The 144179-nt window shown below is 36.8% G+C and overlaps 1 protein-coding gene and 1 long non-coding RNA gene across 2 annotated transcripts; one reads left to right on the top strand and one right to left on the bottom strand.

The window, feature by feature from the left end:
• The first annotated feature begins 26877 nt into the window (after positions 1-26877).
• LOC124405649 lies at positions 26878-30631 on the top strand. The gene is made up of 3 exons (XR_006929130.1): positions 26878-26889; positions 28657-28659; positions 30565-30631. It is a non-coding gene; the product is annotated as an uncharacterized LOC124405649 (long non-coding RNA).
• A 21478-nt stretch (positions 30632-52109) lies between these two features.
• On the bottom strand, positions 52110-143923 carry LOC124405666. Its single transcript, XM_046880756.1, has 8 exons — positions 143397-143923; positions 97938-98013; positions 87322-87448; positions 72915-73050; positions 72113-72246; positions 57976-58088; positions 57543-57616; positions 52110-52550 (listed from the first exon to the last, which is right to left on the bottom strand). The coding sequence occupies exons 1-8, from the start codon at positions 143440-143442 to the stop codon at positions 52465-52467; spliced, it is 792 nt and encodes a 263-aa protein (XP_046736712.1). The 5' UTR covers positions 143443-143923; the 3' UTR covers positions 52110-52464.
• Positions 143924-144179: the final 256 nt, after the last annotated feature.

The following is a 144179-nucleotide window of genomic DNA, read 5'->3' as shown; positions in this document are numbered from 1 at the left end:
GTTTTCGTTACTTTTAAGCGACATTCTGAAAATAAGGAGTGTATGTGTATATTTTTTATATTCGCATTCGTTATAAAATAAGATTTCATTTTGTCTCGAACGCCGATTTTTTTTAATTTTACAACGATTCAAAAAAAAAAATCAGAGGTAAACATAGCCTAGAAATTAGTAAATAAAAATATTTAAGGAAGACTAGGATAAAAATTAAATGAATCAAAATAGTAACAAAAAATAAAACGAATGAAAGAAAAATAAAAATTATTTTAAAAATCTGCCAGCACCCTTTAATAGTGAGATATAGAGCATTGAAACTTTCAGGATCTTCTTTTTCACAGTGAACTCAAGATTCTTTAAGTTGGAGCATGAACTTTTTTTTTAACGGTCACCCTAATGTATATGCTACATCAAATAAGTATTTACAATATGCACAAATTTGAATTGCTAGCAATATTGAACGACCAAGAATCAAATGATACGATGTTTCATAAATGTGCAATTTGTCACACGCACTCACACGTAAAATAGTCTTAATGCACAGTTTTTCTTCAGAGAGAATCAATTAGACAATTTCTTCGTTTAAAAGCACTACACATGTCATTAAAAAATAATGATTAATTGCAGGCTTATCCAATATGAAGAATTTTTTTCACCTGAGACTCAGGGACTTGAGTATTCGTAAAAAAAATAGATTTTCAACGGTTTCATGAATTACACGCATTCGTCTAAGCATGTATTCTTGTCTACGGTTGAAGCAGCGTTTAAGACGTCTATAGGCGGTTCCCATGGTTCCAAATGAACGTAAGGAACTTTGTATAACCAAATACAATTAACGTGTTCCTGTTTAAGCTCGTACTCATTACCGTCGCCTATGTGATTACCTCGTGAATATGAAATCATATTTTTAGTAGGTTTAAAAATAGACTACAAGATAAGAGGTCGGAACGTCACGATTAAGCTTTTGCCTGAGAAAGACGAATTTTTGAAATTACGTGGAAAAAATTGAACTGGTGATATTATAATCACGAACGTTTTGTTGTCCACTTAGGTTGGTCACGAATAACCGGACTAGCCACACGCACTTTGAATCATTATCAGTTTCCGACAGCTTAGAAATTCGAATCATTCATTCTCCGAACACAACCAGAACATTTCAACACACTGTACTTATTAACATTTATTGAACTTGAAGATTGGAATTTATGGAACTTATGAAACGAACTGTATCTTCAACCCTTAAAATTCGATCTTACTAACGAATACAATCTATATATGTACCTTTAAAATTTGAAGGTTCAAGTTCAAAAGCCTCAGCGTCCATGAACCTTATATGCTCATACGCCTTACTAAACAAACTGCATTTAATAATCAGCGAATAATAATTTAGCCACACGATACTAATAATCGAGAAAAGTTATTCGTTTACACAGTCTTGACATGGGAATAACGTAGGCATGATCGAGCATGAATGGCTGGTATTTGGGAAATTGCGAGAGCGCGTGCTCAACTCGTGCATAAACATTTAAGTTAACACCAATTCAAAAGCCACCCGCGTACATGAGACACTGGGCCACACTTAGCTTTGGGTAAACATAAGCGTACGTGATGGGGCGCAGAGTTGGGTGGATACGGGTGTTTTCGTTGATACTTATCTCCCGCCGACCCTTGCCGTTTCCTTGATCTTACAAGTGCAGCGTTCGTTCAGGGGCGTGTCGATTGCCCTATTAACACCCAGAGAAAACCCACAGCATAGTCTTCTTTTTTTCTCGCCAAAAGCGTCAAGGATTAAGAAAAGAAAATGAATTTATGGGATTTCGATGAGTGATATATGGTTCAGGTTGACTAAAAGGTGAAGTTGAATCTTCATGTTCTTTAAAATTTGCTACTGAAATTATTACAATTTCGATAGACGCTCTGGTGAACGAAAAAATATAATTTCCGGCAAAAACTTCCTACCGTTTTTACAACAGCTATGCAATTCATGCTATTGGATTTTTTTATTACGACATTAAGACTTCTTCTTTACCATTTTTAGGAGTAATAAAGTTATATTAATGAGTTTATAAATCAACGTGACGATAATAAAATAGTTATTATCAATTTTTGTTCCGACAGAAATTAGTCCACTCACGTTTTCTTGTACTAAATTTTGTCTTCATGCGCTGTCATGAATGAATTTTCATGCTATTCTGTTACAGGATCAATGTGAGACTATTCTGTTGAAAAATATTACCTTACACAGCCGAAAAATATTTTCGTACTTTTATGGTAGTATGTGCTTTAAAAAAAAGACACCAAATTGTTTCGGAATATCTACATTTCTAGACCGTGTGTTTTTTTATTTTTTTATTTTTTAGAATTAGATGTCAATTAATTTCGAAATTTTACAAACAGTATTATAATTAGAATCTTATTTTTGTCAAGTTTATCTGCAAAAGTATACTAAATAGTAATTTATGACAAAATTCATGTTCTAGAATTGGTTTTAATTATTATTTCAGTTTCATCAAGTCTCTTACCCTTTGACCGTGAACCAACTGAAATAATTTAAACAATATAAAAATCAGGACGGTTGTCTTATCGCGTGACTTTGGTTTATTCATTATCGAAAACATGATCCCTAACTATGATCTTTTCTTTTCATGATACGAAAAATTGACTATCCGTTTCTTCCACTATTACCATCCAACTACCCCCCGATATAGGTACGATACTGACGTGTGCCTTGGTATTGGGTGATTTTAATATTTGAGAATACTTCCTAAGCGACAAGTCGCACGTAGGTAGATATGTAGATATGTACACGGTACGCATGCATACATTTTTCACTCTCCATACTCACTTTCCTGCAGGCATATATACATGTCTCTGTGTATAATGTATGATTGTACGAGTGCGAGTAAAAGGGGTGGAGAAAAAGAGGAGAAAAAGTGGGACGTACTTGAGCCGTGCGTTTCTTTAAAAATAAGAATAAAAAAAATAAAAAATAAAATAAGGATGAGAAAAGGCAGTGGATGAAAAAAAAAAAAAAAAGAAAAACTAAACCTTAAGCCCCGAAACCCTGCCAAGTCCGCATTACAATTTTAAAAGATAGACTGATTGTTTTGGGTGCGTGAGGTTACTCAGGAAACATCCAACGCACCCCTAAGGGGTTGGTTAACGCCCGCTTCCTCTCCCGAGCCACAAACTCCTCAAATATTTATCCACATTCATGAAGATTCTACCAAGACGACAGTTTATAGTTCGGCTCGGGTAAATGGCCTCAATTTCTCAACCACCGCGTGTCACCCATTTCCACATTGGGCTGTAACAACATGCACGCGCACACGCTGACACTTTTTATATCAATTATGTTCGCTTCATTGCTTACCCATAATTATAATAAGATTTTCTGATTTCGGGACAACAACAACAACAACAACAACAACAACAACAACAACAACAACAACAACAACAACAACAACAACAACAACAACAACAACAACAACAACAACAACAACAACAACAACAACAACAACAACAACAACAACGACGACGACGACGACGACGACGACGACGACGACGACGACGACGACGACGACGACGACGACGACGACGACGACGACGACGACGACGACGACGACGACGACGACGACGACGACGACGACGACGACGACGACGACGACGACGACGACGACGACGACGACGACGACGATGACAGCAACAACAACGACGACAGCAACGACATGTCTTTGTTTCGATTTTCCTGTGCACCTTCGGACAATTGGTCGATTGGTAACAATGAATGAGTTATACCTTTGTACTATGAATTAATATCCTGTGTACCGAAGTAAGCATATGATACCACGGATATACATGGTTTGACAAATTTTCTTGCAGCACCTACCGTATGTTTTTGAAATTGATGAAAAATTTGTCTCGTGGCCACTCGACACAACCTGCAGAATCGAGTATTACCTGTATTACCATCATTGCAAGGACTTCCATATTCAGTTTTCGGACGAACATCGGCTAGTCTCGACTTCAAGATAAACCCCTTCTGGATTATTCTCTTGTGGCCTTCTGTAGTCTAATTCTTTTCTGCACTACGCGCTTACTATTATTTAATGACGAGTGTGTGGGACAAATGCAAAGATCATTCGAAAAATCGTAACCAGGCGTACAATGTCTACAATCCGAACCTCGAATTGGTTTCATTGTCCTCCATTTGTAAAATAGCATTTATTAGATTAAGACGTTGAGCAGATTTCGTGGAGGACACTGCGTAGCAGACTTTACCATTCATCATAGTGAAGGCCATATTGTAAACAATTCCAATGTCCTTCCTATCCAATATAAATTCGAAAGGAACAAGTCACTTTATCTGTTGCTCGATATGATGCACTTCGTTCACTGTCGACTTACTGCCTTTGTGCAGAAAATGTAGTCTCAGTAGTCTGCAGCATCGAAAGACGAGGACCTTGAATTCTTTCAGCCCATAATTTGCTATGAACTCCTGCTCATGTTCACTTTGTCCAGAACTTCTATTGCAGACCGACTTGCAAATGAAGCTCATATCACTACCATTTTCTTGAGTCTAGCTTCCAATCACGTCATGTTGAAGGAGTAAACTGCACTCAAATATATAGTCCAATGAAGTTTGTAACTTCTGCCCACTTCCTTACTCACTGATACCAGTCTTTGGTATTGACTCTTCGAGAGTTTATACTCGATGGAAACGGAAAGCACAGCCTCTTCAAATAAAGTGCATTAGATTGTTGATTCGAAAGATTTTCAGCACTCAAAAGCTCTTCATGGACTCGTCAATGTTGCCACCATCACAACTATGGAAGCATCTAATTACCCTGCAGAGCGAAGGCTCATTTCAGTAGCGTACGTCAAGTTGTTCGGGGTGAACTTTCCACGAACTTCGTCGGTCTTCCTTGATTTTGGCATTTCACTGAAAGACGCAAATTCCACTGAAGGGCGACTAGCTACGCGTTTGTTGGTAGGTATACGATATTTTGAGATCTAAGCCATTCCTCGTATTTCCGAAAAAAGAACTCCGCTGATCTACTGACTATTTGCCACTTAGTTCTCGTTGCATGAAATGATTTTGAAAGGAATGTTTTAAAACATTACTGATAAATTGAAAACAATGTAATCAAACATCGGTGTTCTTTTTTTTATATATGTATTTTCATTCAGTTGAAAATAGGAGTCCAAAAATTATATAATCTTTTCCAAAAGGGCATAAAATTACGCCATTGCCTCATCGTTGTCAAAATGAAGTATCTTTTATTCTTCTTTAACCATTATCTATCTCAATTATCATCACGTTTTCTCACTACAGTCATTTATCACTAATTGACGGATCCTACGTCAATGATCCAGCATCTTTCGTTATCTCTCTAAACAATCTTTCACAATTAAAATCAAACACTTTACTTTCAAGTTACCGAATCTATAATTTGCTCGATTTATTCACTGGCCGTGTGTCCTCAGAATGAAGGCCAACTTTGAACTGAAATATTGACTCAAGTATAAGAGGTAACCTTTTCTCCTTTTGAAATTTTTTACATTTGAGGTATTTGAGATAATCTAAACGAGATGTCTCACGATTAAAAATAATAGATGTTTATTATACTGCAGTAGTAACCAAATTATATATAATACATAGCTCAAGTCTCGAACCACTCAAATCGTCTAACTTACATTTAAATTTTTAAGATTTTGACGTGTTACTCAGGATTTTCCTCCACTGTGCACGTGACGTGACAAAGCAGCACGTGCAGGACTCGGCCGCAGTTCCTAAAGAATGAACATGTCCTTACAGCTTACAGTGATCCTTTCAACGTACGGATATGGAACCCTGCACAAGGATCCCCAGCCTCTTTTCGCCCATTCTTCATCACTGTGTGTCAGTTTACGCACGAAAACGATTATATCTTGACTCGAGGAATGTCGATCGTACTGCGAAACACAATCGCGAGAAGAAAATGCGGTCAGGAGTCTGTGCGGATACAATGAAGGACCGAAGCTCGATCCCTTTTCCCTCTCTTCTCCTCACTTTCCCGGTGTCTCGATTTTCCCCCACTTTTCCCGCCAATCTCTGTCTCCTCCGGTAATATTATAGCGATCCGACATAAGCCGGGATCAAAATCTCAAGCTGCGGGTGTTCATTCCCTGGGTTCCCTCAAAGAGTTACACGCCGCTTGTCGTTTCTTCTGATTTTCTCTTTCATCCGGTTTGTTTGTTTCTTGTTGCTATTTTATTTCCCCTTGTATTCGTTTTCCCCATGCTCTTTATCGCCTCCTTGTTTTCTTCTTTCTCTCCTCCTTTTTTTCTTCATATTAACCTGAATTCGCGCCCGTTTCGTGGCCGATGGGATATCGCAGCCCGAGGTCCTGCCACGACCCCGGGAGGGCGCCTATACTCTTGCCCAACAAAAGACTACATTTCTCCCGAACCTTTGGTAATTTTCAAAAGAATAATCATAGAGGGATCCCTGAGGAAAGTGGGGTTGTAGGTATAGGTGTACCTTCCTACACGACGTGGAAGAGAACGGGATATGGAGGCAGTCCTGTTGCCCGGAGCGATTTGGTCGGCTGTGATCCCTTTTTTACCTTTTATTTTATTTCACTTTCTTTATTCCTTTCTTTATTCCTCTGTTCTTTTTTTTTTTTTTTTTTTTAACTCTCTTCCGGGTTCTTCGATGCTTTATTCAGAGACCTGTACCTACAGAATTGCCGGCAGCTCTTACGTCTTACCTACCTTGTACTTTCCAGGAGAAGGACAGAAGGAAACCGCGAATGGACAAAGTTCATCGAAGAGTTACCTAGGCACCTTCATAGTTATCACCGTAATTGTTACGCCAAGAGTTGCGCGAACTATCTACTGGAAAAATTATTTTTTATTCTTCTTTAAAAATAATTTATTATAATCTTTCCTCTCACTTTGGATAATTATCATAATTGAGACCAAATCTCACCTTAATTTGCGGTAATTCATTGGAAAAAAGGTTTAAAATCAATGTTTCATTCTGTATAAAAAAATTCTATTGATTTTATTCAGTGCCGTGGATTACAATCGCAGGTTTAATGTTTCAGTAATCGAGCTATAAATTTGAAAGCTCTTACATTTCTTGAAAAAATAGAGGTCGTGGTGACAGAAATGATGAATAAGCGATGGTCATAAAAACTAGCGACTGATACTCGATCTGCATGAAATATTTTTGCCGTTTAATCATCACCGTTCGATTCGCGACACCCGTAGAGCGGTACGATATCGATTCGGTTGACATTCATTGCGCGACGGTTGATCCCGATTAGACACGGTCTGGCCAACAAAAAAATTGTGAGACCCTTATTATACACAATCACCCTGACGCGAAGTATCGAAAAAATAGAAAAATGGCGATTCGTATCGGTTTCACTTCCAACCGAATTTCTGTCTGGAAACCTGGAACCTTTTTTCAGGTATTTAAACTCAGACACAGCATAGTTTCGGCACGATTCTTCGCAACGATGAAATGTTGATTCGTACTTCGATGAAAGGGAAAAAAATCGATAATCTAGGACGATTTGAAGGTTTCAGCAGAAGATTTTGTTCAAGTGTGGCAAAATAATACCTACCTATAGTAAATTGAGTCGATTCGGAAACAAACATCTCTTAAGTTGGCACTATCTACTTGGATTTCCTACTTATTTCTAATAACAATAATAATAATAATAAAAGCAAGATACCCAAAAGCCTAGTCTTAAAAATTATCTATCCTTTTTTCTAACGTTCAGACACGCTATAAATTTCGAAAAGAGTACAATGAATAACAAAGTGTTCGATGAAGTAAAAAATGCTGACCTCGATCGATGCTCATCAGAGTTAAAATGTATAATTAGATGCTAAAACTCTCAGTATTTTGATTAGGGTGATCCTTATTAAGGGTCCTGATTAATTCCCCCCCCCCCCAAATCAGCTTCAAATAATTCGAAAACAATTTCATAATTTTTTCACATTTTTACTTCAACTCTAAGATAGTTCGCTTTGTGGTCGAAGTTTCTTATGGAAATAACACGGGAAAAACTTTTTGCCTCAATATGTATTTTATTGTAAGAGTAATAATTTTCCGAAAAATATGTAACTGCGAGGTTTTAGTGAACGTTAGTGCTACTATCTATAAAAAAATTCACATCATCATACCAGATAATCTAAACGAATTGAACTTCTTCCAAACAAAAAAAAAAAATCAGATTTTGAGGGTGTGCAATTCGTCTAGAGTGCCTGATATGATGATGTTTTTTTTTTATTTCAGATATTAGCACTACGTCCACTAAAACCTCGCAGTTACAGATTTTTTTGAATATTATTACTCTTACAATAAAATAAATACTAAGGAAATAAGTTTTTCTTGTGTTATTTGTATAAGAAGCTTCGATGGCAAAACTATTTTAGAATTGAGGCAAAAATCTAAAAAAATTATGCACTTGTTTTTTAATTATTTAAAATTGATTTGGGGAATAGGGCGAAGAAAATTCGTCAACTATTTAAATAAGGACCACCCCAGTGTTGATAATAATATATCAATAAGAATTACAACCGTAACCATAAAATTATTTTACATTCATGAGGACATAAATTTTCATCAAATTTCATACGCTACCTATAATCGTAAATCTACATTTCCCTCAATTATTTTCAAATTCTTAAGTTGTAGTACAAAAAATGATGAAATGCAGTTTTAATTCATTATTGAATTAATTATAATAAGCGTTATAATAATTATGATCAGCCTTCCAGTGAGGATCAACATCGATGAACTTTTGTAACTCACTGTCAAACATGATCGATACAAATCATACGATCCTGGATCTGAAGTGATTGTTCCATCGCAGTCGAAGCTTCGGGTTCAGCTTGTAAATAAATCAGCAACGTCACGGTGAATCAGCTCGACAGCTGTGCGCTCATTCAGGTCCGGCGGCTTCGTGGCTTCCCGTAGGAATGTGGGTACCACGGGAATTGGAGGAGGTTCGCGTAGGGTTTTCGAGGCAAAGGGCCCACAGTTATGCTAATGTTACGTCAAGGCGATATCCGCACTCGGCATACCTCCATCAATCAAGAGCTCGAGGCCTCTCCACAGCATTCTGGGATGTTGGCCAGCAAACGACACCTCGGCTAGAGGCAGGAACTTCCGGCAAGATTTTCGGCTTACCGAATTACCGACAATCGACTCGGCGAAAAGGTGAACCGGAAGTTTCTGGAAAGGGTGGCTGGGGGATGACGAGTCGAGGACCTTCGAGTCGCGAGCTGCTCTGCAAACTATTTTAGAATCTTCAAACGCCCAGCCTTTACGCCCGGATGGCGGCGAGAACTGTCGAGCAGCTCGGTGTATCCGATTTTCTCCGCGATCAAACGACCCTCGATATATTCAACGTATATTCTATGTTATGACAAATTGATTGCATGTGGCTCCGAGGCACTCTTTGTGTTCAAGGAAAAAGATTCTCAGACGCGAGTTTTAAACTACATACCTACATATGGAAAACAGATCGAGGCTTTGTCGTATCATCGACGTCGAAGAAAATTTTTATGTATCGAAAGATGTTGTACTTTTCGAGAATTAGTTTACCATGATATTGCCTTTGTATGAAGTAATTATTATTAAAAGATACGAAGATGAATCTGCATATCGTGCTCGCAATTTTTTTACTTTTTTATAATTTATTATTTTTCGATTACTCGTTACTTTCATTTCACAGAACTCTTTGTCATTCTATTATTAATTTTTTTTCTTCCAGTCGAATATAAAAACGGTTTTCGAGTTATCTAGTATATTTTTGGAGTAATTTTTTGGCCCACGTTCGGGGTAGTTCTTGTTTCTCATAGATGAATAATTTAGGATTTGTTACTGTTACATTGTTTTTCACAAATAAGTATCTTTTCGCTTTTCGTTCTCACTTAAAATACTATAAAATTCGGAATATAAACTTGTATATTTGAATAATCAAAGTAACACGATTGAAGTGGGAATGTTAGGTTTGAATGCTACGGAATCTCGTCAAGTACGTACATTTAAACCTCATAGGGTATATTTTTTCTAGCATATATGTTATATCCATATTGGAGTGTTTCAAATAAATCGACTATTTTTTTTCAAAGAGCATTGAAAAATCGTCAGAGTATCCCTAAACAAAGGCCCTGTTCAAATGTCAGCCCTTGATAACATTATTCAAAGGTAGCGATTCTCAACTTTCTATTTCCATTTAAATAACATGAAAAAAATCTTTTCTGAACTTTAGAATTTTACTAATCGTAAATGAATCACTGTACAATAATCAGCAGGGTAAATTTTTGCAGGAAATTGAACGCTCCATAAAAAAAAGATTAGAACGAAAGGTGAACCGTTTCGAAGTTGTCAAGCCTCAACCATTGAACTGTTCAAAATATCTACATGTAGAGTGAGAAGGACCCCAGTAAATATGAAATTAACAGCTGAGGTAAGCGGTTATCGCCCGAAGTGAAGGGTGCTTACCAAATGCGCAAGGATTCCCTCCTGCAGCTGGATCCAGACGGAGGACCTTGTTTCCCGTTCACCAATCCGCGGGCAGCGAAATATTATACCTCACAGAGCGCATGGCGTGACCATAGGTACTTCATCTCCGGCGTTATATTTTTTATGTTTCTCGAATCATATTTTCTCAGGTCAGAAAAGCTCTGTCCCTCCCTAATTCTTTCAGCGTTAAGGATCAAGGAATCCACCTCACAATTTCGTGCGTAATAACAGGTCAACGTATTTTTTTTCTATGGGATCGGAGGAGTTCTGGGGAAAATCTATCGAGACAACTGCGTGTAGCATATTATAAAGAGAGTTTATGATTAATCGCTACCATATGTTGAGTTGCCTACCACTCAGGAGAATAAATATCGGTAAAAGTTATCGGTCGGTAACACGTTTGAAGTCCTGGTGAGTGAGCTGGAATTGTGCGTGTTACCGAGTTGTGTGAATTTGGCAAAACGGTTGTTTCGTTGTTTATAACTCATGCTAAAGCGTTCAGCGATCGCGTTTCAGAGTCACGTTAAAGTGATCATATGACTTGACTAGGCTGAACTAATTGTGAGTCGGTAACTCTGTTTTACCGATATTTATTCACCTTAGTGGTAGGCAACCCAAGATACTGCGGCGGTTACTCGGAGACACCCTATATAGGAGCGGATCTAGTGCATCGGGGTCGAAATGTCTCAAGGGAGCCTGAATTCTGGGTCATTTTACGCTGTTTCACCTGACGGGTGATTCCGCAATGCCGGTGAAATAATTTATCAGTTTACCGGGCAGCCGTATTGCTCCTTAACTCTTTCCGCCTTGAGGAGTGAGGAAATCTACTTTGCGATTTCGGGCGTAATTACAGGTCACCTTGTTTTCCCGCGGGATCGGAGTTGTGAGGGAAATCTACCGGCCAAAATGCACCGATAGAAGCATATGTGGGAACGGAGTTTAACCAGTGCAGCGTGATCGAAGTGTCCCGAGGGATCTTGAATTCTGGGTCATTTTATGCTGTTTCCCTTGACGGGCGAGCGCGCAATGCAGGTGAAATAATTTATCAGTTTATCCAGCATGACTGCATCGACAGCATTCGTGTCAGCACTATTCAACGGGATAAGGTCCAGCCAAGATCTGATTCTCACATCACGATGCGAATTCAATCTCTCGCCATCTTTTTCTGCCGGTCGTCTCCATACTGCGTCGTTAAGAAAAAAAAAATCTTTACGGTACATCGCAGTATACAAGTATAAATCACTTCTCAAGCACCGTTACGGAATTTAAAAAAAAAACATATTGTCTTCCTTAATTATATTTAATAACGTCTGATTATAGTCCGTATTCTATGCAATTGGATGCAATATTTTTTAATTGATAGCAGATCTGACGTTACATCGGATTAAAACGAATTACTAATGGCAAAATCTGATCAGCTAATATAATATCAGACGTAATTGGATATATAATTATACAGAGCTGAATTTAGGATAAAATACAAATACGTCTCAACAAATTTACTCCGGTATAATCTCAAATCTAACTATAAAAAATTTGAGCCCACACAAAGAAGGTATACTTGTGACGAAAATGCCAAATCTGTCGTCTTATCAGCCAATTTATTCGCGATTGCATTGAATAAAGTTTAATTTATCTATGCCCGAATATCATACGAAATTAGACGCTGTTATAAAAATAATTGGAGCGTATAAGAACTGACTAATTCAAATTGGTAAAAGAAAAATAATTTTTGGATTCTATTATGTTTCTGATTCTATATTTTTTTCATGATACTCGTACTTTTTCGTCATAATGCTGATTTCAAGACATTTGCTGAGTAATCGGTAAAGATCGACTGAACAATGTGGATAACGCGAACGATAGAAAGATGATTTTTGTGGTATTTTGTTGAATCCCTTTCATTTCTGCGAGCAAACGTTTTTTCTCACTGGAATATCTCCGCCCCGAGGTGGAGACTTGAGCAGGAGATATCATTCAGCCAATTTTCCCAAATTTTACGACAGATAATAACGACGGGATGTCCTTTTTCTTCGACCTTTTATCTCGAATCAGCAAGGCATTGGATAGTTGCCCAAAGCGAAAATTCATTCCTGCAATACCACCGGAATGCGAATGGCTATGACTTCCTGTCAAACGTTTGGGCTGATTTATACGCGAAATAAAACCGCGTAAGTGCCCAAACTATATAATAGAGCAGGTACTAAATCGGTTAGCATCGCAGCCGATATCGAGGACTTCTTTTCTACTTGAAACGGTATTTTTTCACCGAAAATTTCGTCTACAGAGAACGAACTTTGTGATTACGGTTCAATTTTGACGCTGATAAGGCGGTTATTGTTTAATGTTTGTACTTGGTTTTCTGTTCCAATTGGTATCGATCTAAAAACAAACTTTGTTCTACAAATTGCTCTTTCTGTACTTTGATTTATCGTGGGTATCCTGACTACACTTGAAAATATTTTCAATTAAGTAACGTACGATTGTATTAAAAAAATGATTATAAATATTTTTCATCGACGTACGATAATGGGAAAAAACTTCAAGCTGAATGAAAATAAACGACATTTTAATACACATTGAAACATTCAAGACACATTCAAAATACTTACGATTTTATTTGATCTTGAAGAAACTACCGGAGTTTTATTTCCGCGCAAGATATCGAATGGCGTGCTGCTGTAACTATTGACGCACCGAATTCGGATAAGCCTGAAGTCTGACATTGAAGTATGAAATTATTTCGTCATAATATAATGCGATGAGTCGTCATAATTCAAAACTAGCTGTCGTTTCATTATTATCTCGAATGACGAAAAAATTAAGGTTTTCCATGCCGCAATCGGCAAAGTTCTAATTAATTTGACAACACTTGTTACACAACTCGAGTGTTATTTTAAACAACTCGAAATGCGTAGTCGAACCGATTAACCTACAATTTACCATCAAACAGTAGGAAGAGAGGAGCCAATTACCTATCTGTAATTTATTGTTGCAAATACTGTAATCTGTCTAATATGTGGATTGAATTTTGAAATAAAATATCTTCAATAGATGAAATAAAATTTCAAGATGTAAAAAGTCGAAACGTAGAAAGTTGAAAGTGTAGAAAAGCAGAGTATACGAGAATTCTAAGAATGCAATATGGAAAAATACTGAATACCAAATGCAATATTTTCGAAAATATTATCTCTCATAAAAGACTCCTGCAGGATGCATGCAGCTTATATAGTATATATATGAGTTTCAGCCTACATCGAGTCTCCAGCGAATAGATCAACATATATTTGAACCCCATGAAAACGACGCAGTAAACTTGTAAAGGACGTTATGTTCCCTTACCCAGGGTCTTCTAACTTTGAAATCTTAAAGGATCTGGAGCCTCTGACCGTCCATCGGGCTTATAGCTCAAGGGAATGCGCGTGTCTACGTAGAGCTGGCCGTATACACATAACATCGCCTTAAAAGCATCGATAATCTATCTACGCTAGTCGGCTATCTTCACATCGGCAATAATGATCCAATTGCTTTGTTCGCAATTCAGTAAATTTCTGAACCCCATAGCTCAGTGCCATAACTATGAAAGAGAGATGCATAGAATCCCACGCAAGAGAAAGATTGAATCGGTTATTCAGGGCTATGATTACCTACTAATGCATATTCGATTAACGGGTGCCTTCAGAAATAGCGTGTCCATAAGAGTACATCATTGAATATTACATTCGCCCATCGCATATCCAGTTCTATGATAAAAATAAAAGAACTTGCTTGGCTCGTTATTCTAAATTGCGCATGCGCCAAAAAAGCCCATGAGTAAAAAATTAAGCATTTTAATTGTGCGCCTGTGCCAAAAATATAAAAAAGTTAGTTCACTCGCACAAAAAATAGATTGTCTCGACTCGTGAGTCGACATATCTGACTCCCAGTGTAATTAGTCAGTAATATGACAAAAAAAAAAAAAAAAAAATTAGAAGAAGTAAATTGCAGACTAGAAATTTAATAAATTTATTAAATAAGCAAAATACACTTTGTTCCCAGTCTGAGTGATGAAAGAAAAAATATTTAAACCAAGTAAAAGACATTCTCTGTCGAAGAACAGGTTTGAAATATTTGTTGTTTTCAAGCTCGTGACTAAACTTGTATATATTTGTTTCGTTGATATAGGAAATTCATGATTATTCGTCCATTTTAGAATCCCAAATTAAATAAAAGACATCTGTTCTTGCTCCCAGCTACCGATGATCCACCCACTGGTCGTCCATATACTTAGTTAACATTACGAGCAAACGTATAAATAAATTTAAATAATTGTGTTTCCATGAAGTGTTCGGTCTCTGCAACTCACCAATCCAATCTCCTTTATTCCTGAGACGCTTTTTGATAAGTGTTGGTATCGCGTTCACACACCGGTTATTGCGACTACCTCTGACTGGTTGTGAGAGGAGCCTTTCCTCTTTGCTTCCTGCGCATTCGCGGACCACTTAGTTTCATCTGGAAGTAAGGAAAATTCGCGTGGGAAATCCGTCGTGCAATCGATTAACGGCGCACGTAAACAGCTCTCTAAATTCATCCATCCATCTGAAGTTTCCTTGGTTTGGAAAGCTTCCCGACCAATTTCTTAAATCACGAAACTGCACTGCTCGACGATCCAGGATCACCATAAATCTTCAGATTGTGTACCTTCTTTCCTATCATCGAACGACCCCTCGAGGCTTCGGACGTGACGTGTTATAGTCGGTGCCCCACTAGCATAATCTTGACCAATGTGAAGAGAATTCACCCAATACAAAAAGTGTTTTTCATTTAGAAGTCTCACAGCATTGATCTGATAAATGATGAGTCAACAATATTACATCTAATTTATGGTTTTTACAAGTTTTCATAGCGTGACATATATATAGTGAGTGACGTTTATACTAAATAATATCATGTGTCACCCGGTTAGCTTCCCATAAGGGCTTCGATCTGACTTGTAAATATTTTCCCGAAAATTGACCATTTTCTTGACAACTTTTTTATGAGGGTAGGTGCTGGAAAATTAGTTTGTGGACCAATAACTCGGGATTGGTGCAACTGATTTATTACATGCTGTGTATATCCAGACTAAAACATCTTCAATTTTGTTTTCTTTTTAGGGTTTTGTTGATCCTTACGTTATGTGAGAGTACATTTCATGATTTCTTTCAAAATTCTTCGGGTATTCGTTCATATGTGTAAAAATATGTAGTGATTAATGATTAATTGACCAAATTTTGTTATTCTCCTTGAAATTAATTTTTGGTAACCAAAACGTGGTGAAAGAATTTCAAACTATCTGTTTTAAAGGAGTTGAATTCGATTTAAATCCATTAAATATTTTCTTCTCGTTGATACAGCATTCCAATTTCGGGATAACATTTACCGAAAATTTTCGATCTCGTGAAACGTCAAATTTTGCCTCTTGAGAATTCCGAAATGGAAGCCCGAAAGATACTCACTTAGTGTGGTAAAACCCTAAAAAGGAAATGGAATCGAAGGTTTCGAGGTCTAGGTAACTTACATTCAATGACAAAGTCCGTAAAATCGAGTCATTCGAAACTGAGGATGGGCGAAAGAAGGCCTTCGTGTGAAAAGTCGAGTATTTCAGTAGAGCGCATGCGTTAATCCCGTTTTACCGCACTGTTCGGAAATGAAGAACTTTACGCACACTCCACAGGTTTCTAAAATTAAATTCATTCCAAGCAATCAGTGTTGCACGAAACTTTGATTCCTATTTCATCCGCCATTGTTATAACAGTCAAGAATCAATACGCAATTATGTTTGAATATTGATTTCGAATGTTCAGTAATTATGTAATAATTGTAATGAGAAATAATGTTAAAAAATCAAGATAAGGGCGTATAAAAAGTTACGAAGCCAGTCTTAATTGTCTCGTTAACGTAGGAGCTTAATGGGGATCGATAAGAAATTTCCTTTAACGCCCGTTGCCCGGCAATCATACCGTCGTAATTCCTTTATTATTTCCTTAAACTTTAGCCTCGTTACTTCGTTAACTCGAGACGCGTATTCTCCCCCCTCTGCCCCTTTTTTTCTTGACATTATTTCTTGTTTCTTTCTCTTTTTTCTCACCCCACAGCCGTCGATGAAGCTCGGTCTCTGCAGAGCAACTTTTTTCACGCGGAAGTGTTGCCTGGACTCTGACTCCAGGGCGTGACTCAAGCGAATGCAAATTGCTAAGACTTTCGTTACCCAACTTTCAACCGCCGCCTCGTTGCTTAATATCTTCGTTTTCCATGCCCGTCTTCACCACCGCTGAATATTACTGTCTGCTTAATAATCAACGCCCAGTGTTATTTAACGACGAAGATAAATACACCAAAATGTTTATCATTCCCGAATCAACCCGTGCTTTACTAAATTGTACAATATTCATTAAAATTGTTATTTTCACATGCGGTGGTACACCTTCCAAACTAGATTCCGACCGATTTAAGGACACGGGTGACCTTGAATCGGTTTTCATCCACCTTGGAAGGTATCCCTACGGATCTGTTTTAGAAGCTTAAAATTGAACCTCAGCAGCCTCATGCATCGCATTCCAGTGGCTTACCAGACACTCTGTCATGCCGGTCATTGAATAAATTTCAATACCTGGATCCAGGTTTCCACCATATGGTGTGAGCAGTCGGAATGCTGGCTGGTTTCGAACCCCGGACGCGCTTCTAATGGGGAGCTAATTGCTAAAATGTAAATAAATATCCCCCGACCAGCCGTACCCATGTATCCTGCATCCACGGGGACCAAACTCAGTACGAGAATACATACAACCAGTAGACGCTACCGCTGTATCTCATCCCTGCAAGTTTTCTCTGTATTGTGATCTGTTGCATGCGTGTGTTGACCTTAGCGGATAGTCCTGCTTTTCCCATGCAAAATAAGGATTAAGAGTTCACCACTGACACATCGATGTCATTTCTCAATTCATGGCCTGATGTGGAAGAAAAATTATTTTCTATTATCAATAGGTTGCAGCAGATTATCTGGAGATTGGACCATTAATGCAGCCTATGGTTAAGACGTACCAGCTTTAATGTGACTGCCAAATATCGGAGGATTGGTTATCGTTAATAGTTTGCACATGGGCCATTAGTGTGCTGGATGTACCGTAACAGACACGATTATTGATTCGAATAATGAGTGATTTCCCCGGGGTACCCAGAATGTGCAGTGAGAATACTACTTCCGCAAATGTATAAATACCATCTGATGGTTGAAGACGTTTGACGACCACGAATCCACCTCCTGAAGAAAACATGTGTTAATTATATAAATGTGAGAGCAAACTAGACGTCTATTCACTTGAGGCAATTTGGAAAGTGAAATGAAACTTCGTAATTTGGCATCTTAGTTAATAATTGGTCACGATTAATTATTGATTACTTCACATAAGCACCAGTAACCTCATCATCTACGGAGCCGTCGAGTCACAACCTTTTCCTGGAAGATCCGAGCCAAGTTACAAACGTAGATGAATCGTTGGTGCTTATGCCACATTCATTCATTTATCGTTAAAATATATCGACGTTATTGTTGTTTATTTTGTGAAATTGTTTGAATGTATCAATTTTGAGCTTCGCTGTAACTTAGAGTCATTAGCCAAATATGCAGAGTCATTTAATAACTTAGAAGCATTGAATCAGCAAGCTTGCGTCGATCAATGGGTACATAATTATTAGAACTAGGCGTATTTTAATGAGAGAACGGGTATGGATGAATGATATTTTTCCGTATTTTTATGCATTGTGAAAGCCGCTTTACACGATATTTCTTGTTTGCCTTTTCTGTTTGTTTTTTTTTTTTTTTTTTTTTTATAAACGTCTTTACTTAGATTTGAATATTGAATCGTAAATTTCGTGTTCATCATTTATTTAATATTTTGATGCCTCTGTGTATATGTAATTTGTGTGAATTAGATTCAAGATTTGTGGCGTGAAAGGCGAAAGCCAGAAAATAACGTCACAGCAGTGGTGGATTCCCCAGAGTAAATGTCGTACGATCCGTCGATGACTCAGTTACAACTATTTGACGTTTCATAGTTTATGAAAATAAACTCGTATGCTAACTCAGGTAACACCCGGTCCATTCATATTTGGATTATCCTCGCTAGAAAATAAAGTCAACTAATCAGAGATTGATGAAAAGGGTGTATTTAAAGCCAATAGTTAACTACATGTCATCTATACATTGACGAATGTTGCCACTAGGTTGTCAGTTTACAGTCAATAGTGAACCTGCGAGTCAACTGTAGATTGACTTGTCATCATCCAAAAATAGTCAAGTGAAACTTTGAAATTTTGAGAATTACCATTTTTTCTTTCTAATTCCATTCACCATGGCGAATTATGATCGGGTAACGATGAGTTTCGACTTTTTACTCATTAACACACATTACCACATCTCAGGTGAATAGTTACCGTCTTATCAACTTTTTTTCCAACTCTAGATCAGATTTTGCATCTGTTTAAATGCAAAAATGCTACTTGGAAGCATTCGAATATTGTGACATGTCGTTTTACTCAATTAGTATGACCCTTTGGAATACTGTAGCTACTAATTCAACGACTCTGCAACATCGACTAACGTTTTGTTCAAAACTACATGTGTCTAATGACCGTCACTCGAATACCCAATCTTATTGACCTCTTTCCTGCTCTGAGAAAAGTCACGGAATAAATGGGGGGCAGGGGGTATAAAATACGGAGTAAATTTTCTTTTTGTAAGGATCAAGTCTAGCACTGCGTGGTGGCCATATCGAGAATGGGATCCCTGCAGAGTTCAGCCAAAAGCTGCAGCTGCTTTGCTCGACAATCCTTAAGACAACGGTAGCTATCTGCCCCTTTCCATGCCCCCCGTTCTCTCACTTCCATTTGGATTCTCTTCGGGTTCGCTTTCTCGACAAGAAGAAGCTGCTTACTTTAGCCATCCACAAGCCCCGCCACGCCTTTGCACTGCACGGTGAATTCACCAGTTAACTCACTTCCATTCGGTACGCTGCACTAACACAGTTGTATCCAGAGAGCAGCATGAAATCTTACTTCAGACCTCTATGTCCTTGGAACGAAAACAAATCCCAGCTTCAGATTAATAAATGCGACATTAAATGGGCGGGCAGGAATTTGTTGAACCAAAAACTGATGGTATTACGAATGCTTTGCAATTGTGAGTAGATATTTTTACTCTCAAAAATAATTGATCTGTCCTAATAGCAGTCATGGGGTCAGTTTTGAAAAGCGTTCGAAATGATTTTGGCAAACTGGAACAAAGCTTTCTAAAGCGTGCATCTTGCGGAGGTGGGGGGGTGGTAAGTCTCCCAGTTCATAATGGCGTTGCAATATCACAAGGAAAGCCAGGGTACGAAGCCCCACGTGGAAGTCGGGGTTTGAGATGAGGATAGTGTGACTCCAGAGGCGAGGAGTGCGGCTTCGGCACCGCAAGTATCACAACAGCAAGGAACAAGGAGAGCGAAAGAGCGAAGAGCGAACAACGTAATACCGCCAGTAACGTGGTCATACATTTTACACCCCCTTATATCAAGCTTATCACACCGTACTTCGATTAGGTAACAAATCTTCCCTCCTTTACCACTTCCCCGTTTCCCTTTTGCCTCAGTTCCGCAGCTTGTAGGCTACGGCTGCACAATTACCCCCTTGTTGCCAAAATTATTACCGAATCCGATAAATTCACCGAACCTCTACTGGTCGACGATTTTTTTACACATTTTCGTACCTTTTTTTTACAAGGAATGGAAATGTGGTTCAAAAATTGGCAGAAATGACACCAAAATTTAATTGTAATTTCGAAAGTAAAAAGTAAAGTCTTTTATGAATAGAATTATTTTGTTCTTTCATTCGCGAACATCAGTAAAGCCTCTAACGATGATATATGGTGAAATCATTCACTAGAATCACCCCTTTTGTGAAAAGTATGACATGATTCATCACACAACTTCAACTACACGGAGTCTGTACCTCATGTGCGAAACAATGAAAAAGGGAGCAAAAAAATGATAAGATTTGTCACACATTACTTTCGCTTATCACACATGCGCAAGACATTTTTTACACGGTGAAAAATAGTGTTTTTCACATACCTACACGTTGTACCTCGTCTCTTTGTATTCGTATGTGACAGAAAATATCGAGGCAATTCGCAAAAACTTTTTCTGAATCCTATTTATTCTCCTACTTACAAATCGTCTGAAAATAAAATATGATCGTAGCTCAAACAGTGTTTTTTTGTGGCACCATATTTATTGTTGGCAACAAGAGGTGTCGCGTCCTTGCAATTATTTAGAGGACCGTCGAAGCTGAATCTGAAGTATCGATTTTGCTAAGAATAAGTGGTGCGTTGATAGGGATCAGAAAGATAAAAGGAAGGACAAAGAATGAGAATAACAGAAAGATAGAAAGCGGAAAATAAAAATGATAAAATAAATATCAAAAGAATAAGGAGAAATAGAAGGCTCGAGGATCAGACTGCCAGTCGGCCAGGTGGGGAGAATCGCCTTAAGGGGGTTGTGTACCGGAATATTGCACCCCTAGAAAGGGTAGAAACTGTGGGAGTATAAAAATATGCCAACCACGCTATCACGGCACCAATTGCCTGGAAAACTCACGCGAAAATATCGATCGGCCTTGGTGTAATCTGATTAGGTGGGGCCCTACGGCTCCTGCACACCGTGGACAAGCGACCAACACTTTGTAACAAGACTACAGGTCGTCTGCAAAGGATCACGCTGTATGTTGATATTGAATGTGGATAATACTTAGCCGGTTAGGAGTTACGTCTGTGGTTGAATTTCGATTTGGTAAACATGTTTTCAACGTTAAATGTTTTACGTTTCTTATTCACGTCATTGAATAGCCTGAAATATTTTATGAACAGCGGAATTTGACAGAAATTTTTTAGATCTAAGTCAATAAAGTTTCGGAAAATTGCCTCAGATTAAGATTTTGAATGTAACTTAAAGTATAATGAAATTTTCATGGAAATCAAACTTCTGTTTTATTGTTTTTCAACTCCAGTTTAACTTCAAAGAGGAATGCAATTATTTTATCGAAAGAAAAAGACGTTGCCAATAAGCGAGTCAAGGTTTTGCGGAGTTAAAGTTCGAGGGCGGAATCAATTATTACGATACAACGGCGCAAGAGATTCGCTCCAGATCAAGAATAAAACGAAGTTCTAATCGTAAAAGTTGGCAGAGTAGGTAATCCAAGTCACACACTCGTCGAGATGCCAATTATCATTGGACTATTTATGACCGGCATAAGGTCAACAGAACCGATAGAACAACTTGACTGATAGGTTAGAAAAACACCAAAACAGCGAATATTTTGGGATACTTTCCATCACTTTACAAACCAATTCCTGTACAGAAAGCGCTATAAATTATCATCAAAATATTTCTTCAATAATATTCTATTTCTTTTCATGAAATGATTTCTCTGCGCTTCATAAAATTGTTACCCATTCCTTTATTTCCTTCGTTTTGTAGTACGTTGTACAACACTTTTCGATTGATTGCTTCGAATATTTCAAATTTCGATTTCTTTCGTTATGAGCATACGTAAAAAAAATTGTTCATGAGAATTTTTGATTTCCATCATTTAAATGTGAGATCTCACAAATTTCTGATTTTTTTATCTAGCCATTTTCAAGATTGTCGATGTAAAACCATTTTTGTTGATACTTCAGTTCTGATGACGTAAAAACTTTTCAAATTGCTATGAGACAGTTTTAGCCAAAAGAATTACTTTTCTTGTACCAGCACAAGTGATAAATAGTTAAAAAAAACTGGTAGGTAAAAATTGATCAGCTTCTTTTAACTGTTTTTCGTTGATGACAAAGCAATTCACAGATCTCTTGTACCAACAATTAGCTTCCAATGGTTCGAAGGCTTTGATAGGCATCCTATTGGATGAAATTAATGGAAACATCATAATTCGAAACTGATTCTTTACAATTCTATTCAGTCTTAACAAGTACAAGTGGCAGTAAATTGCGCATTTTGACGATATGGCGAATTGTGCTACATTCTGTTTTGTAGAACAGTTACAGGCTACACCTTTACTCGATGAAAAGAGAACTTGGAATTGGCTGAACAGCTTTTTTGTCAAAAAAGAAAGCCTCCGTCTTTACTCAATGTCTTCGTCTTTCCTTATTCTACATCTCTTGCTTTCAAAGTTAGTGCTCTCTTCGTGATCTGAAGATCACCGTGCAGCTCTTCGACTGCTGAAGTGATTACTGAAAGCTTCTCGCGTTGTCTTTGTGTTGGGATGGAGAACGACTCAGCATCGCTTTGCCTGGCGTTCCGATATTTTTCCACCCCGAGGAAGCGAATCCTTCTTCATAAGAAGCGTGAAAGCTACTTTCAGAAATAATTCTCAACGTTTCGTGATAATATCACTTCGCGCGCCAGCAGCAAAATATTTGCATCAAAATCACGCCACATCGTAACGTAATAATTCTTCATCGTGAAAAAAGAAAACCTTTTACTTTAATCGTAACAAAATTTAGAAGATTAGAATTGGTCGCCCAGTCATAGTTTTTTCAATAGTTCTATGATGTAGATATAGAATGAAGAGCTTTTATTATGAGGTTATATATAGTTAAAATTTTGAAAAAAAAACGATTACTTTTTTATCTTATTTTCGTAATGTAAATATATTTAAGCACACACACAGAAAATTTCTTGTCAGTCCGGCAAATATTGAAAACTCGATGTGAACTGAAAGAAAAAAAAAAAAATTTCTACTACATGTAAAGTGTTTTGGAAACTTTGAACGAGTTTTTCTCAAAACTGTATTTTTAAAGTCGGAAAGCAGGATTTCTCGGAAACGTCTCAACAGATCAGTTTCAAATTTTAATACAAGCTTTTTGAGTATATTTTTTAGTAACTAATCTCAGGTTTTTACTCACCGATAAATATTATCTACTACATATAATAAATTCTCCGCGCAAGTTCAATAAGTAATTTGCTTTGCCAAGTGTGATTACGAAGTTGACAAGTTATAAAATTTGATTACTAAAGACAAATCGAAATTTCAAACATGCGAAAATAAAATAACGGATGATGAATTATTCCAAATCTTTCTTAATTTAATTTTCGCATTCTTTAAATGTTGATCCACTAGCCATTCAAAAAATTGACTTTTCCAAGTTTTGACCCCACCCGACAGTATAACAGAGTAAAAAACACTTATCCGCCTCGAATTCAGGCCCTGATCGAAAGTAGGCATATTGTTTCGTGATCTGAGAAGGACCGCTTTGACCTCCTACATGTTTCACAGAATTGGATATACGAAGGCTGAACACTGTCAACCTACCAACTGACTGAACTCAACGACCCCGGCGCGTTTGGCCCGGAAGAAAATCGATATGCAATGCTTCTCTAGCTCAACATCTCATCGTCAATTTCTATCTCTTCCCACCATTTTCTCCCCCCCCCCCCTCCAGGTCTCTTCTCCAGCATTTTCCTCGTTCCTTGCCGACCAACTTTTAATAATGAAAACTTGGCGCGCAAATCTGAATGTCAGATAAGGTGGATACGCTTCGATTTTTCACGTCAATGAAGAAGCAAGTCAATTGGCGCATCAGATATTACAGATGCAGTTGCCATCGTTATTCTTAGATTCTTTTTTAGGCACTATTCTTGACTATGCTAAGCGTGAATTAGTGATTTGATTACGAATATTGAATATGCTTTTCACTTTAAGAGACTTGAACAAACTGGGAAAAACTGTGATTGAAAGTAAGCTTTGTAAAGATTGGATTAAGGCTAGCTTAAGTAATGTTGGTTAGGTATTTTGTACCGACAGCGACAATGAATTTGTAGCACAAGATTACCTCCAGAGACAATAATGGAACAGAAAACACGATGTGATCACTGGGTGGAATACGCGCAATTGTTCATTCGAATGTAAATGAATATCGACCGAGCAAGAAGAGTGGTAAATTTGATTTGATGTTCCCTCGTGTAATCCTATACCTCAAGTAAAGCTACGATATCGTTTTTCGCCTGTCTCATTCTCAATCTTGTGATTCCTGAGCCTTGGAGCTTTCTATTTACGATACGGTAAAAAAAAGCATGCATTCAAAAAAAATATGACATCTCAACTCTGTCAAAACACTTTGTTTCTAAATTAACAATTTATTATACATTTCGAATAGCAGTTTCTTCCATCAGTTACTCTGCGCCTTTCTGTTAATGCGGATTGAGAGAAATGTAAAACGAGTAATCGAAAGCCCGAAGGTCGAAGACGAGTTTCGTGAACTTCGGGAGAGGAATCGAGCGGCTTAAGCCCGTGAGAAGATCAGCCAGTGATCGCAACTAATCGACTAATCCCACACGGTCAAAGTCACGCTCGCCTTCACCTTATCTCTTGCCAAAGTCAGAACTGTGGGAAGAACATCTGTCACTTTCTTGACGACCAGCTTATACTATCAGGATGAACGATTAGAGATGACGCGGACACAAGTGTTATTGTTATTTAAATTTTACACCTGATTGTGTGAGTTGATTGACTGAGATCCAGAGCTGAGGCTGGATTACACTTTAGAAAATGAATGAAACGTAGTTAACCGTTTGATGTTCTCATCTGTTTGGTGTTCTCTTCTTCGATTGAAGCTGAACGAAGTTAATCACTGAGCTACGAAAAAGATCGGACAATAATTGTGAGCACGAAAATTGGAAGCGGGTATGAAATTCATGAGGTTTCAGTTCGGCGTTCAGGTATCAGACAGGAAAGTCTCTTTCATTCGGGATTTCTTTTACCTACGGTTACTTGAGAAATACTTTTATCTTCCTTCTCTCCCGGCATGCCTGTGTCATATATAGCTGTACTCATTCTTTGGGCGTTGGTTTTATCCGATTTCAAAAGTTAAGCTTCCACTTACCGCTCCACATGCCCGAGGAGTTCCTCAGCTTTTAAAAAGTTTAATTCTTTTTTTTATTTTTTACCGTTTTTCAATTTTCTTTTGTTCTCACCATAGATCAATACACGTATAATAATGTATACACAATACATTCGACTTTGCGCAGCCGAAAGCTTGACCTTTAAGATTGTTAATTTGTTTTCTCTTTCTTTACTTCCAAATCCCAATTAACTTTCTCCGAAGAACTCGACTCGTAAGGAGTTTACCTAACTTCGAGAAAATTATCTGTCTTAAGTGATATCAAGTTACCTGCCCGAAGAAACAGAAAATCCTACAACTCACGGATTAATTTGTCTCGATTGGCAGTTACAGGGCTGTAACGGTATTTTTATATATATATATATACCTACTTCGTAACACTGGTCTTGTTTGAAAATATTTCTTATTGTTAGATCGTATTATTATGGTCTTCGAATCGGCGAAGGGATTTCGAAAATAAATTTTTTTAGAAGATTCCAAGCACTCGGATTTTTGAAAGACTTTGAATTATGAAGAAAATTCTGACCATCTACCACTTTGTATCACATATCAAGCGTTTTCACGAGAAAATCGAAAAGACCAAATACGATACTTCACATGATCTGTGTAATTTCGATTTGATGATTAGTCCACCAGTGAAACCATATGCGCGTGTTAGTAGGCTAGATGAAATTTGCACTGTAGTGCTATTGTTGACTGTTGGCAATCTCATTTATTATTTGCAAATGGTAAAGCAATCGGAGAGCGAGTTCACGGTCCCTATGGAGCGAGCTATAGACTTGAACGAACAACGATCACCATCCCGTGTAACGGAAACGGAAATTATGTGTATACATGAAACAAGAATATATGTAACTATAATATGTATGAACGCGTGAACCGTAATAGATTCTTTCTATTTCCACCGCCTTCCTTCTTCACTTGTCAATAACAAATTTTCACTGCTGATTGCAATTCCATTTCTAAGAAAACCTGATGATCATGATCGTCTGAAAACCTGGCAAAATCGCGTGCAATTAGATCTATTATATTCTATAAAATTTCGAGTAAAAGAATCTGGAGAATATCCACGTGTCTGGGAATGTGGTTGTTACAGAAACCCGTCGAGGAAAGATGCATCGTGTTTCGCGAAAATAATTTCGTTCTACGCTGGAGCTGTTCGAACAACCCATACGAAGATCTGCGCTTGCGGTATCGTTTTAAACCTTTGTAGTTAATCACTAAACCGCAGATGAAAACCAAGAGCTGGTAAGGGTCGAAACAACAGGTCGGTTCTGTGCTCGCAGAGCAGAGATTGCCTTTGCAAATATACCTGGCTTTGCAAATACCTCTCACTTCACCGGTGAGGTGGACTACCACCTTTGCTCAGTTTCACAGTTGCTGCCTATAATGTGGAACGAATAGAATAAGAGTTTACGGATCACTTGTAGGTAGTAAGAAAAATGGTGCAAAAAATGTGATATATATACATTGTGCATGTGAAGTCAAGTGATTGTTTTATCGTGAGAATAGTTATCTCTCTATATTCGTCGCTGCTGGTAAAAATGTGACTCGAAGAGATGGAGAACAAGTCGAACGGTAGAGATGAGCATTTATCGCATATAATATGGCTGTAAATAAAGTTTAAAAAGGATAAAAAGTGGTCGAAGTTAGTACTTCAAGACACCAATGTGTGTCGCCAAGACCAGCAGTCTGATTTTTATTCTTATGGTTAAGACTTATGTGGCGCTTATGTGGCATAAGTCACAATGGAAAAAAACTTCAATTTGACACCTTTTCAATGTTTCAGAGAGTCTACCGACAAATTCATGTTAAGTCAATGTGAGTAACTGGCAAATAAAATATTTCAAAATACAGAGCACGTTCTCAAAGATGGAAAATGGCTTCCCCAATTGCCCCATGCATGAACTGTACTCGGCACAATAATTGAAAATTTCTTTAGGCACTTTACCACGAGAAACTAACTTCCAGTTTGATTTCTCTAGTGAAAAAATATTTCTCTGAAAATCTTTGTTGAAAACTCTGCTTTAATCTGTTGTTTGTTTCGTATATGATTGATTTTTTCGCTTTAAATTTCACCACCAAATAATTTGGAAATCGGCGGTTTTTGAACTTTCAAATTCGGAACTTTGACCAGTACAATACATTGCTATGTAATTTGAACTCAAACGTAGATATATACATGACATAAGGTTTCGGAAATTTCTATGTATACTGAGTTTGAAATATTATAACATCTGCGACAGAGGATATCATGTTCAAGAATTTGAGCAACTTGTTGAAAAACAATTTTTTCTATGAAAATACATTTGGAAGATGGACTTGATTTTTGAAAATTGAAATTATAGAGTATGAATCATGTTTTAAAGTAAAATTTTTTGTATTATTTATTAATTCGAATATCAAAGGTTAGAAAATTTTGATTCAAGGAATATTCTATAGAAAACTTGGCTGAAACAGATTCCTTTGCTGCACCGGCAAGCAGAGATATTCAGAGAGGCTGCTTCCAGCAGAGAATCATATGCAGCTTCAAAGAATCTGTTGCAAGCGTTTTTCGGAAACCAAGTAATTCCCAAAATTTGCACCAATAGCGGGTATTTTCACCTTTCTCCAGTTTCTTTTACAGTGGCCAATTCTAATCCACCCTTCATTAAGTACACTTCAATTCCAACGTTCGTCCAATCAACTTTTATTCCTAGATCCAACCAACTCAACTTGTAATTTCAAATGCCAATTTCATCTATTGCAAAATCCATTTAGTTTACACATTTACACTCGCTAGTTTAATAAATCGTCGATGCATTCAATTTAACCTTCTCCATCTCATTTATTGCTCCTTCCACCTTGCCTCGAATCAAAGGGCACTGACGAGAATGGACGCTAAGAAACCCAAAACAATACTTTGGATGGTTGCAATTTTATTATTATTTTCAGAATTCTGAAATCTTAAATACTCTTTTTTTCCATCTACCGATTTTCAAAAATTTTCAGACAAACAACAGAGAAATGACGAATTTTTTTCACCAGGATTTCGACCAAATTTAAGGCTGTGCTCATTTTGTCGCAAAAATTTCAATGTACTATGAATTTGAGAAGCATGACTGGCCGTAGATCGATAACTTTTACTAATATAACAACATAGCCGTACATTTTATAGCAGTTAAAATTAAGTCACTAGAAAGTGCGCACGCGCAATGTCATTTTACCGCACTGTTAAGAAATGGGGCATTTTCCGCACACTTCGTAGGCTTTGAAAATCGATTTGTCATAGCAGACGTTGGGAATCTGTACATACCTATTACGTGTAACGTTTAGTACGTACTCCGCCTTGCGAACGACAAATTAATTCCAAAACGCTGCGCTGGAAGCCCCAAGGGCTCGCAGAATGGTATAAAATTTGGCTACGTTCCGATCGATAAAACGAAATCACAGTTACGATCACAGTATTAAAAAAAGCTTTCGTTCCTCTCCTCGCCAGCCTCCTGGCTTGTTTCTATCCGCGTGTATGAAGCGTTTTTAATTTAATTTTATTTCACTTTGATCATTATTATCATAATATGATTTCTTTTGCATAAGCAATTTTTAATCAGAGAGCAGAAAATGTAATTTCCCCAACTTGCAACTTACAACACCGTTTTGACTTCCTTCTCGATACAAACAACTTGCAAAACTTATTACTCCAGAATTCTGTAACTGTCACACTAACTGTGTTGAAAAATGATTACACTAATAGAACAAATATTCCGTCGATCTCTGTACGATCTCCCCCCTCCAAACCGACACGACTTTATTAATTGATCTTATTTTTCTCATTTTAATTTATTTTGCTACTTCTTTGTTCTAGATCAGTGTATAATCAATTAGATTTTCCAATACTGGTTAGATTTGTCAGCGTGAAAAAAGTGGTTTCAATGAAAAAATAACAATGTATTGGTTTTGTAATATAATCGATTTTTCAATATTTGGAACTGTGAAACGTTTTAGTCGATTAGAATGAGCATCCGATGAAAAATCATATTTTGACGACTGAGAAGTGACATAAATTAGTTGTTATACAATTGTTGAGAGTTGAGAAAAAATTGCCAAGTCGAATGAATATGAATATTCCGATCAGGCCTCAAATAGAGTTGAAAAAAGCAGTCCGGATAAAAAGCTTTGCTTTTTGTTGTTCGTTTGTGTTGTAACGCTAACTTTCTGTTAGCCTCAGCTGAGGACTTACCGCTCACACTTTGGCGCAATTCTCTAATTATCTTGTACTCTAATAAACGTTAATAAAAGATATTCGTTGGGCATCAAATACTCCAGCGTTAATTTCCAGACAAAAAGAAAAGATAAGATACGGTAATAATAACTAGATATAACTAGAAATAGTAAAATATTATTCACAATCAATCGCAGAGGACAATTTACGAGAGTAATTTGTACGACAGTAAAAACACGAGGTAAACTAACAAGGAAATTATTAATTATAATTAATGAGAGATTGTGAAAATATTAAAGTGAGAGATTTAGAGAAGGGTTCGGAAGATGAGGAAATACACTAAATAACCCGGATTACAATAAGCAAAACTTAAAATAAGAGAGAAATACGATATTATGAAAAAACATAAAAAATATAACAGTTAATAACAGCACTGCAAAATTAGCAGTAGGCGATAGAAAGGTACGATAGTATTTAGCGGCTTAATCTACGCTCGTTTAAACTTCAAGAACTTGATTTACGATATAAAATCATGCACAAAAGCAAATGAAATATAATATGTAGTACGATACAAAGGCAGTCAAATACAATAAGCGATACAAGCACAGAAAATTAAAAGAAAAGAAAGATGGCGGTAGCAAAAGTCGATAGAGATTACAGAAGCAGTTCTAGCATAAAATTACAAGAAAATTAGAGAAATCAGAAATACAAAAGATATTTATTCGGTAGCTACAAAGTCAGTCAAATGATAATTTTTACGAAATTAATTATCCAACGAAATCATACAGTCATACGACGACTTACAGTAATACAAAGCCGTGGACCATGATTCACAAAGAAACTGGCATCACTCGAGGCAGCCAGAAACGATAATTAATATACGAGAAAATAGAAATTATGAGCAACTTCGTAACAGTACGATAAAAGCAGAAGCCTTACCTTATCTGGTGATGTCAGGCAACCAAGCACTGATTTTAATTTAAAGAAAACTTAACGATAGCACAGAAAAGCAAGAAGGAATAAAGGTAATAGAATTTGTAGCTAAAAGGAAGAAGCTATAAGGGTAGTAAAAACGATAAAGGGTAAAAGATAAACGGTACTGATAGAACAAACGATATAACGATAGTACGATAGCGGTAAGCAAGAAGGAAAAGGAAAATTAGCTGAAGAAAATCTAAGTCAACGAGAGCGGATTATTAGCGAAGCTATCTCTTAGCGGGTTGAGTGTAGAATAACCGATCTCGCCGTTGTCGTCGGGTGATTCTTCTTCCGTTTGATTGGCCATTGGTTCCCCACCATATTTAGGTCTTCCCTCTGTGGCGAATATCGGTTACAACTTGGTCACGCGTTTTTGACGGTTACCGCTAGATGCTGCTCGCGATTTCATGGTTGACACCAACTCGACGACTTACAGCAACTCAATGTTCGTAGACCATGACTCACAATGATTATGGTCTTTACTGATTAAGATTTGATGGTGAAATGACGAAATAGCAGCTGATCTGGTTTTCGATTACGGAGAACACCGAAATCTCATTTTGGCGACATTTGTTACCGACATTACGCGCATGCTGGTAATGTATGCGTGTAATGTCGGTAAAAAATTGCCGGCATGCGTGAAAGGTCGGTAACAAATGTCGCCAAAATGAGATTTTGGTGTTCTTCGTAATCGAAAACCAGATCAGCTGCCATTTCGTCATCTCACCATCAAATCTCATGGAACTGGGCTCAAAATGTGTGTTTCATCACCGCCGAGTGGCATCATACCGGACAGTTCGATCCATTCAGTGCAACTGTCAAAACTTGGCCAATTTCTGTCGGTGGTAACCAAACTGTACATTTTTTTTCAAAATTTTGAAAAAGTAAGAAGACGCTCCACTTTTTGCCAAAATAAGGCATTAATTGCCCAAGTTTCACTCTGATCGCTTGAGCGGTATAGGAGTTTTGCATCCCCGCGTTTTCGAGGTGTACAACGAGTCTTTATAAGCACCTTAATGTCGTCCTTACAACATCCGAGAAAGCTGGCAGTCGAAGTAGTACCAGAGGTTAGTCATTTAGATCTTCGGTAGATGAATTCGTTGGGAGCTGGAAATGGTAGTGGATCGAGGAATGGTGTTGATCCCTCGGTAATCCTGATCGCAGTCGTTCTGGTACCCTGTTAGCTTTACAAAGAAAAGTGTTAGTTACTGGTGGTTATTGCCTAGTTTGTATCGAGTTCTCGTGGAGTACCCCATCAAGGACGCGTTTTACGAGAGTTTCCTGCAGTTTTGTGTCCTTACGAGGGGTGATTCTAAGATGCCACGTTACAGTGTACTTAACAATATGGGTGATGATGGCAAAAATCATAGAAATTAGGTACAGTAGAGATGTATGTCAATTTTTTTTTCATGACCTGTTATTTGAATATGTACATAACATGCATAAAAACATATTTCAAAGTCAGAAAATCGTATTTCTCTATTTCGTTCTTTACTAGGTACTATCTTGCTTACAAAAATTCTGTGCACTGACTCATGTAATTAAAAATTATGAACAAGGTCCTAAAAATATATTCTGATGTCAGAAATTTGTATTTCAAAGTTTCATGAATTATCTTGCAGAATGCAGAGGTTAAGAATTTCGTAAAACTTCAAACGTTCACTGTTACTGAACTGGAAGTAAAAATGAGTTGTAAAGCTCATTAAAACTTTTATTCAATGTGAAAAATTTACATACACACATACATCCGTTTTTCAAAATACTCAAGAATGATTTCGAAGATGAATATTGTGAATAACATACATTACGCGCTTTTTCATGAAGCAAGAAATTGAGGTTAGGGTAGCGTAATATCAGATCTGTTTGCATCTGCGCATGCGTGGAGTACAGAAAAGACTACTTTCATTTCTCAGGACTTAAAAGTGATCTTTTTGGAACTCAGTGCATACAGATTCATAGCAACACACGACTGTCCTAGAAAAGGTTACTTTCTGCACGGAAAATTATTCATTTTTTTTCTTTTGCGTTGAGGAGAAGGCTGGGCATGTACCACAAACTGGGTTGACAAAAGAGTGTAAAATTTCATAGTGGAACGAGGAATGATTTCCTAGCCGCGCAACCGACAGTAATTCGACCCAAACTTGGTACACACGTTCTAATCAATGACTCCAGTGACACACGAGATCGAGTAAATACTGGGCTAAACCGCTCGTTACCGCCAGCAAAGGAGATCACACGCCGCAGATGATCTAATTATTCTAAACGGCGTTGGTGACGCGTGAAAGTAAAAAAATTGGCGCGTCATCGATGGAATATCGATAATTGAGTATCGGTCCCGTCTCGAATTCGCTTTTATATCTATATGTATACTTACTACGCAGGAAATTACTTGGTTATGGTATCTTCGGTATCCTTTACACGGATCGTGTTATGGCCGCCAGTCCCAGTGGATAAATAAGTGGATTCCAAGCTGAATGGCTTGTGTGTAAAACAAAGGATTATCCTTTTGTATAGTTGTGCTGGCTTATAGGGACTCAACAAGTTACTCAATGTGAGAAATATTTCACGACTGGCTAACTCGAGGTCCGTGAAGCTAATAAAGTAGCCTCTGTTGGAATTTAGCTGTGTTCGATAATGACCAGGATTATTGTTAGTTAAAAAAGTTGGTTTGTTGAATTGGATTTACTTATTCGCATGACTGTTGCATGGAATTTCAGCACACTTTAATGAGGCTTTCGTTAAATCAAAATTAACTTTTGTCTAATTGATAATTACTCATCCGAAATTTACGCCGTTCATTATTGTTGACATTCGAATTTCATGTATGAGATTCTAAATCACAGTCTGGGATAGAATTAAAATTTTTCTTTTAAAATCATAAAAAATTTATGCAATATTTATGCCGTGTGTAATGCACGTGATATTGGTGAGTACAACAGAGAAGCATACAAAGTAAATATAAAAGATTCTTTAGCTTCTATCCCTGCAATATCCTGCCCACGTCAAAAGAATGCTTTTATTATTCCTTGGTAATCTTTCAACAAGCTAAAGCATGGAATTCATACTGATATAAATGCAGGCGATAAACAAATTTTATCAATGCAAAATATCGATGTTGCACCGGAAACAAAATTGCTACCGTATTCACTACAATCTCTGTAAAAATGGAGGATTGGTGCAGTTTGCTGTTAAAGTTAGGTAGATCCGATAGTATATTTATTAGGAATTACTTGATCGACAGTACAATTTTCATGAAAAGAAATTGAGGTTGAAAAAAATTTAGCCGTTTCTGTAAAACGAATCTGCTAGTTTTAAATTAATTTATACAACGGTAATTTTATTTTTATGTTGGCTACTTTAGTACCATATGTATCCATTAATTGATCAATTTGTAGCCATATCAATTGTAATATATATGTTGTATACAATGGATGATGTGACCATAAATAGTACAAAACTGTTCGATCAGCTTAAAAAATTGTAAACATTAGTTTGTAACAATTGCGGAGTTCTAAAAAGAAGTCGCAGTTGAATATCCGTGAAATGTCAAGAGGTGGGAACCTTCTCCGATTATATATCATGTTTTATTCACTCCAGCATGATTTATAAGACGACTATAATAATATAATATATGTATAAAAATATGATAAATGCATAACGTCAAATCCGTCAATATTCTACTATTTTGGTTGGACAGTCCACAAGTAACTTTCGATGGATTGAGAGGTTTTACGTGTCTACCGCATCAGTTTTATTTATAGATTCAAATTCTGTTCGGTCGAGTTGAATCTAGCCATTCCGACACTGCAATGGACACTCGAAAGCTTAACGAAATTAACCCTAGCCAGAGAGCCAGAGGTGTTTAGATTAAGAATTTCAAAATTTTTTAGAAGCAAGAAAAAAAGGAAAACGAAAATATAGACGTGTCGTAATCTAGGGAAGGATGAAATCAAGAATCTGATTGACCAGGTACAATAGAAAAAATTTAGAAACACAATTTGAGCAATGAAAAATATGTTCTTATTGAAATTCAAGAAATTTTTTTTCCGAGAAAAAAACCGATTCCCACTCTATAATTCACAACTTTTTTAATTTTCAATATTTTTCTGAAAAATTTTGATACTGCACTTGTTAGTTATAGTAATTTCATTAAAAAAATAGTTCGGCATAGTGTAATTGAAAAAGGATATTTATTTTTAAGGTTGAACTTGATGATTCAGGACTTCAGTGGTAAAATAATTCAATAAAATCCATAGATTTTATTTATGAGATGAGAACCTTTATCACCAATGAAAAAAAGGTTTTTAGAAAATTAGGTTAAGCACACGACATAATTTACATTATTTTAAATATACTTGGGCAACAAAAGGGGAAAAAATGATGCTCCGATTTGCCTTTGAGTTTGCTTAATGACTTTTTTTTTAGAGGGGGGGATGTGGCTTGTGTACTACTGTGAACTAGAAGGGTCAACTGCCCAACAAACGAAAGCACAAATCCAATTTCATAACATTTGTGAACCGTAATATTAAGTTTAAAGTTGAGTGTGTCACTTGGACTCGCAGTACCTACTCATAACGAGTCAATTCAAGCTCATAAAATATTTGTGAGAAGCACCCAGTTTTTGTAAAGTTCTTCAATAAAAGTACCTTGCTTTGATGGTTTAAATTTCAAGGAGAGAAGAGTTCAATGAACATTTTTTGGAGAATTTCTCGTGGTTTCTACTGACGTCAAAATTTTATTGTTACTTCAATGTAGATATCATCGGACTCTCAACTCCAAAAACTACCCTTTTCATTTCAATGTTACAATCAATCCGCTAAACCTTAAACTTTCAGGCCACGTTTCAAAATTCGAAAAAAATATCACTCAATTTTACGCAAAGCTACAAACATTTTGAAACCTTACAGGAAGTGGTGTATTCACTGGCTGTTTTTTATTTAGATAAGCTTAATTTTTTAACGGTTCAGCTTGTATTCAAGAATACCACCATATACTAATGCAACCCAATGTCCACTGGTACCAGCAATTAGTACTGGATGAAACCGCCTGTAATTCCTCGAGTATAAATTATTTTTCTTATTTCTATATGTTCAGACGATGTAATTCAAAGAAATACCGATTTATTTTCGTCGATCCACGTTGGTAGTAAGTACGTGGGTAAAAAATCCACGGCAGTATCTCACCTCGTATATACGTTGGGTAAAAGTTTGAGGGTATGATAAATTTTCGGCATCCAGAGAGATTTCGGAGACCACATATCAGTCGGAGTCTGTAGCTGGAATGTGAATTTGATAAATCTCTACATCGTGGGTAGCTCTTCAACGATTCGTTTCAAACAAATTGAAACTTGAAGTAGAGAATGATATCGATTGAGGAAGGCTATAAGTCTGTCTCGCCCCCTTCTTCGTCCGCAGAGACCTCCCTGACCTCAGAAATTTATTGAAAGCAAACTGCGAGCTCTCATGAAAACCGAGGCCGTGTTCCACATCACATGTGCGAGCCAACTGGGTAGTTTATAACAAGCTCATATACTTACCTGACTGCCTCCCTTCGCATATGTATGCATACCCACTTCAAACTTCCCGGCAGTCCGATCAACAGCCTCTGTATCATACGCTGCCCTTCTGCGATAGCTCATAGCATCTGAATTCCTTCAAGAAAACTGCTCCATTACTGTCTACACCATGCCAATTGCATTACGAGGGAAACTAAGTATTTCCCTTGGGTTTCACGAAACTTATCATAGAAATATTGGGGTTCATTCGAAATTCGCAGGGGTTTGACGTTTCTGTTATTGTTTCGAAATTTTTAAATCGTAATAAAGAAAAAAAGAAATTTTACACATCAAATTACGGTTGATAAAAACTAATTATCCACAATTTGTTCCATGAACTTAATTTTGCTCATTTGTATTATTTGATTGCAATTATGTTTATAGCAAATTTTTCACGAACAGTGATAAGCTGTTGCTAAAACTTCCGATATCATTAAAGATGCCAAACTTGTTAAGCAGCTAAACTATTTGCAAAATTTACAAATCATTACAAACTCTGAAGAAGCCATAAGGTCTGGTTAAGTGAGACGATGGTTGTCAAACCACGTCCATGTGATCGGTTAGTTATGCCCATGAGGTATAAGTAAACGCAGTTTAGTTTTGACATGGTGAACTTTTGAAGGCTTCTGAGAACGTTAACCCTTCAATATGACCTTTATGGTTCAAACGACTATGCACGTGATGCGTATCCTGCTGTAACATCGTGTATGACGACAGCATATCACTTCTGAATTTAGAATTCGATATGGGGAAAAACGATTGGTCTATGGTGTCCATGATTTTATAACTTCTGCAAGACGTCATGTTCCAGGATCGGAAAACATAAACAATATTGTTTTGCTAGAATTGAGGTACGGTCAAGTGATGACACGCTGTTCAGTGTGATCTAAATCTTTCCTCTTGCTGATTTGTCGCGCAGTGAGACAGTGAATTTAGTAAAGTAAGAATAAAGTTAAGGAAGGAGTTTTGTGAGTTTAGAAATTCTGAAATCTCTTGATCAGAAATTCAAAGTCTTATTTGATGATGTTTTGTTGATGCTTGCGCGCCGTTTTGGAATGCTTTTAAAGTTACTCGAAAGGTTTTTCAGCTACTAGCAATGCTTATGTGTGACAATTTGAAAATTTCCAAGTCACACTTGGCTAATAATCGTTTTTTACTTGATATTAATGACCGATTGAATTCGCCACTGCTGCCAAATGTTCAGGTTGCCAATCGATCGATGTTTCAATTTTCTATAGATCATAAACGTAGCCTCTTTCTACTTGTGACATTTAAATGAATATTGATATGGTCTCAAGTGCAGAGTAAAGTTCTAATATCACGTGCCTGTATGTTAAACCTTCGACAAGACCATCCAACTTTGAAGGAATACGGTACGATGTGTGCTATGAATAATACACGTACGCATACGCGTACCTTGGAGACGAGCTGGTCTTATTTCAAAGTGGGTGACGACCTGCCTCCCCCAACTTGAATAACTCTTGGAAAGTTCGGAGCAACTCTTGGAAAGAAGTATAATAATTCCTTCTGAATTAAAAGTATACAGTAATGTACATTATTCTTTTCACTGTGTACCGTAACTTCGAAAAGTTTCTTTTCTTTGAATACAGCGTGTATAACGCGTGCAGGATCTACACGCAGCAGCCATACCAGTTTCTTCACGAGTTTACTTTACTGAAAAATGTATGATTTCTTATTTCCTTCTTTCTCTCAACTCGTAGCTTTTATTGCAAAAGAGAAAAAAGTGTATATCATGAGATTAATGCTCCAGGCTCAGGTCCAATATGAATATTCGAATTTTGCCGCAGCCGATCTCTCATGCGGACCTGCACAATCGCGATCACATTAAGAGTTCCTGCCGCCGCCATCCTCTCGACCCGAGAACCAATTTCAACCTTACTACTCGGTCTCCGGATTTCTTTATTCGATCGCAACTCCACGCTATGTGCCCTTGATGCAGCTGCAGGTATTATCGGATCCGTTGGCAAACGACGTTCATTTCGAGATAAGACCTGCATCCTCGACTCAGTATCTATAGCTACCGGTTACTCGTCGGTGTGCTCTTGACATCCTGACAAGATTCAAATATAGAAATCTGTGAGTCCACAGAATGTCGGTCAGCAGTTACTTCATTAAAGATAATTCAATTCTTCTTGTGATCCGGGATCAGACGTTGAATCCAACTTCGAAGCCCGTAAAACCACGTATTTAAAGTCTACGTAGAAATCAACCCACCCTGGGACTGTACTTTTTCATCCCTTACACTTTACAGTATATAATCTTCCTTACACATACTCGGTAAGGAAATCTCATTTCCTTCCATCAATTTATATCAAGTTTCTCAGTTTCTCTGTTTTTGTGTTTCTGGTTTGAAAAATTTCGTATGATTATCGATCAGCCCAAGAATATTGGGTAGATATCGAATATCTACGTACCTAAATATAACCTAGCAGTAAATGATAAATTAATTCGTAGTAATTATTCCCAACAGCGTGAGTCCATGCAGTATATGTAGGACGGATTAAATTCAACGTATGTACCGAGGTATTATATCCATCGTCCGCTAATTTGTTCAATCGATCCCCTAAATTCGAGCCAACCCGAGGTTAATTCGAGCGAATATTCATCAAATCAACAAACGCGTTAAGCGAGTGTCTCGTTAAATCTCCGTATTTATTCATTCGATCATTATTTTACCGAGAGTTAAGTTGGTCTAATTTTGCAGCACGCTACGTGCCGTTTCGATGTGATTTAATTTCCACCCTCCTTTTCGCACTCGCCGTTTTTTCGTACCTACATTTATCTCTCGCAAAATAATCAAGCAAATTAAAATTCGCCAACTAGAATGACGCTCCGGCATTGACGAGCGTCGGAAACGCTATGAATCGTCAAACAAGCATGGCGCAAAATTTGCGCACTCGAGGCACGTATCTAAAACATTCTAGAGGTTAACTGCATAAGTTTTTGGCAAAATTGCTCTGGGAAATCAGACAGTCACTTCTGCGCTAGTACCGTTCAGGATCTCCATTCCTGAGTGCTACCGGAACCTGGAGTAAATCCTGGTTCACCGAGGCCTTCTTTTCCTACTTCTTTTATAAGTTGGGTAACGCATATTTCCAAACGAAAACAGGCATCAAGTCTCTGGAGCCAACCATGCAAGTGTACGTATTAAACAGAACTTTTTTCACCTGGAGTAAAGATTGAAAGGGGAAAACAAACTGGAGGGAAATCAAGACCGCAGGGAACTATCAATATCTAGCAGAGATATCCATGCCCATGGTGGGTAGGAATTGGTACATTTCCCACACTGTACTTTTCGAACGGTTTGCTTCGCTGGCGATCGGAATATGCATGTATTCAAATGGCGTTTGCCCGTTTTCCTCCTCATTACCATTAATCGCTCCAAGCTGCACCATCACTATAACTGTTCAACTGCTAGCCGCCCCACATCTTTTTGCAAAAACCGAACGTTGGTACGCCCACAAGCTTCGACTAATTTCCGCACTGCGAGGCGGTTGCCGATGGAAAGTTTAATTTGCTCCAAGTTTATACGATCATAATTACAGTTAATTTTCAGGTAGATTTCGTCCGCTGTGTAACAATTGTACAACTGAAAACTGCTGGATACCTTTTGAAAAAATATGTGAGCTTAACGCAGGAAATAGAGATCGAAATTTTTATTTGTTGTAACGGACTTTTGTCAATTTGGGTTTGACTGAAGCAGTAATTTGTATAAAAAACTATGAAAAACTATTTTTGCAGCGCATGTTTGGAAAGTTAGATTTTTCCTCATTTCTGAACAGTGCGGTAAATTCTCAATTTTCTACACTACGGTTTTTTTAACGCATGCACGCTTTCCGATGACTTGATTTTACATGCGGACTTCAGGCATCACCAGTGACGTCATGGATCTAAATTATTATATTACATTCGTTTGCTTTTCACATCGAACTGTCTGTTAAACATACTGATAAACAATATCTGCCTAGTATGTTTACAGCGCTCGCCTTGGCTCATGCTACAAACTTGACACTAGTCGGAAATCGCTTACTTTCCGCACTTGTTACACAATATTCTATATTTATCGTCAATAGAATAATAATATATTCAGGGTGTAGGATATTCACGAACGTTTCTGGTTCAACAACACAATCAAGAATATCATATCAGTCTATAAAACCTTAATATTTTCTATAATAAGGTCCATTCTTCGAATTGTCAGATCTTTTTACCTCACCCTCACCGGCTTGAGTCTATTTTTTTGATAAACATTATTTATCACTCCGTGTAATTCCTATCTTATCAAATCGGTTTCGGTGCTTTGTTATGTTACAATCATAGTATCGATGCTTTGAATAATCGAAATGCAATTTAGTTAGTTTAGAGAATTTTCCCAAATTGAAATATGTTGTCTTTGAACGGAAAAGTGACCGGTATTTTTCCGTTTTCGAAAAAAAAACTGCTCCAAAGTTACGGCCAATTGAACGTTTAATCACGCTCTACCAAAGTTTTTGAAATAACGAACACTTTTTTCTTAAAAACGCCATATCTTTGGAACGAATCGTCGCAACTCTTCGATCTTGATCTTATTTTGTAGAGTCTTTTGCATTTTTCTTTTAACATAAAGGGAAATCTCAAGATTTTGAAAACTTAACGTAATGACGTAATGGCGTCAATTTTTTGGAAATGAGGAAAACCTAATTTTCTCGAACAGTGATTTTTTTCTGGAAAATTTTACACACCATGTGGGGTGATATAATGGATATATCCTATAAGTTTCATCGATGCTAAAACACTACATCATATTGAAAAAAGCATGTTTTTTTAGACAAACACTCACCTAAGTGAGAGTCCGATTCACACTAAACAGTGTTGTCACACATAAAAGTGTATCCCAATATCTTCGAGCGAGGTTTACTTATGTATAATAAATAACATACGGGCGTGACTGACAAGGAAAGTATCCCAGGTCGATCTTTCAGATTTGATTTCTTTTGTAATACGTCATAGTAGACTAAAAACTAAGCGACACGTAGGTATTTTCTTTTTTTCCTGACAAACACTTTAAGGAGGCGAAATAACCTTCCAAAGTAAGCCATATCGTGGAATGATGTGGCAGTTTCACCCACAAAAACATAACAGTTTTTAATCTAGCCAATTGTAAAAGTTTTCTCATAATAATGAGAAATAGAAAATGTAATTTTCTCAATTAAAAATAAAAAAAACTACTCTATCAGATTTGTTTACAGAATCTTTTAAAGTCTTGAAGAATTGAATAATCCTGAGGAAATCCCGTGCTTTAAGTCATATTGAATAATACTATATAAAATAGCAATATTTCAAACTTTATAATTTCAACTCGGTTAAACTTGAATAAACCTAATTATTGTGTTAATTAACATCGTGAGTAAAGATCTGATTAATAACATTCAACGCGAATTGACCATCCTGCAAATCTACCCAATTATCTCCATAATCATTTCAGTATATCCACCGGCGCCCCTATTTGGCATTGATGGATCTTGGATGTGACTGCATGGATTGTTGAGTTACTATCTAAATCCTAGTTACCTAATTCACCGGCGCCCTATTTGGCCTTGGTGAATTATCCTTCTTCCTCTTGAAAAGCCATGACAAGAAGCAAGATCTCTGAAAATCTGAGAAAAGGAAGCAGAGCAGATAGAAGAAAAGAAGTTACGAAAATTTCCTAAACTCAAAACCAATTCTTCACTGTTTCCACATGTCAAACATCAAAATTGTTTCTTCTTTTTACACAACAATTGCTATCGTCAAATTTTTGTGCACAAGAGGGGTATTGAAAATTGGAAGAATGGCAGGATTTGGATTATCCGAAAAATCAACGTCATGGTTTTGACGAAATGAAGAGCCATCAAAATTTCAAAAAACAGGAGATGTAGTTCGTGATGTATACTATTTATACAAAAATTAGCATCGAGTTTTTGGGCGTAAGGTACAATAGTATTTCAGGAATTCGCAGAATGACCCTATCGCAGGCGTTGACTTTATTTCATTAGCTGTACCGAAGCATGAAATTATGTTATGGAATTAATCCTCATAATATGCTTCTCAATTGTTATTAAACACTGAACTTTTAGTTTTCTTAAAAATTTCAAAAATATTAATAAAGTGTGTAATATCCTTGGTATTATTTTGTATTTGAAATTAGTTTACACTTCGATTTATCGTTATATTTGAAATCGAATTAAAAATACCGAAATCAAATTATCCTTACCGAAATTGTTTACAGACTAAAAATAGTCTCAGTTTATTTCTTCTTATTTCTTACAAATAATTCGGGATTAAAATTTTTCTCATTCACTCTACGATAATAAAATTTCTCATTTTCCTTTCTAACCACTCAAGCCTGCAAAACACGCTTTGAAATAAATGCCGATATCAGATAACCATTGCAAACAAAAAATAAATGGAACGATAAAGTATGAATTGAATTTCGATGAGGTTTTTATTCTTTCCATCTCTATTATCACTCCTCTCACACGTAGCTACATAGACTATCCCATCGCTCGATGGCTTACTGTGCGCTACATTCAGAGAATAACCACCCTATACACTCGATGCAGCATAGCTAATCGTAGAATGCGGCATGAGATACGATGCTCGGAATGCGCGGGTACTCAGTCGACCCTCGGAAATCCGTTTACGCGCAAGAACCCGTGAGATTGCAATGTTACTGTCCACCAAAATGGGCTGGATTGCTTTTTAACAAGTCGTATACTGTCAGGTGGTGAGCTGATATCGCACTTTTGGGGATGATCTTGATCCAAGGGATGACGAACCTCCCTATAACTTCTTCACCGATGTCCCATTCGACCTGCGTCGATGCCCATGGGCATAGTTACCGCTGGTACGTTAGTATTACCAGCAGTACCATGGCTGTAGTGACATAATTGGAGAACCCAGTTTACTCGGACGTGACACGTTTTTGGGTACAGAAAATTCTAACGACAAACAAGCGTGATGATTAACGTAGATCTAGAATTTGTGATCTTTTTTTGACATTTTTGAACACTTTTATGAAATTCTGTATTATAATTAGTGAGACTTAGGAACTTTTTGATCAGGTATACTGAATTCATTACTGAACTACGAATTTGAGCAAGTTTGTGGAAAGAAGTTTTTTATACTAGATAGTCTTAATTACTTGTGAGTTTGCGTTTATGTAGTATTAAGGTGACCGAAACTATTACACTTCTAAGCACCCTTTTATAACGCATTTCGGATTTCAGTGGATGAAAAACAAACAGGGAAGTATTACTTACAAAATAACGTCGGATAACGTCAGGGAAAAAAAAATGAGAAATATGAAAATTGTACATTTTTAGGACTAACTCTTGAATAATATAACAAGATTTTCAATTGTAACTATTAAATAAGTTATCTGATTGTGGACGGTTTGAGACTGACTGTAATTCCTTTCGAATTGGTGTTTCATCGGAGCAAAAATTAATACCATATGTTACGTATTACGTGATTATTTACATTTTACAGAGTGATAACGAGAGATCACTTGACAGATGAATTTTGTTTTGATTAAATGACTTTTCATGATTTCTAAGATTTCATATGACTCCTTAAGATCACAAAGAGATTCTTGTCAATTAAATAATCCTTATGACTACTAATGATTACCTTGATGATTAATATTGCAAAATTTTATTTTAATATTACCGATTTCAGTAAGAATTCGCAGATCGCACAGTTATTTTGAAGATTGCGAAATGATTTCGAATGATATTGGCACCTCGATAGCTTCGGTGAAACACCACTTGTCTTTTTCTCTTGAAAATACATCGACGTAACAAGAGTCAATTAACACCGTCGAATCTTGTATTGTCCCGCACGACACTTTAATGAACTGAATTGAGGATTAATTATCGAGTCGAATTTTGGGCAACCTAATTATATATATATTTACAAGTTGAATATCAAAGATTTGGTTACAAGATTATAGTAATATTATTCGTAGTAGTGATATTGATATTGTCTATTAGATTATTTATTGAATTAGTCCAAGTTCAAAACAATTGTTTAGTTGATAGACTGACAAGTAATTGACTTTATAGTTAGTTAGGATTAGATATTTGGTTGATGCTTGAAATTGTTAGATAGTTGATATTCGTCGAGGACTTGACGTGTCCTATTGTTTTGAAGTTTTGAGGGGTACTAACTTTTTGGTGATGGTAGAAGAAGAAACTTGGATCGCGTGGTTTTTTCAAAAGTGCTATCGGGAAGCAGAGATAGTTGACGTTCAAAAATATAATTCTTCCGTCAATTAAGATCGATGCAAGGATATTATGGAATTCTCTCTGAGTACGATTTTCCAATGCACTTCCAACAGTTCAAGAGCGTTTTGTAATTTTTCAATGAACATTTTTACCCTGGTGATAAAAATAAACGACGCACAGTTGGCAGAGCGAAGACATGATCGTAAAGCGTCTGATTCAAATCGATTATGAATAGAAATTTTCCCTGACCTCTGTACGGGAGAATGAAAGATTTGAAATTTTTTTTGTACATTTGTTTGGTAAACTTACCTGATTTTGTGCCGGTCACAATTACGTTCTTGAATTTATAACGATATCACGTGAAATAAAGAACAAGTAATTCAAATTTGCGAATATTGAGCTGAACGTTTCAAAACGCTTCATAAATATGACGTAAGCGCTTCACCCCAGGTAACGCAGTCATCAATATCACTTTTCCGGTAGAATAAACGTAATAATTCTTTCCCTATGACAAGGCGCCGAAGCGAGTGTCAGTTTAGATTCCTCGTATCGAGTTTAGATTCATTTCAATTTCGCGTGTTTTAAATTTAACAAACGTGAATTAAGCTCGTTAAATAGTATAACTGAAAGTTAAGAGTCTAATGTTGCTTGATTTTTGGAGGTTCAATGAATCTTCGAATCTGGAAATCCTCGCATCACAATCAATAATTTTTTCACGACCAATAAATTATTGATTCACGTGGCAGAAATCACGAGAAACTATCTCATCGACGGAGCCGCTAAGCCAAATCTTATTTCTAGAGTTATACCGAGCCGAGTTACATTATTGAACGAATATTATGTAGACTCTGCCACTAATTATTCAATCATCATTTTGATTACGTTTAAAATTAGTCATATTTTATAATATATTTACTGTAGAGATTTCGTACTGTGATGCAATTTAGAATCATTGATTTCGAGTTAATTGTTTAATGTAAAATCAAAAGAATCAGCAAGCATACTCTAATAATCAATAATAACGTTTATCACGAGACATATTTTGAGAGAAGGGTGAATATGAGTGCAATGGATCCACTTTTTTACGAATTTCTCCGTTCACCTTTTCTGAGATTGTTTGAAGAGACACATATTTTTCAGACTTCGGAAACTTGTTGTCTCAGAATCGTTTTACGGGACTCTTTTTCCACTAATTGGACCCCCAGGAACGCAGAAAACGCACAAAAAAAAGGCTAGGAACAACAGCAGAGAAATTGCGAAGAAAATCTTCAGTTTTTTGGCTGAAAGTCTTTCGATCCGTTGCTCGCAGTTTGTTCAGACTGCACCGAAAGGATTTCGCTCGCAAAATTAAGTAAAGTAGGTTAAAATTAAAATATCGAACTAAAATTTGACATGAATTTTTACTTCTTTATTTGAAATCGATTAAACACTATTTTCAAAAGAAAAAAACAACATACCCTAAACAAGGACCACCACCCTAGTGCACATATCATCGCATAAAAATTATATCCAAAATCGAAGTCGCAGCTAGTTGCAACTAATTTTTTAATATGTTTGGGAGAAATGTCTAAGCAATAATTTCCACTTTGTTTAAGAGCGGGGGTTGATAAGGGTTTTCACTTATTCCTTTTTCTAATACGACTTTTCAGAACATAATTAAGAAAAATACCACAATTTTTATTACTGACTTACTATTTCATGCATTGATAAAAATAATTTCAAGCAACACATTTAAATTATACGTACTTTTTGGAAAAGAATCCATTTTGTAGAATCAAAATCCGTTGACTTTTTGCGTTTCTACGCGTATCTGAACTTTGTCTTATTTTCGACGAGCGACGAGTAATCCATCCGGCAGCCACAACGCTCACGAACGGAATGCGTTCTCAGGACAGGTAGAGACGCTCTCCGTTTCTTAACGGTCATAATTCATACCAGGGGTACCACTACAACTGTTCCAACTATTGAAAGTCTCTGAAAAAATACTTTTTTTTCACTTTTGGCCAACTTTTCGGGATTTGAAACCATTTTGTATCGCTGAAAAGTTGCAGTAAGCATTTATAATATTGTATGTACTGAAGTATGGCAGATTTTCACTTGTAACAGTAATTTTCGTGAATTTCTTGCGCTGAATCGTGTCTCTTGTATATTTTTATAATCTTTTAACTAGTAGGAACATGATCCTGTAGTTTTTGTAATATTGACTTCTGATTAATTATACTGATGATAACATGCGTTTCATACAAAATATCGTTATCAATATTTTCAGGATTGTACTTGCCAGATGGAGGAGCAAAGAGTGAAAGGATAAAACGGTTTTGTCTGAGGATGTGCAATTAATCGATCAATTTTAGACTTCAATCAATTGATCAATCGGAAAACTACCAATAAAATTAAGGCTCGGTTACTAAAAAATATTATCATTAATTGCAAAGCAAAAAAGAAAGTTAGATAACATTCAAAATGGCTTATTGATCGATTGATCAAAACATAAAAAATAAGGGCCAGTCCCTTCGAATTTGAAAATTTTCAAATGCGCATATTTCCGAATTGTTTAGTGGCGAATGTTGAAATAGAGAAATCAAACTTTTGCGAAACAACAAAGTTTGAAATGACCGGAAACTCGATGGCTCAAGGTTCCGAATCAAGGATTCCGAAAATTCAAGTTACGTTAAAGCAAAGTTCGGAAAAGTAAAGTTCCGATAGAGCAAAATTACGAAAAATAAAGTTTCGTTCCTTCACTTCAAGTTCCACCACCAAACAATTCGGAATTTCGCACTTCCGGATCTTTTCAAATTTGAAATTTCAACCCCACTCCCGCAAAATCCTGTTTAACTCAGTAATCGTTGAAACGAATAATCGAACTAATCAATTAATTGAAAGAAACGATTACTCACACAGCCCTGAACCTCGACCACACCACAGGCATCAAACTCGGTATACCCCAGCGCTGAATACCAACAAAGAAACGTTGCCGAACCGCCTCTGAACAACCCTTGACAGCGGACCAGAGAAGAATCACTGGTCGAGGAGCGGACAATCGATAGAGAGAGTAAGTCGTATAAGCGGATTCAGAATTTGCCGAATTTCCAATATACTGTGGATCTCTCCCGAGTGATCTATAGGCAAACTAAGATACATCTGTTCAGAAATTTTTAGGGTGATATTTCAGAACGATTTCTTGTAATCAGGATTATCATAATACGATTAGCTGAAAAACGTTTCTATAATGTTTCTTAATTGTATTTTCTTTCTAATTGTTACACTTTCGTATATTCTCAGAAGTTTCACAGAACATAACAGTGAAAATATGAGTAAAATCAAAACGGGAATAGAGACCGTGAAAAAATTATCAATAATGTCTGTTCAGTTCGGTGGAATGTGATAAATTTTCGCTATAGAATAATGTTCACGAACACAAATCCGCAAAAACTTCTTTACGAGGTTCTTGAAATAATCTGAACTTCTTTGGAGCTTTTTTCCTGAGACTATTTCGTCAGATCTTCGCCCTTGCTGTCGATGATGAAATTCAATATCTCACCTCGAAATCGATGAAGTATTATTCATTTTCAGCTTCAGCCTGATTCGAGACCAAGTCATAGAAGTGAATATTCTCGTTTTGTGTGAAAATCTTTAATTTTCTATAATAAAAATGAATAATTACATGACTTGGTTATAAAAATCATATCATCACACAAAAATTCAGTCTGCAGTTTATATAATTTACTTTGAATGATTATCGGATAATTATAAAGACTATTTATTACAGTTGGAGTCGCGTTATGCGTGATTAGGGATTCTGGTTGAAAGACGTATTAAACTGACAATGAATCTTAGACCTAAATCAATTATTCTCTATGTCTGATGTATTTTAAATACTGGTTTTTACACTTGTCATGAATGTATATAATTATCATTTTCTGATCATTTTTCCGTTTTTTTTCTTTTCCTACTATTGTCGCGTTTATTTGCAAATTGCCGTACGTGGAATATATCTTGTCTAGCTAAACAAAAATTCACTTGAAACTTGAACAAAAAGAATATAATTTGTGCCGGATTTTTGAATAATTTATTCCCATTCTAAGAATCATCGAATTTGAAATGGACTAAAATGCATTTATAATTAAATCAGACATAATATGCTGAATTCATGACGTTCTGCTTCAAGCATAAAAATGTCCCCACAAACCTAGTTACGGGGACCTTTTGGCACTAATTGAGATCTCAAAAACTTAAAAACACCATGCAAACAAAAATCAAAGCTTGGAGTCTTAATCAGTGTCACTAATTTCGGGATTCATAGGATCGTAAGCTCTTGATTTTAGACTAGGCATCGCGGTGTTTTAAAAAAAAAAGTTTTTTACTCGGTAATTTGTGTCCAAAAACTGTCTACCCTAAAATTGACGTCAATTTAATTTTACCAGGAGCAACTTTTACTATTAATAATAACGTATAAAAACCAGGGAAAATCGCAATGATTTTAAAAATTATTTGGCCGGATATTGATTATACAAAATTATATCAGGCTCTGAAATTGCAATTTTTGTTCGTTTGAGAATACTCATGTATGTTCGTTGTATCACGAAAGACATAAAAGTAAATAATACAACTTGGGAACCAACGCAGTTGTCTTTTTGATCAGTTGATCCACACGTTTTTGCATATTTTCCAATTTTCAGGAAGAAAGCAGCACGAATACAATCATAGCTCCACTCCCAACCTACGTATATGTGTGATTGCGATTTCTCAAAATGAGATGAGAGATGATGATGTGAGTGTGCCTGATCAGAAAGTTTCCCCGATCATTTTATCATTGTATTGGCTGATTTAAGGGATGAGTGTCAGAAGCCTGGACCATTTCTGCCTCGCTTCATGTATCAAAATATCTGTTCCCCGAAGCTGTACGTAATATTTTTACTCTGCTCGTGGTTTTATAATCACTGAAAATATGTAACTGAGAGTCGAATAAACGAATTGGAAATCGTGAGAGACGCAGAGTGCTTGTATTGTTGAAAACATTTTGAAGAGTGAGATAACGAGTTATAATCGAGGAATATTTTCGCCGCAGGGTTTTTAACCTTAACTCAGCAGTTGGATCCCGAATCGTAACGTGTGCTGATGTTATTTTTAGTCGAGTTGTTGCAATCAATAATTCAGAGCTTGCATTAGGTTCGTATTTGCTTAAATCAGTGTCACGCAACCCCTATAAGTTTCATAATTCATGAAATTAATTGAATTACTGTGAACCCCTCGCGTGACGAATACTGCGGAAATTAAGAAGAGAAGCCTGACTGGTGGTGATCAGTTGCCGAGATAAAATTATTCCATTGAATTGTGGACCAGCCAGCTTCGTTCTTCAATTCAAACTCGAACTTCTCCTATTCCGCTGAGAAGTCAAGAGAAGAATGGACTATACGTTGATGGTATTTCCCTGGAACATTGAAAACGGCAAAAGAAAAAAAACGAACAAAAAAAAAAAAAAACAACTGCAGTGGATTAGAACTTTTCATGCGATTTTTGAAACGGTGGAAATGAAATACTTTTTAGTAGATTACAAGTATTCGATATCTTCTTTGTCGATAAGGAAACTCTCGACTCTCGGGTTTATACAGCGTCGAATCGCTGCCTGGTACGCAAATATTAGGGATCCACCAATTATTCATTTAACTTTATCTCCTGCCAATCGTTCATTTCCAAAGATATTCAGCTTCTCGTAATTCTACCGAAGTGGATATTATTGATTTATGCCTAATGACTTTGAACGACGACGAGATGTGCATTCTGGTCGACGTTATTGATTGCGACAACTTGTATTAATTCATCGGTTTGTTCACTCGCTGATTTCTGATGTCTTCTAATATCGTAAACTTGTCTGTGAAATAACATTTTTCAAACAATAATTCAAAAGAATGAAAGATTTTAGATACAGTCAAGCTCTATGTTAGAAGAAAGTGAATTTTCATTTCTCATTTCATTGTGTATTCTCATAATTTTCGAAATAGTTAAGATTCTGCGTTTCAAAATTTTAAACGTTAAATCTATCCTGCGAAAATCGTGAAAAATTGATTCGACGTGCCTTGGAATATTGGTACTTCCTTAGACTCTCGTCCTGCTGACTAAATATTGTTCAGGTTCGGGTGAAGTTAGTTCAATTGATGTGCGAACATTGCAGCTGTAATGAAATATTAATTTATTACTAAATTTGCGAAATATATACATTAGGCCGTACACATAAGTATATATTGCATATATATTATATGCACCATACATATCATTTATATATATATATCACGTACAATTTCATATTGATTGAAGGATCTAACTACTATAATGCAGGGGTAGGTATACATAAATATGCATGTGTATGGTGTATAGCTGAAGCTCTTTCGGAATGAGAACAAATGAGCGAACAGAGTTATTCGGTAGTTTGTTTCTTTTATTATGTTTCTATCCCTAATTACGTTTCATTCGATTATCTTATCAATTAATACAACTTTTTTGTGTTTGATGTAATGAATTTCTTAGAAAAGCTTCCCTTTCAAGAGTTTCCTTCATCTCTCTTTCTCTCTCTCTCTCTCTCTCGTTGTTCGCATCATTCTTCCGCAGTGAGTCAGACACAAGTACAAATTTGCTCTGTGTGTATATTTTTTTCCAACACCTGTTTGTAAAGTTTTACTTTCGAATACTGCGGAGCGTACAGAAAGTGCCCCATTTCCTAACAGTGCGGTAAAACAACGCTTGCGCATGCGCGCCACTGACATTCTCGATTTTACACACTATGGCCTACCTTGGCGCATGCGCACTCTCGAGTAATTCAATTTTACGCACTGTCTCATCGAGCGTAATATATTTAACCTCAATTTTACGCGATGTCAGTTGCACCCTTGATGGTATCCAAATCACGAGCGTGGATCCAACTTTGTCTTATTTAGTTACTTGTATTCACGACATTCATATTTTAGACGTAAGGTGAAATCGTCACGCAAAAAAAAAATTGACGACGCTTTTTTGATGCTCGGGGCTCTGAAAGAAAAGCTCTTATTCTTACATCCTGTAAGTACTGTAGTACAGAACTTGTTTTAGGCATAGCATTATACAGCGTTTTACAATCAGCATTTTTTCACGGATTATTCTTCTCCTCTCTTGTGAATATGATGCATATTAAATATGTAATATATTTATTTGTTTATCTATACAGTACGTGTGCGCTGTTTGCACCTTCAAAAATATCACTACAGAATATACATGTATATACATACACACAATTGGTTTCATTCGCGGTATACATGATTACGAAGATATGTTTATTCAATTAAAGGTCTAACGCAGATATATCACAAAGCCATGTAACACGATCAACCAAAGTATTATTAGTACGATTTATTTTTCTATAGCTTCTGCCGTTTTTTTCCTTCTCCAGAAGCGTCGTAACGAAAATTTCAAAAAAAATCAGCACAATTCATCCGCTTATTCGTTGCCAAAAAACTTTATCACGTTCACGAAAAAATACGTTTTACGAAATTATTCGTATAAATTATTGAAATCGACCAAAAATTATTGGAACTTTAAATCCATAATGGATAAATTATTTTCCCGAATTCACTGGTAAACTACATATATGTAGATAAAAATTTCCGTACGCATGCTTCTCTGCAATTTCAAGCCTCGTATAATACAGGAAAAACACAATCTCCACTCTTAGTTAAGATCGAACAAGAATTTTTCTACACTACCGTTGGCTATAATTAATTACAAAACTGATATGATGATTCAACTATGCACATTGCACACGTACTTTCTGTACACTTGATATATATATATATATGTATGTTATATATATATATATATATACATATAATTATTTATATATTAACCTGACCGCAGCTCTGTGATTATCCACGTCGATTTTTCGCAGCTACTTTGATTGTCTTTTGTCACGAATTTTTTCTTCTTCATTTTCTTCCTCGCCACTATCGCAATCCCAATTTAGGAAACCGGAAGTAGCCGAGTGATCGTCAAGAATCCTACCAGCAACATCAAGCATGGTCTGGGGAGGCACGCGCTGCCTTGAACTGCAAAATAAAGTGACACGTTTAATTTATATAAACATTTCAATTCTGTCCAACGTCTTTTTTTTATTCAGAAACTAACGATACGTGGATCGCAAGTTTTTGTCTAATTAGACACGATTTAAGAAGAGACAATACATAATCGCGTTTGAACAACTCGTTTCTGAATTAATGTAGACAAAATTATTCCCTTATTTGAGTACACGATTCTTTTATCTGGGGATAAATAAAGCGTGAAAACATAAATACGAAGAGTAAAATGAAAGAGGAAAATCTGATAACTTGTGAAATCAACGCGGTGTGGTGAATTCGAAGAATTATTTATACAAAGCTGTTGGGCCTCTCCAGCATCAGCACTCCGAATGAAGGATGGGACGCTTCGAATGGTATTGCTGTTCAACTTTTCGAGGTAATTGGAAACAATGGCAGGTCTTGGTGTAGACGAGGCCAATATAATGGGTGAAAAGTGGAATAAAAAGTTCGTCCGTCTACGTGAGCACAACCGCAGAGCTGGGAGACGAAGATACGGAAACGTTGAACGCGTTTATACCCGATGAGAATGCTTCGCTGCTTCCCCCTCAGATTCATCCTTGCATGATGGCAGAGTGAGGCGATTCATGTTTTTCTGCAAGGACTGATAATGTATACGCGTGAAAAATCATTCCAATTTCATTTCCATTGTATGATATGAACGCGACGGCTTGGGAATAATGGAGTTAGGAAAAAATTATGTTTAAAGATTTTTAAACAAATATTCCATTAATATGATGTATTATCTTGTAATTGATCGAAGGAATAAGCGAAATAATAATTTTTGACAAAATGACGGCTTAAGCAAAAAAAAAATCGATCTTTGACAAAAATTTAGGCTTTAAATTGTTTATAAAATGTAAAATATTAATCGGTGAGAAAGTACTTTTGATTAATTACTGAAAAATATACTTAAAAAGCTTTTGTTAAAATTTGAGACCGATCGGTTTAGCCGTTTCCAAGAAATCTTGCTCACCGACTTTAAAAACACAGTTTTGAGAAAAACGCGTTTAAAGTTTCAAAAACATTTTACATGTAATAGAAAATTTTTTTATTTCAATTTACGTCGAGTTGTCAATATTTGCCAGATTGACAAGAAATTTTCTGTGTGTGTGTAATTAAATATATGTATATTACGAAAATAAAATTAAAAATAAACAATCAATATTTTGAAAATTTTAACTGTATATAATCCCTTAATGAACAGAAAATGGGACAAATGATTCAATAGAAAGATCAATAACTTGTGACCGTGTTCGACGTGAATGACGTTCATTTGCCTACGATCGTTACTTTTGTTTATTTCATTACAAGATAGTTTTATCTAGGCGAGGATTTGTCAAATTGTAACATTCGTAGGCTACAAAAACTTCTTTGAAAATGCAAAAGTACACAATATTAGAGATGTGAACGGAAGCTTAGATTGGGCGATGCTTGATCATTTCAAATCGATCAAGATTGTTGAAAATTCAGTCGATTTCTCTGCACAATCACAGCTCATTTCATGCAAACGATTATTCTCTACAAAATTTACCGGAACAGTATTCTTTTTCTTGTTTTTTTATAATGTTTGATTCAATTTTTTGTTGATCATAATCGATATTAGTGTCATATTGTGAAATTGAATAAAAAGTTTTAATACAAAAGTTTGAAATTCTACAAACATATTTTAAATACCGTTACTGAACATTGTCTTACATCTGATCTTTAAAATTGTATATTCAATAAAATCTCAAAAATCTTGTCAATCGATGAATTTGATTTTTGAATCTTAACATGAAATGGAATTCTGGCATCAGTTTACAAGTATGAGGATACTTTTTGAGTATAATTTAACGCTTACTATCTTAAGTGTAGATAGTAACCAAATTCGTAATTCGAGTATAATCTCAAAAAAAAAAAAAAAAAAAAAAAAAATGTATACAAATTAATTTTGCAACAAAATTGGCCAAAGAAATGACGTTATCGCAAATTGAGTAAGTAGATCAATTGAATTTTCAAGTCTTCAGAATGAAACAGTTTGTTACGAACCGAAACGTAGTTAAAATTATAGTCAAAAATGTCGTGCGCATCGAAAAATTTAAACAGATAAAAAATTGTTCTACTACTTGAATTACAAATAATGTTGAACATTATATCGGACCAATGAATATACTTTACAGTATATGCAGATCTGCACAATTTGCGGGCAGAAATGGCATTCAATTTAAAGTTTTGTTTGTATTATTATTTTGAAGAATTTTTCACGTTATTTCAAAACAGTCATGCATAATCAATTTGGTAAATTGCAGGACGAATAGCCGTGGGCCGTACTGTTTCAAAATTCATGGACGAATTTATTATTATAGATTAATACAGCGTTATATCCTGCAACCAACGATTGCCCCATTTTCGGTCATATTTTTCTTGCTAATGCAAATAAAAGAGCAGATCATCGATGACGTGCAAATTTTAAACTTGATTGTGAAATATTAACAATTATTGATCGCATGATTTGCTACAGCGATGTATTTACTAAATGAACAACAAATAACAACGAGCGAACCTCTGAACTAACCCCAAAAACTCAGTTATTGTTCACTTTTAAACCAGGCACAAACCAGGATTCCAAAATCTTTGGTTAAAATATATTTTTTGTTTCAAATCCAATGAGAAAAATTTAGAAAAAAAAAAAAAAAAAAAAAAGATACTGTATTGCAATGCATTTGAATCGTTTCTGTTGGACTGTCTAGTAACGATAAAAAGTAGTTTTTTTGCTTTTTGGAAATGAGTAAAGAGAGCTGTATAATACAGTATATACGTAGCTATCTAACCTGAAAGTGTAGGTATTGAAATTTCTCAGAGAAATTGTAACATTAATTAACCCTCGGGTGAGCAGGGTGTTCTCCTGTTTCAGTATACTCTGATTCTCGTCCGGCGGTTCTCCTAAATCGTATTGTCTATGGCAAATGTATACGCCGTGCCTAATTGCTTCTTAAATTAGACCCAGTATCAGATTGTCTTATTATAAGCGTACGTACAGTTCACTGGCGTAATAACGAAGAAGGTAGAATTGAGAAATATGGTCACAGAGGGTTGGAATTCGTTCATAAATCACACGCGCGGTCGTACTATGGCGTTATAAACAATAATAGCAACAATTAGGGAAAATCAAACGTCCATTAGACTTTATCACGCTCCTCCACCAGACACCATTCAGATGATCTACCGCGGAATTTTTTTTATCTAATTGTTATTTGACTTTGTTGTTATACAGAGAAGAAAGGAAATTTCCAGAGGAATATAAAAAACCGAGAGAGTATTCAAGGATTTCAATGACTCGAGTAATTTCACGCGATTACACACGATCAAGTGTTGACACATGATCTTCAGTGATTTTAACCGATTTTCAAGCGATTTTGACGTGACTGCTTTCCAAAGTGGTTTGGGATTTTAACAAGTGAATACCCTTAATGAAAATGAATGATGACTATTTGAAAATTTAGGCATGAGTTAATGGAGTAATATTGCGAAGTTGCTGCTTAAAAAACTCACACGAGCGGGTAATTATTGCAATTTTTTGGGGTAGGACGGGTTCAGCTACTTATTTAGCCCAGTATTATGAAGGTCTGAGCATTCGGGCAAAGACCGGCTGATGTATACGCCGACGGCTCTGAAGCCGTGAATAAATTTAACCAAATGTCATGAATAAATTTCAGCGTGCAACTAGAGTCTCTTGATTTTGATTAAGCCGTAAAATGTATAACGTATACACCGGGCTGTGAACAACACGTATATATACCATAAACAATATATACATAGACATAAAAACCCACAGCTTAGGTACAACTTATAAGCAGCTGCGAATAAAGTTTATTTCATCGGTGTACGTGAATTAATAATAAATTGGTAGGTAAAGTCTTGATTAGACTGTAACAAAAAAAAAATCGACTATCTTTATTTCTTTCTTAAAATTCAAGTCGAAGATATTGTTACAAGTAAGGAAAAAAGAATTCTGTCAAAGTTTGGGCTCTTTTTATTAATATTCAGAGATGCATAATCGCAATTTTCTATTTTACATTTAAATAAAATGGAAATTTTTTTTGTTTAAACTTTGAAATTTTATAACTCGTTAAGGCATCAGTGTACTGATAAGACCAGAACTTGTTCTCTGTAGGGAATTGAACGCTCTAGAAAAAATGTCTGTTTTTATTTTATGATATATTTACTCTTTCAAAAGTTATTCAAGGTCAATGGTCAACAAAGGACCTTAAATAACTTTTCAAAGAGTAGATTTACCATAAAATGATAAGAGACCTGTTTTGTGAACCATTTAATTTCCCATAAAAATACGTTCTGGTCTTATCAGTACACTGATGCGTTGACGAGTTTGTAAAATTCACAAGTTTAGAAACAACAAAAATTCCTAACTTATTTAAATGGTAAATCGGAAATCGCCGTTATGGACGGTTAAATATTAATATTAAGAGCTCAAACTTTGACAGCATTCGTTTTCCTCATTTGGAAGAATATTTTGACTTGAATTTACAAGAAAAAAACAGTCAATTTGTTTGATACAGTCTAGGCTGAAGGCATTCCGAGATTTTGTTCTGATAATCGTGTGATTTTACGGTGAACATGATGAAATTGTGATTATAAAAATATTTAATGATCTTCAACACTTCCGGATCTGCAAAACTAAACTTTTGTCAAGTTGTGAATATTGCATGATCATTCTGAGCAGAAAGTTGTGCCAGATTTTTAACTCCGTTTAACCCCTTGCATTTGTTTTAAAATTAGAATTTTACCCCCATTTGTTAATTAAATAAAGAATAAATATATCCCATACAACTTTGCCATCAAGAGGATCGTTCCGAAGCTAAATTGACTCGCTTAAGTTTATTTTTAGATCTACACTCCGCAAATCTTGATACAAATATATGTTTCTTTATTGAATAATATGTTTAATTTTTCATTAAAACTTACCGAACACTTGCGTCTTTCGATAATCAATCAGCGGCTCCTTGATTGGAAGACTTGATTGCACTGTTGCCTCACACCTTTATAACAGAGAAGTAGAAGAAGTTGACAGAAAAAGTTTGCGTCAATGTTAGTTTATTTTTAAATATTATCTTATCAGTATGAGGCTTGAATACCGAAGAAAATTAATTTTGTGGAGAAAAAATTCGCGAAGGCATTCGCAGTAATTATCTGCACTTTAAAACTGAAGAAAACTCGTTCATTTCTGTCCATTTTACTGCACCATCATTCAGATTTACTTTTTACAAGATAAATCAGGAATTTCCAATTCTCGGATATAATGATTTATGATGGATACTTTTTCAATCAAAGTTCGTTTTCCCTTTCGCTACGTATCTTGATGTTTCCGAGAGAACGATTTAATCAATTCGAATATTACCTCACGTTTATTTTTCCCTCCGTGAGATGATGTGGTCCAACTTCCAGACGAAGACCCGACACGGACGAAACCAAGCCGTGCTGTTGTATCAGCGCCTCGTAGTCCGAACGTGCCTGAAAAGTGCAAAAAATGTCGATAAAGAAAATGTGGTGAAATTTCATCGGGTAGTTTGGGGATGATTGATCGATTTCAGAAATTGATAATATCGAAAAACAAAAGAATATTAGAGATAGCAAAATTATAACGATTTTTTCCTACGTCCTTTTTCAACGGATCCTCTTTCATAGATCACAGACTAAGCTTGTTCGAACAACTATACATATAGCAGCGTTGCATTCAAATTCCAAAATTTAAGTGAAAACGCCTTTCGTCCTAGCAGCCAGCAACTGCATACAGGAAATTAATGTTCAGCTCATTTCCCCCACATTTCCGCTGTTTTCAATTCGAATTGAAATCAACTTGGTCCTCCCTGCTTATTCCTTCGAGTTAAACGAATATTTCAATTTCATACTGTATACTAGTTTTACTGTACGGTGAATTGATTGTAAAACGATTCTAATTTGTTTTAATTTTAAATTTTTTCAAAAAACTCTACTCAAAGTTGTTTGATTATATAAATTTTAAATCAGTTTCGTAAACGTGTTGTCTCAGGGAGAAAAAATTTCTACTCGTTTTCGACAGTCTGTAAGAATGCGATGATGTCTCAGACTGTTTAACTTTTTCAATTCTTATGTGTTTTATTTTTGTTGAAAGTAGTACTAATTATCTCCTCGTACCTTTTCACCGGAAGTTTAATCAGCCGCTCTGTGTGTATTTACGTGTGTGCGTGGTGTTAATTAAGTCAATTATAACTGTCCAAACGTGACGCCTACGCAGTCAAGCAACAGAAGGTTATAAGTCAGAACATAACTTAGACGGGTACACTTTCGCTGTGTTTCTACTTCTCTCCTGACTTTAATTTACAAGTTTGTCCGAGGTCGAAACTTTCCTGTTATTAGTTTACCGGTCAAAATATAGGCAAGAGTTTACCGAAAGACATTTCACGGCTCAGAAACTCGAGGGTAGAAATAATACATCCACTCAATTACAGATTCAGAATATTGTAGAGGAAAACCAACGATTCAAACTCTGTTTTTGAAGCAGAACTGTGCAGAACTTGATTTCAAATTGCTCATGTTGAATTAAAATTTAGCAAAGTCATGGCTCGATAATACAATCGAGAGAAAGAAGAGGATCTTAAAAAATTGATCGACAAACAATAATGGTTTTGAATTACGAAATAATCTTCTTAAAGTACCTGCTGCTTCTCTGAAGTTTACCTTAATCTTGACTAACGATGTTATACCTCTGAAACAATTACGTTGCGTCTCACCGCGATCAGATTTGGATACAAAATCCATGAGGATTCGTAAAAGACTCGTATACTCCTAATTTCTAATTTCTTTATACAAATACGCTCTATCGAATCTGAATCCTCGATAATATCTTTGTTTAAAGTATTTTTGTGTTGTAAAAAAGGTACGAAAAAATTGCAAAAAATTATGCTTTATGTTCACATTTCTCTAGAAAATACTGATTTTCAATTTTCTTTCAGGGAATTGAGGTTCACATAGAAGAGACATATAAAAAACGTTAATTCCTTGTGTAATTCATTTCAGATAAAAATTGCGGCCTTCAAGATGCAAGCAATCTACGCGGCGGCTGGTATCTCCGTTACTTTTCGGAAAAAATCTTTAAAAATTTCAGAAGTTATTCTCAAATATATGTATAAAATTATCTCACGATATCAATAAATTATATAAATTCTTTATCTATTAAAAAAATTTATGAAAATCACTGCAAAAACTCCGTCTTACACCTGACTCCCCCCTTAAAAAACTACGATTCGCATCAGTTGCAAATTAAAAAAACTACGTTACGGGCTCTCACGCCATGAGAATATTTCCCAACTATATAGATATACGATTAATCGTATGCTAGTGCGAAGTTATTGAAATGAAATATCGGATCAGTGAATTTCAAGCCTGAAACCTGCCGGCAATAATCCCAGGCAAATAGGGCCTGAGTAAAATGAGAAAAAATGAGGGAATAATGAGAAGAAGCAATTAGCAAAATACTGAGGAATATTAATTTCTGGTTTCGTCGGTGACGCACTTTGCCCGATGGATTTTTTTCATTTCGTTCATCATTTTATTTCGTCTTTATCCTCTCGTTAGATGTTTTTAAACTTTCTACATTACTGCGAGGAAATCAGAGTATCAAACGAACCTTGGAACCCAGTTAAGGATATCATTAATTTCAAGCTCTGCTTGCGATTTTACTTGAATCTTTCTCCTTCTCTCTTTTCTTGAGGCGTATCTGTATATTCACGCATTTGCACAACTTGATTAGTATATCTTGAGTCGGATACTATTCGTCTTCCAATTACGATCTTGGATATTAAACATTTTCACAGAGCTGATTTTAGATTGAAAGTCGCGTTATTTTGGTGTGAAGTATAATTATCTATAACGCAGAAAAAGCGTTATAGGTAATATCAATTTTCTTTCGAATGAACTGTTAACTCGAGATGATGACATTCATCGGTATGAATTCTTGAGAATCCGGGAACGTTTGAAATTAATTGACTCGGCAAGAATAAGCGAGGGGAGCAATTTTCCGCGAGGGAATGTATAATAATGGAAGTACGCAGCAGAGTTGGCAAAAAATGTGGGAAAAAAAAGTTTAATTTTTCAGTCTCTCGTTGAGTGAGTGTGAAGCGATTTTATCCCGAGTTACTATCGCGAGTAGCGAGCCGAGGGAGGAGAATTCAAATTTTCCAAAATAGTGAGGCGGGCACAGCATGGCGTCTCTGATACAGCTAATAAGCAATATTGGCTGGAAATTTACCGTTGAAATAGTTTAAGGAATGTTTGAGAAAGTTCACCGCACGAGTTTATCCGATACGGATAAAACTTTGACGCTAAATTTACCAAAGTTCAACCGCAACTTCTGCCAGACTCTTGCTAACCCCAAACGTCGTACTAAAATCTTATCCGCTTCTAAAGACTCGAAATCTGCCGACTCATTGCTCGGTTCGCTCTGAAAGATCAAGAGTTTTCCTATCAATAATTTCGCGGCCTTTACTCAGCCACGAAAATTTGCGTTTACCAAGAACTCAATCTTAGCCTTAGAGACGTAACATGTATCAGTAGGGTAGCGCAAAAAAAAACCAAATATTTTTTTTTTTTCAGTCTCGTGTGATGAAAGGTTAGTTTTTGATGCTTTAAGAGCTCACTCCAAAAGACAGATGTAAAAAAAATTTTAAGAGGTCGCTGAAAATATTTAAAAATGTCAAAAATCGTCAAAAAATTAAATTGAGAAAATCATATTTTCAATATTTTGTTTGATTTTTAATCCATGTCGTGGTTTATTTTTATCGACTTTTTTTTACTAAATGAGAGAAAAAAAAATTAGTGAAGTTTTAATATGAATATTAAAAGGTCGCTCGAAAAAATCTAAAGAAATGCACCAACAAATTACAAAAATTATGAGCGACCTTTCGAAATTCAAATTTTGAACTGGAACTTTCGGAAACTTATTTTTTCCGATCTATAAAATTACACCGTAACGAGAAAAAAAATTTAAAAAAAAAAATCGATTTTGACGATTTCTGACGTTTTAAAAAATGTGAAGCGACCTCTTAAAATTTTTTTTTGAGCTGTCCTTTGGAGTGTGCTCTTAAAACATCAAAAACTAACATTTGATCACACGAGACTCAAAAAAAAATAGTCGGTTTTTTTTCGACACCCTAATGTATCAGTTTTTTCCTCTTGTCCATAGGTATGTATATTCAAGAAAATTCTTTTATTTCTCGAATTATTCACTTGACATTGATTCACTCTTGATGTAATGGATTAATGTCAAGTCTAATAATTCATTGAAAAATTTTGCATTTTTTTGCAGAAAAATTTTTTTTCTTCCTTCACTAAATATTCCGAGAATAAATCTTGTCATATTAATTTCTTCATGATTATTATAAACTTTCTACTGAAATCCACCAGTGTTGTCACACCTTTGAGTGAGGGGGAGGATTGGTAGCCTGACAAATTGTGACTTCAAGGGTCGGAGGGTCTGACGTAGAGTGATGTCACGTTTTGCGTGCTAGTCGCACGTGAAACTTGTCTCCATTCTGAAATGAGAAATCAATGTACGACGTTTCAATTTTTTATAGCTGACCCAATTCTCAATTATTTCAAGAATCACCTCAATTCAATTCTGTTTTGTCAATCTTCCGAATTTAGAAATTCAGTGTCTGATTATTGATTGATTCAATAACACTTCGAATACAAAAACTAGTTTGTACCTATAAGCCTTGAACGTATGACTCCGTGAATCTCGATTTATTCCGAATTATGTGCAATAAACATTGAATATCGTTACACGTGAGCTTAATATTTCATACTTTTATTCATCCAAATACAGCATCATAATTATACTTCCATTGTTTTTTTTCATAAAAATATATTGAACGTAAATTCGGGTGTAACTGTAATGAAAGTGCTTAGAAATTAATTGCATTGCTAAAGGGTATATTTTCGAATGTTGAAGTGAAATTGATATTAGAAAGGGGAGGGGGGGGGGGTTCTGGATATCGGTATAAAATTACTTCTGAATGGCCCCTGAAACGGCTGACACATGAAAATTCATCAATCAATGTTATCTATTGAATAAAGTTTACAAAATTGCAACAATAACTGATGATGGTAATTCTTAAACAAAATTGTCGGCCTACAATAAGAAAATTATCAACAACAGTAATGTTAACGGAAAAAATTCTGAACAGTATTGCAATGTCTTGATCAATGAAGACCTTGTGCAATTGTGCTATGACAAAAATATTGCTTTGGTATGTAATATTTAAATAACAAGTTTGGTATGCAGGCTGTCACGGAATGCGAATTTTTGTTTGAGGTAAATGAAATTAGTCAAAGGTTAATATACGGACTAGAATTAATTGTTAATATAGTCTGGATCTTTGATGAATTTCCACGCGAGCCAAGTTGCTCTGTCATTCGGTATTCAAAGAATTGTTCATATTTCGTTTAATGACCAAGAAGCCTGGAGACGTTCAAATTTTAATTGCGAGGGATGAAAAGTTGGGCCGACTAGTAAACTTCGAGAAAAAAATTGTGAAAGGTTGAATTCTTCAGTATGATTGAGAATGAAGGAAACTCTAGAACGCAGCCAACCGCGTCTCTGCAGCCTCTCGACGCGTTCAGGTTGGAATTGTTAGACCTGACTGTGGTTCTGGGAATCCCGAGGCTCGGACCGGCATCATTCTACGTCGAGCAAAAATCCCCTGAAAAGCAACCATCCGTCAAGCCGCACTCACTTGAATTTCTTTGACCGCCCACACGTCCATCTCGTATGCAAGACCAAGATGTTTGAACTTTCGAAAATTGATTTCATTTCATTTCCCGTCAGTACCCGCACACACACACACACACACACACACACATACACATACTCACAAGACCCACGCGAGTCAAAGTAACAATTCGGTTGAACTTTATCGTCAGCTGATCTGAACAATCGAAGGATTTCTTTCATGCTCAGTGACTATACAGAAAATTTAAACCCCGAGGAGAAGTTTTCGAACAGGCTTAGATAAGTCCATGATTTTTTTCAACCATCAGGTATTGGACTTATAGGCCATGTCCCATGATCAGGCCTGTCTTACCGCCTCGTTAGGTACACATCAGGTCACCTGATCAGGGCCTGACCAGAAGTGTAACGTACCGTTTTACCGAGTTCAGGTACGATGGTCCAACCCTGATCAGAATCGGTTCAGGACTTCATCAAGACTTGGGCAAAGATTCTTCAGATTTAGTGATTTTCGGAATAACGTAGCAAATCATTTAGTTTAAGGCTACCAAAAATGAGTAGCTGCTATCTGTAGGTGGATATTTACAAGTATAATAATCTACAAAATAATAATTCGTACGATATTGCAGGTAGATGGCCACCCTTTGTTACAAGTCATGTGACACTTTTGTAGTGAGAACGTTAAGGACTTCCATGACACCTGGTGGCCACTCGCGGTACGTTCAACGTGTCATGTTCAGTCGAGACACATCAAGCTCACCTTAGTAAAGGATGCCTGATGACAACCTGACCAGGACCACATCAGGTGTGCCTAATCAGGCTGTCCCCATAAAATTTGTACTCGGAATGTGGATGGAGTTCACCTAGTGCTGGACTCTCTAATATGTGAATCTCGATCGCCAGATTCTCTTCAGAGGCTGATGCAGCCCTCTGAAGTTGGCGTGTCTGGTTGATATTAGGATGAGGCTGTTCGTAACGAGCCTTGTTATTCGGCGATATTGACGTCCGCAAAACGAGTGGGAAGGGAGCCGGGATCAGTTGAATTATTTGGATGTAATATGATTTATAGTAATTAAATAAGGAGCCCCGGACGGAAAATTCAATTACGTCGGCGTGCCTTGCTGCAGCCTTATGCAGGGGTGAAAGGGGCGAACGATTAACGGGCCACGCTATGCCTGAATACAAATTTACGTGAAACCGGTATGAAGTTCACTTTGACAAATGGGGAAAGAGATTTTTTTCAAAATCTCATGTATACTTTTAAGTTTACGATTAAAAAATTGCTTATATATTAACAAATCATTGCTTCTCGAGAGATTCACTCGGTGGTTGAAGTTGTTTTGTGAGGTCCAAAGTCGATCGTTAACATGGTTCAAATGTTTGGCTTTGTCATCGATTCTGTGAACCAGAGAAACAATTTGCGACGATCTTTTTTTTGCCAATGTTTCTAATAAAAATGTTGGAGCGTCGAACCAAATTGCGATTTCATCTGGGATATTAGCCTTATATATGAATGTAGAAATTCGAATACAATTTCTGGGATTTCGTCGAGTGAAACAACGATTGAATTATGGAAAAATCATTATTGGAATCTTTCCGATACTTTCATTTCAACAGAGTTTAAAAATTTGTTTCAGCTAATTTTTACTAAAGTTATGAACTCTTATACCACAAAGTATATATTTCTAATTTCAATCACAACGATAAAATAAAAAGCCACCTCATCTATCGAAGGACATTTTGTCCTCCCCTCGAGGTGCCATTTATGACGATGATCGCTCTCTCCGAAATACTTATTCTGATTTTTCATCATTTTCAACGAGTGAATCCAACACAGAAAAAATGTCATCCACGAGGCAGAAGCAAATCGATGAGTAAAATAAAAGCAATAAATAAAATACAGGTAAGATGAGCGTGTGAAATTGAAGGAAATTAAATAAAATCGTAGAATAATTTCGTTTATAGGTATGAAATGAGATAAGATGATGGGCAGGGGGAGGACGGTGGGGTGGGAGGGGGGTCGTGTTATTTAAAAATTCTCAGCAGCAAATCCGAGTTTAATAAGACGCAGCGTCGTCAGAATATTTAATAATCTCACAGCAATCAGTTTGAACCCCATCTCTTCTTCATCCTCGTCATCTTCGTCGTCTGATTCAAGTTGACGAGTGACTCTTTTCAATTCGCTTAAGAATTTACTAACTGACACGCCCCTAACGTCATTAAGAGTAAGGAGACAAGGTTATATTGCAGGACCCTAGGAGTCTATTCCAACGAGCGTGCGAGCCATGGAAAAGAGGGTGGAAATATTCTGGACCACTGAAAGTGCCGGTATGGTTGATGAACCAAAGCTCGGTCCCAATTAGCGCGTAGAAGCCGGGAAAACGTGGCGAGTTTAGGTTCACGTAGCAAATTTATGAAGGAGATAGTTTAAATCGGCTTAAAAATTAAGGAGAAAATTCTTATCATCCATAATTTTCTTCGAGGTTCTTTGATCTCTGATTAATTTTGAGAAAAGGTGTATAAGTTGGTATATGTACAGATCAGCTAAGTGAAATATTCTATAATTGTGTAAAATTTTTTGGCAATTAGTTGGAGACCCTTGTAACAGCTTTAGTAATAATATTCTCAGGACCAATGCCAGAACCGGTTAAAAGATTAGCAATCAGGTAGCTCCGAGACATATTTTAATTGTGTCCTTCCGTCGTCGGGCTCCTTCAGATATCCGACAGCTAGGCTATTTTCGACCCCTCAACGAAGCTCGACAAGTGGCCCCTGAAGTAATCGTCGATCGTGCGTAAGGATGGATGCAGGATAAGAAAGAATGGAGGAAAGAAAGAAGTCGAGGCACCCACGCCTCATTAAGGCCCGCAGAATCGATCTGATCAAAAAACGCCGAGACGAAAAGAGCCCTCGTCGCTCCGGCTGCTGGATGAAAGTTAATTGTAATCTCTCGGACCGAGGACGCAACGAGAGAATAGAACCAGAAGCGGCCAGTGTATGGGTGCAGCTTTTTCATCGGCGAAAAGACACGTCTCGTGGTATTCAATCATCTACGGCACATCTGGTGAAAGGTGGCGCTAATAAAAATCTGCGATCCCGTCATCAACCGTTTGTTTGATGGAAGAAAAAAAGTTTGGCACCTTTTCCAGAGCTTCACATGGAGACGTACGACAACCGTGACGTTTCATAATTTCATCGAGAATTAAAATAACGGATGAACAAAGTCAATGACGATGTGTTGATTGATGTGGTTAAACGAGATTGGTGAGACGCCTTTACTCGATATAAAACTGATTGTGAGTTACGTAATACACACACCCGTGATTAATGATCCTGAGAGATATATTCCCGGACAATGAAGACTAACGGTTGGTACACCACATTGTTAAGAGCCCCTTATGTGACTTTGAAATTCTTCTTCCATTCAACGCATGTAAGGAACATGCGTAGGATGGGAAATGTCAAGTTCAAAGTTTAGTTTAAGGTATTTGAATAGACGAATTCAGTGTTTATACCCACGTAATACCCAAATCTTGAGTTATCTGAGCAATAGCATATTTTGCTTTTATCTCTGTCAACAATGTTCAATTCACAAGTTAAACAAGCTGTGTAACATTGTTACGTTCAAAATAAGTACCATCTTCGGTTCAGGGTACACGTCACTTTTTCATTCTGAGTGTGGTATTCACTAAGGATGAAAACGCTGAAGCTTGAATGCACGGTTGAGAGCGATGATGGAAAAAAGGTTGGCTTTACTGGTGTTCTGCTTAGTGAAACATTTGCAAGTTGCTAGCAACACTTGTGTAATTCACTCAGTCGAAGCCCTTTTCATGTAATCATCTACATGCGGAGGAGTGGAGTGAAGAGTACTTAATAAAAATGGACGTACAAAAAAATGTCAAATTGCATTCTATTCATCAATTGAATAGTGCTGAAGAGGATGACGTGATTAGCCAAAAGCATCTTCTTCCCAAGGTAGATACTGAAGCCGAGAAACCGTTAAGTATTAGTTCATAAAAAAATTCCACATCAGAGTAAATTAATCCTTTAAAGATCAATGGGTCACTAATTAACTTTGTAGTGACTCATGAACTTCAAACGCTATTCAAATATTCTCACGTCATAAGTCCAGGCTTTCTACCGGTGTAGTCCTCTAAAGTACATGAATATAGCTATTTTTACCGTTAAGATTCTAATTCTATGCGTAGGAACACCTTGAAACTGAATACCTATATATCTGAGGAATAAAATTTTATCTTAAAATGCGACCGAAAAAGACGCTAGCTCTCAAATTAGAATTTTAGTTCTTTCAAAAATAGGGTGTCAACACTTCGATCATCTTTTATTTATTTTTTCAATTAAAGCAGTAGCTCATACGGATGGTAAAGCTAGAGTTATTGATACCTTTGGATTGAACTTTCCATCTTAATCTGACGACATGTTTGAGAAGTTTCATATGAAGTGTACAGAGTCTTCCAGAATAAAGTATTCCTAAGTAGTGTTATATTTTCTTCTCGAAATAACGATGCGTAATTCAAACAAATAACACAATTTATTCAAATAAATAATAAAAAAGGCAATAATCGCTAATAAAGTTTTTACTCTGAAAAGGATTTGTAGTTTGACATTATCAGAGGAAAGAGATATTGAGGAACACATAAACACATTGCTGAACTTGAATGATCAACTGAAGGTATTCGGCGACACTTTGAAAATAGAAATGGTACTGGCAACTGTTTTATGCAATCTATTTGAATACAATAATGCTCTTATCATTGCTCTAGGGAGTAGAATTTCAGAAGATCCCACTTTAGAATTAGTGAAACGGTAACTCATAGACGAGCACAAGAGGCGTAAAGAAGATGAAAAAAATTTTCGACGAAAAGCTATTCAAGTTCCAGTGGCAAGATGAGATCCAAAATACAGATTAGAATTCTACACAAGGAAACTCTTTCTTCTAAAATAAAGCAGATCACATGAAAAACAATTACGGGATATGCAAATTATAGAAGATATGAAGAAAGCTCAAGCGACTTCAGTAATTTATATGAGTTAAAGAAAACTGAAGTCATATCTAGTTTGTTGCAGCTAGCGAATGGTGCGTAAGTGACAAGGTAAAGGTGGTAAACTAAGATGACGCCTACGTAAGTGATATCAAATCAACTAAATTCCAGTACCATGATTAAATAACGAAAATCAAGCAATCATTGTAACTGTAAAAGGTATTATTTATGTCTACGATGGGCACCAATTTATGGTCAAAGAGAATATTAGTCGAGAAAGGTTCACAGATTTTCTTTGTTTTTGGAGCATCAAGAATAGTATTACAGTAAACATAAACTTATTCTCCTCAATAAAATTTGGTGGATATGCGGAAAATTCGAAAGCATATTGACTCTTGAATGAAAATACTGACTACGTCACGATCAGCAGAGACTTTAAAGGATTGTTAAACATAATAATGAGCACGAGAATATTGAAGTGAAACCAGAAAATGAGTTTCAATATATTTGAATAATGAAGATAAAGAAGGTGAAAATGAAGGAGCTGAAGACGAAAAAGCTGAACAACGAGAGAAACAAACAGAAGATCAAAAAACGAAGGAGTACCATCAGAAAGGTAGAACAGTGCAGAAAATTTAGCATCCTTAAATCAGGTAAATCCTAGAAACTGCAAGGAATCAACTACGAGAGAAAAAAAAGATCGACAACGATGAACAAACCTGAACTTGCGACATCAATTATTTGCAATACTTGCTTTAATGGTTCAATTTTCAAAGTCTATAGAGCGTTCGTAAAATACTGTTTCATCAAACAATGCGGAAAGGAAACCTTCTAGATAACTTTTCTTCTCATCTTATCTTATACTATGATCTTATACTATTTGTCTGCTTCTCAAATCGAAGTTTCCTATGCAGATGTTGCAAAAACTAGCTTATCGTAGATGCTCGAATAGATAATATCTGACTCGAGTGTCGAGCCGAGACGAGTACAGAACTTGTATTGGACCATGCTAAGAATTCAAACTCATCGGAAATAACCTACTTTTCGTACTCATGGCACAATATAGTGTAGAGGGCCTTCAAGTGGTAGAGAAGCAAACTAATGGAGCATTAGCGAGACTGCATGGCAGAAGTCCTGATTACGTAGTAATCTCCCTTACTATAACAAAGAAGGAGCGTTTATGTTTGATATCGATGACCTCAAGAACTACCATACCGATTATAATAAACTTTGATAGAAGCCTCTGCAATATCTCTGGATAGCTATACGAGGTATAAACTGCAGTTATCTCATCAAGCAGCCGAAAAAACGGAGTGGAGAATAATATTCGACAGCTTAGGGATAGTTGAAGAGGTTTTGTGGTGAGTAGAGCTCAGTTCTGGAAGCTGCTGAATAAAAAAGGGGCTAACATCTTCGATTCGTTGCGTCAGTTGCTACTTCATGGAAGTCGATTGTGCATCAAAGTCGAAGAACGTAATTTTAAGCACCTCTTGTAACGACTGGCTTCTGTCTTAAATAAAGTTTGAAAGTATTAGTACTTTGGTTTGAAATTTTCAAATTCGAAAGCGTTAAGACCCGCATCAGCAGCTGAGTGACCACATGTTCCGTGGATCAATTTACTCAGTTAGATATCTTCTAGTACGTCCTTAAATTTCTGGACTTAGTTCCGAGACATGATGTGCAAAATCGTTACTTCGAACTATCTGCTATCCATATCTATATCAAAAATCTTATGAATATGATCCTATAACATACTAGATATCATGGACAAATGAAACTGCTGATCCTGGAAAGCTGCTTGGTAGTTGGTAGACTCAACATACATGCATAGATCGGGGAAAGTCGAATTCAATTAGAATATTATCAGTCCAGCAGGTGTATCGAGTTGATCCAGTTCTACCGACACATTTTCCAGGCCACTGCAGCCACTTCTACACCTACGTAATGGGGGATAGACAGACGAGGGAATTAAAAATTGCGAGACCGAGAATGGTCGATAAAAGGTTTCTCTACGCCGCGGTGTGACTCAATCCTCTCCACTTTCGTCGCTAAGGAAGAGCTGAGCGGATCGGAGATAGGGCGCGAGAGCGGAGAGGATTTGCTGCTTGTAAAATCTATTTTATCGGAAGTGTGCAGCTCGGTGGTTCACTGAGCGCTCGATCAATTTTATCGACAGGTTCAACCGCATCGTCGACCTTATCGCGTCCCAATATTCTCAGGAAGACGGCACCCTCCGTACACCCGCATACAGATACACAGGGTGTTTTCAAAGCACCCACGTGTCCGTTCACTTCGTGTTACTCGCCCCCTGCCGAAGCGAGCTTATCGGCGAATATCGCGATAACAGTTTCCGCGACAACAAACGAAAACCCGTATTGTTACCCGCGTTCTACGCGACCACGTCTTCCACTTTTTCCCAGTTCTCCCCCAGTCTTGTACAAGATACTAAGTATTATTATTTAAATGAAAATAAGATTGTTGGTATGAAAATCCATCTGGATACAATAAAAAGTATTTCATCTTTCAATTATTTTTACGGCATGGGCATTGAAAAGTCCACTTTTTGTGGCAGTTTTCGGTCCGTAAAGCGACGCTTTATACGGCAGTGAACAAAGTTGCAGAATAAAGTCTTTATTCCGCAGTTTTGATGCGCAGTTCGAAGTGCGCATCCCAAACTGCCGAATAAAGTAGCTTCGTCGAACAGATCGCGACATAACCTCACTCTTCGTTTTGCTTTTCAATGCCCATAGCGTAAAAAATATTGTATGTGGCATGCCCGTAAACCGTTTTTTGGCTCGGATAATTTCAGTACTCGCTTCCAGCTCGCTTCCGACTCGCCTACAGCTCGTCCTGAAATTTTTATCCTTGCCAAAAAAACAGACGGCTTACGAGCATGCCACATAAATAGCTATTCTATGAGAGATAATACCAACCTCATTCTCATCTACATAATCAAAAAGATAACGACAAAAACGAGAGATTCTTCATATCACTAAGAAAAAAACATTGTTGATAAATAAATGATTTTCTGGGATCACCTCGGTGATCTGGTTTTTTTGAAACAGTCAATGATTTCGTGTTTAGATAGATTGAATTTTGAAGCCTGTACAGCGTGGATCAGGTGCCCAATTTTCGAACAGTGCGGTGAAACAACGTTGGCGCATGCGCACAACTGATGTACTCAATTTCACACTCCAGGGCTTTACTTAGCGCATGCGCCCTTTGGACTAACTCGATTTTACGCGCTGTATCACCGAGCAAAAGTTACTTTACCCCAATTTTACGCGCTGTCAGTGGCACCTTTGTTGCTTTCCAAATCAAACTTTCGTTCGCAAACGTTGGAAAGAATAGCATAAACTCAACACTCACCTTTGCGGCTGACATTGCGAATTTCACACAATATACTATTCTACGCCAGCAGCTAACAAGAATATGTTTCGCTCAAATAATTTGTTTCTTTTTTTCGTTCTGTGTATGAAATTGACTTTAAATAGTAAACAGTTGATCTTATCTTTATATGAAAAAAATATGAATTTGAATAGCAGATTTATGTAGACGAATATGACCATCTCTGCTTTTCAACTTGTATCATTGTGATCCATGAGATAAAAGATGAGGTGAATATATTTGAGATTGTTATCTTGACTAATATTGTATAGATAACCTACGAAACTGATCATCACTCTACTAAGGTTAACGAAAAATTAAAACAGCAAAGATTTTCGAAGAAATGCAAGGTGTGGTGAAGCATAGACCAAAAAAATTACCGGAACGCCGTTGATAAACCACTTGAGCCTTGCTGGTGGGAATGATTTGCTACTCGTACAATTTAGCGCCAGGATATCCCCGCTGGCATACACTTTTTCCTCCCCAGTGATCTGCGGATCCTCTTGAGGAAGCGCTGTAACAAGGAAATGCACTGGTTAACACCTTGCGATGTAGGTTAGAAATTCCTGGTTCCAAGCTTCGACCCCAAATACTTGTCTGGGAAATAGAAGTCAGTGGGGAATCTCTCTCCACTTTACCTTAGTATTTTAATATTTTCATCAGATCAAAAAGCGAATAAATTCTTATAACAACTTTTATAGCGCCTATTTGGCAATTCTTTTACGATAGACCAGCCATCATTGTGTTTCAGACTGAGTACATCACGAACAAATACTATCACTGAAACAGACTACCAGCTATTCGATAGTGAATCAGATATGTTCTTGTGTGAGGTCACGTTGTAGATTGAAATACTTAGATGAACCTAAGCAGAGTCATTTCTAGAACATACATTTTAGAATTCAAATTTAATAACGTTCAACGTCAAGTAGTCGAATATCCGGTGTTGGAATTTTTTCCAGTGTATTATGATGCCAGTGATTAGGTGCTTTGAATCGCAATATAATCAAACAATGGTAGACCAAATTCAGTTGATCCAAGGGCTTTAGTCTAGAGTTTCACTGTTAATCACTAAAGTACTCAAAAACAGGAGTCTTTACCTCTTGTAAAAGAAAAATTGATTGATCGTGAAAATTTCACTTATCGTTCAGTGCAATGTCTTCTAATGGATTTTATACTCACAAATAACTTCCATATGGCCATCGCCATGGACAGAATTGAAGCTCGGTGCCTCCGCGCTCACTTCACACCTGTAGAGTCCACTCGTGCGTAAGCTTACGTGCTTCAAGAAGACCTGCTGGCTGCCGGACATGCGTTCCTGTAACAAATAATTGGATTCTTGAGCAAATTTGAAGTGGTTGAGATATTGGTTCCACTGGTGTGAAACGATAAAGTTTTGTGAACAATTACGCAGTTGGCCGGAACGATTAGGAATCGCGCGAAGGGTTTTGTGTCTTGAAGCTTCTGTTCAGGCTACATGTGTCCAATTTCATGGACAAAGAAGTCTTGTCAATCCTGAGTTGGTGGATTGAAAAGCACCAGAGAATGAATCTACTTATTTATCCATTTACTTTTAGTTGGCTTCGCAGGGAATAAAATTTGTACTAGTTTAAAAATGCCCGCGACTGTCTTTATATTGACTTTATTTGCTTGAAAAACTGATTCCATTCACACGCAGGTTGGTTTTTGAACTTTTTTCTACATGTTTGTAAGTATGGATTTGGAATTGGAATAAAATTCGCGTACACTTGATAAAACCTTGCGAATTTTGTTAAACTTGATTGAATTTCTGCGATTATCTGTCAACGTAGATGAAAATAAATGTTTTTCTAGAAAGTAAGTGCGAAGCGATATTTTAAAGGTATGATGAAAAAACGCACCGTGATCATACTTGAATTCGTACTCAGACTTGGGCACTAAATTATACATTTGTATCGGGATCAACGGTATGCCTGAACGAAATGCAATTAGGTACAATTTCACCACAACGGAATATACTGCGTGCCCTTTAGGAGAAAATCGAATAAATAATTCTCGCAGTTAAGCCATGGAAATTATTCACCGGAGTAATTTGTCTCGTTTGGAAATAAAGAGAATAATTTGGAATGTCTCGCCACCTTCTACCGTGCTACAAAGTAACGTCGTCGTTGAAAGCATGTGAAAAAGCCTCAAACTCCATGCATCCGCAAAATGGATCTCGTCGTGATAATTTTTGACACTTGATATCAAGATTCATATACTGGAAATAGAATGCAAACGTGATTTCGTAGTTCTACCGTAATTACGAGATCGATTAACTACTGGTTGGCAAATGCAGTACCACAGGCAAAACAAACACTGGGGTAACGAAATCTTTTTTTTTGTACACCTTGATGAGATCGATCAATTTTTTATAACTTGCGTACGTTGTTGACCATCACGTGACTCTCATGGAGCCTTCAGAGAAGGTAACTATTTGACCGTAGCTTTCACGTTTCTTTTTGACAAGGGCTAAGGGATGTGGATTGCTGTGGATCCGTTGCTGAAGATGCGGAACTGGTATGTGCCTCTCGTGCATATCTATTTTTGTACTACAACTTTGTTCGTTGAATTACATACATGACGATAATTTGTTAACCCAAATATGGAACAGCGTAAATTTTCAGCATCGCAAAAGTGTTCGTGCATTGATTTTGCCAAGCTTCGTAGCCGAGCGTTTTTCTCTAACAGTCTCACGGGGACCGGATGGAGGAATGGCTGGTGAAAGACTTACGCAGCTTTTCAAGTACAGAGGTTGTACCTTGGCATCGTGAACGAAGAATTGAGATTCGAATGAAAAATTTTATCAATCCATATGAAATCCACATTAGCGGGTCTTGCTACCATTATTTTCATCAAAAAAATCGAAACTGCTCAACATATTCTAAGTATTGCTAAAAAATTACTGGAGGTCATCAAGCACATGCCCATAAACACAAGCCTCTAGCGAAATAAGACATGTATGTGTAAATTCGTGGAATCTTGATATTCCGGTCTTGTACTGATAGCAAATTCCACATTTCATATTCATAAATTGATAGTAAAGTAGAGGAGCTACTCTATAAGTTATACTTTATGAAATAACATATTCGTTTAACCAAACTGATAACCTAAGTCTCATTGAATATTATCCAATAACTTGATGCTGAGAAAACTGATAAAATTTTGCCAAATTACTTTAACACCAAACCACAGTACACCAAAGTACCTACAGCTGATTGCAATTTGTCTTATGCCAAGGATTCAAGTCACAGCATGAATCTCCGATTGATTATAACTTTCAGTTCAGAAGACGTAATACGTCAATTTTTGAATCATCAAAACATCTGCGATTACTGGTCATCATCAGATACGCACATGAAAAAACAACAATTTTTACTAGGCCTGATACTAATTCGTTATCGACTTTGCAAACACAGCCGTCTATGCCGATAACCAGTTTTGGACATTCGAATTATATTCCGACGCTCCACGTAGGCAATCGAAGTACATTTCGGCAATAACACGACAGGCTGCTTTGAATCACTTATCCTCAATCTATTCAATCATCGACCCATGGGAAATCATGGCTCTTGGTAACAAAAGATTCAGCACGTTTTTGCAAACCACTTGGAAGAAATATTGAAACTGAAAGTAATAAATCGTTGAAAAAAAGATGAGAGGCACGTTCCTCTGAGTTATCTTTTATCCTTAAATCAGTTGGCATTCTCTAATCAAAAGGACGGTCACCAATGTGAAATTTGGATCAGTTCCTATTTTATGGATCACTGTATACACAATCAATATGTGTTCTGATATCCGCGGTATTTGCATGAATCCTACCACGCAATGTACAGGCTACTCAGATAAAATAATTGGGCTAATTTCAGCAGCTGTAATTAGTAGAGCAATTACGGATAATCGGAATTCACGCATGAAGTCAAATTGAACTGCTTTATCCGGGGCGTGGTTCGACAGGATCAGGATGCTCGAATACAACACACAATATTGCTGGTATCGTACCAGCTGTAATTCGATAAGCAATATCGACTCGAAGACGTTCTAGCAAATCGATGTACACGCGCTTGTGTACCTTCTACGCAAATTGAGACCTCACGGATGGACGAGTTCTGCCGCATCAATCCACTTATAAGACATCATACGACATCCTTCGTAGAACATCATTTCATAATGACAACCTTAACGGAGAGTTAATCAGGCCATCTACAATCATCGATGAATATTTCGATGCTACTTTTAATGATTCTTGGTTTCTTCTTTGAATTTCCAATCCAAAAGTTCAATGTACACGACGTGTAGCTTGGCATTTGGATGTCAGGGATGCTGCGCTTCCCAAGGGAGTCGTCATCGTACAGCCATGCTCCTCAGTCTCCAGGCCAGCTGGGGACTGAAGTTGTAATTCAGTTTTTTGGTTTGAAGAAGTTCATTGCAGGGGACTCACGAGTACAAACTTGGAAGTGGAATCTCAAGAAAAATGATACTGCCTACCACTGTGAAGTGTTGAGGTGCAAGACTGCGCAGTGACTTAGAAAAAAACGATTGAAATAGGAAATAAATCTAGACCAAGAAATTGAAGACAATTTTCGTAATATTATTTTATATCTTTTACTCGAGAGAATATGGTTACGGCGGGGCAAATGATTTGATTTGAGATGCAGTCCACCGTAAACTCAAGTTTACAGTTTAGTATATGAATGTTGACCGTGTTTCGAGTACTCTTCAGTATGATGAATCGTGAAAACATAAATATTAGACTGTCACAATGACTTAGACCTGATTTTTTACCTGGAAAACCAATTAGTCTTCTGCCAAAAGCTATTACACGGTACTATTTTTGAAGATGTGTTTAAAATATTACTTTGATATAAATTTGATGTAGAAATCAAATCGAATCGAGCGTATACTACCAGGATATCAAATTCATAATTAAATAAGTAGCCGTAGTTGATATTCGTTCTATTTAAGTCACTACTGCAGCTAGATTTTCATCATTACTTGCTGCTTTCTCTTTTCTCTGGATTTTGGTGATAAATTGCTTGCATACACGTATACAATGAGTTGTGCAAATGTGAGTTCAGGATCCGAATGAGCACGTCATGTGATTAGTTGACTAAAATGGAAAACGAATTGTGGTGACCATTTCACCCTCCAATTCTACGACCAATATTTTGCATGACGCATTATTGGCTATTAACGGCTTTACAGCTACATTGCCGATTGAACAACTCTACCGTTTGAGAAATTTCATTTGTTTACTCTTGCATGATACGTGATTGAAAAAGCACGTTAGCCACTGCCACGCTGGTCCAAAAAAGATCAGTTTTCAAAATCATGCTACTCAGATCATGGAAAAAAGATGAAAACTTCCATGATAATAAGTTTTACTTGAAGGATACTCGTTTACGTCTGATGCCTGACTAATTGTAAGACCCTATCGTGCTTTCTTATTTCTTCTTAATATCTCATTTCCAGACGTGAATAAAAGAGATTCATCATGATGTCACGTGTTCATAGACCTCAATGAATTTCTCGCGAAGTAAATGATGTGTGGGAAAGTATGACGGTACGAAGAGCGGGGTAAAATGGAGTCTGATGGGTACTGTTAAAGAGTTTCCGCAGTGCCTGGTCAACACTCTAGAGAGCTGTGAAAAGTTCAACGTGAGATTTGGCGATCGGGATGCGACTGTAACTTCTTCCAGAATTCAGGGATCCAGATAGTTGTTAGACTTGCCACGTAGAACTCATTACGTCTGCAGGGATGTTAACTGCACTACGTAGTTATCCCCCTATTTCCATCGTCAAATACTTTTCCACCGTGGCGAAATTCAATGCTGCAGCCAACTGCACGACGACGTAGGTATTCGTTAGGAAATCTTTCAAGTTGGTGGCGCCAGCGCACCTGATAAGTTGGATCGTTCTACCATTCCGCAGCTCCGCCCGCGGTGGTACGAGAATGCAGGTGAGGTTCAGCGCCTTTGATCCTCGCTAAATTTTATAACGAGGCTAATTGATGCACTATTTTTACATGATGGGAAAGTCACTGGAGAAAATCACAGAGGAATTGTAAAAAAAAGTAGATCGAGTACCTGGTATTGAATTTTTCGTTTTCCGTCTGTCTAACGACAGTACGTAACGTTTGAAAATGGCCCAGCCACAAGGGATTGGCACTAGAAATATGCCACCTTAAGGTAGTTGGGCAGTAATTTCGAAAATTTTTAACTTACGGGAGTTTTGATTATATAATATTTGAGTCATTTTAAACAATCCTGTAAAGTTTGAAAATGATTTACCGTCTAGTTACTGAGTTTTTTTTATTTCAAAGTTGAGATATTTTGTATTCTGCGGATAGGGACTGGGATTAAAACTGATAGTTTCGAGTTGGTAGTTTTAGATTCAAATGTTTAAGACGAGAAAAAACATTGAATAAGGTAAAATGGATATTTAGGAATAATATATAAAATTTTCGTAAATTTTGACCGACATTTAATCATTAAAAACATGATCTAAAAAAGGAATCTGAGTGTAATTTGGGTTAGTGTGCAAATCACGCGTATTTAAATTATTTGTTTTCTTCATGGATATGTCGCACCCTGGCAACGATGGTGAGATAACTCAAAAATTGGCACTTCTGACTCGGAATATTAATTTCACTGCTAATCAAGATAATCTTGAAAAGAGCCAAATGATAGTATTATTATCCTTAAAATTGTTCATATAAATCCTTCAACTTGTCAATAACTAAAAGAAGTTCCTCAGCCTTTTGCAGAATAGGTATAGCTACTTTTTGCATATTTTTCTATTGCAATGTCAACTTCTCTCTCATGATCCTTGAAGTTATGATTACTGATAGGAGGTATGTTAGCGCAGACTGCAACTTTTTCAAGCCGGCTACAGCCAATACCACTCTGTATCGCACCTTCGAAAATGAAGAAACACAAAAATTTTATCTAGTATAAAAAAAGAAACGTTCTTGTATAATAATGATAGTTAGAAAACTTAAATATACCAACTATTATTTATATGATTCATTAAATCCATAAAAATTCTTATTGTATTATCATTATGAGAAGATATTCGCTGATCGTGAGTACTAATAACTACATTTTTCACCAATTCTTTCATGCCCACTATGCGTCTGCCTTCACAATTTATTTATTTTTTTGGTGCTACCTTTGACGCACGCCTTTTTAAATTATCATTACCAACAATTTTGCATACTGTTTTTTTTTTTAATTTACAGAACTGTTTTTGGCGAATCTCCTCTTGAATCTTGACTGATCATACATTTTGGTTCGTAAAGGTTACAGTGAGGTAAACACCGAAGGTTCGACCAGACTACAACACAAGAAAATCACGCCAAGTTTCCAAATTTATTTTCTAATTATTTAAGTGCTCACGATTTTTCGTCGGATGGTGTTACTGTTGTTAACTAACTATCTTAACAACATCTGAAGATGAAAGTGGACAATTCAGTTTTTCCACCCAAATCCTTGACTGCGCTGAAAACTATATATTGCTGTTTTGGAAATTGTTACTCTAGTATATTAGGTTTCACTGAAGATCAAATTAGAATTCTCGTTAGATGTAAAGATTTACGAGAAGATTTTGGTCAAGAAGTCGTCACTTTTTTGCAAACGGCTTGATCATAACATGACATTCTTGCAAATGATAAAGTAATCTAACAAAATTAGGAGATCCTAAGCATTGTTTTCGAATCTGAATATGCGCATTTGCTCAATTTGTTAAAGTAATTATGGTATATGTTTTATTTTTGTACTTCATTTCTTTCTTCTCCTCGAGCTCACAATTGCGATTTCAAAAACCGATGAGGTTTGATTAAAAAAATATAAATAATAGACGCACTGCACTGTATTGTGAAATAAGAAAAGTGTACAAGAAGAAAAAGGAACAGAAAGATGAAGTTCAGGGGTGATGTGTGTATTGAAATTTTTCACTCTTCATATTCGCTATCAAGCTTTAATTCGGAAATAATAATAATGGCATGAACACCAACATTAGACAACGTTCAGGTTTAACTTCGACTGAATATCCTTGGAGGATTACAAGAATCTTCAAAATATTTTTTTTATCATCTAATCATAATCGATATGCCTGCGTTTTATAGCCAGAGAATAATGTTGACCGATTTAGAATTCATCAATTTCTACGTATTTTACATTTTTTGATGATAATTAGTATGCAGTCTTAGTCTATCACTCCAAGTATCTCTTATTTTCGATCATCCATACTTTTTGTCAGCTGAATTTAATCAGCTGTTCAATTTTGTATGTCTGTAATTCCGTATGTACAACTAATTATGTAAGGGTGCATACGTGGATTGAACTCGGCTAGACAAACAATTGCTGTTTAGCCACTGAAGCCATTCTGGTTATCTCGGCTCAAATTACGCGAGGCCTTCCCTCGAATTTACTACAGAGACCTGCCACTTAAGTCTCTTAATTAAACTAACGGCACTGCAGCAATTCCATCCCCAGCTCGGCGCATTATTCAGGTCAGGTGTCATAATCCAGTGTTTCATTTTACAGCCACAACCGCATCGTTTACGCTACTTATAAGTTATAACATGCATGCGTCAACGATAACCATGACCAACCTTCACGCGTATCCATGCCCCATTTGCTACGTCAAGTGCACCAGACTTTCTCCCCAGTGAACCAAACGTTTCACCCCAACAGCTGATTGAGTTAATACCAAGGTAAAACTCTCCTCACAGCTGGATTATCGCGAGCTGAATTTAAATCATGATCATGAAACGCATCCTCGAAACTGGAAGGGCAACTAAATTCGGGCTGGATTATTCTCCCGAAGTGAAGGGTAAATCCAACTGCAACCAGGAAATAAAGGCTGACGGCTATTGCTGGGTATTGGTTATAGGTTGAAGATTTCTCCAGAAGATTGAGGCCACACATCAGCCGGAGAGGTGTACTTTGTCTGCGCCCCTTTCCACCAGATTGGAAGGCTCGCAGCTGCCTGACTGGGCAACCCCCAACTGATCGACTTCTTATAGCACAAATCTATCTTGTAATAGGGAGCTAAGTCCATTACGGGCTACTTGTCAGACTGGAAAAGTGCCGCCATTTCTGCTTTATACGCGTATACACAATGCAAAATTTGTTGCAAAATTTCGTTAGCTAGTCGTTACTTTTGTGCAATGAGTGACCATTAGATAAAGAAGATTATTAATTTATTTCTAGTTGAAAAAGAAATATGTAAAGACTTTGGGTGAAATAGTTTCAATGAAATTTAATAGTCTAAAGTCATTTTTAGGATGAAAATTTCCAATTCGTGTTTTTAGTCTGTTTCTGGAGTGGGTATCGAGAATTTGTATTCCCTCCGACAAACTATTAATCTTTATCCAATGTCACTAGCTACATTAAATTACTAAAATATCTTTAAATATTGACCATACGATAACACTGCTGAGGGGCCAGTTCGGGTGAAATTTTCAGTTACAGTTCACCAGGCGTGACCAAATGAAACATAACACATTTGGGACAGCGGTGGGATACGTGCCGTTGATTTTGCGATAACGAAAGTCAACAGTTGAGGTAAATTTCCTCTGTAATAATATGAATTCTCTTGGGATCGAAATTTCTTCCACCATTAGGGGAGTTTTTCTGTACAGGTAAAATGAAGAGCCCGAGTTAACTCGATCCTGTTTTAAAGGTGCTTATAAAGAAGCGTTGTACACCTCGAAAACGCGGGGAAGCAAAACTCCTATACCGCTCAAGCGATCAGAGTGAAACTTGGGCAATTAAAGCCTATTTTGGCAAAAAGTGGAGCGTCTTTTTTTTTTTCAAAATTTGGAAAAAAAATGTACAGATTGATTACCACTTACAGGAATTGGCCAAATTTTCATAGTTGCACTGAATGGATTGAACTATCCGGTATGATGCCACTCGGCGGTGATGAGACACACATTTCGAGCCCAGTCCCATGAGATTTGATGGTGAAATGACGAAATAGCAGCTGATCTGGTTTTCGATTACGAAGTACACCGAAATCTCATTTTGGCGACATTTGTTACCGATCTTTCATGCATGCCGGTAATTTTTTACCGACATTACACGCACACATTACCGGCATGCTCGTAATGTCGGTAACAAATGTCGCCAAAATGAGATTTCGGTGTTCTTCATAATCGAAAACCAGATCAGCTGCCATTTCGTCATTTCACCATCAAATCTCATGGGACTGGGCTCAAAATGTGTGTTTCATCACCGCCGAGTGGCATCATACCGGATAGTTCGATCCATTCAGTGCAACCGTGAAAATTTGGCCAATTTTTGTGAGTGGTAACCAATCTGTAAAATTTCTTTCAAAATTTTGAAAAAGTAAAAAGACGCTCCACTTTTTGCCAAAATAAGGCATTAACTGCCCAAGTTTCACTCTGATTGCTTGAGCGGTATAAGAGTTTTGCATCCCCCCGTTTTCGAGGTGTACAACGGGTCTTTATATGCACCTTAAGCCTAGATGCATTAATTTTCAAAGTGTTCCCACAGAGAAACGTTGCACTGTGGTTCACAAACGTACGTATAAGCCGCCAGAATCCCCAGCCAATTCGCAGCGTAGAATTCAGCAACAGTGGGTCGAATTTACGTTCTATTTGACGGAGCGACGATTGGCCTAGTTTTTGTGGGTGTGATGAAGCGGGTAATCCCTCCACGTGGCCGCGATAGAATCGAATTGAAATTCGCGTATCGGAAAGTTCCGAATTCTCTCCAGTGACGAAACGCCGAATTCAATAAGTCGGCAATGATGCGAGTGGGGTTGTATTCCGACGAAGGCGGAAAACAGAGAATGAAAAAAAAGGAGATGGAGACGAAGAACAAACTACAGCTATAACCACGGTAACGATAATGGTAACGGAAGTGCGAGAAAAGGATGAGCCGATAACCGTTTGAACGAATCTCAACCTGCTGAATCTCCGAAGACAAACAGTCCACGAACTCTTCAGGCAATCACTAAGATCAGAAGTTCTCTCCACGAGCCAATCCTAACGCGTGTTGCAATTTTTGGTTGTTGACTTTCATCCAATCCAATCCGACGCCGACCGCGACCCCCATAGGCTGGAGTCTGGTTTGGGAATTTCCGGTATTCACATGGGAATCGTTTTCGAATTGCACAAGAGTTTTTTCTTTTCGAGGAGTGATTGGTCTCGGGCGTCAAAAGTACGAACGACCACCATGAAGAAGGGGATGCTGTCCAATGAATGTCAAGCTATTTCTTTTGGAATAACCTTTTTATTGCCAGAAATGATATATGAGTCTGGTATCACTGTGTTTAAGATCCTTCGTAAGTGAATTTTTTTTCTCTTATTCGATAGAAACTTTTTGAATTACATGAGCTGATCTCGAACGAGAATTGCACAAATATTATTTTCGAACCTCGTGCAAAACGTGTCTTACTTTGTGCTGCCTTTTTTGTACCTCCAACGTAGTTATATTTGAAAAGTGTAAAAGAGAAACTGGAATGAACGGTATCGGTGAGGATGATGATTCGAATCACTGTATACTAGGGTGGCGCAAAAAAACCGAATGTTTTTTTTTTTTTTTGAGTCTCGTGTGACAAAATTTTAGTTTTTAACGTTTTAAGAGCCCACTCCAAAGGACAGCTCAAAAAAAAAAAAAAAATTTTTAAGAGGTCACTCCAAATTTTTTAAACTGTCAAAACTCGTCAAAAAATTGAATTAAAAAAATTATATTTTTAGTACTTTGTATGATTTTCAATTCATGTTGTGGTGTATTTTTATCTATTTTTTCTTACTAAATGAAAGAAAAAAAATTTATGAAATTTTAATATGAATATTAAAAGGTCGCTCGAAAAGATCTAAAGAAATGCACCAAAAAATTGAAAAAAAATTATGAGCGACCTTCCAAAATTCAAATTGTGAACTGAAACTTTCGGAAACTTATTTTTTTCTTGTCTATAAAATTATACCGTAACGAGAAAAAAAATTGAAAAAAACAATCGATTTTTGACGATTTCTGACGTTTTAAAAAATGTGGACCGACCTCTTGAAAATTTTTTTTTTGAGCTGTCCTTTGGAGTGGGCTCTTAAAACATCAAAAAATAATATTTTGTCACACGAGACACAAAAACAAAAAAAAAAAATAGTCGGTTTCTTTGCGACACCCTACTGTATACCCATACTTCTAATCCTCGCATGGAATTCCTGCCGGCAACGATCGATGTGAAAATGTGTAAATTGCTATTCTATCCGTAATTCATTCACCGCGTACGTACTCGTATAATGTACATGCGTTGAGCCGAGGGATCTGCGGCTGCGGTAGTTGAACAAAATTGACCTAATTATTCGTACTGTCCAGATCGGACATGTTTCCACCCGCCATCTATTGTGCATAATTGCACGCAACCCTGCAGTTCTCGTATTACAATATAAACACACACGTCTGCGTAAAGTACGTACTTCACAAATGCGCCTAGACCGCACACTTGCACAACATGAATTCACGAGTGTGGATGAAAGGATAGAACCATGGATGCGGTGGAGATGGATTTCCATGCAAACTGTATGTACTGATCGTATCTCTAACGATGCTATCCGTTGAAAAGATTATACAATTTTTTAGTGAAGGTTTGTTAATTTTTATTGGATATAAAAACAGTTTTTTAAGATTGTATTAATACCTCCGATTCTCAATGAAAAATACTATCGCGGGTAGATTGGCGCTACTCGTGTGACGTCAACACGGATGCTTGGAGTATACAGGGTGTGTCAATTGAAACACTGAGAATGGGAGGACTTTAGTTGATGAGTTAGGCTGTATCCCTCAGCCAATCTGGAGTGAGTTAATTGAAACTCCGAGAATTGGAGGAGCTCAGTTGTGTTGATCAAACTAAGGTTCGAAGAGTTATGTGTCGGGTAGGCAGATGTAAACACATTCACACACGTTGAGCACTGTATACACCGAGCCGCCATTGCTATTAGTTTGCGAATTGCCCTGTAGTGTCGCATCGCAATTTTAAACTTCCAATTATATGCAATGTTCATGAGTTTAATTTCAATTTACTAAGATATGGTATATTCTTATTCCAGCCTCAGTGTTCTATTACTTCTACTACTAATCTCATATTCAATCACTTGTGAGTCATCGTTAATGATTCGTAATGCTATGTACATTGAGGTTTCTCGAATCAGTCATTAAATTAGTTCTCTCACTTGATATGGCTGTATTTGCTCATTATCAGACCGCGTAAGAATCTTAAAGATGAGAAAGTAGTCTAAGGAATCCAAGACAAATCATAACTTTGATTTTCATTTGAAAATTCCTATAAAATTTTGTTCGACACTATTCTTTGAAAACAATGATTGATCAGAATTTGATGCAGCTAGTTTTTTTTTAACAAATGCACCAAATTCTGCGTAATCGCAAGTTGGGCAGCCAACTGTTGGCGATTTTAGAAATATTTGCATGAAGTATTTCAATAAAGTCAATCAGTGAGATAATCTCATAAGAATTAACAATGAGAAATTTTTTATTGCAAATAAAAGTTAATAAAAGAATTGTTCCATTTTGAGAAAACAATTCCACTGATTTCACGAGAATTGAACTCTTCGGTGATATTGAAATAGGTTTGTCTTGGAATTGAAAAATTGCAGGCATTTAGAAAATAGACTAGAAGATTTATTTCTCAACAACTATTCAAAAAAATGCTACACATGTACCTTCTTATTTTTGTCCTATGATCACAAAAAAACAGTTTCATCAAAAACAATCAATTGAGATGGCTGATCAATCAATCAATCAAGAGAATAATAATTCCGAAATGCCAATGAGTAAATATTTAAAAATACTGATTAATCACAGTTTCAATTAATCGATTAGTTGGTGAAACAATTGTCCAAAAAAAGTTTACAATAAGTCGATTAATCGCGTAGCTCTAGTATTTCATGATGTCTATTTCTGACTCGCAATTTTTCCTCGAAAAGCTGGATGGAGAATTAAACATTTTACATACCATATTGTTACGAAGCCTCACCCTGTACAATAATAGAAGGGAATCTTAACTCTTAGAAATGACTGTATATATATCATAAATAGATGAACTACTGGGCTGCTGCGTCGACGACTATTATTGTAAAAACAGTTGGTCCCAAGACTTTAAAACGAGAGAATACCAACGAACAAAATACACATCGTGTCCCATATTTTATGCGTTTATTGCACTTACTTTATTTTATCAGAAACCCGTTTCACATATGTGAAATTCACGAATCTCATATGTGAACCTGCCTGGGAAGGAAACAAATCCCAACCGTATTTTATTTCATGGCTCGTGGAATTGACTCGAAATTATAGCATAAAAAATAACTGCGTGCCATTCGCCAATTTTCCGACTCTTAGCGTTTGGCGCACCTTGCTTTATTCCGAAAAGTTTCTCGGTGGTCCGTAAAGGTACGGTCTAAGGTAGCCATCTTAACCAAACCCTAATCCGTCTCACACACCATCATTGAATTCTTAACCAGCCTTGGGAAACATCGAGAGGCAACATGCCACCTCGACTATTCTCTCCTGAATATTTTAATTGATCCAGCTGATGAAGAACACGTCTATACTTTAGATTTACATGCTCGGCACGCTCAGAGTAACAATTACGCGAAAGTACATAAATTTTAAATGATCAGTCTCATTTAGTCTCTGATGATCTGATCATCCATTTTCAAGGCGGCTTTCCAGAGCTAATAACCCCGAAAAATCACACTTCCAATGCAGTTAGGAGTACATGAGCACAACATGATCATTCGGTTACGTGATATTTAGGGTCATTTCTGGGTAATATGAAATCTTATGTTCAAATAGTTGATTTAATTAGAGCTACTGCAATAGCCGAAATTCAAACATACATTACAACGAAATTTGAGAGAAACCGATTTATCGGAAGTGTTGCAGTCTCCAGTCAGCTGAATTAAAAGCAACAAAGAGAAAACTCATCGGAAATCGCCCTCTTTTCGCACTAGTAAGACAATATACTGTTCTGTCCGGGTATTACAAGATCTTAGATAATTGTGGTTTGGGCAGACATGTGTATCAATCAGAATTTGCAGTCCTTATTCTTGGTCTTGCCCTTAAGAATAGTTGTAAACAGTTGGATCATTGTAATGTACAGAAACTGAGAAATTTCTGGATCAGAAATGTACTCTCAAATTGTCTCTTCACAAACTAATCGTGATTGTCATACTCCGGCTGATGGGGTCTCATAAGTTAATCACTCGTTTCGGTGTACCTGACATATCGATACGCTCGTCTGCGAGAAAATGCAAAAATTTTACGTATAAACGGAAGAAGTTGATCGCAGATCGGAAGTGGGGAAGACCTCCACGCCACAGAATTGAACACCCCTTCTGATCAGGGGTCAAAAACACATGTAGGGAGTGTGCTAGTGGGTGTGGGTGTAGCAGATTCACAGGGTGAACGTGTTTGTGAACGGGAGAATAAGGGATGGAACGGCGGAGAAAACGGGCGGAGAAGTAACTGTCCGTAGCCAATAGTCCCGGGGGCGTCGAGGGGCAGGTAGGGATACTCACGTCAACTTTAACCCCGTCGACGAGATAACTGTGCTGGCTGGGATTGGACCGCGGCACGTATCTGTAGAACTCTTCGTGGTCCTTGTACCACGTCACCGAGTAGAGTTTGTCTAGGCCCAAGTCATATCTGTAAACACAAAGGGTTAGAAAGGGTTAATCTACATTGAATCGTGAAATTAATTCGAGTCGCACAACAGACACCAAACGTCTCTCATGCTGGTTACACCTATCTCACCACGCGGGGTTTCGATTTACCAAACTAGGGAGATTATCGCACGCGGTACGAAGTGGAAGCAAATTTCTACTTGGTACCTGTGACCTCTGTGCCGTTAAGTCACTTTCGAGAAGTTGTGATGATAATTTCAATGTTGATCGTAAGAATTTAAGCTGTTTATCCTCTATTTCACCCAGTATGACAATTTTTTTAACCTAAGATCTTTAAATTTGAACTAAGTTGTGTCTGACGGGAGTTACCAGAGTGATAAAATACGATCGTTTTTGCATTAATCTTTAACATGTTTAGAGAAAAGTTTTTCCGAATAACTGGTCTTATGTTACTGGAGTTGCTGATTTCGGATCAGAACTCAAAACTCTCACATCAGACTATAAGGAGAGAGGAATGGGCGAAACACTTTTTATTTTCCTATAATGTTGGTTTCACGATTCGTAGTGAGCTTGAATTCAATGTCCAAGATTCTAAAGTTCAGAATATCAACACTTTAAAAGTTGAAAAGAGTTTAAAAGACCCTCACTTAACTTTCCAGTAACGTTCACACTCATAATATTCGGGCAGCCCTTCCTAATTTCCAAATTTATATCTCGTACACAGGTTCCAGACATACCAATTTTGAGAACCTGACTGGTCATATTCTATAGCTGCAAATTTATTCCAAATAATGAAAATGGATGTCATAAATCATACTTCTACATTCTTACACACATTTCGATAAGTGAAATGGTTTTCGATTTAGAAAAATTGTCACGAATGCCTTGAAATTGTCATGGAATAAAATCCTATGGAATACCTACAGATAAACTGAGCAGAAACTGCTCATTATAAGTGAAACGTACTGTCGATATTTCTGAGGGATTAATTAATCCGTGGATTGTTTGACAAATACATGCACACATATGAATGTGAACAGTTCGTTTCCTCGAGGGACTGAAGCTAACAACTGAAACTTGCAGTCACCGAGTAGTTTGTTCAATGGTGCGAGTGTGGATAGTAGTTAATATTCATCATCTGGAAATCTGATGCGCTCATTGCGACTTTGTAAAGCCACTAGCATAAAGCTTACTAGGTGTTAACCTCTCTGGAGAACGTGACTATATTTCCACCACTGCACCACATGAATAACAATATAACGCACCACCGCAAGCCTTTGTGTGTCCAGTCTCATTGGGATATGATACCTTATGCAGAATTGGTCCTCACTTCGGAATAATTGAATGTGTTCATGTATCCGAGAATCCCAATGAATAAAGACGAACGAATCAGTTATTGCCTCTTCTGGCTCCATTGTGAAAATCAGTTTTTGGAGAGATATTTGTAGATATTGATCAAATCAAATTTACATTCAATAAATCTTGCAACAAATAAATGGATTGTGATAAATTTTGACGTTACAATTAAATTTTTTACTCCACGTGTTCACGGTAGAATAAAAGGACTTTACCCAAGTTAGTCTCGTACTCTTTTGACGTGTCTCGCTATAACTGCACTGGGAAGTTTCACATGATTCATTCATGGCATCTGAAATGGACCTGAATTCCGGATACCAAGTGACCCTGGAATGAATATCGGCATATGTGTCAATGAAGTTTCACCTCTGCTGTTCTGCTAGTGTAACAATGAGATTCGTCTCTCTCTCCAAGTTGACTTTCAACTGAAGTACCTGAGCCAATACATCCAGGCATCAGATCCTGAGTTCAAACATTCCATACTCAAATAGCAATTGCAGACTGAACTGTACTTGAAACTTCATAAAGTTTGGCGGTAGGTGGTCATACATCCGCGAGCATCGAGTATCAGAGTCGAGCTGAAAATTCAAATCACTACCGTCACACAGCATGATTCTTCCGACGAATGTCAATGGCTCGCGTGTAAAAAATACTGAAACAAGGCCCTCGTCTCTAGCTCATTCGAAACCTTGTCTTCAACCAACAAACAGGCTTTTAGAGAACAGTACGTAAGGGGTCGTAAATTTTTAATCGGCTTTCTGCACTTGAAGGCTCATCGCCTCGAGCCACAAGGGTGGTGCACCCCTCGCAACGAAGGTTAGAAGTTAAATGCACACATACACATGAAAATATGTTATCCCGGAAGTTTCCAGCACGCAAGTCTCCCGAGGATGTAAATCACTTTATGCTCATATAATTTCCGATTCGCCAGGTGCCTTACAAATTCATACGACGATCTTGGTCGTTGTTGAACGGGGCTGGTGCAACAATAAATTAATAGAAAAAGTCAAAATGCGTGCAATAACTGCAACGGGACGTTGAATGGACGTGCAACGAGGGTACAAAGGGAATCGAGGAACTTGGAATGTGTGGGTGAATCCTGCGCGAGTATCGAGGCGTGAATACGGGCGCACAATTTGGTGCGCTCTATACTGGAATTGATTTGCATCCTCCGGCTTATTTGCCGGGTCACATCCCAGGGGTGGTTCAACCCGAGCATCAATTGATGAACACGCAGTATTGAAATACAGCTTCGCAGTACCATTATATACCGCGATATTATACAAACTGTTGCCCGCGGTTTTACCGGTTAGAATGAACGTCGCGCTGCAAAATTCCCTGCATGGTACATGGATTGCTGGAATGGGTTATTATGTGACGTGAGTTCTCGCGACACAAAGTTTCCGATCTGAATGGCGACTTCCCTGGACTCCAAAAGCGGCTTTTACCCCAGACAGATGCTCATGTGAGAAAAATTTCCTTCGTGATCCACAGTTGCTCTTGGAATTATTAGTTCCAGCTACAATTGTCGCCCACTTAATGGCACTCGTACAGAATACCAGATGCAGCTCTTTTCATCTTCGGAAACTGTTGCACTTCCGGCTACGCCTGATTGCAAACGCTCGCTTGGTAATCCTTGGTCTGCACTTTACGCTACGAAACCCCATTGAACGATACTCGAGTATCCCTCTGGCTTTGAGGAGCTTTGTGTTCATGAACACGTTTCCTAATGTTAATGCCAAGGGTTTATTCTAGTGATTCATTTCCAGATTTTTCGTTCTAATATCAGATTCCATTCATAATTGTTTCAGTTTTCGAAGAGCAAGCTTCGACAAGACCATTTTTCTGCTAAAATTCAGTTTCATCAAGCTCGCTATTTACGTTATCGGATTATAACGCAAGCTATTAAGGTAGTTAGTTAAGGATTGAGGAATGGAATTTCGTGTACACAACGTCCAAAACGGTTTTACGTGCCTTCGTGTCGCGTGCTGGTCCACAATCCGAGGTTGATAGATGGCGGAGAGGAGAGCTGGGGCGCTTGTAAAATCTTTCATATCATCGTGTACGTGCTTGGAGGCGCGTGTTATTTTTCACGAGAGTACTGCTGACGCCGCGCCACCGTCTTGAAGATCATATAGATAAGAGCCCCCGCGGCTAAGAAAATAGAGTCGAAGTAGGCGGGATCTGCCAGGAGCAGTGCTGACGTCAAATTATACGTCCGTCTACGTGTAACCTATATATCACAGAAGCCCGATCGTGTCAGGACGATGGGAGGATTTGGAGATGGTGTAAATTTGACGGAAATGCAAGAAGCGCTTGTACAACAGCCAGGTCATAAGAGACGGAGGAGTTCAGGGAGGGTGAATCCGAGTGAGACGGAATCCGTGAGTGTAGGCGAAAGTCTCAACGAAGGTGGTGGAAACGGTGCTGAGGATTGAGAAATTAAGGCCATATTGTTCTGCTCGTCGTTCGGAACGAGGAGTTCTTGAGAAAACTTAATTGCAAACGGGTTACAGTTTAGGTAAGTACAAAATCACCCTCGAGAGCTGGCGGAAGACCATCTTGGAACTGGATTGTCGGGACTCTTCGACCATTGTAGATCCTTTTTGATCCTCTGGATTTAATTGTTTCGGCAAATGTGTCTAGTAAAATGAAACCACTGGCATTGTGCCATTCCTAATATTTAGGCATGTTGTCTATGCTAGCTATCATATACTGTTATGATAATTCTGTATACGAATGCACCGGTAATATTGCGACATGATGCAGTGATAAAAATCCGTTTCGATAATTCTCCAATCTTCCAGTGAAATTTAGCGCTCCGATATTGAATACATTTACGGTAGTGTTATCAATAATAAATTTTTCTATAATCTAGTACAGTTATTCCCGTTTTTGTGTTTGAAAATCAGACAGTTATACAATTCGTGTATGTTTGATCCATCGTATCAAAAATGCTGCAGTTTTTCATTAGATTTTAATTTTACGATACTGTGTAACACAGATGAAAATTTTATTTTTGGTTACAAATGGGACGAAAAACATGTGGAATAGAAAATTAAGAAATGATTGGTACCAAAAAATAAACAATAAATCAGAGATTCAAACTGACCTTTTCGAAAATAAAGAAAGATACACCGAAATTTCAAAAACCCTAATGAGATATTTATGAAAATGTTCAGAGTTCAATACTTGATTAATTTTTTGATGCAGTCTACAACAACTTGGGTTAACAATTTTAAGCGGAGACTTTGGCAAAATTATCGCGAAAAAACGGTTTTTTAATTCTTTACTGATTGAAAAATGTTCTACAAGGAAATCTTTCCATCAATTACTTGATTATGGTAATATGGGTTTAAAAAAAAAGAAAATTTGCCGTCTTTTTTTAATTGATCATTTCGAAAACATCTGCCCTTGCTCCTCACTTGCGCATGTGAGACATTCTTTCAGACGTAATTCAGTCTGTCGTAAGTTCTAGGAATAATCAGAATCAACTCTACTAATATTCGGTATTTTAACTGCAAACCTATACATGTAAATTACATGTAAATTGAATTTCTCAATTAATTACTTATTTATGTTAAATGTGATTTGCTACACACGATGAGAAAATAATATGCCGATAAAAATAAAAATTAGCAAAAGGATTTCCTTACACAACAATTTTCAAACGATAATTAAAATTTCATCGAAGTCTCTCCTGAAACTGAACACTTTTGTTGCGCGAGGCTTAGGCTACGAAAAATTTATTCTTCGATGTAATGTTTCTATATTTGAAAAAGAACGAGGCAGAATAGTAAATAAAATAAAAATAGATGATATAATAATCTGTAAGCTTATTACGATATATTCCGTAATTTTGAGGCCTTGACGTAGAGGATTGCTGGATAGCAAGGCGGATTGATGTCCTGCTAGCCCAATAAATTTAAACTATAACAATAAAATTTAAAAAATTGGAATAAAAATTATAAAAATAATTCCAATAAATAAGGCGGGGCCAAATAACAAAGACAAGAAAAAAATTAGTGTAAAGGTAAGAGTAGAAAGTAGAGAGACGAGAGTGACAGAGCTCAAAAATTAGCATTCTTGAGTCAAGATCATATTTGTATTTGCAAAGTTCGAATCTGCAAGCTTAAAAAGTGACATTTCTGTAGTTAAAAAATGAGCCGTTGCAAAGCAAAGAACAACAGGTAACTTCCATAAGCATGGGAGGCTTTTACTCAGAGTTATTTTCTTCTCCCGAAAACTGACTATTTATGAATTGCACCTCTCTCGTCACCATGCTTTTTTCATGCTTTTTTTTACGAAATCATGCCACTAAACTCCATCCACCGATGTGATTTTGTACAAGGTATAATCAACTAGCTCTGCAAAGTCTTGCCGGATGAGTGCAAAGAAAAATACTCAGTCCTATATAGTATGGCAATAAAAACGAAGTTTGGACCATTCTTGACGGTTATAGGTGACGATCGTTCCAAGATGACAATAAATAACTGAATGAAAATCTCCGAATTGCAATTCGATGTGCTCACGAGTATAGCACAACCGAGTATGATGAGTTTATTTTACATCCCAAGGTGAATATCAGAGCTAAGGTGGGAATGTAAATTACGAGAAGAGATCTTATTGAGTTCGTTAGATGCCTGGTGAATCGCATTCGCTGAAGACATGGCTGAAAATTTCATTACCAGATTACTCGACTGCCTGCCTCCCCGGTTCTTCGGCTGGCGCACGCGGATGGTATATGGAAAAATCTGAGATAATTGTATCATAATTTAGGAGGACGTTGTCAGGCGTGCTAGAGACTCGGGCGCAGGGGAAGGGGGGAGGGGAGGAAGGTAAGGGCGTAGCGCAGCTCTTCTTCCATGCCGTTCAACCCCATCCACCTCTTCTTCGTTCACCCCTTCCGCGCTGCGTCGCGTCGTTCCATTTCGCGTACACCAACTGCATTAGTCGAAGCCAGGAACGCTTCCAGAATTCGTAAAATAAGCCGGTTACCGTTGGCAGCATGTAGAGAAGAAGGGAGAGATCCTGGGAACGACAACGTCCGCAACTTCCGCCGACTCCGGACGAGCATCGAACCAGATCGGCGATAAGTGCAGATAGGCTTTCGATCGAAACTCTCTCTCTCTCTCTCTCTCTCTCTCTCTCTCTCTATCTCTCTCTTTGCTGACTGTGGTCTGTTACTCACAACCGAGGCATTTCGGTCCGGCGTCGATACGTGCCTCGTCTACTGCGAGATGCATCTGCACACTGATGGCTGCTGCAACGTAGTTCACACGGATTTCCAAATTTCAACCCGTCAACTACGCGTCCTCATTTTTTTACTCACAATCAGAGAGGAATTCTTTGAACAACGTTTACTTTTCAGATACTGTAAATCATAGTCAGCTTTCCATCGATGCACAGTTGTGCGAAAATGTTGAAAAATTACGTGAAATTTCCGGTATAAATAAGCATTTTGCTCAGAGATATTTTAGGGTTATTTGGACAGTCATTTGTGATGTTTTGTCCATTTAGTTTATCACCTTCGTTGAATATGACTGCGCCTACATTGAACAATTAAAGCCAAGATCATGGGCTGCCAAATGAATAATTTAGTCGTTGGAACTGAACGTCAGATGATTCAATTAGTGGTCTTAGTGCATAAATCAATGTTCAGTAACGTCAACTGACGATGAAATTTTATTAAAGCGAGTAAATTCTCATTCGGTAGTCTGGGATCGTGAACGAGAAAATATTATTCTTATTGTTGAAATAACGTTCTCATAAAATGATAATGAGTTTATCATTCCTGTTAAGTAACTGTTAGATTACATATTGTTATTGTAGGGATCCAAACATTTACTAATTTCCAAGGTATGGGTTTGAACGGTTTGTTGACTTTATTGAAATTGATTCTGCCATGCTGAAAATATTGTATTTATACTAAAATACCTTCCACAAAAGTTGACGTTCCGTTAATAATTACCTCCGATTTTATATATGTTATTATGTATACTCTATCCTCTATTCGAAAAACTCAAACGTATCTTCAAACTAAAAGCCATCTATACTTGTCGGTAAAATATTCACGATCTTAATTTAAAGGCAAAGTGTTTTGGAGAAACTGATTTGTAAAGGAAATTCAATATATCGGAGGTTTCGATCGAATTTTGTAATATTACAATCTTTTTTTTCGAGTATTACTTAGATTTCTCCATTATGCCGATAAAATAACGTTTCTATTGAATTTCTCTAACTCTGACTCTGAAAATATCAAATTTCATGAAATCGGGCTCAAGTGCTTGATTCAATAGATAAAGTAAATAGTAATAACGCCCATCATGGTCATCATTTATCAAGCACAGAACTGTAAAAACTTCGAGTTCGTATCGAGCGTCAATCAGTAGCATACATTTTCCTATCTCATTGTCCATATCATGAAATAAAATTGTGAAAATATCGTGAACATTATCCATATTTTCGTATTTTAATATCGCGGACTGATAAAGTTAAGAGATCAATTAATATCTCACTTTCTCGCCACATTTATTTTCCATATCGTTTTTGCAACGACTGCTAAAGACATCAAGTCAAATTTAAATTCCTCGTAGGTGTTTCGAATACGGCACACCAACATACCTATACATGGATTCCGGTTTTCCGAAATCCCAATATTTTTCCTGGTTGGCCGTAATAACAGAGTTTCTCGCCCTGCAGCGAGACTTGCGAAATCGATTTGGTGGTAAAATTGGCGAGGAACGTGCCCATGTTCGCTCTAGAAGGTTGCCAATTAGAAGGAGGCACGTACCAAACGCGGAGAAATTCCAAGCTCCGTTGTGCTGTTTTGTTGTTATTGCTTTTTCGGTTTTTCGTTGTCGTTTGTTTGTGTTATTCTCATCCCCTTTCGTTCATCTCCTTTTTTCCTCCATTTCCCGCAAGTATCAGCAGTCTTGTTATATGCTCAAGAACGCAGCTAATGCATTAGTGATCAGCCGTATAGCGAAACACCCTCGTGTAACTGTGTGGGCGAGAATCAATGGGGATAATAATCAGGAAGATTGAGGAGGGATTTGAACTTGGCGGACGTTAGAATTAGTCTCTGTATATACTCCGCCTAATTCTGACTTGATCCAGAGCCCGGACCCATAATCCTACCCGAATGAAAATTCAGATCTTTTTCTGCTCCCCTTCTCATTCTGTTTGTCTCTTTCTCTTACTCTCTGTTTCCATCCAGCCCCACATACCTTCTCTCCTTTTCATTAGTAGGCGGCACTGTAGTTGTCAGAAACTCGCACGAGAAAACTTATTGGTACCCGGATTACGTGAGTAGTACGTTATTAGTTGGGATTGGGGATTATGATCCAATCGCGCAATTACAGAAACGCGTAAGCTGATCCGCGATTCTAAGAACACTACTGACCCTCGTGAAGTAGAAATTTCTATCTCTTCGAAGCTATATTTTCTTTCATATTTTATTCAAGACTTAACCATAATGTGCATTTTTTCACCCGAAAAGTGGAATGAAAGTGACATTTTATTCCATTTATACATTTTTCCCTCATCCGTGGAAAAAAATATCACTTTTCTCCCGCGTTTTGCGGGAAATATGACCTTATATTTCCCGTAAATTTATTTTTCAGTTTTTCTGCTTTTCTTTCTTTCTTTTCCATTTTTAGCTACATCTCTCTATATTATTATAAACTTTCAATAATATTACAGTTTTCAGACTGATACATCATACTTACGTATAAAAGGAAAATAGTGTAGATAGTGCAGAATTCGTGACCCGAAACTATAATTAAGGAAGAGTTTCGTCGGAAAAGGTCATAAGTGGGCGTTTGCACACTGTTTAGTAACAAATTTTTTGCGATGTGGCTGGGCTCAACCAGCCATCTTCAGATATTTATTTAAACAAACGAAACCTCTACTTGTTGTGCAAGCCTCTACTTATGACCTTTTCCGACGAAACTATTCCTTAATAAAAGGAAAACACATTTAAGTCAATACTGTAGCCAGAGTTAAGTCTTGAATGAAGGCTTATGAGTGACACAGGAATAAAAGTCGATTATTTCCTCGATATATAATGTACTGTTATTTTATTTAATTTTTCCATTATAACCGCTGTATCTGATTCACGATTGACGAGCGTAAATAATCAAGGATCTGTCAATTTATCGTTACGGGAAAAGTTGAAATTGAGTACAAGATCCAAATTTGCATTCAAAAAGCTTTAAGTATTTTTTTCAAATTCATAGAAAAGTTGCATTTCTTCCGTTATTTAATGTCTACCGTTACAGATTACGCCAAAATACGAATTGCAAATTGATCTACAAAATTGGTCAGCAATTCAGAATATTTTTATGCAGTTTCACCTGAGAACTTACCACTCGAATGCAATCCGAGCCCGTGAAACATTAACAAATGTAATGTTTTATCTGTTTAATTGTATGATCCGAATAACTCGAAAACTAATTGGCCGATAAAGTTCAAAATTTATTCAGTTTTAGGTTAGAAAAAGCCGTGTCGACTGAGACCAAGATCATCGATATCCGTACGTACTATCTCGAGATATCATCATTTTTATTTCTTTTTTGATCTTGTTGTTCGAATAACATGAAAATTACTTTAGCAATTATATTCAGAATCTAATGATTTCTAAGTTAAAAAAATTTCCATCGAAAGTCAACCGAATCCCGTAATTTTTTTATCTGTCCTCACATTTCTATGACTGAACCTTAAGCTTATTGCAGCTCCCATCTTAGTTTTGTAAATTTTTATTTATTAAACTACTTTTTTGGTAACAACTGCCTATTTTTTGGTTCTAGGTGGTCTCTGAAATATTTCTCAGTGTAAAAAAATTGTTAAATTCAATCATTTACTTGCAACAATAGCACATGTAAGCAAGTTGTTGAAAATCGTATTTTTCTACGAAAAAAAGGATTTTTTATTAATCTACCATGAAAATCCGAATTCCAAATTTTCAAAATTTTTCTTCGGGTTGTTTTTGAGTGTTCACCACATTGGATCCGTCAATTTGAATTTTCCAATTTCTTATTGATGTAACGAATGTAAGGAAAAGTATATGAATGAAAGGATTAATCGTAAGTTAATCATCGTGTATCACCTCTTCACCCCAAATTTCATGCGCTCGCTCGATTATTAGCCCTTACCTGCAATGCAGAATCGCATTTTCCCCCTTGATAGTGTAAGGTGGTATGTGAATGTGGAGCAGCTTGACAGCGTCGGCTGCAACAGAGAAACGATAGAAAATTATAGAAAACAATAAATAAGGATTGACTCCACAACGATCACCTATTTGAATTTATGAATTACATTTTCGTTCACATTTCAATTTACTCGCACATATGAACGTGTCCAATTTTATAATCTACATTTTTTTTCTACCAAACTAAGTCTAGTCACATTTTTTATAAAATTGTAAATGAAAGCATAACAATTTTAACAAGTTCGTAGCAATTAAAACTGAAAAGCTATCTACGAAAATGAAATGTATATAATGAAAATGTGACACAAAAGCTTTTTTACCAAAAAACTACGAACCTGCTTGGACAACAATACATAAAAGTAAAAGTGAAGTCAAAATAAAAAAACTGATATTGTTTAATTAAGAAAAGAATAGTCGAGAAAAAATTGTCGAATTAAATTTGAAAACGAACATTTACACACAGAAAAGGCGTATTTTAATCTTGCGGACGAATGAATAGATGAATGAATTATTGAAATTAATTAATATTAACCATTTTGTTCATACAAGTTCATACAATAAAACAAAATTGACTAATTTTTCAACTATAAATACATCTCTAAATAATGTTCTTTGTAGTTTGAACCTTTCATCCTAAATAATAAGTTTTCTTTTTTTGTGTTATCGAAATATTTATAGTCATAAACAACAACGGTTACAAGATACACCCAAAGTTTATTGATTATACACATATGTATGTATAATATCTGATCTCCACAATCGAAAAAATTTAAACAGTACTGTATACAGTTGCATACAGTGGTTAAATTTTTTTCAAATCTCTCACCTTCTCTTCTGAATTGCAATCCGTCGAACAACCGATTTTAGGTTAAAAAAAAAAAATCAAATCCATTTCATCCTGAATGAGAAAAAAATTATATGATTTTTTGGAATGTTCAAGTAAAAACACCTACTTCCGTCACTTGTTTCACTTTATAATATAAAGGATACATCGTTTTGAAAACGAATCGTAACCTTTAGTCACACCTGCTAAAAAATTTTACAGAAAAGATAATTTCGCATCAACTCAGAATTTCTTCATCCCTCAATAGAACAACTAACGAATTGGATTTACGTGAATTTGAAATTCTGAGAGATATTTTTTAAATAAAATTTCGCGTTTAATATGCTGGTGAGAAGAAAGCATCGTGTTTTCAGGACCATGAATCCCGATATCTGGTACGGTGAAGGGATCAGTCCGGCGGGCAGGCTCCCGAAGAACCGTTTTCTGTTTCATTCAAACCCCACAGCAGGTGTTATCTGTCCCCCGCGGTGCCAGCCATGTATTATATATAGCGCAGGGGATTCTTGAGATATAATCGCGAGTCTTGGAAGAGACGGGAAAAGTTCGCAATAAGAGGTACAGATACATTTCTAAGCTGCTGCGCGAAGATCGATAGGAAAATAGGACAAGACTGATTTATGTATGACATACTTTGCTTACGGTGTGTGAGTGCGTGTGTGTGTGTGAGAGGTATTACGAGAAAGCAGAGTGATTTTATCAGAAAAGTGCGATGTATGTAGGAAAATTAATAAATAAAATTTGGATGCATTTTAGGCTTTCAGCATCTTTAGACTGATATTTAATGTAATTATTGCTTTAAAATTGTGAGAAATTGAAAATTATTACTTTGAGTCTGAATGGATAGAAAATTTGTATCGTAAGGTGGTCCTTTATCGAGGTCGACTATCGACGAATTATCATCTTCGAATATGTAAAAGTTGAGATATCAAAGCTTGTGCATTAGAGGCTTGAGAAGTTTCAAATTTCACTGTCAAATGAATGAGAAAAAAACGCGGCTAAGGAAAGAAAATTAAATTTAGCTTTAACGAGAGAGAGATTCATTTTTCAAGCGGCTTTGAAGAATGATTTTCGTAGGTAAACATTGTAACATTTATTTATTATTTACTTATATTTATTAAAATGAGATAGAATGGACAAATAAGGAAAAATTGAAAAAAAAACAGTTGAAAATGTGGTAAAAAATAAATTATTTATTTACTTGTATGATTATTCATAATTTCAAATCAGGAAATTTAGCTGTACTGGCACAAATCCGTTATAGTAGCGTTTTTTCAGGAACTATCATTTTCTTTGATATGTGCCTGCACGTTACTTAGCAGCCACTGAACTATTACAATTTAGGATTTGCAGAGTTACGTTACATAAATTTTGTTTTTTAATCGAAAAATGAAGTGAAAATAATCGCTTTATTAAACCCTAATTTATAAATATAGAGAGAAGGCTGAATTTTCAGACATTATTTGTAAGATCCACGGGTACAATAACACAAGTCCACAAAAATAAAAAAGTTGTGTGCGTTGGGGGTCGGACTGTATTTTTTTTGTGTATTTTTCCCCATCGAACACGAATCTGAAGTCAAGATTGGGGGTCGATGTAAAAAATATTGAAAAAAAAAACCCATAAAAAACCATGTCTTACCAATTTTTTCTTATGGTTCTTGGATCAAAAGCTTTTTTGTTTGTTTCTCTCTGTAACATGCACCAGTACTTTACAAATATATATTTTTCCATCATTCAGAGCCATTCCAAGGTTATGCACGGTTAAAAACATGTTTGTGATTTCAAAATCAGAATCAAAATCTTCTAGTACAAATTATAGCTAATGAAGTTTTTTTAAACACACACGTCTCACGAAATAATAAGCTTATAGTTTATCGACTCACTTATACAACCTTTTCACTCATGGATTTTTAAACTCAATATTTTGGCCTGAATATTGTTTGTTGACTCGGAAGTTTTTGGGGTCGCTGATCACGAATCTAAAGTCAGAATTTAAAACTTTCTGAATCCAAAACATTGGATCCAATATAACGGATGTGAAATCGAAAATACCTATAAAAATTCGACGATTCTGACCAAAACTTGTTATTACTCGATTATTTTTTAGGTTACACTCCGTACCAAAGATCATTTGATCGAAATTTTTGAAGTGGTTTAAAAACCTGAATGTTGAGTAGCTACCTAAACCATGTCGCTCAGGTGGCTGCAGGCAAGACTATCGTACAAGAAGCTGCTGCTCTTGAAGAATATGTATCCCATGTTTAAGGTGGAACTCCAATGATGGCCTTTATGCGCATGCATGATCCCCAAAAAGTGTATATATACGTAGAATGTTAAACGGGATGAATTATTCAGCCATCCTTGAGCACGTAGCCGAGTTTGGTGAGAGATGGCCCGAAGCAACTGGGCCGCAGCCTCTAGTAGAGACAGAAGTAGGCAAGCCTCCTCCACCTCACCCTCCGCATCCCCGATAAGGACACAAGTTTACTTATTCAAGTTGACACAGTCCGCCCTTCTTCCAGGGCACGCACTCATATCGTCCGCATCAGGTATCTATATCTATAGGCATGTGTACTCACCCACCTACCACCTACCACCTTCATACGCGTAAGCAGGATGAGAATGCAGAGGACGCAGAGCTAGCCTTACTCGCCAGAAGCCCTGTAACCATCGTCCATAAGGATACCTGACAGGACAAGGATGCTCTCGGTAATTATTGACCGGATTCTCGCCGGGGATGTTTCCCGGCTTATCTGTGTATATAATACCGAGTTATCAAATCAGACCTCGACCCTCGGTTTCCAACCATACTGCAACCCCGTTAAGCTCCGCGTCATCAGCGCGTGACAATTATACAGTGAATCTATTGACCGTCCTCGGATTATCGGGTCTCGATACTTCGTGTCTAAAGGTGGATGAAGTCGATCGGATAAAGAATGCGTAAAATGTATGATGCAATTAATGCTAAGCTGGAAACCCGGAGTACTTAGCTTCTAATTTTTTAAGATAATAATTTGGGGATCAGAGTTGCTTAAGAAATTATTTAATCAACAAAAGCGATCGCGTGACTGGATTTAAATTATCTGGAGGGTAATTGATCATGCTAAATTAGAACCTTTGACCGTTGAAAATATTATAAGAACGCTTATCGCTGTGATTAATAGTATTCGTGATGAGATATTCGAGGAAAGCTTGCATAGTGTCACTTGAGACTGGAAAAAACGGCTGATCTTACTGGTGTGGGTAATCATTCAAGCACTAACCTTCAGGGGATATTACCTTACGCACCATCAGCTTATCTGCAGACACTTAAAGCGATTATTCACAAAAATTCAACGTTGGATGATTACGGATTCGAAAGCATTTCATGGGAAATCATTACTCAAAGGTAGTGGACTCGAGCCATGACAAATTTTTTTACGATTCGTTGAAGATAGTAATCATTCAATATCCGGAATGGTCAAGATCTGGACAGAGAATCCATTAAACTGTTGACCGCCGTTCAGACTACCGTTTTTATATTGAGTGCAGTAAGCCATCGTTTGGACCTCATAAAAAGATGGTAAAAGTTACATCAAACATTAAATTATCGAATCGTGCTGACGAGAAGCTTAACAGAAAAATTGTGTATTTAAACAGTCAAAAATAAAAGGGTTCAGAGATCCATCAACCCTTGGATTCGCGACTTTTAGTCCGGATATAGGAAGGGTCGTAACTTCCACTTGATATGGTGAGGATTCTAATAGTTATTGAAGGGTCCACTGAATGAATGATCGCTTTCTGAAGTAAAGATCGTACTGGATGGCTGGATGTCAATTCTGGACAAAAAAAATTAGAAAAAATTGGTGATACGTGCGAATTTTTAGTAACTTGCCTAACTTAATTGACCAATCATTTTGAACCATAATTTGTAATGCAAACAGCTCTGTGCGACGTTGAGAAATGTGCTTCAGTTTTTTCGACGTCTGAGAATTCACATTCGTTTGTCAAAACGTCTTTCAGATTAAATTCTTTGAGGAAAGTTTTGGCTAATAAAAATCTGAAAACATGATGCGATCAATTTTTACCACTGTATGATGAAAAAAATAAATAAATTGAGACCCAAATAAAATTTTTCTCTTGATTGGAATATGACTTTAGCAAAAAATTCCTAAAAAATATTCGCGTAATTTAAAAAAGACTAAAATCCACGGTAAGCAGCCCAAAATACTGTAACAATTACTCGAAAACGCCCGGTATAAGTATACTGTTAAAAATCTACGTCACTAACTACCAATATGAGAATAATTTGACATTTACTGATTCACAAACATCTGCTAACACTTGAAATACTGCGTAGGAATATCGGTTCAACCTGATACGGTGTCAACACGTCAACATGCAACATAAAATAAGATTCATTGTACTCAAAAAATTCAACCATTCCGTAGAATATTTCCTAAGTTTTTCCCGCATACATCATTTGTTGAAAATGCGTAAACATGGAAAAAATGAAGGGCCAACGGCTCAATGACGAACACCCAAGAGCTGAGCTATGCCACGTTTATCTTGGTGCTCGTTGAACAAGATGTCGTCGCTCCGATAGGCTTTTGACTCTCATCTCGGGGCGTCAAGAACAGGCGGCCTTATTGTCCCGGGTGCAAGCAGCCCCGACACTCAACCCTCTTTAAGATCTGAGAGAAGAGATACACGCGGAGGGTGAGAGCCAAGTGTAACCAGCGCCTTTTCCTTTGAATTGAAAAATCCTCCGGTCACTCTTCGTCCCTCTCCTTCTGGGCTGGACGTCTGACAAACTGTGGCTTAGGAAACAGGGTTGGTAGTTGAAATCGCATGTGCACGTCGCGGAGGTAGGTCGTATGGGGGATATAAATAACAGTTAGGTAATTATTATTGTGATTTATACCCTAGAACGAGACGACCGCTTCGCTTGATTCATAGCCGGCATTAAATCTCACATTCAAACCGTTCGATGTTAATTGCCAAAGTGGAACACCGAGCCCTGTTTGGCTACGAGCACACCTCGGCGTGTATTTAGCTGTTAGAAATTTCTTGCATAGTGACTTTGAGTGAAATAGTTTTATGAACGTAAGGAATCATCGTGTATAATGGAATCGAACGAAGCTGATGTATTTTTAATCCTTTTAAAGTAGTTTGAAATGAAACATCGATATTTAAGTCTTTGGGTATGACTACAGTACTTTTTATTTTAGCATTTTTTTAAATATAATAATTCGATGAATACCAAGTGTGCGAGTGATAAAGTGGTGGAATTACTCAAAAGTACCCATTTTTTCAATATATTACATTGAAAATAACTTTAAACTGGTTCATAAGTCGAGGACTTTAGCTGCATTGATATTCGTTAAGGTTTTAAATTTTTTTTAAAAACATTTTAAACGTTACAATAACGTGACTGATTACAGAATCTTTATCAAAGACTTGAAAAGAAATTGAATTCATAAAATCTTGAAAAATTCTCAACTTTAAGAAACATGGATTATGTACGAGCTTCCGTTTTCTTGAACTTATCTTTTCACGCTTGTTCACATTCTAGATGAAATTTTTATTTCTCCATAAAATTTACCAAATATATATTACAGAGGGAGAAATGAAAAATCTGCTACACAGATCCTCACGAGAGAAGACCTATCGCATTTCACATTTGACCTTTCGTTTGGTCCGAAATGTTGGAGTGCAATATTCGTACAAAGTTTCAAGGGTCGGAGATAAACGATGTCGTCTCTAACTTATACGAAAACCGTTTTTTTCCTGCGGTTGCCTCCAGCTGCGTGGACAGCGCGCATTCACAGATGCCTGCTTTTGCCTGATTATCTTTCAAAAGACATTCAGAAAATGTTTCCTTCATAAGTGTGCACCCTCCTTCATAAATCCCCTCAAACATTATTCGATTTTGATTTAAAAACAAAATTCCCTAAATCTGCATATCAATCTCTCAATCAAAATAAGAAATCTTGAAATATTTTCAAAATACTAAATTTTCCTTCTTCAAATAACGTCCATGAATAATTCAGTAAGGTTGATACGAATAAAAAATTACCAGACATATATTTTTAAATTAAGAAGAAATATAAGTTTCATCGACGTAAATACGTCCAAAATAGAATCCAAAAATATACGAGAAAGAATGACACAAATCTCGAGTTGACATTAATTTTTATCGCAACGATTCGATCCGCGGAGTGACGGGAATGAAGACGCGGAGCAGAAGACCATATTGCCTATGCTAGGGGCGTTAATTGCACGAGGCTTCAAGTTTAATTAGTTATTCCACGATGTTTTCAAACTTGAGTAGCAAAGTTGTTGGTCGAACATAAGCCTGCCTGCACCTTGAGACTGCAGTACCAAAATCAGCGTCAGCTGGTCGAGCAGTGCGGTCGTTATTGATCTGAGGGTGTTTACACAAGCTTGTGCACACCTGAGGGCTTACCTGTGCCCGTGAGTTTTACGAGGTAAACTTTTCTTTCCTCACGGGCCGGCGGAAGGCGAAAAGTCGAGTGTCCCGCAAAGGAGGAGGACGAGAAGAGGGAAGAGCTCGAATCGTCGAGGGTGAAGGAAGACGACGCGACGTCCGACGAGGGAAATGCGCCAGGAGAAACCCCTGCCGATACATCCGCCAGCTACTCAGCGGAGGATCTTTAATGGGGAGTTAACAGTCTCCCTAATAAACCGTGGGAATACGAGCCTACAGGACCTACGGGTCCTCGACGCCTGGCGATTATCCCACTGGCACTGCTGCTGGACCAGGAAACTTGACGTGGTGAAAATGTGATGTTTGTTTTTTTGTTCTTCCCTTGAAATATCGCCAAATAAAATGCTCGGATGGAAGTGAAGGGGATGTATTTTGGGACGAATTTCTTAACACTTGTTTATGGATAATGGCTCAGCCCTATCGGTTAATTTTGTTTCTAGCGTGTAAGAACATACCCCTATAGAGTGGGGTGTTACGATAAATGAAAAGGTTGATATATATTTATTAAGGATGAAAGATTGTATTTTAGAAAGGTTTGTAATAGTAAAATATTATTTAAGGGGCCGTTTTATACTCCTTTTGAGGTCAAGTGTATATATGTAGCGATATTTTCAAAATATATTAGATTCGTAAATTAATAGAGAATTATTAGGCACGTAGATAAATAATAAATATCAAATCACGTTAAATATATCTTATAATATATAATTTTTTAATTTATAAAAGCTTTAAATTGTATTCTATTCTGATCAAATAATGTGGAAATAATATGTTTAATAATACTTTCTAATTCTGAGTCCTACACTATTCTTCGACAGATACTGAACGACTGATTTCTCGACATGGTGTTAGTTCAACTTTTGTTCAAATTCTGACGACTTGGAAGCTATTCTATTTTTATAGTTTGAGGTTCTTCAATAATGAACATCCAATGTGGTAGGAAAGTAATTGTAGTTGGACAGTTAGAACGATTATTGAGTTATCGTTGTTTCCAGAAGCACGATCAGCTATTATATCATAAATAATGCGAAACGATGGAATAGAAACGTCAATAATGGTTACAGATTACGAAAGTTCAATATGGGTTAATTGATTACGAAATGCTTGAAAGTCACAAATTTAAACATTACATGAACTGAATTTTTTCAAGTTAGGATTCTACGAGTCCTTTCCGGGGTCGCTGCAGACCCCGCATCAAAAATTATTACGTAGAAACGGTAATATAGATTCAAATACCTTGAAAAACTTCTTGTATTTTCAGGCAAACTAGTTATTTTTAACAATATGAAATTTAGAAGATGAAAAAAAATTTCATAAAGCAAAAAAATACCAGAAAATTAATCATTCACTCAAAAAATCATAACTCACTGAATTTTCAATAATTTGAGTTAAAAAATTGATTGAATAACTCTCAAGACACAAGTATTTGAGAAAAAAAAATCAGCGATTTTGCGAGATAAAAAAAAGGTATATATTTGAGTGAGTAGAGTCGATTATTAAAAAAAAAAAGAATCAAATAACGATTTTTACGATATTTCTTTATTTATCTTGGATCAAATCAGATGAATTTGCATGTTTTTCATATGAAATTTACATGGAAGATAGCGTGAGGTCATTTTGATTCCGGTGTTCAACGTAAGGATTAAGGATATGTGGGATTTAGAATGTATCGTGACAAAAACATGACACGAGAAATCTTTGAGGAGTAAAACTGAAGCTAATTGAACTAGATATAAATTTCAATTCTCTGTAATTCAGAAAAAAATATATAAACCCTGGATTTTAAGTGTAAAGGTTCTGCTGTTGATGTAAAGAAAATCATGTTATTCTGGTATTTTTTTTCACCAGAAATCCGTGTAATTCGTCCGATTTTGATGAATTATGGTTTATTCTACAAATATTTAAATGAATACACTTCTAAGCTCGTTAGTAAAATAAAATCGGATGAGCTGCAGCCATTAAGATTTACAAATGATAAACTCGTAATTTAGAAACAAATACATCATAGTTGCCCAAAATGAATATAGAATTTATTTGCGGATAAAATCAGATATTATCTCGGTGCAAAATGATAGATAAATGTTAATTTCCTAAAATTGTGAACAGGATGAGGTATTTATATAAAAACTTGGAACGTTTGGAATTTTTCGACGATTAACATCGACTTTGTCATTGGTTAAAGCTTGAGCGAAAATTTCTAATCTTTCGATTGATTGCATTTTTTCTTGATAGTTAATTAATTTTTCGAATTGACTGCACTTACCATACATCCTTCAAAAATCATACTGACCATAGTGGCTTAAATAAAACTAGAATTCAATTTGTGATCCAATCGTTCGAAGCTCCGAGTCTAAAAGGGAAAAAAATAATTCGGCTTCGTAATTGCTGAGTGCTAGATTATCACAAAGTCTGTGAATTACTAGTGTCAGAATTGAAGGCTAGATGTTGGGTATTGCATAACGTGTGGTGAACATGTTAGGTTTATTTGCAAACGACGCAACTCCCATGTACCATTCGCCCGAGTCCCTGTGCAGCAGAGCTCTCACGTAAATTCAGTTTTCAACTTTGGAGAGTATAATAAATGTCGAAAGTTCAGTGTAGTCGCAGATTTGAGAGTTTCTGTTCCCCGCAGCATGCACCCGTATTGCGAACCTGCACCTCAACTCGACCGTGCTATTAATAAAAAAGTTTCCCTGCAGATGTGATTTTTTACTTTTACCCAGGTAGAGTGCATTCGGATCGTTGACGTGAAGGCTCACTGATTCTTATTTACAACCAGCACTAATAATTTCACTCATCGTGGAAATGTCGATGGAATGTTTCCACTTGTGTCCAGGAGTATTCATTATTTATTGTTCACGCGGAACGTCTTAAAGACAACTGATGATGAAAATTTTATTTTTATGTACTGAGATGTGAAAATGCTTCAGGATAAATTTTTAAACTTTTGTCAGATTGATTTTCACATTTGTATTTTTATCGTAGCCTTATGTCGGAATAAAAATTATTCACGGTGTCTTGGATGTTGGAAATAGTCTGGTATGTCAGACCATAAAATGCGTTTTGGTCTTCAATTTCAGCAATTGTTAAAAAAAGAATCCTCAACTTCAATTTAAAACTTGACATTTTTATCAAGAAGCTCGCAGTTTTCTATGTGAAAAATGGAGTTTTTTGGTAGGTATTGGAAATTTTATCCTAGTAGGAGCTACAATTGACTTTATCAAGTAACGACATTTCATTCCGTTACCGCGAAATATTTTTATTTTTGTTACACTTGTAGCTCAATGTAGTTTTGAAAAATTTGGATAAAGTGAATTTATTTTGCTACTTAAATAAAATGAAAAATGTTCTGATAAACAACAACGTATTATGTTTCATAAAATCTATTATATCCACCGTGACGATCTCATTTCTAACTAGTACTTCCCAGGATGATGAGACTTTCGTGTAAAAAACCATGAGCTTTCATTCACACAAGCGTATGAAACCAAAAATGAGTATGAAACTATGGATTTCGTGATTTTCATGAATTATAGAGATTCGAGGGAACTTGGAATCAGAAAATGGATCCTGCGATTTATTCCATCAATGCATTGCTTCCATCCATGAACTTGCTGGTTTACTGTAAGGAAGTGCAACCTCAGATTTCGCGTGAAGAACGAGACTCTTCGACTCTTGCAATAATCGACTCGGTCTTTTTCTTACAAATGTGCGGAGTTCTGCAAATCAGCCGTGCAGTTTTCGAGTGATATTGTATTTGACTTCGAGTCCCCCCTGAAGCTTTGTAATTCTAAAAAATCGCTTAATCCTATTGAAACTACTGATTTTTGTGACTTGTGTCCACTCGAAAAGAAAGGATTATTTGAATCAAGTTATATTCATTTGATTAACCTAAATGCTAAAATAAAATGCGGTGAACACTGTACTTAGAATACTTTTGTCGGACGAAATACTAGTGACAAGTTAATATGAAATTAAATCGGTCCTTAATTCTGGGCCATGTCTAGGACTTACTATTTCGAAAATCCAATAATACGATTTCAGTAGATCCTAATTTGCTTGACTCTTTTTTCGAATCGTTCTTCACCCGATAACGATCAACGAAGTACAACGCTACCGTACATTAAATAATACCAATCTCACTGAAGAAAATTTATAGCCCCGTGGCGTTATCTCACGCGAGATAGTGCAGCCGAGGCAAAGGTGGCTGCCATACCAGCAACCCCTAGTTCACCCTCTCGGCATTAAAACCGAGCGCTCCGGCGTAATTTCACCTCAGCACGTGGGCAGCCAGTAATTATTGATAGATATGTCAACTTTAATGGGATTATAATAACAGCCCATTGACGTGAACCAGGGGATGCAAAACGCACGCGGGGTTAGTTCTTCGTGCGAACTTAGTCGGAGCTTGAAAGACTTCGCCGTACCAGCGCGCCCACGTCCATCAAGCCGGTAATCAGTCTGATCTCTCGAATTAAATTACATCCAGACGGCTCTTGGCTGGTTCTCAGTCACGGATCTCAGCCACTCTACTCCGAGTCCTCCTTGGCTGTCTCTGGACCTCCGACACGACGCTCGAAATCTCGACGCCCGCATTCCGTCGGTAATATGAAGGGGTTGAGAAGGATGGGGTGGAAGGAGAGAGCGAATCCTGCCTTGCAAATTTCCTTCACCTTTCGGCAATTTTACACACGACTTGAACTCCGCGTTGTTGATGCATTGCACTGTCAGCCGGATCGATGAAAATCGTTTCTTGTTTTGTTCAATCTTTTTTCTTTTCTTTTCTCCTTCTTGCATAGTTATCTATACGTGCACTGTGTTGGCAAAGATATTGTCATGCGGATGGAAATCGATTTGGAATTGGCATCACGTTTTCAGATTGGTGAAAGAGAGAGAGAGAGAAAGAGAGGGATGGAGGAAAGAGAGAAAAATTTTGGTACTGGATTAGATGGCGTTTTATGAATAACCGCTTTCGAGACTTGGGATGAAATTTGTTCACCTCGATGGGAATAAATAGGTAAGTAAGTAATCATTGTTTCAGATTTTTTAACACACCTTAAGAAAGCGATCAGTTTGAAAAGGCTTGATTTTTTCAGAAACTAATAACTGCTGCGAAAAAGTTATAGAATACGTGTAGGAGCAATGAAATACAAACTAATAATAGTATACACCGTTGTCAATATTCTCCCGAATTTGGGAATCGATATTCGAATTATTTCGGTCGCTACAGCCTTTTTCACAGAAAAGGAACGTGTTTTTCTCGCAATGGTGTTTTTCAAAACGATAGCAACTCTGAGAGGAATAGTTTTCAAGCGATTTCTTTGAAATTCTGACAGAATATTCTTTACATCGTTCTTGATACTTCTGTGAAAGCTTTTTTTTTTTGAAATCTTCCTTCTTTTTTACGAAAAGGTGTCGAAAAATAGGCTAAATTCGATACTTTTTGTTCAAATCACCACCATTTTTTCTAATTTCATAAAAAAAAGTCTCCGTAGAAGGACGGTGGCTTTTCTACAGATTATTAATCTTTATAAACCTTTGTTTTAGATCAAATTTGCGGCCACAATCTTGGCCACCATACGGGACCTTTTTTTTGTAACGGAATTTTCAATAAATAAAAACTATGTAAATAATAAATAAATCTAGTTAAAAAAAATCATTTTGTATTCTCCATCAGTGCTTTAATTTGTAAAAAAAAAATCAGACCGATTGGCTTATCCCCTAACCATAAAAAAAAATTGCGAAAACCTGCTATTTTTCGCGGGGTTACACTGTCACGATCCCTTAACCCGTTTAGAAGCGTGAAACGCAAATATTTTCATATTATATTTAATTCGCCACTTTCTCTAATATGTATGGACACTCGAGGCTTTTAAGAAAGTTTTTCACCCTGTCACGAGTCCCGGAGTCGGTGTATCGACTGCTTTCTCCACGTGGGAATTTGTTGTAATTATCCACATCACAACTCCTTTTGTTTTTTTACCGTAACAGAAACTTGACAACTCTAGTTACACTGAATAGTTACATGCAAGAAATTTTCTTGTAATTCGATAGAATTTTACAAAAATCTTTTTTTTTTTTATTGTAACAAAGTGGCAAATTCTTGCCCCCCAACTTTTCCCCGCATTTGCGGAAAAAATTAAATTTTTGGCAAATATAATAGAATATGTTACAAATTGATGTGTAACGTCTTAGCTCTCAGTATGTGGCTTTTGGTGAGACTTATTTCACGAATGCGACGAAAATGCGTAACAGGAAGTAGGACGAAGCGCGCGCTATTCAATTAACTATAATATGATTTTTCGGTGCGGCCCACAGTTGGCTCTTGTGCTGCAACGTGTTAGCTAGCACGACGAACACCGACATTTTCATAAGGATTGAAAAGAGATAGACAAACATATTCAGATTTATTTGTCTTGACTTGGAACATTCAATTGTTATTTATAAGAAACAAGTAAGAAACAAGTTAGAAAAACTCATGAATTAAGGCTTGTTCTATAACAGAAAGGTAGGCTGGAATGACAACATATGTCACAACTTAGCGTAAACTCGAACTTCAAGTATAATCAAACTGATACAAATTTAGTTACAGTATATTGACAATTATTAACAGACAACTTAAACAAAAAAGAGAGAGTGAGAAAGGGACGAGGAGAGGAAGAGAAAGAATTATTTTTATTGTATTTCCAAGTTTTTTACTTCACTCGGGCAGTAAACCAACCCGTGGGAATAATCTCGGACTTTATTCCCTTGTTACATAATGTACTGTTTTATTAACTCTGCGTAGTAAAATGTGATATTTATTTCCATCGCGATATTCACTGCATCATTGAATGCCATTCACTTTCAATAAAGCTCCGATAAACCGAATGATATGAATACGATATGTTGTTGCAAATTTTGTGACAGATTTCTGTTACATATTACAATACTGAAATGATACAGTACGCAATTTTTATGATAAAATAAAAACGCTAGGAAGAACTTTTACATAAGCCTGTCAATTTGAATTGCGTAATAACACAAAAATGCAATTGGACAAACATGTAAAATGATAAAAGTTCAAATATGGTTTCTATTACGAATTCGCATACTATTCATGAATTGAGTCACCCGTTTCACTATTGTTTCGTGCGATGTTCATGCTTGATACATTCGAATTTTAGCTATAGATCAACGGACTAAATTTATTTGAAAATATATAATTACTTATCTTAATAGCGCTGCATCAACAGGTTTCGAAGATTATGCACTTTTAAATAGAAATGTTTGTACTACTAGTAGCGATTGTCACAGATGTCTCTGATTTAGTAAACTTCGTGCTATATATAATTAAAATATTAAAATTGAGATGAGGCTAAATTTTTAGTACTGCGGAGATTGCTATCGGAGGTCTATTCAGGGTGGTGTCAACCCTCAGAGTGACTATTCGACGCACATATACGGTGCGCTATCTAACTGTCACAATTTGAAAAGTTCCGAATGTGATTGATTCAGATTTTTTTGGTGACGAAACTTGAAGTAAAGAAATCAAATCCTCACGAAACAACAAAGTTTCAAAATGCAAGATTCCGCAAATTCAAATTACGATAGAGCAAAGTTCCGACAGCTAAATATACTTACACAGGGTAGTTTACTCAATGAGTGAATATAAAAAATCAGAAAAACCAAAAATCAGATTGAAAAGGATTCCGAATGTAAAAATATCGAAAATTGTAAACAAAAAAACATCAAGCTTTGGTGAAGTTTCTCCAAGCTAGAAATTCAAGGAACTTAAAATCTCCGATCATTCCAAGTTTCGCCGTCTCAGATTTTTTTAATCTTCTCGCAATTTCGCAATTTCGGAATTTTGACTTCTCGAAGTTTTATTTTTACATCATTTCGTCCTCTCGGAACTTTGCACTTTCGGAACTTTGAGCGTCGGGTGTCGGGACATTCGAAACTCTGATGTTTCGTCCAAGTTTCATTTCTTTACTTTACGTTCCACCACAAAAAACTCCAGAATTTAACTTTTTCGAAATTTTCAACTCCGCCCCCACATCGAGTATGAATCCTGGCTCGGACCTGATTAGCTGACCCGATCGAATCACGCCTGTAGATAGCACCTTGCCATATTCGGTATGTCAATACCAGTATTACCGTATCATAGTGGCTTGAATTAAGCCCCATCGCAAAGCCTCGATGAAATTTTCAGTGAAGGGATGCGGAGTAAGCCACAGCTGTCGATCTGACCCAGGTATGACGGGGCCGGGAATTAATCGTCAAATTGTTTTCTGCGGTTCGGATGACCGACGTGATGTTTAATTAGACTGCAAACCCGACTCCGTTTGACCGCGTTTCAATGCTAAACAGTAAACCTTGCGATGTGACAGCCAAGCGGTGCACCGCAAATTGTCAGAGAGCACACATTGGCCTGCAGTATGCAGTTCCGGAGCCAGATGCAACCCGTGTACGCATCACACGACGTTAAACTCTCGGTAATTTAAGGGGTCACAGCCGAAATAGACAGGAATAGTTGGACGTATTTTTGCTGACCGTAAGACATCGTGGAAATAGCAAAGCCAAAAGTTGTTCAATCAATTCGGGGTCATGAATTGAAATCAGTATTATAAAAACTGTTTAGTATTCTGCAGGCTTTAAAATTGAAAAAACAGATTGCTTGATACTGGATTCATTTTATAGGATTTGTTTGGCTGACCAATTTACCAAAATTTACCAAAAAAATAAAAATAAATAAACAAATCTCTAACTTCGACGCCATACATTTTCTAAACCTTATAAAAATCTGGTTTCGTTTGTTCTTTTTCTACAAGATGACCAGATGAGATAGTGGAATAAAAATTTTCTGACCTTTTCCCAAGGATTTTGAAATCTTTTGGTAAATTTTTTGTGTTTTTGGTCAATATTTTTGCAGATATTCGTCGTAGGTCAAATCTGTACCCATATTCTTGTTCCTTGGTCAATTTCACAATAGAAAACCGACTTTGAGCCACTTAGAGCAAAAAATCTCTGCGTAATCAAAATACCCAAATTCAAGCGAAAAATATGAAAAAAACATTGAAAAAAAAATGGCCAGTTAATTTTCACGGGATCTAATATTTTGGCTTTTGACTACTCTCTAGGTGGGTAACCATGCCCACAAAAAATCAGCCAAATCGAAGGGGGTGGGGGAGGTGTCCCGTTTTTCTTAAATAATCTTGCTCTCAGCAGGATCTGCTCCAGATTTACTCGAATTGTAAGATCGAAAGTATACTTGCCGTTGCAACACAATTGCTGACTCACATCCTCACAATGTCAGTTCGAACGTGTACCTCAAATACACTGAATCGCGATTTCCGGTCTGACGCAAATACCGTGTCTGACAGTTTTTACGATTATTCACTCTTGGGAAAAATTTTCGAACGCTCCATCAGGCCAAAAGCTTTATAGGACTTATTCTTCCCTTCGCACATAATGATTGCGTAAAAAAGAAACTCACAGTTTCAGCCCTTAAAACTCTTGATAGCGTCGATAAAGCCTGCTGATGTCTGCGTTCGTTACTTCGGTCCACTAACTGCCGAAAAACTCTCATCTAATTCCAGGAAGGACAGTAGCGTTGTGTTCTTCTTCTCAGATTTCTTTAGGTGAATGCTTCAGGATGTTCATCGAAAAGGGTCGCGCACTTTGAGGCTTGCCTATCCATTCGTTGGATTCCGGCTTACCAATTTGAAATGGATACACCTGCGGTGGGTGACTATCGGCTTGTGCAAGAATCACGAAAATTTAGTGTTCAACTATCAGATATTGAAATTTGAAATATCGTACAACTCTTGAAGCTTGAGATAACTTGGTTTCAAAGAACAAGGTATAGTGAAAAGTTGAACTTACTTTCTGTTTTTAAGGCTTTGGATACGTCCAACATCGCTAGAACTGTGCTACAAGAAAATTTTTTTTCAGTAAGAATAACAATAGAAATTTATGAAAATAAGTGGTACACATTGTTAATTGGTATTTGAACTTTATAAAAAAAATTATTTTATTTCATTTTTACAAAAATTACAATATAAAAAATCACGTGATCTACAATACTGAGAAAAAAAAGTTGCTCTTCGGTCGGCATCATATCTCCAATAAATGTTTATCGATCTGCAAAATTTGAAAAAAAGATTCTTGTGAAATAAAGTTGTAGTTATAGTATGTGGAGCCGTAATTTTGAATTTCGAAAGATTTAACAATTTATGGCAGTTTAAAAAAAAGTATGCGTTATACGTCGTAAATTCTGCACTTTAATTATTTTTATAAAATTTTGAAATCAAAACATCAAAAATCCAGCTCGACATACTTTAACAAAAACTTTATTTTACAAGAATGTTTTTCAATTTTTGCAGATCGATGAACATTTACTGAAGACATGATGCCGACCGTGGCATCACTTTTTTTTTTTAGTATTGTAGATCACGTGATTTTTTACATGATAATTTTTGTAAAAATAAATTGAAATAAATTTTTTTATAAAGTTTCAATACCAATAACCAATGTGTACTATTTATTTTTATTAATTTCTATTGTTATCCTTACTGAAATTTTTAATTTCCGCAGTAAAAAAAGAAACAAATTTCATAACAAAATATTGAGAATTCGTGAATATTTTATGAATAGATTCACCGTTTATCGAGTAATAATAGGTCACGATTCAGCTACTAAACAAGTAAGAAGACACCAGTTTTCAATGTAGACGTGACAAAAAACGCTTTATATAGCTTCTTGAAATTTATTCTCTTCGTAATTCTCGTCATTCAGTAAAACATGTGGTTCCTTCTAGCTTCTGGAAAATGAAGAAGGTGGAGGAAAATAATGAATAAAAATACCACAACCAGTATACCATGATTGCGATACGCCAGAGTGCGACACAACTTCATGCATAAAGATGTACAAAAATATGGTAAACTCACGCACTCACTGCCATAATAGCTGGGCTAAAATTACGAGAATGACCTTTGTTTTCTTTCTCACTAATAAATTTTACACTGAACCAGCCACGCTATCTTGCTGTACTTAGAGTGTTATATGTATATATGATGTTCTGATATAAATATATTTTTCCGTATTTCACGGGTCACGAACATTAAAAATTTATTGTTCAACTTTCTTTCGCCCCTCGATTGCACTTGTAGGCTTTTGCTCACCTTAGCTCATGATATTTGGGGAATTTTTTCGAAGTAGCGGAAACGGAATGAGAGCAAAATCTGGTCGTAAATCTTTTTGTTCACGTTTCCTCCAGTGGAATAATGTATTTATTCATTTAATTAAACGAGTAGAATTCCGCTTCATACGCGAATGATATACTTTCTGAATAATTTTCATAACGCAGGAGAAAGATTCACTTAGCTAAAGATTTTTTCTCGTATGGTATATTGGACTTTTGAGTCTGTGATTTCCGTTCGTCTCAGTCTCGACTGTCTTCGTAATGCGGGGGGTGAAAATCTGCTTTCAAATCCACTTGAAATGTATAATTTTTGAAACTACTTTTCAAGTTTCAGAATTTGGGGTTGGAGAGTATAAAAAAACCTGTCAAATATACCCATCAAGAGCGTCTTCAAATATTTTGTCCTTAAAAAATTCTAAGGGTGAAAAAATTACGGAGGGTTGTGAATCTCGCTTGGCCTCCCTTTTTTTGTTTCGACAATTTATTCTCACCGAAGCTATGAGAAGTAGGTAAAATAAAATCAAAATGGCAAAAAAAAAAAAGAAAAAAAAAAAGAAATGGTGCAGAGTTACATCAAAAGCGCTAAGAATTTAATGCAACTGCTCATTAAGTACGGAAACTAATTTCTGCTTGATTATAATTATAATAATGGTTACCCAAATCCTTTTTAATAAAATATCAGTGACAAACCTGTAATTTTTTCAAAACTATTAATTCGCAAATTTTTCGGCAGAGCGAGATGATGCAACAGCGTGATCGAAGTTGCAATCAGATCTCTCTCCGAGCGTAGAACATGGGGATGGTGTAACATTGAATGATTATATTCACTGAATAACTGCACGTATACTTGAATGAGAATTTATCTGCATAATGGTCATCGCTATATGCCAAGTAATACACTGCCATTATTCAATATTGCATTATTGGTACACGCAATTAGCAGATTGGCTGCGGAGTTAACAACAGGGTTGATTGCCGGTGTCGCGGTATCAAATGAGCGTGAACTCGATCTTTAATTACTTATCAATAATCCGATGAATCCTGATATCATCCCCCGGTGGAGAAATGCCTAGGTTACTTTTTATAAGCAATCAAAGTAAATGTCAAAGTAATTTTCAAACTATCATCAAAGATTTATTTGGCGTGTCAGTTTGAGGAAAAAGAAATTTCGTACCCGCCAAAAATCTGAAGGTGACATTTTGTTAAGGCCCGATGTTATTCATCGTGGAAAACAAATAGAAACGAAGAACCAATAACGTGACTAAAAAAATTTTGTAAACTTTTGGCATTCGTTAACTGCTCTATTAACCTATGATAGCTTTCAGTGATCCTCTCTATTAGGTTCTAGGTTATGTAAAAATGGCGATTTTTTTTTCCATTGGCAGTAAGCATGAAGTTGGTTTTATTTCTTCGGTAAAAAAGATGCTCCCGTCTCTTGTGCTGTACGACGGATTTATACCCGTCCGTTTATCTACACGAAAAGACTGAATAAAAGTCGATAAGTACTTCTTGAACTCCCAGATCTTGCTGGCGAATGAAAGTTTTGCCTCGTGCACCTCAATACAACCAACATTGCTCTTGTGTCTGCCTCCTGATTCGAACCACCTTTCGCGATAAATCACGATTCAGTGTATTATGTATACATATAGGTATGTTTGTCAGATTATACCCGTTGAAGTAAATTTTTGCAGTAGATTTTCTCACTCTTATTTTGTAAAGAGACTTGAGCTAATATTAAACAAGCGACTTTATGCTGGCTTCCCGTTTTTATACTGCAAGTTCAATGTTTACAGAAAAAAAAAGATTATCGAATTCGAATTTCAAAAAACGAATTCAGATTCGTAATTAACGATTTAGAAGTCCTCACGCACTATTTTACAGGAAAAGAAGACAATTTTTTCATTTTGAACCACCATAATAGATCCACTATTACAAATTTTACTAGTCTGGCCTTGGATTCATTATCGGTGACCCAGAAAACCTCAGTCTACTAATTTTTACCAAAAGCGGAATGTTTTTAGATTTTTTTCCCACTATATTGGATTTGCCATTTTGGATTTTGCAAATCTGACTTTAGATTCATGATCAGCGATATGGATAACTCGACGGTACCAATTTCATCCATTCTCAAGATACCATCATTTTTATTATTATTATACGGAATTTTTTTATTTGAATAATTCAACAAGTGCTGCGCCAGTCAGAGACAAAGTCTGATTCAAGTTCCAAGTTTGAAAAAACCACATCGGTTGAGACCAATAAATCATTCAAATTCGGTAACTTGTGCTCAAAATATCGTCCAACAAAAAAATTTATCACACACACACACTCATGATATTCTTTTGATATTGTATTTATTTTCACGCATGTAAAATTTTGCTTAAAAAATCTCAACTCTGTGATTTTTGACTTTTTAAGCTGAAAAATTTACATACATATCTTACTTTGAAGTCGTCCGGTGAACCGGTGTGTTTTACCAAGGTTGAGAATGTATGGGATGTACAGTCAGATCCAAAAAATGGGTGAAACAAAAACGTGATCGGAAGCCTCGGAAAGTTCTACTGAAGCGAATCTAGTCACATAGACTGAAAAAATTTTGCATGTAAATATTTGATTGAATTAATTTTCCATAGATCTTCCAAATTGGGTTTTCCGTACAAATGTTATAAGTATTGCTAAATCACAAGCGTATTATTTGTAAATTATAACTAACGTAAACCGGATTTCTTGTTGTTCTAACAAAACTTAGTTAAATCATCTCATAATTTTTTTTTACCGATAGATCTTAAATTGAGGCAAATAAATATCTACTTCGCCGCTCGTGACTACATATTTAGTTGATTCAATGATTCTTTTCTCTCAGTGTATTTAACCTGATTGGCCTGAGCTTCACTTTGAAACATTTCTTCATTCATATTTTTGTTTTGACATATTTTTGATTCGATTTTACTTCCCAACTTCTCTTTAAATTCATATTTTTTGACAATATTTTATCCATTTTCTGATTCCCATTCTTACCCCATAAACCCACACATCGCGATCCACCCTATCAAGCACTCCAATCTCAAAGCGATAAGAGGCGGTCAGCATCAACCACTAAAAGGATAACAGCGGCGATACGCGGTTGTCGTAAGGCAAAACCCACGTCTCCTAATTTCGCCCTATTATATGGTCACGCTGTGGCATGGTCGTTGGTCGGGAAAGTGTCACTAAACAGGTGTCGTTTGGATAAGCCAAGTTCGGATTACTAGTCGGGACAGTTTTCGTCCACCTTGGTTACGATCTTCTTTAATTATTCACCTATTTCAGAGCAAAGATTTGCCACAAACGGCTTAGGATGGCTAGCTACAAACGATTTCCACACAAGAATCATATCTTTATTCGCCCTCGATTTTCTTTACCTTCAACTTCCAATGAGCTGACTTCTGTGCTTCCATTACCCACACGAATAACACCTGAAAGTGGTTCATCAAGTATCTTAAAAACTTTTTTGTCTCCTGATCTCACCTTCAATTTCTCATTATTATTTATTGAACCTTATTATTTTAGGATACTTTTTAACTCTTATATGTCTCTTCAAGTGTTTCAGAATTACAAATTTGTCAAAACCTGACTTCAAACGCGTTTAGCTTCGGTTGGAAAAGTGAAGGCTGTTGATTTCCACGCAGTCACCCGGTACATGAGGTAATATCAGGTACAGGTACCTACCTCTGTCCGTACCTATTTTGCATATTTCCACAATTCAATTATCCATTCTATCTTGGAATTACACGTGAACATTAAAACCCTGCGCGATAAATAATTTCACGAGAGAAAATAATACACGAGATTCCCTTCGATGCCTCGACAGAAACAAGCCATCAAGATTCTATTCTTGGTTGATTGATTTCCAATACTGTCAATGTATATCCGGTTATATTTAGTTCACTTCATTAACCTGCGAACACTGACAAGAGGTACATATTTTACTACAGCCCTTCTGCAAACTATTATATGTATAGTGGAGCTGACCTTTTCTGCTTTTATTTTGTTCTTTTTTAAGCTCAAGTAATCATTTGCCGGGTTTTTTCAGAATCGTTGATTCACCGAGCAAATTAAAAACGCAACAAAACGTAACCGAACTTGAAAATTTACGGACTGAATAACCGAGGCGGATTTATCCGCTACCGATTTTTATATAATAAAAATTCATTGACGGCTCTTCGTACCTGCGGATTTCTAAACCACTTCAGTCATCGTTATTCGGTTTCGGTGAACCGGTCATTCGTTAACGATTTTCACCACTTCAGCCAGTGAAACGAAATAATGAAACCAACAGAATTGGACCAAGACTTTACACGTTTCTTTTTCAAAAGCACTCTTCAAAGTATGGGAACCAGACGGTGTAGAGAGGCAAGTTTGCAGTTCGCTATTGACACGCTGTAAATGCAATACTGTTTTACAGTAGATATTACTATTTCCTATTTTTATAGGTGACTAGACCTACTGAACTCCTTACATCGAAAGACGTTCAATCGATTCAAGTATAATCATTGAAGGTAAAAATTTGTGTCCTAAATTCTACGAAAAGTCACCGTCCATTATAAAAATAATGAGGTTTTGAGAAGTTTTATTTTTGAAGTTTCGAAAGAGTAAAAAGGTTCGTGGCAAGTAAAATATTCATTGAGTACTTGATTCGGCAAATGAATTTCGATCAAATCGGCCAAGTAAATTCAATTAATTCAGAACAATTCCTAGTTGAATCACGAATGGAATAGTTTACAAGTAAGATTTGTGATTTAAAAATTTTCTCTCGTACGAACAAAACTACCAACTTTATTAGCCAGTATCAAACACTGCACGAATCTAATTTCAGGTCCGAACTATCAATGGGTTATGACGCCTTGTGTAAGGACAGAAGTCATACGACAGGTGGACGCTTCATGAGCAGCACGCAACTCGCGGTTCACTTACGAGTATACGAGCGAAGTATATATGTGTAATAACTGTCGGGTAGATTTCAACCAGCAGTGAAGAACGCTTCTGGGGTGAAATATAGCTCGCGTTATCACTGTCATGAGGTAGCAGAATTATTTTCACACATACATACAGAATGCAGGAACATGCCTTTCTACACCGTCTGGTTCCCATACCTTGAGTAGTGTTCACGGAAAAGAAACGTGTAATGTCTTAGCTCAATTCTGTTGGTTTCATTATTTCGGTTTAATGTCTGGAGTGTTGAAAATTCTTTTATTTCTTTATGATCAAATTGCGTAATGTGGTCTAACAGTGATTGAAACCCTTTTTATTACAATATCCTACAGAGAAACGAATCAATATTCCATTCGAAAATCATTTGGGATTTTCGTCAATCGAATAAGGAGGAGGGAGAAATGAATTGCCGATAAATCTGGTACACAGAGTTCAATACTATTTGTCCTGCGTTTGGAGATACATTTTTCGTTGTCGCTCTCTTTATTCATTTTCGTTTCAAATATACAGCCAAAGTACAAAGGGGCAGCACCGTGCATAGCGTGCCAATATTTGGATCACGGTAGGTTACCCGTATATATAGTTCGCGTGTATGAAAGGATTTCGATCGAGCCTATATTTTCCATGTGCATGGGTATATATAGTGTGTGACCACGGTGGCCAGTCAAATGCGTTTATTACTACGTTTTTCCCAGTTTTGTTTACTTTTTTCAAAATTTCTTTTTCCTCAGCATTATTTTCTCTCTCTTCGTTGGTATGATGTATGGTTAACGCAATAATCAATATCGAAATCCGGTAAATAACCTCCAGACGAACGAGCGGATTACGGTGAAAATATAAGCCTTGTTGATACTATGGGTATACTTGCCCATCACCCATGTGCCCAGGCGTTTCGACGCACCTCAAATGACAGCTATCAATTTTTTATTATCACACTGTAGCCCATACACGTATACCTATATGTGTGTGTACATATTTTTTTCATACCCCAAGAGCCCAGGTGATATCGTTTTTCGAGGAGAATAGAATTCTACGCGACGCCACGTTGATGTTTATCAGAAATATTCTACACACATATCACACGTGTGCAGAGAACGGATCCGTTCCATACTTATTTCTCATTTGATCCGAGTACAGAAATTGAGCCTTTGTGTATGAAAATATGTAAAATACCGTCTAGACCATATTTTCGATTTAAATAGATTTTTTGTTTACGTATTCATTTTTTCTCAAGTCTTTTCCACTCAAATGAGATACTTACTCGTTTCATCGTGATAACCACATTTGGTTATATTATCAAAATAAGCATCAGTCGACGTGAAGAATCTTTTGCTTCCCAGCAACTGTAAATATAAAAAAATCTTTTTCTTGATATACGCAGTCTCGTCACAGAAAAAAGTGCGTCATTATTTTTTTCTTGGGTTGTTTTTTTCATCAATTTTACAAATTTGAGATTTTCATTTTACTACAGAATGCATAATTATTGTATGATATAAAGACTTCAACTTTCTTGCATTGTTGTTTATGGCTAAATCTCCATGTATTGTTGCATTTGATTAGTCATGGGAAAATCATTTACAGTATCGGTGTTGAAATCCACAGAATTCTCAGAACTCAGCGGAAGTCGAGATCTCGATTTTTATTGTATCGCAATCGTAGGCTTGTGTAGGTAACGGTAAATTTGTTAAATTGAATTCCATATTGGAAAACGATCAGGATTTCAGCCTCTCGTCAAATAGCGATACCAGCTGCACAAACCAGCTTCTAAAGCGAAAAATTTCAGAGTAAGGAATCCAGACTTTATTTGCTTAAATTGTTATTTTTATCGATCACTATTCCGATTCATTGAAATTTTGATATCCCACATTTTGGTCATGAATTCTTCTCAATATATACATCAATAGAAACTTACGTAACCGAAAAACTCAATTCATAAGCTTTTCAATTATATAAAATTTTAGTCTCAAGAAAAATTCGTCCGAATCTAAAAAATCTACAAATTTTCAACAAGGAGAAATTAATGCCATGATAGAACTACGATCACTTCTCTGAAAAAGAGGTTGAGATGCCGAAAGAAAACGGTGAAACTTATCAATCTGAGTGACTAACTGCGCATGCGCAGTGTAATTAAAATTGAAAAACGTGTCGTGAAAAAAAATAAGTGGTGGAAAAAATTCAGAAGAAGAAAATCGACTAAAAAAAAGTTTGACAAAGGACGAGACGTGGTTGAAACGATGGCAACCCTGCATGTACGGGGCGAAATAATTTCTGTATTTTTAATTCCCTCATTAATCTAATCTGGTTTCTTCATTCTCCAACGTTCTTTTCAACCGCTTATCTTCGCACGTGATGTTGACGTGCATGACGTTGATGTGTCAGGTTTCTAGGGGCGGGTGAATGGGGGGCTGGGATTGGGTGACGAACTTCCGATTTATAGCGTGACTATACCTATAATACCGTTGGACATTTCACCCCTGGTGTAACATTGGACGCGTTTTACTGACCGTTTTTCACGTGTTTTACGACTATCGATTTCCCCGTCCCGAGACGTCGCGCCGGTTTCAACCACCCAAAAACCGTCGGTTCTGCACCCCTGTGACTCACCGTGAGAGTACGGCAACGGTGGGCTGGCACACGCACTGGTCGAGCTCTCACACAAGCGCACAATCGCTATATCACAATGCAGCATTAATATTAATTACCGGCTCACATGCAAGCCGACTGGAAAAATTTATCCCGCAGACGACGCGCGGCCTGCGCACAAACGTGAGAAGCTTTTCAAGTATTCACGATGCTGTGTGAAAAACCTTTAACCCCCCCCCCTCCCTTCCCTTCTCATCTACCTTCTTCTCTTACTAATAAAATGGAAAATGGACCAGGAAACAGGGGATAAAACAACGAGGACAATAACGGCAGGAGAGGAAAGAAAATTAGAAGTATACTTTTAGCGTCGTAACAACGGGGAGAAAAATGAAAGAGGAGTTTTTTTTTTCAGCGATCATTTGCGACGATAAAATTTCTCGGCATCGTACCAACGACGGAAGTTCAAATTTGGGTGTCTACTAGGTTTAATACAATTTGACGGAACATTTTATTCGTAATTAATAAAACTAAATTTTACCAACGAAACACACTTTGGGGCGATATATTTCTGTAAGATGTTTAATTTGGTTATGGTTGGGTTCCGGAAATTTCAACGACACTGTGAGATATTTCTTATCTATTTCTCAGAGTAGAATTGTAGTCGGAACCACGCGAGGAAATGCATTTTTCATTATGCTGGATACCAAACTTTCATTCTTCTTTGTCACAATTATTTGTTTCACCTGCCATTTGGGCAGAAAACATTAGTCTTTTTACGCGAAGTGAACTGAAGTTTGATCCTGACCTTTACGAAACTGATCCTCATCCCTTTGTGCCAGTCTTTTGATTCTTAAGATACTGTGTCAAATTTTTTTTCGAAACTTCGTTTGCTTTTTTATTGACGAAAAGCCCGGTTGCGTAATATGTGAATAAAAATTCATAGTTTCGAGTCATTTTCAACAACGGGATAAATATTTCTTTGATACTTTTTACCGATTCAGGTCATTTCAATAAACTGAGCGTCAATAGATGTTTCGATATTTCAATATGAAGGAATTTTCGAGAATAGTATGTTTCAGTGAGGATTGATGAAAATATTTTTGAAAAAAAATATGTCTTTCACTGTAGAATGAAAGTTTTCCACCGATTTCTTTCGACAATAATATTTATCAATGATTCATCCATTCTTGAAACGTAATGCTATCTAACCGGAGTTTTCCAAAATCAGTTCAATAAACAAGAAAACTTTGAATACATTCTTAAACCTAGCTCGAAACTATATCCTAACTTAACGTAACAATTCAAGAGTCCCAACAAAGGGATTTTATCTTTGTAAAATTGAGAAAAACTAATAAACAAAGTTGAAAAGAAAACTATGAAAATATAATTCGAGTTTTCTTGATAGAAATGTACAAATGAAGAATAAAATCTTTGCAAACCAACTTCTCGATCCTGCAGTGTCATAGCATTTTATCAACTTTCGATCATACTATTCAATGACTGTTTTAATCGAACGTAAAGTTTGCGTCTGTGACACCCAGTTTCCGGCCACAAACGACTGTGTCTACCTCTCCAGAGTCATTAATGTCATGTCAGGTCGTTAAAGGTATAACGTGCACCGGCATTAGTGGTGGGAATGCAGTTGAGTTTGGGGGCTGTCACACGTTATTTCGTAACTTTTGACCAGTTTAATTAATGCTTCCTACCCGTTGGACTTAAAAGTGAGGTGAAAATAATTGACTTTTCTTTTGTCCCATTGTTACTTTCAAACGTTAAGCTTTACCATGCGCGCTTCCTTAATGGTACCTGCAAGGTATAATGCCTCATGGTACTGCCTATGCGAGTGAATATATGGTGCACAGAAAAGCAAGAACCTCGTGTTTCGGGGATGTGCGTGCAGTTGCAGACAGATATTTATTCGCGTAATATTGGAGGCGGGTAGGTATTATTTATCAGGTGAATGAAGAAGGTGCGCGTAGCTCTCTACATATGCTGTAGGCACGGGCACCATTGCTGCACGTATTTGTACACGAGGATTATTTGCGCTTGGTAAACTGTCGAGGGGGGTGAAAATAGGAAACGAACAACAAAGGTAAATGAAAAGAAACGAACTACGTTAGAATTGAGACAATGGATTTAAGGGGCATAAATGCAGTGTTTCGCTGTATAATACGCACATACAAGATTCGGAAACAAGCGTTTTCGCTAAAAGTCAAGATTCCCTTGTATTGCGTGATTGCGTGCGGATAAAACGGACGAATTTTACGTGTATCTTACACACATGGAAATTTTGGTGTTCTCATTTAATTTCCTCGTGAACATTTTGGCCCATTATGCGCATTAAGTAATTGAAAATTTTCAGAATTTCTTGCGTGATAAATCAGTGAATATTTCGTTACGCTTGCGTCACTTGTTGCGGAAAAGTTGATACTGTGAATTGCAGTTGAAAGAAATCGGTAATATGAATCAAGCTTCGGACTTCATTGATTTGAATTATCTGTACAAAGACGATGAAGTTTCAATCAACTTTAGGTCCAACATTATAATTTTTTTTATATTTATTTTAGTTCATTGAAACTCTTTGAGTAAATTGACGTCCATGCGCAGCGTTAACTCAACGCATGCTCTTGAGACGATACAGAAAAAAATGAAAAAAGCGAATGAATGGATATACATAAATTGAATATTTAAAAATGTATAATGACGGAATAAATGTGCTGTTGCGACAAAATGCAAATTAAGATGTTGATTTTGTGAATCAGTCTTTACCCAAAGATTTTATTACCCTGCTTATGACTAACCGACTAATTCCATCCGTTTGCAAGCCCAGCCTCAAGCTAAGAGGTGAAAAAGCCGTTTTCCCAAACAACAAAAAAAGCTTCAGCATTAGTATTGCAGGTTATTCGCTCGGTAATTTTCATCCGGATTTACGTCTGTGGGCAACTGTATTACTTGGTGAAAGCATACTTAAAAAAATATGTAGTGAATAATTTATTCGGTCAGAGTATACATATTATTTTTATACAACACGATAAACAAATTCTCTCGGTGAAACTCACCCTCATGTTGACGCGATTCGTCTTGCGGTACACAAATAAAATAATTATTCAAATGAAAATAAAATTTGTAATTTAATACGTTTTTGAACGGTCTTGTATAAAATAAATAAATAAATGTATAAAATAATGGTATAAGACAAAAAACGTGAGCCACATGCAATAGATAATTGATGCATAAATGGTTCAATAGATTTCTCAACGAGAGCTACTTACTATTATAATTCATTACAACATTCCCTACTATTATCTATCGTATGTGCCTCACGTTTTTCATACTTTTTAGTCAGTTTAAACACGTTTTAAATAGAAAATTTCACTCCAGTTCAAATAATTATTTTCTATTTTTTAGTCTTGTGTGGGTGTGAAATTTTGCAATCAATTTTGGATAGGAACAAGAAGAGGATGAGAGAAGGAATATGAAAGACAAATCTCTCGACGTATAATCGAGCGATCTGGTTTCAAATCCCAGTCCGAACTATCCAAATTATTTTTCTTAAATTTTTTTAAACACAAATAATATTGCATTGCCCTCCAGTTCTGAACTATGTATAAAGTTTCAAGTTTTATCTCATCGAGAAGCTGGATAAATCAATTGCAAAATTTGAACCGAACATTCAAACAGACAAACAATAAAACGAGTCAGTAAAAACGTTTTACACATAATAATAAAAATCAGTACAAACCATTGTGAGAAAAACACCCGGTCCGCAATCGAGAAGGCAATGCTTGATGGTGTCCAGGGGCACAAACGATAAAAAAACGATGAAACTTCACTCCCTTCCAGCATCGAATTCATTGGGCACCAGGTCGAGTATGAGTTGACTTACTAGACCCGAATCAAACTAGGAGATTTTCCCGGCCAGCTAGCTCCGAGGTGTGGCCCGAGGGTCGTCTGTTCGTAACTAGTCCACAGCAACCGAACCAAGTTGCTTTGATAATCTCAAGCCCGAGCTTCAGGACCGGATTAGGGAACGAAATAAAGTATAACTCGCAGGTATAATTAATGTTCGACATAAGATATTGTTTGTTGATTCGGTCATTTGTTATTCGATCGAGATCCTGTTTATTTCTGCATCTGGCCGCTCGCGTTCAAACACACACACACACACACTACACTGATTGGCTCACACACTTGACTCGGTAACACATCACTATTCTTGGGATGTTATCATCTGACTGATGAGCGTAGCCGGTCAGAGCCACAGAAGTGGCTCGTAGACCTTCCCCCTTCCTCTCTTGACTGGAATATACTCAAAATAAGCGCCTTCGCGTTACAGTATGTTTTTGTTTGCAAGTGAAAGAATTTGGAAAGTCACTCAGGACTGCGGACGCATAAAATAAATCACAACTTAAATTATATCAAAGGAAAAATAACACGTGGGAATTTCAGAAAAATACTTTTCATAACCGAGTGCGCAAAATAGAACTTTGCGCACTGAGTTAGGAAAAGTGTTTTTCCGAAACTACCACGTGTTGTTTTTCCTTTGATATATCTCAAAAGATACGCCCTTTTGGCTCTGCAGAACCAAATTAGCGTATCAAAAATTTTATTTTTTCTCCAATCAACTTAAAAATGTGTATAATATGTAAATCTATGAAAAAATTGCCATTTTTTTCCGATGTACGCCCTTTTGGCTTTAAGAAAAGAAAATTTTAATTTTGCTCGGGGGATTGCTATTAAATTCTGATCAATATCGATTTGGTGGTAGGTGAGCTCTATACGTGCTTCAAGATGTGTGGGACAGAATAGCATGGCGATAGGTTAAAAGTATACCCCGGAGTAAATCAACCAGAGCAAATAGCATGTATCCCCCCCCAAACTTCGCTCAGATAATGGACTGCTCTTCGGGCTGCGGGATTATGGGTGCTATACGCACGCGGTAATCGCTACCAGATTTTCACACAACTGACAAGCAATTTCATCCACCGTATAAATATCAGCCTGTAATACACCGCGTATATTTTTGCAACCTTGCTGAAAGCCTGTCATGGTCGAGAGTTATTATCTACTTGTATACTACATTTTTTATGTAGGCATGCCAGTGTACTCGTAGCCGGTAGTCCATACCTGCCTACCAATTAATGTACTTCAGCTTTAGGTAACACTCATACCTTCTGAATAGGTAATTTTTATCATTTCTTCCATAATAATAGCCTGGAAATATAATTTGAGCTATTTTCGTTTCGTTTTCTTTTTTTTCTCCTGGCGGCAGAAAGGTATTTGCACTCACACTTGGTGAAGAATTTTCATTATGTACTCCTACTCACAGTAAAAGGCGATTTCATCTTCAAAGTGAAAAGTAGTGAGACATTTTTATTGGCTACTGTTATTTCATTTATCACAGTTGCATTTTTTTGGAAAGACTTTTAAATATGAAAATAGACTCTATTTCTCAATGAGCTTTTTTCTTTTTCGATACTTTTACCCAACAAGTCGAAAAACTGGAGACCTTTTTGCTTAACATAACGTCCAAAATTGTGATAAAATCAGACGTTGATATCGTTCGTTTTTTATACGTTCAACTGTTTTCTTTTTCTGGAAAAATTCCTAAGGGTACAATAATTTTAAATCTTCATTTCCTAGCAGTTCCAGAACGCCTTCACGCCAAAATAAAGTCTCGCTGCAATTATATAGTTCTGTTCTTTACATACCGTTTATTAATGGCCAATAGAAACGTCACTACATAAAAATAAACGGTGAAACAATGAACGGCATTTCTTGTAGGCGCCTGTTTGGCATTTTTGAATTCTTTTCTTTACTTTACTATTTTTCGCAATCGCTCTTGCATCATTCATTAATTCACCGGAGCCTGTTTGGCATTAGTGAATTTTGGGTGTACCTATTCCGTTGAGTTTTTTAACCTCAATCCTTTTACCTAATCCACCAACCCCTGTTTGATACTTCTAAATTACCCGTATTTCTCACAAAAACCTTTCCACAAAACCTTATAGTCGGAACCTCATTCAACCAGATACGATAATGCAGTTTCTGTAGCCAGAGCAATCGCAATCGTAAATAGTGTTAATTCATATCATAACCAGTATTTGTCGAGTACGCAGAGTCACCCACAGTCCGAATCATAAAAATCGTCTAAAGACAAGTGACAACTTTTATTTCAAAAGCTCATCTCCTCTCAATACAAGCTCAACGAAAAAAAGGAAACCCAGGTAAGCCGTGTTCAAGAACTCTGTCTTAGTATTAGCGTAAAATTATTGTTAACAAGTTGGTTTTTTCGTAAATAAACAACAGTTAGAATCAATCCAGCTCATAACAAGATCAAGTTTTATATTAAATTTTGTATTTTATGTATGACCTTATTTGATTCTTTCTTGTATTAACAACAGTCTGCTACTTGTAACCCAAGAACTATATTCTTGAGATTCTTCAATTTTCTCCTAAGTATAGTAATATAAGCAGACGATATTTTCTATGGTCCCGTTTTTGCACATTTTCTCGCCAAAACAAATATGGCGCGTTTGCGAGAAGACATGGTGCCTTCTGAAATTGTACTGGGGGTGTACCTTCAACCTTCTACGATAAACAACTATTTTTCCCTGGAAAGTGTGCCTATGCATTGATCTTTATACTGTCCATACATAAATCATGTAAAATGTGGTTTATGATGATTGAACACCAAACGTCAACCACGAAAGTTTCAGTATTGACCAAAAAATCGATATTTGCCTCCCATGATAATCGATTTTCTCGATATAGTGGATCCTTTAAATTAGTAGTGCACGCAAACGTCTAAGCAGCAACGATTCATATCATAAATACATGTGCAAAACAGCTGCTTGATTTTTTTGGAAAACGTAATGAGTGAAATATTGAAACTCAAGTCCTGCCGAAAATTCATTCCGTGTGTAATAACAACCACTTGAGCGATGATCGATTATTATTATTATTATGGCAAGCCATTACACCCCTGGTATCGGAATAACGATTTGGGGAGGAAAATGGCGCGGGGCAATAATTTCGAGATCTGTCGAGTGTCATCTCTGTCAGCCTCATGCGGTCTAGGGTATATGAAGAGCATTCGGGACGCTGTTGGTTGTCCAGCCATGACATCAAGTGCCAATAACAGTGTGTCCTGGATATCGAACGTAACGCGGTGCACAGCACATCACTATCCAGCAGGCATCAAGCGATTGAATATATTCAATTCGATTCATTTCAGCCCACAGAAAATTGACACTGCAGGGAGAGAAAGCATTATTTGAGTCAAGTGATATTAGTTTGATTCAACTGAATGCTGTAGTCGACTGCGGCGAACACAATACTTACTTAATTCAAGAAAATACTTTTTTCGGACGAAATACTAACTTAGTGCTAACTTAATATGGAATTGGATCAAGCCTTTGAATAAACATGATGACTATCAATTTATTAAGGATATTAGATTGAGAGGCAAGCGAGTTCCTTGCAATAATGCGAATTGTTTATTAAGAAAATGTGCTGTTGAAATAAACAAAAATTCGATTCAACGCACTTCAATCGTTCCGTTTTAGAAATATGAAATTGATGGATCAAAAAAAGTCGAGCTTGTTCCAATTCCAGTTTTGGTCAGTTGAGAAGTTCAATGGTTAGAACAGTTAATGAAACTTTTTTAAGCATTAAAGTTATTCCAGCGCACGAACCGTATTCTTCAAATGATATCATTTATAATTCTGTTGACTCAGAATTTTTTGGGATTTACCCGATACTTAGTGGGTAAAACCCAAAAAGTTATTGTTGTATACGTAGAAGTATAAAATGAGCATGTGTCAATAGTTTTGGTTTATTTTTACTGTATATCAATTTTGATACCGAAGTCAAAATTTAGTATTATGATGTCTTTGTTTGTAATAAGTCTGATGTCAAATTTTATATGACGTTATCCGTATCTGACTTCCTGGCCGACTACCCGGTTTTATAACCACCTCTGAAGCTACTTTCACAGCAAGAAAGTTCACTGCCTAGTGGTCGTTTATAATACTAGTATACTGATGTTTACGATGAATGTATTTTATACTTGCTTCGAAGCACGTGGTGTTTCTTTTTACCTTGTATTATACTCTTTTTACTTGTCTTGTCCTGTAATTTCACTTTTGCAGCAGATGTTGAGAGCATGATTTCAGAAGAGCAATAGATCAGTGTTGTAATACTGAGAGAATTACACGTATTATGAGTATTTGTTGTCCTGTAATATCTCAAAAACCCCTCTGAAATTTTCTGAGTGTCCTCTAAAGTTCTTCATAAATATTTCAACGTAAGGAAAAGAAAAAACTATGGTTGTCACACGTTATGTTTTGTATGTAAGAAAAACGTTCCAATCACCTATAAATAATTTAGTTTCGTGAACGGGCAAAAAAAAAAAAAAAAACATGCACCGTTTCAAGATATTACAAAATACGTCAAATCGCAAGCACTTTCCTATTTATTAATCGGTATAAACCGAAGATTTCCATTCGCGAGATTATTTGAAATGCATGAAGAATAGGAAAGGACATTTTGCATTTCAACTGCATTTTGAAAATGAAACCATTTCAAATATCAGCTCGCGAAGCTGAATGAAGTCGAGGTTACAATCTCAGTCAGTGCTGCATGGTGGAATCTCTTACGTCCCAATACGTCTAATGTCTGGGGTTGAACGTCGCCTCGACCCCGAGTCACCCCTCGGTATCTCACGCCTCGCGCATCTGCTCTACACACACTTGACCGCCCTTAGATCGCAAGCGTTTGGCTGGCTGAATAGCCAGTGGAACCCTCCTCGATTTCCGCCCGACGTAATATAATCTCTGCACGGTTTCCTGTTTCATTCGCCATGCCCTTCCAGGGACAATGTGAACGTCATTTCGAGATAAAAGTTATTGCAGATTTCGTTATAATCCGTGGCTGTGGCGATTTGGCTTACTCACGTCTTTCACGTAGGTTGACTAGTGCCATTCGCGGTACGTGGCTGTAGAACGTCCTGACATCAATGGAAAAAGCCAATTTACATCCACTTTCTGTATCATGAAAACTTGGAAACCCCTGGTATATTTTACGACTTGCGAAGTGTTACTTTTATCAGCGAAAAAACTGTTTACGAGTCCGTCAGTGAAGTGTAATAAGCATATCCAAGATATTGCCCAGCAAACCCCCGACGAAACGGGAAACACATAGGTGGCAATTAAACTGGCTATATGACATGAAAAAGACACCCTAGCTACACCCAACGGTGATAACCAGGTCCCATTTTTCCCAAATCTCCAGCCATAAGGCATAAAATAAAGAGCCGAGTAGAGCAGAAAAGTGGAAGACCTCTCCAATGCCGAGGGGATGAAACAAAAAAGTAATGGGGAGAATTCCTGAGGCCATTAATAGTCTATCAGGCATATCTGGGGCAAGCCGGGTGGATATTGTCCGCGTTCGTTTTTCGAATAGTCCGCTTCCTGATTTTCATAAAACAATTTGGGCCTCTTTATGTTTCACATGTTGGATACTGGGACTGAAATATCGTTCATAATATTGTCTGGAACTACAACGTCGATTGTGAGGTGTAATCAGATTGGCGATAAGATAATTTTGGGTAAGATCGAGGCCGATGGACTGGATAATTAATTTGAACTATTAGTTACAGCATATGTACGGATGTCGTGATACAAAGTTGCACGATTCGTTGGCAGGTATCGGACGACCCTTTTTCCGATTCAACTATTTTCGTCCCGACTCGAATAGAGCCTCGTGATGGACGTTCGAATCAGCGAATATGGAGACACTTCGGGGTCACAATGAATAACCTCACATTCATCGGTCAGCTATCAACCGCAGATTCCAATCAAAATGTAGGATTGAAAAAGGGAAATGGAAAATGAAAAAGGAGCCACTTTTCCCCCCTCCGATCGGTTTCTCGTCTTTGTCAGTATTTGCCGTAGACGGCAAATTAACTGGAGGAAATGGATTTTGTGCTCATTCATGGATCAGCTTAACAGCATTCATGTCGATATAACGTGGGTCGTATGACAGATTCTGCTAAACGAACAAGGATGGAATTTTTCAAAGATGATCGCATCCGGCCTGTGTATTCAAGGCTTATCTACATAATTCGAATAAAAATCCACTCTGACTTTATTACATAGCATCAATCATGTCGAACAGGGTAAACATATTTATGTCTAACTATACGATCACTTTCTTTGCTGGAGTTATACCATCGTCCGACTTTGAGGTATGGCATGGCGTATTGCACTCGAGCTTCCTAGTAGTAATGATACCAAATTAACGTTCGTAACGTTATCGTAATGAAACATCGTGGAAAAATCATCATTTTCTTGTTTTTACAATGACTTCCAAGAAAATAAGATTTCACAATACGAGTATGTTTGGTTTTATTACAATTTACTGAATTTTAAACAATTCTAAAATCGTGAGATGACGGTTTTTCCTAAGCATGAATCGTTGCAATAATGTTACTAACTTCGACATCGTGTAACGACGAGCAACTGGTTAGTTGAGACTGTGCTTCAGCGTTGGGTCGCGCACGATGAACATCGATTCACGTGAACTTTGGTCTATTTTGTCTTCTTTGAGCCAACTTTATGATTATTTACTCGTAATGTACATTTTAGACCGATCGTTACGCGTTCGGGAAGTGAATCGTTCATCATGATTAGTGTCAGAGTCTCTTTTAACGAGCGATCATGCAACTGAACTGGGCATGCCCGAAAAATTGTATATCGTGTAAAAAGGGGGCAAACTCGGTCTTTTCGGACCGAGCGTAAGTTTGCAATAGAAGTCGTGAACGAATATTGCAAATACGCGAGGCGAAAGTACCATTGCCTTCTTGTTGCACACAATTACTTGTACAACAAGAGTATGTTGCGTGTTTTTTCACGAAGGATGATATTTGGATTAGAGTCGCGTAAGATTCGTTCGCGACGGCGCGTGCGCGCAATTCAGTGCTCCGCGCATGCGCATTCGCAGACTCACTCAGCTCTCATAGAAACGGGTACTTTGTGTGCTATGCTCGTATTATATACGCGATAATAACATTATTATAAATATTGGTGAAGACAAAGAAGTGGGAAGTTGAAAAGGAAGAGGAGGTCAAAAATAAAATTTGGATAACACGGCCGTAGTTCCTTACGACAATGTGAATTTTGTATGAAGAAAATGTGTGATTGAAATTATTAAAATGTATTCTTCGAATGATGTCATTTATGATTCTGTTGACTCAGATTTTTGTGGGATTTAGTCGATATTCAATGGGTAAATTATACTCGTAGACGTAGAAGTAAAAGTTGAACATGTGTCAATAGCTTTTGTTTATTTGTAGACTATATCAATTTCGATAACTCGACATTTAGTATTATGCTTTCTGTCATTTGTAATAGGCCTTATGACACAATTTATTTTTCGTTATCTTTATCTAACTCAACACCCGACTACCCAGTTTTATAACTATCTCTGAAGCTACTTTCCTAGCGAGAAAGTTCACCACCTAGTGGCTGTTTATAGTACTAGTATACTGATGTTTACGCTGAATGTATTTTATATTTGCTTCAAAGCATGAAGTATTTTTTTTACCTTGTGAACAAATTAGTGCAATTGATCCAACCAATTACGCCAAACAAGCTCCGGTTAGATCACTAAAGTACCGCATTCAATCGATGTAAATTTTTGGTTGGCTAGATACACGTACTTCTTTCATTTGAAGTGCCTTATTGTTTCTGTCAACGTCATGCAAATTGGGAAAACAATAAACAAACTTCAAATGAAATTATATTTAGCTGACCCAATTCCAAAAATCCATCGAAAGGTTCACTCGAATCAATACTTCACTTGATCGCGACACCAATGGCTTTTGTTGAATCAAGGAATTCGCTTTACTAAATCATTTTGACAAACTAACTAAATCGAAATTCTTGAATTCAAGTAATCCCGTTTGGAACAAATACGTGACACTAGATTGGAGTGAATGGACTCCCAACAAAATCTATTTTGTCGGTTCAAGAATTCCTTTCCCTCCACGGAGTTGTAGTATCTGAGTTTCTCGTCGCCAAATTGCCACTTGCTTTGAATAACTTGCAGTAGTTACCGTATAATAATCATACTGGGGCTTGATACCCAGATGCAGGAAGGAGTAGCCAATGAAATCCGTAGAGCATTAAAGACCATTGACAGTCAATTCAACAAATTTCATCGCAACTCGTTTGAGGCCCCACCTCACAAAACGAGTTGACTCTTGGAGAGCTGTACAAACCATGGGAGAGCAACTCGATCCTGAAGGTGCGGAGTATCCACCTGGAACAGGGACAGGATGCGGCCGCACGGTGTTTTCCCCTTGAGACTCCTTTCGGCTGGAGCCGGTAGTCACGTGAATATTTTAGAGTCTGAATGGTGACCTGCAGACACTCCACCCCCGCTTTTCCCTTCCGTGGGTATTTACGTCATCCGTCACCCTCTCCTAACAACGGTCAAACTCCGAATGTCAGTGAGTGCGTGCACATGACACCGACTCTAACTTCACATTCTACAGACTTCAGGGGGAAATTCCCAACACAAGGTTCCACTTTGCTTACTCTGTTTATCTATTTTGGTTTGGTTCCTATTCCAAACTATGGGTGCACATTTAAGTATGTCTCAGGTATGGGCGTTTTTCTCTGCATTCAAGATCCAATTCATATTTCATAAGAGAAGATTTTGTCGGAAAAAAAATGAAGCATAATTTCATAGTTTCTACGAGTCGTAAATGAAATTTAATGACAGCCTAAATTGCAAGTGAGTTTCCAAGTCTGATAAAAACCGACGAAGTACATGATTCCTCGTTTTTATGATTACTTTTAAACAATCAATTAGATAATCAGAAAATTATTCAGTGAAAAACGTTGTAAATGACTCCGAGAATTATGCAACGTCTGTTCAACTGTATTAAAATTATATGCCCATCACACCTCATCAGTACAAAGGTATAAGCTAAAAATTTGTTCCTTTTACTTCGAAAGCAAACCTCTCACCACCTAACTGAATCTACGTCAGTGCGTATAATAAATTGTGAACTTGACTGTCACTACTGACTAACTGTAGCCAATACCTTCACCAATATAGCCCAATAAACTATCAGAGGATTTTAGAGTCCCCGTAAAAAAGAAACAAGAAAATTGTCACTTCGGTTGATAGGTTGTTCGAAACTCGTCAAAAAATGGCAGATATTCAAATTACAAAAGTGTTTAATTTAAATTATATAAATAAAATTTGTCACAGGATTGAACTAACATTATCCAAAACGGAACATTCCAATATATGTTGTTTTTTTTTTTGTTGATATTTTGAGGGTAAGACCTTCAGTCTGAAACATGAATTACTATGATTCACGTGTATGCAATAGTAAATGAGAACATAACCTAAAATATCATTGTGATAACATTACCACTGAAGAACATCAAAGATCTTACAATTTCAAGGATAGCTTATTGATTAATTAAAAAAACCGCCAGGATTCATAATGCACGAATGAAATTTGTCAGGAAAATCTTATGTGTTATTCATGATAGTTACAAAATGTTACCGATAATATTTATAAGACTCTCGACGAATCATCGAACATTTGGTGTATAATAATAAGGCATAAAAAGAAATCACGATACGATCATGAATTCCAGCAGACGTTTGGATCATCGACGAGGGTGTCTAACTCTGCGGTGTAATTTTATGAACTTATCAAATAACTTACGGAAGAAACGAGGGTCGCTGCGATAAAGGCACAGCGTTAAGAAGGAAGGGTTGAGGCTCGGGTCGGAAAGAGCTTTTTACCGAATGACTAATTACTCGATAAAGCGGATCCAATTGAGATTACCGTAATTCCGTTATCGGCTCTGTCCCATCCCTGTAACTTCGAGTCCAGCCAGATGCCCGAGGCAACCAGCAGCAACTTTCCACCGCCATAAGAAACGACTGCTTCTGGTGTACAGCAGTGAATGCATATGTATTTCGCATCGTTAATTGATGCTCAAATCGTTATGCACACAAATAAAATTGACCTTTCAACCAAAATGGAGGTACAAAAATTCTGTTTACGCTACCGCAAGAGAGGCTGCGGCAGAGCTCGCAACCTGTTGCTCTTCAGAGTAACCTAGTTGCATTTGTGTTGGTAAGGCATACGCCCGTGATTCCAAAGTTTGACTTTGTGCAATCGTGAGCTGGCTCCGAATCATTCCCATATTACAGGCACTAGAGCGCGGCGAAGAGGATCAATCGGCCAGGAAACACTCCACGGGTGAATTGGTTCATCCATAACTCGACTCCAGATACACTTAACGTTGATCAGGCAGAACTAGTGATATAGATTGATACTGGCAAAGTTACTACGGTTAGAAAGTCATGATATTCAGGATTTTTGCATTTTCAGATCTAACCTTTAGCTTTTGAACCATCGCTTCAAAAAATATGGCACAATCTGATAAAGGGACATTAAAAGGTACTAACGAATAGCACTTTTTGGGAGCACTGTTGAGTCACTGAAGTGGCATGCCCAGACAGGGATACCCAAAAACGGTCCTGCTGGGAAATTGCAGCGCTGCTAGGTCGATAAAATGAATTCCCTATGCAGTCTATCATTTTACATGCCATTACTAAGTATGATTTTTTTTAGACTAAGGTTAGCGAATGATTCAAATTTTATATCATCGTCGTTGGTTAGGGCAATAGGTGCACCAAGAAATTTTTTTTTTGGTTTCTGTAATATTCTTTGAGAATATACATAAAATAATAATAATAATAATAATAATTTTACTTCAGTGAACAAAATTTTTCTCGAGGGAATAGAATGCAATTTTGTGCTGACAACTATTTGGTTGCCGTGGGTACAATAGTGTTTTCGTCACTAGTGAAAAAACCGTTTTAGATCAAAGCAATCGTTTTTTTTTTACAGTATGTGTACGTAGGTAAGTATTAAGGAATAACCACGAGCTTAGAAATAACAAAACCTCAAGATAGTTCTTGTAATGTTTCGATTGACGCAAAAATTGTACGATATTCAATAATCTATTTACTTAATTAATCTCTTTTCCCGCGTAGTATTGCGTGCAAAAAATGATTAACTGTTTCTTGCAAAAGTCATTTTCACATGCTTGGACACTCACGTTTGATAGTTGCGTGGTCAAGTAGACAGCATGCTGAACTCCTAACCAAAGGATCCTGACATCCAAGTTCGAGTCCATTACCAAAAAAATTGTTTCACTGTTTCATTGTTTGAAAAGTTCGTGTGTTACATCGGCAATGGATTCCTAAAAAAACTGTTGGAGACTAGATAAGACATAGCGGGGACTGATAGGGTTGACATAGCTAAGAGCTAAAGGGACAAGCGTCAAATGCCCCCACTGAACCCTGTCCAGCTTATCAGCACCCTGATTAAACCGAAGTTAATTATCCAGCGCCTGATTTGAACCCAGCTTAAATTTCTATTCGGGAAGCTGTGAAGCTTTCTATCTTCATACTGCCTTTGTCTATAACTTTATTTTTCCAGTCCCAAACTTTTTTAGGTATAAATCATTCTAAAAGGAAAAAATTATTTAGAAACACTTTTTCGGTCACTCAATGGTAGTTGCGGATCTACGGGTTCAAACTATCTTTCAAATTCAAACCTTACGGAAACAACCCGAGCCCAAATTAAAGAGCAGAATTACATGAGCAGACCGTGAAAAGATGCGTAGCACTTTAAGGTTATGTCGAACTTTGTGAAATCTTGCACCAAAGAGGGTCAACCATAATAAAATTTCGTCGCTGTTGAACTTGAAATCACATTTTCCGCATGGACGGTCCCAATATTTCACAAGATAAAAATGCATCATCTCAAGTATGCTGTTACAAATCCATGCCGACTGATAAGAAGTATGCCTTAATGTTAGTCGGTTCGTTGCACTGGTATGGTAGGGCTAATTTTATAACTAACTTGAGAAAATAAAGCAATTTATAATCAGGAGTGCAGATAAAGCTGCCAACGAGGCAAAACTCGCACGCAAGTCATTTTGAACGTGGAGACGCGATAGTAAATTATGTCATGCGAGCTATGGAGCTGATTTTATAGGCAATGAGCTTTTGAGGTAACTTGTCGAGGCGGAAGTTTAGTATTTCAGGTGAGTGAAGGTTCAGGGATGTGGAAAAATGGGAAATGATTCGGTCATCCCATAAGGGCGACCGACGCTAGGGGTGTCATTCAATTTTGAGAGGCAAACCATTGCACTCGTGATATCTATTATTATATAGCGAACGTTCATCTTTTATTTATTTATGATAAACTCATCGGCAAAGTTTTTTCCATCTTTAAATTCCATATTACGTTCCATCTCAATATCAATATCGATATTGATATCGATATGTATATGGGGCTCAATGCACTTACCCGCGAGTCGATATGCTTCGGGAATACCAAAGCATTCAAGCTGTTACCGCGGTCCTATCGGTTACCTACCATCACCCGCCTTTTTCAAATATTCGTTTTATTTCACCGACTCCACGTCGCCCATACTGTACACATCCATACACGAGTAGGGACGCTTTATACGTATTCATTCTGCGGCTTCGATCGATCGATATCTAAGCTCAACGGACGATGATGGTCAATTACCGTAATACGATTTGCCTTGGAACTTCCGCACCTTCTTCATCTCTCTCTCTTCTTTTTTTATTTCCGGTGACTTGTTACCCCGAGGGAAACACTTGACTCAAAGTAACTGCCTCACCTCACGAGGACAACACGTAACGCTTCGGTACTGGGGGAAATCTTCCAACGGATGGCATCCAGTGAAAGCATTTTTAAATACCTTCCATTCGTGTGGATCATCGGCTGCATTTACTCAAAGCGTAAAGTGAACACGTTACTCAACGGATGAACTATTGTAACAAACTAATATCCCAGAAATAACCCAAAGTTCCCAAAAGTTTATATACTGTAAATCGTTCGAACACTAATCGAGTTTATGATTTTATTTCATTAATCTAGTTCGTAAATTAGGTGAAACTTCCAGTTGCAGTGGTGACTGCTATTTAAGGTTAATTTTTCGACAGTGCAATACAATTTTGCAATTTTCCAGGGACATGCTGGTGATGTTGAATTATAAAAGAGGATCAGTATTTACGGGAGAGAACTCGCGACCTCTTCGCACTGCATGATTAGCGTCGAGTAATTATTTTCTAATACATGGGCTTCGAGGTAAACCACCGAGTATCATTAGCGAGATAATGGTTTAGCTGGATATCCGATTGCACCATCCAGCAGTATTCTAGTTGAATCATTTACAAGCTTTGCAAACTGAAAAACGACTAGATACGTTGAGATGGATTTTCCTGATTTTTTACGCATAAGAATTTCAACTATCGCAGTCTATGGATGATGAAATCAAAAAAAATTCTCTTTAGATTTTTCGACAAAGTTTACTGTTTTGGGAAGAAAATTGCTGATCATTCGAGAAAATACTCAGCTGAAAAAATCGAAGTTTGACATACTTTTGGACGACACTTGAAAAATTTAAAATGATTGTGGTACTGAAACGATAATCGAAACATAAATTTCCCTTTGAGAATTTGATGTTGAACTTGTCTAGATCTTGGAACTTTTGACCAATTGATGCATTTTTTTAAATCCTTACAACTATTGTATGAAATAGTTTTTCCAAAATGCCTCATTTTCGAGTTAACTGGCAAATCGAAACGCCATTGCTGATCGAACAAACACTTTTTGAACATATTTTACTGCTTTAAAAGTACGATAAATCTGACAAATAGTAACAAGTCGTACAGTTTACTTGTTGGCCATAGCAGTGAACTACAATTTTATGAATTATTGTAAAAGCCTATTCTGCATATAATATTACTTCGATAAGCAACTATTTTGATAGCAATTTTAGCAATGGCCAAAGCTCATTCAACAGTTTGTACCATTTGTGACCATGTTCTCATTAGCATGCAGTTGATATTGCCACTAATGTAGCAATAAACGACCACAGACGGTAGGTACTAACGATAAGGTGACAAAAAACGGTGCATCTACTTTGGTTGACGGTTAGATGGTTGAGACCACTCACCAGTTGGTTAAATATTTGTTAACTGTTTGAAACATTGATTCATGCTGCTTCTTTTGCACAAAGAAGTGTTTCAGAAAAGTGAAGGGCGAAGAGGTATCACATCTAGATGATTCTCGTTGGTTGTACTGACTCAGGAAATTGTTTATGGAAAATAGTGTTCGTTGTAAGAAATTGGGAAAAATATCAGTTTCAATTTTAGAGTTAAACAATACGCGACCCTTTCGCAACCCTTCTGTCCAGTCTAATTACCGTTCACATATGTCGACCAACTGATCGTGAGAGTTGCTAAACGGGAAAAGCCTACATCGCAAATCTGGTGGGTATGAAATTTTTGGATCTTAATTTACGGTTGAAAAAGATTTTCTCTTGTTTAATTGAAAACTCCCAAGTGAGAATATTTATTGCCAGATGTGTGCTGGTTGCAGTTACCGGACAGCGTGGTACGGACTGACATGGCTTATAGGGTCGTATATTTTGCCTTGGAATTGGTTAAAAAACCTCATTGACTCATTGTCAACGTGTCCGTTCTAAGAATATTACGTACAATTGAAGAAGAGAGTTGAAAAAGGCTTTAAGTGTCATTTAAAAAGAAAAACAATCTCTAGAATGTATGTATGTACCAAGACCAATATTTTCTATCGAATATTTTGTACTTTCTAAATGGCATTTACAGCCTTTTCTAATTCACTTCTTCAATAGCTAATAGAATATAATTGAATTGTTGAATTATAGAATATAAAAGTTTATTGTTATGCGTTACGCTATTATTTGATATAGAAGTATCTGGAAATTATTCGTGAATATATTTTGTTGATGTCAACATTTCTTCAACAACAAGAATTCTAAGCTGAGTTATCGCGAGTAACATTCTGAGGTGCAATGCCTAATTTTTGCGAGCAGGTATGCGCCAGATTATTTTTCATCCGAACTTCAACAGGGTTTAAGAATCCGTGCAGGTTTTATTTGAAATGGTAACGATATGCACACACAACTGGCTGTTTCGAGCAGGCAGTTGAGAGATTTTTGTTTGCCAGTTTTTTGTTCGCGTCAAAGGATTTCCAGTGAGCCGGATAGGGATGTTTGCCCATGAAATTTCATAGTTCCGGCGAGACATGGAAGCTGGATTCATATACCTACTTCATCCACACCTCGATTAACGTACACCTACCTTCGCACACTTGTACACACGTTATATATACATATATATATATATTTCCGTAAAAAGCTTACCTTGACGTCTGAGCAGAATGATGAAGAGAACGAAGGTGAAATCCATTTTTCTTTTATACTTTTTAATTTTTTCTACAAGCGTTAATTGCTGTCTCTTTGATAATCACGTTAATCACTTTGGTTGCTTCGATGGTTAATCGATTTTCAACTCATTCCACAAGCGAACAGAATCCGAAGCACGCACTGCAGTTTGTTTGTGCACGTTCCGTTTAACGCAAGACTTATTATTAGTTCTATAAATGCATCGGAAACATTCGATACTTCCACCGATACACACACTTCAGTAAAACGGAATTCCTTCCTCTTTACAGAGCTTTATACACTGGCCTCTAAGTCCCAATTAAATTTCATAACTCGCGGTGGTACTTCCGATCCTGTATACAAATTTATATCGTCGTTGTCATTGTTGGTACTGTTATTCTCGCAATTGTCATTATCATTATCATAGACAATTATCTTTACTCGGCTCTACTATTACAATGGTAACAATTTGTTCTTCTGTTTCATATACGCAAAATCCAATCACTGTGCTTGGCATACTCATCAGATAATGCGATCCGCGGATGGAAAGCAAACTATGCGTCTATTAAACATCATTCTAATTCTCACAATAAACTAATACGTCGCAGTCGTAATAAAAGGCCGTGAAGTAAATGCCTGGGGTTTTCACGTGTCACTCTTGGGAATTGACCAAGAAAGCATTCTGGGCTGCTTCGCGTTATGGTTGATGTGGTAATCACATATACAAAGCACAGTGAAGGATATTAAAAGCTTTTACGATCT

This window comes from Diprion similis, chromosome 4 (genome assembly GCF_021155765.1).
Source record: "Diprion similis isolate iyDipSimi1 chromosome 4, iyDipSimi1.1, whole genome shotgun sequence".
In the NCBI taxonomy this organism is placed as follows: domain Eukaryota; kingdom Metazoa; phylum Arthropoda; class Insecta; order Hymenoptera; family Diprionidae; genus Diprion; species Diprion similis.
This window is presented reverse-complemented; position numbering and strand designations above follow the sequence as displayed.

Bases quoted from the DNA above. Each gene is read 5' to 3' on its own strand.
- LOC124405666 (XM_046880756.1), bottom strand. From the start codon at position 143,442: ATGGATTTCACCTTCGTTCTCTTCATCATTCTGCTCAGACGTCAAG. The intron at 98,014-143,396 runs GTAAGCTTTTTA...TCTCTGTTGCAG, and splicing joins CATTCTGCTCAGACGTCAAG to CCGACGCTGTCAAGCTGCTC. The intron at 57,617-57,975 runs GTAATATTCGAA...TCTGTTATAAAG, and splicing joins GAGGGAAAAATAAACGTGAG to GTGTGAGGCAACAGTGCAAT.